Source organism: Nyctereutes procyonoides, unplaced genomic scaffold, assembly GCF_905146905.1.
Source record: "Nyctereutes procyonoides isolate TBG_1078 unplaced genomic scaffold, NYPRO_anot_genome, whole genome shotgun sequence".
Classification (NCBI taxonomy): Eukaryota; Metazoa; Chordata; class Mammalia; order Carnivora; family Canidae; genus Nyctereutes; species Nyctereutes procyonoides.
Window position 1 is genome coordinate 57,170,723 of NW_026575140.1, and position 103,309 is coordinate 57,274,031.

At 56.0% G+C, this 103,309-nt stretch overlaps 11 protein-coding genes across 19 annotated transcripts; 2 read left to right on the forward strand and 9 right to left on the reverse strand.

The window, feature by feature from the left end:
* Nucleotides 1–6,229: 6,229 nt before the first annotated feature.
* POLR2A (RNA polymerase II subunit A) lies at nt 6,230–31,202 on the reverse strand. The gene is made up of 29 exons (XM_055306092.1): nt 30,714–31,202; nt 20,682–20,814; nt 20,407–20,543; nt 20,140–20,313; nt 19,779–20,060; nt 19,317–19,478; nt 18,920–19,140; nt 18,626–18,758; nt 18,058–18,182; nt 17,752–17,962; nt 16,830–17,039; nt 16,577–16,745; nt 16,311–16,405; nt 15,972–16,175; nt 15,609–15,831; nt 15,015–15,198; nt 14,445–14,616; nt 14,247–14,352; nt 13,948–14,153; nt 11,182–11,406; nt 10,793–11,039; nt 10,501–10,601; nt 9,581–9,685; nt 9,321–9,503; nt 8,895–9,098; nt 8,555–8,741; nt 8,334–8,447; nt 7,892–8,041; nt 6,230–7,784 (listed from the first exon to the last, which is right to left on the reverse strand). The coding sequence occupies exons 1-29, from the start codon at nt 30,804–30,806 to the stop codon at nt 6,628–6,630; spliced, it is 5,913 nt and encodes a 1,970-aa protein (XP_055162067.1). The 5' UTR covers nt 30,807–31,202; the 3' UTR covers nt 6,230–6,627.
* Nucleotides 31,203–32,163: 961 nt separating this feature from the next.
* Nucleotides 32,164–34,324, reverse strand: SLC35G6 (solute carrier family 35 member G6). The gene has a single exon (XM_055305442.1). It carries the CDS (start codon nt 33,737–33,739, stop codon nt 32,699–32,701), a length of 1,041 nt encoding a protein of 346 aa, XP_055161417.1. The 5' UTR covers nt 33,740–34,324; the 3' UTR covers nt 32,164–32,698.
* ZBTB4 (zinc finger and BTB domain containing 4) lies at nt 33,492–50,714 on the forward strand. Of its 6 annotated transcripts, none has more exons than XM_055305440.1 (4): nt 33,492–33,513; nt 43,910–43,979; nt 44,358–45,442; nt 46,118–50,714. In XM_055305440.1, the coding sequence occupies exons 3-4, from the start codon at nt 44,367–44,369 to the stop codon at nt 48,057–48,059; spliced, it is 3,018 nt and encodes a 1,005-aa protein (XP_055161415.1). In that variant the 5' UTR covers nt 33,492–33,513; nt 43,910–43,979; nt 44,358–44,366; the 3' UTR covers nt 48,060–50,714. The 6 variants fall into 6 exon arrangements, with proteins under 6 accessions (XP_055161415.1, XP_055161414.1, XP_055161411.1 ...); XM_055305439.1 differs by lacking the exon at nt 33,492–33,513 and adding an exon at nt 34,394–34,764; XM_055305436.1 differs by lacking the exon at nt 33,492–33,513 and adding an exon at nt 35,398–35,501.
* Nucleotides 50,715–51,622: 908 nt separating this feature from the next.
* CHRNB1 (cholinergic receptor nicotinic beta 1 subunit) lies at nt 51,623–59,803 on the reverse strand. Its single transcript, XM_055305441.1, has 11 exons — nt 59,739–59,803; nt 59,503–59,642; nt 58,899–58,943; nt 58,291–58,400; nt 58,096–58,204; nt 57,665–57,812; nt 56,935–57,144; nt 53,662–53,885; nt 53,000–53,181; nt 52,527–52,674; nt 51,623–52,260 (listed from the first exon to the last, which is right to left on the reverse strand). Exons 1-11 carry the CDS (start codon nt 59,794–59,796, stop codon nt 52,120–52,122), a joined length of 1,515 nt encoding a protein of 504 aa, XP_055161416.1. The 5' UTR covers nt 59,797–59,803; the 3' UTR covers nt 51,623–52,119.
* A 204-nt stretch (nt 59,804–60,007) lies between these two features.
* Nucleotides 60,008–66,255, reverse strand: FGF11 (fibroblast growth factor 11). Of its 2 annotated transcripts, none has more exons than XM_055306698.1 (5): nt 65,031–66,255; nt 63,260–63,370; nt 62,965–63,068; nt 62,505–62,619; nt 60,008–62,099 (listed from the first exon to the last, which is right to left on the reverse strand). In XM_055306698.1, the coding sequence occupies exons 1-5, from the start codon at nt 65,221–65,223 to the stop codon at nt 62,029–62,031; spliced, it is 594 nt and encodes a 197-aa protein (XP_055162673.1). In that variant the 5' UTR covers nt 65,224–66,255; the 3' UTR covers nt 60,008–62,028. The 2 variants fall into 2 exon arrangements, with proteins under 2 accessions (XP_055162673.1, XP_055162672.1); XM_055306697.1 differs by having other exon boundaries at nt 62,505–62,703.
* A 345-nt stretch (nt 66,256–66,600) lies between these two features.
* Nucleotides 66,601–69,354, reverse strand: TMEM102 (transmembrane protein 102). Its single transcript, XM_055306696.1, has 3 exons — nt 69,236–69,354; nt 68,674–69,068; nt 66,601–68,572 (listed from the first exon to the last, which is right to left on the reverse strand). The coding sequence occupies exons 2-3, from the start codon at nt 68,885–68,887 to the stop codon at nt 67,275–67,277; spliced, it is 1,512 nt and encodes a 503-aa protein (XP_055162671.1). The 5' UTR covers nt 68,888–69,068; nt 69,236–69,354; the 3' UTR covers nt 66,601–67,274.
* Nucleotides 69,355–71,325: 1,971 nt separating this feature from the next.
* Nucleotides 71,326–75,312, reverse strand: SPEM3 (SPEM family member 3). The gene is given in 4 exon segments (XM_055305260.1): nt 71,326–71,364; nt 71,366–74,865; nt 74,973–75,030; nt 75,175–75,312. Coding segments are annotated over 4 exon segments (3,735 nt in total).
* Nucleotides 75,313–75,962: 650 nt separating this feature from the next.
* SPEM2 (SPEM family member 2) lies at nt 75,963–77,773 on the reverse strand. The gene is made up of 3 exons (XM_055304746.1): nt 77,636–77,773; nt 77,419–77,476; nt 75,963–77,284 (listed from the first exon to the last, which is right to left on the reverse strand). The coding sequence occupies exons 1-3, from the start codon at nt 77,771–77,773 to the stop codon at nt 75,963–75,965; spliced, it is 1,518 nt and encodes a 505-aa protein (XP_055160721.1).
* Nucleotides 77,774–79,945: 2,172 nt separating this feature from the next.
* Nucleotides 79,946–81,194, reverse strand: SPEM1 (spermatid maturation 1). The gene is made up of 3 exons (XM_055305016.1): nt 81,051–81,194; nt 80,890–80,947; nt 79,946–80,682 (listed from the first exon to the last, which is right to left on the reverse strand). Exons 1-3 carry the CDS (start codon nt 81,192–81,194, stop codon nt 79,946–79,948), a joined length of 939 nt encoding a protein of 312 aa, XP_055160991.1.
* Nucleotides 81,195–81,760: 566 nt separating this feature from the next.
* On the reverse strand, nt 81,761–97,128 carry NLGN2 (neuroligin 2). Of its 3 annotated transcripts, none has more exons than XM_055306413.1 (8): nt 96,217–97,125; nt 93,006–93,707; nt 89,539–89,589; nt 87,200–87,349; nt 86,840–87,025; nt 86,522–86,714; nt 85,568–86,164; nt 81,761–84,757 (listed from the first exon to the last, which is right to left on the reverse strand). In XM_055306413.1, the coding sequence occupies exons 2-8, from the start codon at nt 93,460–93,462 to the stop codon at nt 83,884–83,886; spliced, it is 2,508 nt and encodes an 835-aa protein (XP_055162388.1). In that variant the 5' UTR covers nt 93,463–93,707; nt 96,217–97,125; the 3' UTR covers nt 81,761–83,883. The 3 variants fall into 3 exon arrangements, with proteins under 3 accessions (XP_055162388.1, XP_055162390.1, XP_055162389.1); XM_055306415.1 differs by having other exon boundaries at nt 93,006–93,138; nt 96,217–97,116; XM_055306414.1 differs by lacking the exon at nt 89,539–89,589 and having other exon boundaries at nt 96,217–97,128.
* A 545-nt stretch (nt 97,129–97,673) lies between these two features.
* Nucleotides 97,674–98,816, forward strand: TMEM256 (transmembrane protein 256). The gene is made up of 4 exons (XM_055306263.1): nt 97,674–97,831; nt 98,122–98,153; nt 98,397–98,477; nt 98,577–98,816. The coding sequence occupies exons 1-4, from the start codon at nt 97,747–97,749 to the stop codon at nt 98,718–98,720; spliced, it is 342 nt and encodes a 113-aa protein (XP_055162238.1). The 5' UTR covers nt 97,674–97,746; the 3' UTR covers nt 98,721–98,816.
* The last annotated feature ends 4,493 nt before the right edge of the window (nt 98,817–103,309 follow it).

Genomic DNA, 103,309 nt, shown 5'->3' on the forward strand with positions numbered 1-103,309 from the left:
TGGGCCAAAGGCAGGCGCTAAACCACTGAGCCACCCAGGGATCCCCAATATTTTCATTTTTAATGAGACATTGTCATCATGCTTACTTTTACTTCTTTAAGCATAGTTTCCTTAAGTTTTTAAGAACATATTTATATTGGCCACTTTGACATCTTTTTCTGTTAAATGAAACATCTGGGGCTCTCACAGGCAATTTCTGTTGCCCGCTTTTCGTGCTCTGTGCATGGGCCACATTTTGCTGTTTCTCTCAAAAATCTTGTAATGTTTTTCTTGAAAACCGACATTTTAGATAATATTGCAGCAACCATAATTCCCCTCTCCTCTCTCGGGGGATTTTTGTTGTTTTTTTTTTTTCCTGGTGTAGTGACTTGGCTGGACTATTCTAGGGAATTCTATTCCCACCCCCACCTCTCAACCCCCCTGCAGAGGCTTTGGTGTCAGCCCTTGGAAGGCCAGGGCTGATGGGTTCACAGTCACCCTGGGATCACAGCAGTTTTTTTTTTTTTTCAAGGATTTTATTTATTTATTTGAGAGACAGAGCATGAGCAGGGGCAGAGGGAGAGGGATGAGCAGGGAGCCCACTCTGGCCTCTATCCCAGGACCCCAAGATCATGACCTGAGCCCAAGGCAGAGGCTTAACCAACTAAACCCCCTGGGCGCCCCGAAACAGCCAGTTTAGCAGAGTGGTCTTTGGGTCTTTCCCCAATCTCTAAATTAAGCTGACTACCCCATTTGGTATCAGATCCGGTTCTTAACCTTCAGGTTAACCAGCTAATTGCTCTATTGTTTTGGACAATGTCCTGGGGGCATAAATGGATCCCAGGTGAGATCCACCAACATTCTAGCTGGGGTAGTTTCTGAGGTGAGTGGTTGAGCTTTGTTTGGAACCCCAGAGAGCTTTCAGCTGTGTTTTCCCCACCCTGTTCTCTGGGAGAACTACCTGGCCCACGGTATAGGTATAGCTCGGGGCTCTTAACTAAAAGGAACTGCTAGTCTCCACCTCGTATTTGCTTACTGCCAAAAGGCCCATTGTTGCGTTTTTTATCTACTTTTTATTTTTTGAAGTAGGCTCCACACCCAGCCTGGGGCTTGAACTCATGACCCTGAGATCAGAGCTGCAGGCCCTACGTATTGAACCAGCCAGGCGCTCCCAAAAGCCTCATCGTTTAAGAGACTGTCCTTAGTCTTGCACATTCTGTTTCAGATAAAGTCAGTTCTGTGCGCCTGGGCTCGAGTCATGATCTTAGGGTTCTGGGATTGAGCCCTGAGTTGGGGCGGGAGGGGGGGGAGTCCTTGCTCAGTGGGGAGTCTGCTCCTCCCTCTCCCTTTGCTCCGTTCTCTGCTCATGCTCTCTCTCTCTCAAATGAATAAGTAAAATCTTTTTTTAAAAAGATCCATTTAAGAGAGCACAAGCCAGGTGGGGAGCTTCAGAGACGCCCCTGAATAAATAAAATATTTTAAAAGAAAAGGCATCTAGAGAAAAATAACATGAGGAAGTAATGATTCTGCAAGTTTATCAGAAACTATGAAAGCCAGAAATCTAGGACTTCAAAGCCCTGAAAGATAATACCTAAAACACAAGCGACAAAATAAAATACAAGTGGAACCACATGAAACCTAAAAGCTTCTGTGTGGCTAAAGAAACAATCAGCAAAATGAAAAGACAGCCTACAGAATGGAAAAAATATTTACAAATCATATTCCAGGGATCCCTGGGTGGCTCAGCGGTTGAGCGTCTGCCTTCGGCTCAGGGCGTGACCCTGGAGTTCTGGGATCAAGTCCCACGTCGGGCTCCCCACAGGGAGCCTGCTTCTCCCTCTGCCTGTGTCTCTGCATCTCTCTGTGTGTCTCTAATGAATAAATAAATAACATCTTTTTTTAAATAAATAACATCTTTTAAAAAAATCATATTCTGATAAGGGGTTCATATCTAAAATATATAAAGAGTTCATACTCAATGGCCAACAAAACCAAACCCAAATAGTCTGATTAAACAGGGGTAAAGACCTGAATAGACATTTTCCTGAAAATATATGCCTGGCTGATGGGCACATGAAAAAGTATTCCAAAAAAAAAAAAAGAAGAAAGAAAGAAAGAAAGAAAGAAAGAAAGAAAGAAAGAAAGAAAGAAAGAAAGAAAGAAAGAAAGAAAGAAAGAAAGAAAGAAAAAATGCTCCATATCATTAGTAGAGGGGAACTGCAAATCCAAACCAAATGAGTTATCCTGCCATTCCTACTGGAATAGCTATCCTCAAAAAGACAAGAGATAAAAAAAAAAAAAAAAAGACGAGATAACAAGTGCTGGTGAGGATGTGGAGAAGAGAAATCCATCCATAGACTATTGATTATTATCCTTCAGTATCTTCCAAAAGCTTTATATTTGGGATTTCACATCTAGGTGAATTGTAATCTACCTAAAATTGACTTAGTGGAAGGAAGTGGTTTCCTTGTTTTCCACATAGAAAACCCATTGTTAGGTGGGTAGCTCAGTGGTTGGGCGTCTGCCTTTGGGCCAGGGCGTGATCCTGAGTCACGGGATCGAGTCCCACATCAGGCTCCCTGCATGGAGTCTGCTTCTCCTTCTCCCTCTGGCTGTGTCTTCTGCCTCTCTCTCTCTCTGTGTGTGTCTCTTGCTAATAAATAAAATAAAGAAAAAAGAAAACCCATTGTTCTGGCAAAATTTATGAAATAACTCATCCCATTCAAATGACCTTCTCTGACCAAGTCATGTTCATATGTAATTCCGTATGTTTCTAGGTTCTTCTGTTCCTTTGGTCTATTTTCTCTTCTTCTGTTACTACATTATTATTATTATTATTATTATTATTATTTTAAAATTATTTTTGTTTTTTAAAGATTTTATTTATTCATTAGAGACACACAGAGAGAGGCAGAGACATAGGCAGAGAGAGACGCAGGCTCCCTGCAGGGGGCCCGATGTGGGACTTGATCCCAGGACTCCAGGGTCATGACCTGAGCCGAAGGCAGATGCTCAACCACTGAGCTACCCAGGTGCCCTAGGCAAACATTTTTAATTTGGGCAAAACCACTTGAAGAGATTATGAAGCAAATGGGAATTCTTATCTACTGCTGGTGGGATTGCCAACTAGGAGAATCATGTTGGAAACCAATATGGTACCTGGTACACATCCAGGGAACCCGTTGAGCAACTGTATTTCCAGAATCCACCCTGGAAACCATGGCTGTGTGTGCATTGGGCAGGGGCAGGAGCTTTCATGGTGGCAGTGTTGGTAAATAAATATCTACCACCAGTAGCATGGATAAAGTATATATTTATTTGATTATTTTTTTTAAAAATTTTTTTATTTTTTACTTTTTTTTTTTTATTTATGATAGAGAGAGAGAGAGAGGCAGAGACACAGGCAGAGGGAGAAGCAGGCTCCATGCACCGGGAGCCCGATGTGGGACTCGATCCCGGGTCTCCAGGATCGCGCCCTGGGCCAAAGGCAGGCGCCAAACCGCTGCGCCACCCAGGGATCCCTTTTTTTTTTTTTATTTTTTACTTTCCTTTTAAAGATTTTACTTTTAAGTAATCTCTTAAGCCCTGTTTGGGGAGGTTAAGGGCCAAAGGCAGCCACTTAACTGACTGAACCACCCAGGCACCTGATACAATTGATCATCATCACTATGGTGTGCCTGCCTTTCATCCTCCAAGACTTACTTGATTACAGGAAGCCTGGATCTCCCACTCCCCTTCACCCATCCTCTCCTACCTCTCCCTTCTGGCAACCATCCTTTGTTCTCTGTATTTATGGGTCTGATTTGCTTTCCATTTATTTAATGTTTTCATAATGTATGTTAATGTTGAGGGACCACCTGTCAGGATAATTTCTCATAGAGAAATATCAGTGATATGACACTTGGAAGATTTAGGAATTCATTTAATTTTTTTGTCCTTAAAAAATTATTGCATCTAAAAAAAAAATTATTGCATCTATCACATAGTACGTGCGTGCTATGGACTTAATCTTTGTCTCCTCAAAATTCCCATGCTGGAAACTAATCTCTAATGTGATATTTGGAGGTAGGGCTTTGGGGAGGTGCTTAGGTCATGAGGGTGGAGCCCTCAAGAATGGGATCAGTACCCTGATAAAAAACCCCAGAGGGAGATTCCTTGGGTGGCTCAGGGGTTTAGCGCCTGCCTTCCGCCCAGGGCGCTATCCTGGAGACCCGAGTCCCATGTCGGGCTCCCTGCATGGAGCCTGCTTCTCCCTCTGCCTGTGTCTCTGCCTTTCTCTCTCTCTATGTCTATCATGAATAAATAAATAAAATCATCTTTAAAAAAAAAGAGTTCCCTCACTCCTTCTGCTCTGTGAGGATTCGAGATGTCCATCTGTAAACCAAGAAGCCAGTGGCCTTGACCTTGGATTCCCCAGCCTCTAGAGCTGTGAGAAATACTTGTAAAAAGTATAAACTAGTATAGTATAAACTAGTCTATGATATTGTTATAATGGCCCAAACTCAAGACCATATGCAGATAATCCCATTCTTCTTACACTTTTTTTTTTTTTTTTAAGATTTTGTTTATGAGAGACATAGAAAGAGGCAGAGGGAGAAGCAGGCTCCATGGAGGGAGCCCGACGTGGGACTCAATCCTGGAGACGATCCCAGGTCTCCAGGATCACGCCCTGGGCTGAAGGCAGCACTAAACCGTTGAGTCACCCGGGCTGCCCAATCCCATTCTTTAATGATTTCTAACCTATCATTCTATACGATCAATGCAAGAGATGTCTGGAATTACATTCACCATGTTGATGCTTGTTTCTTGGTGGTTGGATTTGGGAAGTGTTGATATTTGTTTCTTTCCAAAGTGTTTGGGTCTTTTTTTTTTAATTAAAAAAAATATTTTATCCATTTATTCATGAGAGACAGAGAGAGAGAGGCAGAGGGAGAAGCAGGCTCCCATGCAGGGAACCCGATGTGGGACTCGATCCCGGGTCTCTAGGATCAGGCCCTGGGCTGAAGGCGGCACCAAACCACTGAGCCACCAGGGCTGCCCCGCTTGGGTCTTTTATAATGAATATATATCCTTCTTATCAAAACAAATAATTTCTTTTTACTTAAGATTTTTATCTATTCATGTGAGAGAGAGAGATTGAGGGAGAGGCAGAGACACAGGCAGAGGGACAAGCAGGCTCCATGCAGGGAGCCCAATATGGGACTCGATACTTGGGACCCTGGGGTCATGCCCTGAGCCGAAGGCAGATGTTCAACTGCTGAGCCACCCAGGCAATCCAAGTCATTTCTTTCAAAATAATTTAAGGTGAGTGTTAAATACAGCAAAATGGAATCTATAACCTCCATGATATTAATAGTAACTTCCTATTCTTTGAAATGTTTAAATTTAAAAAATTAGAAACATCCAAAGTAAAGCAAAAAGAACCTGCAGAGAATGGAGAAAGTGGATACCCACGTTTAGAAACTAAAGAAAGACAATATGGAATGGCCCCAAACCACAAATTATCCCCAAATCCTTTAACGTCTGCTTTCAAACACACTACTAAGGGTATCCAGAACCTTCTCATGGTTGTTGGTTTGAGGCCAAAACAGAAACTGATTAGAGGGGACTTGAGAAACATGTAGGAAAAATACCAAAAGAAAATGTGCCTCCTAAAAAAAAAAAAAAAAAAAAAAGAAAATGTGCCTCCTGGTGGTGGTGTGAAGGACGGTCACGTTCCCGCTTCTGTAGGACACGGATCCTTCCAAACTTTTCCAGATCACGTATTATGAAAATAGAAGTTTAAAAAGCTGTTGTGTTCCACGTTGCTTTAATGAAAGGCAGGGGCCATTCAGGTTTGACCACAAAACTAGTGAAAAGCCACATGCGGCATCTGGTAGGTACTTGTTTTTTTTTAATGTGTATTTATGTATGTATGTATGTATTTATTTATTTATTTATGATAGTCACAGAGAGAGAGAGAGAGAGAGGCAGAGACACAGGCAGAGGGAGAAGCAGGCTCCATGCACCGGGAGCCCGATATGGGATTCGATCCCGGGTCTCCAGGATCGCGCCCTGGGCCAAAGGCAGGCGCCAAACCGCTGCGCCACCCAGGGATCCCTGGTAGGTACTTGTTCAGAGAAAAGCTGTGCAGTCTGCTCTGGGTTGCCAGCCTCTGGCAGGGGTCAGCAGAGACACGATGGGAGCAGCGCCCAGGGAGGCGGCGGGCCACATCTGCCTGCCTCTCAAAGAAGCAGTAATGCAACACGCGTTTGGCCAAAATTAGTAAACTTTATTTAAACTTCAAAAAATAAAATAACAGACGAAAGGCAGCTTTAGCTTTGTTCTCGAGGATCAGATAGATCACCCCAGAGCAGGAACTACCCCTGCCAAGTTAAAACACCCTTCACCCCCAATCAAGCCACAGACAAGGAGGGATCCTGTATTCGGGGACAGGCCTGGGGTGGGTGGAGTAGGAAGAAGAACACCACAGCCAGGTGAGTGGGTTCTGAGACAGCACAAGTGAGGAACAAGACAAAGAGCCCCAGAGGGAATGGGCCCAGAACGTCGACCAGAAACTCTGTCATAGGAGCTACGGGCAAGGGAGGCGGGCTGGGGACCTGGGCCCCGCGAGGGCACCACCTGGGCTGTCGTGCGCCCCGCTCACCCTCAGTTCTCCTCATCACTGTCATCTGGGCTGATGGCTGGGCTGGTGAGGCTGTAAGTGGGGCTGGTGGGTGAGTAGCCAGGGGAAGTGGGTGAGTAGGTGGAGCCTTTGGGGGAGGTGGGCGAGTAGGTGGGGCTGGTGGGTGAGTACTTGGGGGAGGTGGGCGAGTAGGTGGGGCTAGTAGGCGAGTACTTGGGGGAGGTCGGGGTATAGACTGGAGAGGTCGGCGAGTAAGTAGGAGATGTTGGGGAGTATTTTGGGGTGGTGGGTGAGTAGGTGGGGCTGGTGGGAGAGTACTTGGGGGAGGTGGGTGAGTATTTCGGGCTGGTGGGGGAATATTTGGGGGAGGTCGGGGTGTACTCCGGGGAGCTGGGGCTGTAGGAAGGACTGGTGGGGGTGTACTTTGGCGAGGTGGGGCTGTAGCTGGGGGAGCTGGGGCTGTAGCTGGGGGAGCTTGGGGTATAAGTTGGAGACTGTGGTGTGTATCGTGGGCTTGATGGGGAGTAGCTTGGTGAGGTTGGGGAGTAGCTGGGGGAAGTTGGAGAATAGCTCGGAGACGTTGGGCTGTAGTTAGGGCTCGTGGGCGTGTAGTTGGGACTAGTTGGGGAGTAGCTGGGTGACGTTGGGCTATAGCTGGGTGATGTCGGGGTATAATTGGGACTGGTTGGAGAGTAGTTAGGGCTGGTTGGTGAGTAGCTTGGAGATGTCGGGGAATAGCTTGGGGATGTGGGCGAGTAGCTTGGGGATGTGGGGGAGTAGCTTGGGGATGTGGGGGAGTAGCTGGGCGAGGTGGGGGAGTAGCTGGGCGAGGTGGGAGAGTAGCTGGGCGAGGTGGGGGAGTAGCTGGGCGAGGTGGGGGAGTAGCTGGGCGAGGTGGGGGAGTAGCTGGGAGAGGTCGGGGAGTAGCTGGGAGAGGTCGGGGAGTAGCTGGGAGAGGTCGGGGAGTAGCTGGGAGAAGTCGGGGAGTAGCTGGGAGAAGTCGGGGAGTAGCTGGGTGATGTGGGACTATAGTTGGGACTAGTTGGAGAGTAGGATGGAGAGGTGGGGGAGTAGGAGGGCGAAGTAGGGGAATAGGAGGGACTCTGGGGTGTATAGCCCCCAGGGGAGCGAGGCTCATAGGCAGGCGATGTCGGTGAGTAGCTGGGAGACATAGCGCCACCTGTGGGGAAAAAAGCGGGAAGGAGTTAAATGATGGCAAATCAGCCTAAAGGAAGGACTTGGAGGAATTCAACTCGGCTGGCTGACTGACCAGACAGGACAGCTCACCTGGTGAGGGGATGTAGGGGCTGGAGGGGCCCGGTGAGCCCGGCGAGCCCGGCGTGGGAGACCAGGCAGGAGAGTAGCCTGGGCTGAAGCCACTGGCATCTGATGCAGCACTGGGAGAGAAGCCGGCCGCCCCCGGTGTCATTCCGCTTCCTAGGAAGTGAGACAAAGCTCAGTTAAAACTGGAGCTGGAACCTGGTGCTAAACCATTCGTAGACGACCTGTTCCTGGGTCAGGGTCTTGTACATAGCAGAGCAGCTCCCTCACGACACAAGGGTTTGTAAAAAAACAAACAAACAAACAAACTGGAGCTGGAGCCCAATACCTGCCCCCAAACTCCCCGCCCCTTTAGTGCTCCATCAGGGTAACCCTTCACCATCGAGCTCACCCCACCACGCTTGCCCTGACCACCCAGAGGGCCCTCTTCCTGGGCTGGGTCACTCACCAACACTAGGAGACCAGGCACCATAGGCTGGAGTTGCCCCCTGGTTCCAGGGAGTCATGGCAGGAGAAATTCCTCCCATGGGACTAGGTGCCGATCCAAAGAACATGCCAGTGGCTGCAAAGAAGCACAGTGACTCGGGACGCGCCCTGGTGACCAGCCCCCCACCCCCACCCCATCATGCACCCCAGCCAGCTGGCAGCAGCCGAGGCCCTCATACTCACGTCCGGCAGCCCCCAGGCCAGGGATGTTGGTGGGGATCTCCATGCCATACTTGCACTTCTCCGCATCGAGCAGGAGATCAAAGCAGCCGGTGCCAGCCGGGGCCAGCTGACCCAGCATGATATTCTCAGACACCCCCTTCATGGGGTCACTCTCTCCGTGAGCAGCTGCTTCCATAAGCACATCCACCTGAGCAACCAGGAAACGGGGGAGCCCCATAAGACGCCTCCACACCCAGTGCTCCAGGGCTGCCTCACTACCACCCTGCACCCACCCCACCCTGGCACACCCTCATCCCGCACCCTCCCCCACCTCCTTCCACCTGCCCAGTTCCATCATCACCGTTTCCTCAAAGGAGCACTTCATGAGAGGCCCAGTATCCTGGCGGTTGACACCATGGCGGGTGATGGCCATCAAATGGCCCCGGCAGGTCATGGTATCACACAGGAGTGCCAAGTGGCGGTAATTGACGTAGGAGCCGTCAAAGGAGATGACGTGGTACAGCTCCCGCTCCAGGGCCTTCCGCACAGCTTCAATGCCCAGCACCTGGCATGGGGTGAGAGGCGAGGGGTGAGGGCCGAGGAGCTGTGCTCAACCCCCAGCTTCTGCCACACAGACCCGCAGAGGGATGGTCGGGAGGCAGTGCCGCCCACACTCGACAGCAGACTCGGGCTTGGAGAAACGCAAGCAGGCAAATGCCAGGAGGGAGGGCAGACGGCCACCACCAGGCAGACACCCAGGGGTCCTGGCGGGGCTCCGCGCACTCACCGTGAAGATCTCCACGATGTCGTTGGACGTGGTACGGACAGGGTCCACGTCCTTCTCGCTCAGCACCCGCATCAGGCTCACGCCGTCCGTCTCAAGGATCCATTCCTGCAGAGCCTTGAATTCCCCGTCCTCAGTGATAATGATCTTCTTCTTGTTGTCCGTCTGTGGCAGGTGCATATACACCTGCGGGGGACAGCATGAGCTGGGGGGGAGGAGGGGCCAGGGGAGAGGACATGGGAAGGCGGGGGGGCAGGGCTGACCTTGCTAATCTGCTCAATGCCCTGCAGGGTCATGTCAGTCAGCATATTGGACTCGATGCAGCGCAGGAAGACGTCATCGTCCATTTTGTCCACCACCTCTTCCTCCTGAGCCAAGAGCAAGGCCAGAGTCCTAGAACCTTCCCCTCTTCCCAGGCTCAGCCCAAGTCGCAGCCTCCCCAGGGACCGAAGGGTCAGGTCAGGCCCCAGACTCTGTCCTTTGTTCCTCTGATGTTACTTTTTATCACGTTGTTACGATCCTAAGAGAAACCTAAGGGAGGCACCTGCACCCCATCATCCCAACACAATTTCTGCGTGGGTGCTCGCATGCTCCCAGGGCCGACAGCGCCCAGCACCTCCCACACTCGTTCTCACGGACGACCTGGTCAGGCTGCCGCTTCCCACACCAATGAGCTCGTTCACAGAGCCGCCTGTACTCTGTGGAGAACCAACAGTTTCCACATCTACACTCCGACAGCTCAACAGTTAAGCTGCCACCTTCTGTCTTGAGTGCCCCAGGCACCCCATCCGTGAAACACATTTTAGGAACCATGCCTGGGAGTGAAGTCACCGGTCTGGCATGGTCTCAGGTCCTGTGGCACCTGCTGTCACACCACTTCCCAGAGGACACGCCAGCTCTCCTCTCCGCCCTCCTGCAGGAGCCTCACAGGGGGAGCACCCAGGGATCCCCCACGTCAGCGCCACCTGTGTGCTCCACATAGCTACTTCTTCAGTTTTCAAATGTTTTTGCTGCTCAGGGTTCTGAAAATCACCACTAGCCGCCACTCCCCATGCCCACCCCAGCCGGTGTGACGGGCACCTCAACACTGCTTTTGCTTCAACTTTCTTGACTTTTTCGGTCCCAAACAAGGTTTAACAGTGCCCTACTGTGGACTATCCATTTCCTCTTAGGGTCCCTTTACCTCTTGCATCTTGTTTTCATCGCTGTTCATGATGCGAATTCGGAGCACCAGCTTCTCGGCATTGTCGTCGTTAAAGATGCAGTTCAAGTCATCGCCGAAACCTGCGGGGAGAAGGAGCCATGAGAATGATGGCGGTGGCCGGTCACTGCTCCTCTGCAGCTCTCCCCAACGGGGCTCTCCTCTGGCTTCCCCTCCTTCTCATAGAACCCTCTAGAAAGAGAGGAATCGCGGAGAAGACAGGCAAGGAGCCCAGGCAGGACTTCCGAGCTGGGCCCACCTGCCCCAGCCTCACCAGCATTGATCTTCTCAGCAATCTGCTCCATGGTCAGCTTCCGGTCTGTCATGTGCTTCCGGTCCAGCTCCACCCGCAAGAGCCAGGGCGAGATTCGGGCCACGTCAAAGTCCGGCATCTCGTAGTAGACATTCACCCATTCCTGATCCTCTGCCACGACAGTGCTCTGGGGGTTGGGGTCGTAGTATATGGCTGTGTTGGCGGTCACCTTCCTCAATGTTGTATGTTCCAGACGGCACAGAATGTCCTGGGACAAAGAGGGATTGGGGACACAGGCATGTGGGTGGCTCTAAAGACCTCTCCAAACCCTCCTGTAGAGAGAATTTATTCAAGGGGAAGAGATCTCCTCCTCTTCCTTCTGCCGGGAAGCCCACCGACCCAGGCTCTACCTTGGCTCTCTCAGCATCTCGAGCAGACTGGCCCAGCAGGAAGACAGTAAGTGAAGGCGTCTTTGGCTTCTTGGAAATGTTGATGAGTTCCTTGAGTCGGGGCACACCCAGGGTCACGTTTTTGGCAGACACACCAGCATAGTGAAAGGTGTTCAAGGTCATCTGGGTGGCAGGTTCTCCAAGGGACTGTGCAGCCAGGGCTCCCACCATCTCCCCAGGATGGGCCTACAGAGTAAGGAAAGCTGGCATCAGAAAAAGCAAATGTGTCCCTTCTGGCGAGTAACAATGAGCTGCCGCCAGGGCAGTGAAAGATGCATTGGGGTAAGGCAGAGACTCGACAAAGCAGAGCCTGATTTGTGGGTCCCCTCCTCTGCTTCATTTACAATCCCACGTTTGCTCCCGGTGTGCTGCACACCCAGGAGGTCTTCTACCACCTGAAACCCTAATTTCTAAAGTTACAAGCTAAGTATTCACATTGTTATTGGGGGGGAGCTCCCCATGAAGCATTATTTTAACTGTGATTACGATCACCTACTGTAAGACCTGACCTCTCAATGAGACTCCTACAGTAACGCGGCTGTGAAGGCAGGCTTCCTTCACTCAGTACTATGTACCAAAGGTTCATTGTGGTCCTCTTACACTTCCCACCTCAGTATCTTTTTACCAGAATATTCCATTGTGTGGCTGTAGCAGTTTCATTTTCCCCTCTGTCAGTGGATGGGCATCTGGCGGTTTCTCCACAGCTTGACTGTTACTGCTTTTGCTTCAACGTGAACAACGGGGCCATGGATATCCCTGTGCCAGGTTTTGTGTGCACACACCTCCCAGTCTCTTGGGTCTATTCCTAGGAGTGGAACTGCTGGTTCAAATGGTACCTGTGTCTACCCCTCAGAGGAACAGCGGACTGTGACGCCCAGTGGCCCCCCAGTGGCACAGAAGAGTTCCAACTGCTCCATCCACAGCCTCCCTAAACTCAAGGAGCACAAAGCGGTGGCTCACTGGGGCTTCATCTGTATTCCCTGGATGGTGAATGATACTGAGCATCTTTTCTCATGTGTTTACTGGTCACTTATGTATACTCTTCGGGGGAAGAGGTGTATTCAAGCCCTTAGACATCTTTCTGTTGTCGACGTGCAGTAGTCCTTTATGTATTCTCTACACGTGGCCCTTATCACATAGATGATTTGCAAATCTTTCCTCCTCCCATTCTGGGTTATCTTCTGACTCTCCTGCTGGTGTCCTCGGAAACAGAAGTTTTTAATTTAGATGAAGCCGACCTCATCTGTTTCTGTGCTCTTTAGCGTATACTTTTGGTGTCATACCGAAGACTCCACAGTCTAATCCCAGGTCGTGAAGAGTTGCCTTTGTGTTTTCTTCTAAAGCTTTGCTTACAGATTGAGCTCTTATATTTAGGTCTTTGATGCATTTTGAAGTAATTTTTGTATATGGCGTGAAGTAGGGATCCAACTTCAATCTTTTGCATGTGGATGTCCAGTTATTCCAGCACCATTTTTTCCCCCAAGATTTTATTTACTTATTCATAAGAAACAGAGAGGCAGAGACACAGGCAAAGGGAGAAGCAGGCTCCCCACAGGAAGCCCGATGCAGGACTTGACCCTTGGACCAGGATCACGCCCTGAGCCACTGAGCCATCCAGGCGTCCAGTATCGTTATTTTTTTAAAGATTTATTTATTTGAGAAAGAGAGCAGCCAAGTGAGCATGCATGCTTGGGGGAGGAGCAGAGGAAGATAATCTCAAGCAGACTTCCCACTGAGCGCAGAACCCGACTTGAGGCTCTATCCCACAACCTTGAGACCATGACCTGGGCTGAAACCAAGAGTCGGATGCCTAACCAACTGAGCCCCCCCCCCCCCCAAGAACCCCTCAGCACTGTTTGTTGAAAAGACTATTTCTAAGCCATTAAGTTCCATTCATCTATCTATGCATCTTCATGTGATAGCACACTATCCAGAGAACCAGAGCTTTACAGAAAGCTTGGAAATCAGTTAGGTGTGAGCCCTCCAATCTTGTTCTTTTTCAAAACTGTCTGATTCTTCTGGGTCCCCTGCATGTACATATGAATTTTAAGATCAGCTTATAAATTTCTGCAGAAAAGGCAACTGGGATTTGACAGGCACTGTGTTGGATCTGTAGATCACCTTGGGGATTACCACCATTTAGCAAGATAAATCTTATAATCTGTGAACACTGGATGACCTTCCACTCAAATCTTTTTTCAATCACGTTTTACAGCATTCCCTAATGCATTTTAATTATTTAATTAACACAACTGGATTTACATCAAAAGTATTCAGAGGCAAGCCTATAATTACAATGCTTCTCTCTTCCTACTACCTTGTAAAATCCTCAAAGACAGTGATGGGGGCACCTGGGTGGATCAATCAGTTAATTCATCTGCCTTCAGCTCATCATGATCCCAGGGTCATAGGATTGAATCTCATTATCAGGCTCCCCACAAGTGGGGAGCTTGCTTCTCCCTATCCCTCTCTGCCTCTCTCCCTGGCTTTCGGCCTCTGGCTGTCAAATAAATGAAATATTGTAAAAAAAGAGAGAGAGACAGAGAGAGATATCATTAGGGAATGAAGCAGAAATCCCCCCACATACAGGACTCAGCCCAGAGCAGCCCCTCAGTGATCAAGAGGCATTATGCGGCAGGCGGTGGGCAGAGGCAGGCTGTGCTCAGAGCCCAGACAAGCCCACAGGTCAAAGGAGAAAAGCAGGGCTGAGGCAAGAACACTACTCACAATGGCTTGATTGAACTTGGACTCGATCTCTCCAAGCAGCCAGTCGAAAGCCTCCCCGCTGAGCCGGAACTCCTCAGCCATGCGGCGGGAGCACAGTGTGGAGCGCAAGTGGATGTTGAAGAGAAGTGTGGCATTCTCCTGAGCTTGCCTGCTCAGGGGGTCATCCCCATTCACAATTACAAGTTTCTTGCTCAATTCCTTGACTCCTGGGGACCAGAGGAGGTATAGAGATTCCAGAGTGAGACCCCGACCACTCCCGTCCCGCAGCCTGGCCCCAAGGTCCCAGAGCAGCTACTCACCCTCTACCACCTTGATGGGGTGCAAGTCGGAGGGAAGGCGAGGGTTGATGTGGAAGATTTTCTGAGCGTTCCAGATCATGCGCAGCAGGTTACAGGGGAGGACGACCTGAGGCGCGATGGAAACAAGAGGGGTTCATGAGCTGGGCACAGCCACTCGGGGACAGCAGCTCTCCAGCCCGGCCTTCTGCCCACAGGCACCTTGCTGTCGCCAGTCGGGAAGATGACCCTGAGCACCTCCCTGTCCTCACGCATGCGCTCGAATTCTCGCTCTAACTCGTTCTGAATGTGCGCATTGCTCAGCACGTCCTTCACCAGGTCCTCCTGCAGAGTGCGCCGCAGGGCCCTCTCATTTGTGTAGTCAAAGCGGAACCTGAAGGTGGCAGGAGGGAGAGTCAAGGGGCCGCTGGGCCCCAGGGCCTGATCCCTGCAGGCAGCAGAGCAAGGCTCTCAAAGGTGCACGGCCTGAACAACAGGGCTTTGAGGCAAGAATCTAGGCCAGGGAAGTTCAAAGTCTAGGCCCCAAGACTGCCTGCCCGGCTGAGTTCACTTTGTATGGTCACCAGGGACAGGGTGCGGTGGGTCTTGTAACTGCTCTACCCAACTGCCACGGCACAGCTGCTGCCACCAGGAGTGGACAAAGGGCTCTAAGACAGAAGGCAGACTGCAAGGTATGCTCTGGGCGAGCAGGGTCTCGGTGCAGGAAGGGGAGTCCTAGGAGGCTGGTTTTGAGCCCCAAGGGTGAGATCCACCCGCCTGCAGCCTCCTCACTTCTTCTCAAAAGCCTTGTTGGATGGTTTAAGGGTAGCCAGGTTCTGGAACTCAACGCTCTCGCCAGCCAGGCCGTCCTCGCCATAGCGCAGCTGCACCACCTGGTTGATGGAGTTTCGCACAGTAGCATCATACTTCACCATCACCGACTCCATGGACTTGATGAGCCGCCGCTGGATGTACCCTGCAGGGAGGTGTCCAGGTTTGGGCCCCAGGGCAGCACGAGCCTGACCTCAGAAACAAGCCTTGCCAGCTGCTCCAGCGCTTTCACCCACCCAAACCTTGGAAGAGCCAGCTACTGCCCTTGGTCCCCGAAGCCTCTCAGTGAAATCCATGCCCCCCACCAGCTGGACCCAGGGCCAGAAGAGTCCTCTAGGAAGCAGCCCCTAGGTGACTTTGAGGATCTAACCCCGGAGCAGGAAGCGCTGTCTGGCATTTCCCGGCTCCTGAGCTTCAGCTCCTATTCCTTCCACGAGAGATAAGTTCAAACACCTGGGATTGGAAAGCTTTAACCTGAGAACCCCCCACCTCACCCCAGGGGGATCCTTGGCCTGCGGCACCCCTGGCAGCAGCGCGAGGGCCTGAAGGTCTCACCAGTTTCAGCAGTCTTGACAGCCGTGTCGATAAGCCCCTCGCGACCCCCCATGGCATGGAAGAAGAACTCGGTAGGCGTGAGGCCGGCCAGGTAGGAATTCTCCACGAAGCCTCGGCTCTCTGGCCCGTAGTCATCCTTGATGAAATGAGGCAGGGTCCGGTGCTTGAATCCAAATGGGATCCGCTTGCCCTCCACGTTCTGCTGCCCGACTACAGCGATGACCTGGGGAAAGAAGGTGGGGTGCACCTAACTCCCTTTGCACTAGGAGTCAGAGCTCCCAGCCCGTTCCCTGCAAACACTCCCTTCTCCCCGTGCTCCCAGCCTTCTCTGTGGCCAGCATCTGGAAAGACCAGGCTCCCCACCTGGGAGATGTTGATCTTGGAACCTTTGGCCCCAGACACGACCATGGACTTAAAGTTGTTGTACTCAGACAAGGACTTCTGGGCAGAGGAGCCAGTCTTATCTCGGGCATCGTTGAGAATGCGGTTCACCTGGTTCTCAAAGGTCTGCCGCAGAGTGTTCCCCGGGGTGGGCTCCAGCTCATTGTTATGAGCCTTCTCAATGACCTGGGTGTAAGGGAGGTGGTGGGGCTCAGTGTCGGCTCTGCTCCCCCTCTCCGACACCCGCTCTGCGGTCACCGACATTCCACCCAAAGTCTCTGAGCGCCAGTCACTCAGTCTCGGCCTGGCCTTCCTGCTCACCTCTATCACATCCTGCTTAGCCTTCTTAATAGTGTTCTGAATGTCCTGGTAGGTCTTTGAGTCCGCAATGGAGTCCCCAATGCCAATGGTATGACCTAGAGAGAAGAAGCGTCATCAACACCCTCTTTAGGCTTCCCCAAAACCTGCAATGGAATCACAACCAAGAGAGTTGTTGGAAGGCCCCCAAATCCAAGGAAGAACGAGAAAAGGATGGAAGAGAAACGGTAAGTGGAGGGAGAGGCAAGATTCAAGGAGCCTCTACTCACCCTCGATGAGAAGCCAGTTGTTAATGACTGTCTGAATGTTGGAGTAGAAGAGACGAGTGACGTCATGGCCCATCTCCAGGTAAGAAATGTGGACCAGCGAGCCGGCTGACGTACCCAGAGATTTCTTACACAGAATGCCCATGATCAGCTCCCCGTTCTCCACCACCACCTGTGCACAAAGCACCCCAATCAAGTCCCCTGCAGTGGCGCCCATGTACAAATCCCGTTCCCACAGGCAGAGGCCAGGTCCTACCTTGGTGTCCCCTGGAGAGATGTGTTTGTAAGGACCACTGTCCTCGTCGTCGGGATGGGTGCTGTGGGTGCGGATGCAGTTGATGTGGCCTGGTATGATGAGGGAGAAGATCTGTTTGCCTGTCCATAGGGGACGAGGCTTCAGGATGGCCGGCTGCGGGACCTTCCCATCCCACGTGGACAGGAACATCAAAAGGTTCATAACTTCCCCCTGTGAGGCGAAGAGTGAGACCAGACCTCAGAGCCGCAGGCCTCACTGGGCAAGGTCACCTACCCATGGGTGAAAGCCAGGTTGGGGAGACAAAGAGATGCTAGGGAAAGTGTTTTCCAAACTTTTGATTAAAAATTTATTATGATAGTGAGAGACTGGCTTTCTCTTATTTTATTTATTTATTTATAATTATTTATTTTTTTTATGATAGTCACACACACAGAGAGAGAGAGGCAGAGACACAGGCAGAGGGAGAAGCAGGCGGCATGCACCGGGAGCCTGAACGTGGGACTCGATCCCGGGTCTCCAGGATCGTGCCCTAGGCCAAAGGCAGGCGCCAAACCGCTGCGCCACCCAGGGATCCCTCTTCTTTTAAATAGTAAGTACAAATTACTTTCAATAATCATGAAATTAGTAAAATTATAACAAGACCACTTCTTTTTTCCTTCACCTTCCCAGAAGTAGCTGAAATTATGTGATGTTTTAAAGCATTAAATGAGGGGAAAATAAAATAAAAAAGTAAATGGGGAGCTAAAGCTTTACATAAACTCTTTCGGTCCAACCTTCCTAAGCTCTCCCCTCTCCTGCCTCACACATGAGTCAGTGTGGAGCAAGTCAAGGCAGAAGTTGTAGCTCTTCCCGCCATCTTTCACCTCACCACCCCAGGTCACTTTGCCCGTCCACACTGGGCTCCCTCCCTAGAAGCACACACCCGCTCCAGGAAGACATCTCTCTTTGTGAATTTGCGCACTGCTGTGAGCGTGTCCTGCACGATGCCCATGACGGGGCGATTGCTCTGGGGGGTGACAATCATGCGCGGCACCATGGCGAGCTCCTGGATCTCTGCCCGAGTCTCCAGAGACTGTGGCAGGTGCAAGTTCATCTCATCCCCATCAAAGTCAGCATTGTACGGAGTTGTCACACTGCAGTGACAGAGAAGCCGGGGTCAGGAAGATACCACAATGACGCGTCAGGGAGTGGCTGGGCCCTACCACCCTCCCTTGGCCAGAGGACTAACCTCAGATTTAAGCGAAAAGTAGACCAGGGGAGGATGCGGACCCGATGCCCCATCATGGACATCTTGTGCAAAGTTGGCTGCCGGTTGAAGATGACAATGTCTCCATCGCACATGTGCCGTTCCACCTAGGGAGGGAAATGAAGAGTCTCAGAGGAAGGAATCTGCTAAGAAGGAAAGTATGACGGTGGAACTGAAACGCTCTACAGATAGAAACATGATAGAATGGTGCTACTTCACGTGGAATACAGATCAACCACTCCCTTCAGGCCAGACGCCAGGTTAAGGCACTGTATCCACCAGCCTCAGGGAACTCAGCTGCAGGAGACTCTACACATGAGACCTTCTGTTCTCCTCCCTCGATCTCCCTTCCCTGCCATATACCCCTGGGTTTGTGGGACCCCCACCCTGCAGGCCCATGGCTGGCAGCTACAGCTTGCCTAGGACAGCAGTGGTCTTCTAGAGAAGACCCTACCAAATAGGACAGCATCGGATAGCCTCCTCCAGCTGGCCTCCGCTCCGGGAAGCTTCCTGCTCGGGGCAGGGAGAGAGGCCCCGGTCTGTTACGTGCCTTATAGCCAGTCTGCAAATGAAGATCACTGGGCTTTGGGTGGAAACGCAGGTCAATGCGATCGCCATTGTCTCGGATGATGTACTTGGCCCCTGGGTACTGGCTGTTCCCCCTGCGCACCAATTCCTGAAGTCTGGGAAGGGCAGAGGCACAGTGAACAGGTGGCTCCCCAGAAGCCCTTGTGGCCACCCTCACCCCCCCAAGCTCCAAGTGGAAGCACTCTCTGCTTCTCACCCATTCCCCTCACATGCCCCCCAGCGGCTCTCCAGACAGAGCTCCTGAGGTGAAGCTCACCTGTCGATGTTGAAGGGCGTGACGATCTCTGCAAAGGTCATGTTGGCAGCAATGGAGCGAGGCACACCGACCTGGTCGATGGAAAGGTTGGGGTCGGGAGTGATGACGGTGCGGGCTGAGAAGTCCACTCGCTTGCCCATCAGGTTCCCTCGGACTCGGCCTTCCTTGCCCTTCAACCGCTGCTTCAGGGACTTGAGGGGACGCCCAGACTTCTGCATGGCCTGGGAGGAATTGCAGGGTGGGGGCACCCCCGTGGTCAGCACAGGCCCCTCCTTCAGAGCTCAGGAGCCTCCCCCTGAGAGGAGCGCCCCCTCAACCTTCACCGTCATCGCGGCCACACAACCTGGCCCGTGCCCCCCTTCCATTCAGGTGCAGAGTTGGGGGCACACGGACTTACCCGGGGCAGACCAGGCAGCTCATTGTCCACCATCGTGGCCACATGGAACTGGAGGAGCTTCACATCCTCTGCGATGACATGGGCCGCTGCACCGTTTTGCTCATTGCGCCGCAACTGATTGTTGATCTTCACGATGTCCGCCAGCTTGTGGGTCAAGTCATCCTGCAGCAGGAAGTCACCGCATCGTCACAGTCCAGCCCCTACTGGGCACTTGGCACACATGTGCCAGCCCACGGTGCCTCCCTCATGCTTGCGGCACCTGGCAGACAAGCCCGGTCTCTCACTTCCCACCCACAGAAGAACCTCTGTGATCTTCAACCATGTCAAGGGCCTCGTAAGTAGGCATGGGCACCCAGGCACCCTGCCCCCCAACATGGGCTCCTGCACGCCCTGCCCCCAGGCAAGGAGCTCCCCACCTCGGCCAGCCAGCCTGCTGGCAGGCAGGGTCCCAGAGCCGCTGACCTGGTTGCGGGCAGAGCCCTGCATCACCACAGCAGGCCGCACAGACAGCGGGGGCACGGGCAGCACAGTGACAATCATCCACTCAGGCCGGGCGTAGCGAGGCTCCATGCCCAGCACAAAACACTCCTCGTCTGAGATGCGCTTGAAGATCTCATGTACTCGCTCAGGACTCAGCAGGATCTTCTTCTCCTGGGAGTCCTCATTGACGTGCTTCCACTCGGCATACAGCTCCAGGCCTGAGCGCCGGATGCGGGGCTGGTATCGTCCACAGCCCCCATGGCCCTTCCAGAGACAGAGGGGCCATCAGAGCCTGGAGACACTGCACGCGCCCACACTCCAGCAGTCCCGGACCACCGGATACCTTTTCTTTGGTCAAGTCCTCATCACCCTCGGGCTGCTCCACCCCAAACTTGTTATCCATCTCCTCGCCGCCTTCGCAGATGTTCTTGCCCTTGCACAGGTCATACACGTGGGTGAGCCGCTTCTTGGGCTGCCCCTTGGACTTGGCCAGGATGTCCTTGATCTTTGGGTTGTTCTGGGGGCAAACCAGAGCAGGCTCAGTCAGGCCGCTCCTCTGTCCACCCCTCCAAGTCACCCCGCCCCCAGGCCAGGGCCCAACCCCACTCACAGAGTCCACAAGCAACTTGGAGCAGAAGAAGCAGACACAGCGCAAAACCTTCATCGTCTTCACCAGGAAGCCCACATGAAACACGGGCTTGGCCAGCTCAATGTGGCCAAAGTGGCCAGGACACTCTGTCATGTTTCCTGTGGGGACACACACTTCACGGTCTTGTCCCTACTCGCACCTCAGAGACTAGTCCCCAGGTGTCCACCCTCAGGCCTGCAGGGACCCAAGCCTCCTGCCCTCCCACGGGCATCCTACGCCAGGCACCCAGCACTCACCTGCACAGGTTTGGCAGCGGCCAGTCCGCTCAATCACCCCCTGCCGTGGGTCCATCAGCCCCCCAAGCTTCGGGCGGCCTCCCTCTGTCGTCTCGGGGTATTTGATACCGCCCTCTGTCACAGACATTCGTTTCTACAGAAAAAAAGGCCAGTAACAACTAAATTGGATTCCTAGTTTCCAGCCTTCACATACTAAGCCCTCAAAGAACCACAAATTACTTAGAGCAGGACCACATAGGTCTAGCCTGGGGCTAGGGGAATGGGAGGGCTAGAAGCCGAATATCGGGGGTTTTGGTCACTGTCGGGGTCCTGGTCACTGTCTGACTGGGAGAGGGTGCTCAGACTAGCGTGCAGCTGACCCTGGCCTCAATACAAGCTGCCTACTTCTTAGACTCAAACCCCACACGTCCCTCTGGGCTCAGTTCCAGGTCATTGACATCCATAGGATTTAATCACAAAAAGAAATAAGCTGTTTCAAGAAAAAAAAAAATCCATGCCTTGCTTCTTCCCCAAAGCTGAAATCAAGCCCAGAATCAGAGTCTGGCAGGGGACCGTACCTCGCCCCACACTAATCCAGCTCCTGAAGCCTGGCACTGCTTGCCCCTGTCCTTGCCACCTCCCCCTTCCCAAGGCCCCAGCGCCCGAACCTGTCTGTGTTCAGGTGGAGAGCCCAGGCTAAGATGGGAGAGGCAGGTGCCAGAACAGAAGGGCACCCAGTACCCCAGGAGTTGGAGGCAGAACCTTGAGAAAGGTGGGGCCAGGACTCCAAGGATCCCCTGGGGGAAGGAGCTGGCGGCGGAAGAGCTCAGAAGTAGGAAGGCCAAGGGTGGGCTGAGGAAACCCTGAGTTTTCACACACTAAAACCAAGGCTTTGACATGACCTGCATCTGGCCCACTGACATCCCAGAGGGAGGAACTTGATCTTAATAAAAGCTTTGGTCCAGGTGTCACCCTCATGCCGGGCACCAAAAGCACTCAACACACCTCATTTTTCTAAACTGAATCACTTCCCTTCTAGAAATGAGGTCTCGTCACTTAAATGGGAGAAACCCAAGGGGAAGTGACTTGTCCAAGGTCTCTACCATCGGGAGCCAGAAGTCAAGCCCAGCCCTCTCTGGGCCTGAACACACGCCGCCCCCCCATTCCGGGCTGCAGCACAGATGCTACTCTTACAAGTCTGGGACACAGCCTCTGGTGCCAAGTGCGGCGCTGGCTGATTCGCTCCATCTTCACAGCTCACTGATAAAATACACATCACTGTACCCATTTCAGGTTACAAAACCAAGAGGCCCAAGGATAGGCAGCTGATGGCAGTAGAGCCAGGATCCACAACCCCCTGCCCCTGGCATTCTTCCCACAGCATGGTGCTGAGCAAGCAGATGCGGGAGTTGCCATCATCACAGCACAGCTACCCTCTCACAGTCCCGGAACCACTCCTGATAGACCAGGAGCTGCTACGAGGCCATCTGAGCTGCAGAACTGGGGCACACGGCAGCTGGGGTACTGAGGCTCCTGCTCACCCACCTCTTGGGGTACTGTCCTGAAGTCTCCTTCCTAGGCTCCTCTGCCCGTCTGCTCTTCCAGCTCTGCTCCTCCCCTGGGGTTTAGCACAGCACATCCACATCCTTACCGCATCTCCCTTGCCGCCCCACGATGCCTGCTCTATCTCCATGTCGCCCAGACCTCTGCTTCCAGGCCTCTCCTTTTTTTTTTTTTCCAGGCCTCTCCTTTTGTCTGAACTTGGGATTCACTACTGAGCTAGCTACTGCATCAAACCCAACATGTCTAAGAACTCCCTTCCCCTCACAAACCCATCCTTTTCCCTCGCCCCCACCTAAGATCACGGCACTCAAGTCTGAAAGCCACACCTGCCCTTCCTCACCCTTAGGCACAAAATGGTTAACCAAGTACAGGCTGGACCCAGAGCCCTCTGCTCTGCAATCCCAGCTCCATCACTTACAGGCTCTCTAACTCCATCTACCTGCTTAGGCCCAGGACATAACAGGTGGTCAGGAAGGACACCATGATTGGACCATCCATGGGCATGGGCTGTGGCTGTCTGCACCTCCTCAACCCCTTGTCTCCTTGCCTCTAGCCACTGCCTTAGGCCAGGCCTTTTACTTTTTTTTTTTTTTTTTAAGGTTTCATTTATTTATTTGACAGAGAGAGAGGGAGCACAAGCAGGAGGAGTGGCAGCCAGAGGTAGAGGTAGAAGCAGGAACCTGATGCGGACTCAATCTCAGAACCCTGAGATCACGACCTGAGCTGAAGGCAGACACTTAAAACAACTGAGCCACCCAGGTGCCCAAGCCAGTCCTTTTCTCTGGGCTTCACCACAGGGCATTGCTTAGGTGGCCAGCCTGTCTCTCTCTCATCCATCCACACAGCTGGGGCGCTCTTTCTAAAATGGAAATCTAGGAGGGATGCCTGGGTGGCTCAGTGGTGGAGCGTCTGCCTTTGGCTCAGGGCATGACCCCGGGGTCCTGGGATCAAGTCCCACATCGGGCTCCCCATAGGGAGCCTGCTTCTCCCTCACCCAGTATCTCTGCCTCATGAAGAAATAAAATGGAAATCTAATCTTCATGCCCTCTTATCCTCAGAATGACATCCAAACTCAGCAGGACAGCTTACAAAAAGGGTTTTAGGATGTTTCCACCTTCCTTCCTCTCCCCCATCAGAGGAGAGTCCCCTGCGGTCCTCCATCCCCCAGAGCATGTGCTGCCCTCCCCCCATGTGGGCTCCCTCTGGAAAGCCCTGCCCCCAAGGCTAACTGCTGTTTTAAGACTCAGTGTAGACATAGCTTCTTCCAGGAAGCATTTCCAGAGCCTGCTCTGTGCTTCCATAACTCCTCTCTCACTGCACATCTCACAGTGCAATGAAATTATCTATCAGGGGGATGTGCCTTCCCTGAAGATTACAAGCATGTCTCGGCAGACAGCCTTTTCTCCGTCGTCCAGGATCCCATGGCTTCTGATGAACACTGGGTAGACTGAACTCAACTGCTTAGGGCCCTCGGCTGCAGGGAAGTGCCTTCAAAGACCTTGGCAAAAAGTGAAAAGGCTGTCCCCTGCTAGCCGGGCCAGGAACCCCCCCTAATGGGTCTGACTAGCCACTGCTGAGCAGAAGCCAAATGGTCGATTGATGCAAAAGGTTCTGAACACCCACAACACTCATCAGAATGACCTGGTGAAGTCTCAGGAAGACGGGGTGGGGGTGACTGAATTTGCAAAGCTGGAACCCCATCAGCTGCATTGCGACTTCCTAGAAATGCGAACTGCTCTGCTCACCTCGACTGAAACTGAAGTGAAGCTTGAATGTGGCTGCCAGGAAGGCCACCAGAGAGGGAGCAGAGGGAAATCCCACTCAAAACTTTGCACGTCCCTCTGCTGGAGTCCAAGCCACCCACCTGCCCAGGACTACTCTACTTCTAGGTATTGACATGGGGCCAGGGGGTGTCCTGGAATATACTGGACTATCTCCCTACCGCAAAGTAATGAACTGTCATTTTGGATTATATATAAACTATGTTAGCCCCCAACCCTTCCTCCAACACTGGTTCTTGCTACCTTAAGAGTATCTTGCTGTTTTAAAACCTTCTTGGCCTGGGTGGCTCAGTGGTTGAGTATCTGCCTTCAGCTCAGGGCGTGATCCCAAGGTCCTAGGATCGAGTCCTGCCTCAAGCTCCCCACAGGGAGCCTGCTTCTCCCCCTGCCTGTGTCTCTGCCTCCCTGTGTGTCTTTCATGAACAAACAAACCCTTTTTGGAATAAGCTAGGGTATAAATACATAAAATTATGCTTTTCACAGTAGACAGTTGCTTTTAACAGTGGTCAACCTCTTGAAACGCCATCGAGCGCCCATCTCCGCTGATTTTGTACCAGCTCTGCATAAAGCTCTAGCACCAACCCTCCTTGCTGCCTCCCTCCAGACTGAACAACATCCAAACCCACCACCGCATCCAAACACAACAGCTCTGTCTCGCAGCCAGTTTTAAGAGCTCTCAGTACCTTGAAACACACCGTACCCCAAGACTTCTGGAAAACATTCCGCTCTTAAGTACTACCTGTTCCATGAGAGGCTCCTTACCCACCAATCCTCCTACCCAAAGCAGAGTTACCTGTTATTCCCTCAAGATATAGGAAGCAGCATAGTATAAAAGGCAAGCAACGCAGGGCAAAATGAAAGCCTCCCATAACCCTGCACACCAGAGACGACCTCTTTTGTGAACAGTCAGCCCTCCACACGTTTTAATAATGCAAAAATGTTCCTGTTTTTACATGAACAGGGCCTCACTCTGCATTCTGGTCAGTAACGTACTTATCCAGATCCCTAAACTTCATCAGCCCACGGTGCCCTTTAGCGTCTCAAGTATGTCAGCAACTTTCCCAGCCCTCTCTGGGCCAAGAGATCCACTTACAAAGCACCCAGGGCTAAACCCCTGCACAAATACCTATGTCCTATCAACTTAAAGGCCGTGTATAAAAACACATGTACATTGAAAAAAGACTCTGATATTTTAAAAAAATGTTTTGATTTCCCAAAAAACCACAATGACTTATGACACCTGTTGGACCCTGTGCAACTTGACAGGTCATGGGAGTAGACTGGACAGCACCACCCCTATTTCTTGCTTTAGGCTGATTTTTTTGCCCTGTAATTAGGAACTGCTTAAACCCAGCTCCCCAAAGATATGACGTCACTGAAAGGGATTTGGCGCCATCTAATGTTGAAAGGCAACTATCAGGAACTCCTAGCTCCCCAGCCATCAGACAGAGCTGAGCTTCTCTATCTCTTGAAAATTTAAAATCTTTCCCCGGGCCCCTGTGAGTTTGCTGCGGTGACTTGGCAGGGCTTGGGAACAGGGGATTTAGCCTGTTGGGAAGATATTGTTCTAACCTAAGCACACACCCTGAATTACCCCCATAGAATTCCTATTAGTAAATATCTGGGCAAATTATAATTTCAAACAATATCACTTTCAGATGATGATGTGTTAAAAACCCTTCTACAGGGATCCCTGGGTGGCGCAGCGGTTTGGCGCCTGCCTTTGGCCCAGGGCGCGATCCTGGAGACCCGGGATCGAGTCCCACGTCGGGCTCCCGGTGCATGGAGCCTGCTTCTCCCTCTGCCTGTGTCTCTGCCTCTCTCTCTCTCTCTCTGTGACTATCATAAATAACGATAAAAAAAATTAAAAAAAAGAAAACCCCTTCTACATTAAAAGATGTACAAAAGGGCAGCCCCAGTGGCGCAGCGGTTTAGCGCCGCCTGCAGCCCAGGTCGTGATCTGGGGACTCTGGATCGAGTCCCACGTCAGACTCTGCATGGAGCCTGCTTCTCCCTCTGCCTGTGTCTCTGCCTATCTCTCTCTGCATCTCTATGAATAAATAAATAAGATCTAAAAAAAAAAAAAAGATGTACAAAAGTACATCTTTCTGTATTTTGAAGATTTTATTTATTTATTCATGAGAGGCACAGAGAGAGAGAGAGACAGAGACACAGGTAGAGGGAGAAGCAGGCTCCATGCTGGGAACCCAACGTGGGACTCAATCCCGGGCCTCCAGGATCACACCCTGGGCCGAAGGCAGCGCTAAACCTCTGAGCCACCTGGGCTGCCCTTTGTGTACTTTCCAATTACTTCATTCACTCATTTAAGTAGTTCTTATTACATCACGATCATGTGCCAGGCCCAATTTGAGATGCTGAAATTACACAGGTGAATACAGGGTCCCTCATAAAAGTTACATTCTCTTGAAGGAGCAAGAAACAAAAAAAAAACTAACCCTTTCAGACAGTGACAGGCTATGAAGTAAAACAAAGTCAAGACGGAGTAGAGGTCACCTCGCTGGCTGGCTTGGTCAGAAAAGTGTATATTCTTGATCTTGGGGTTGTAAATTCAAGCCCCACATTGGATGTAGAGATTACATAAAATATAATACCATAGCAGGGATTAGAGAATGCAGGAGAGATGCTATTCAAATAGGGTAGTCAGGGGACACCTGGGTGGCTCAGTGGTTAAGCATCTCCCTTCAGCTCAGGTCGTGATCCGGGGATCCTGGGATCAAGTCCCGCATGGAGCTCCCTGCAGGGAGCCTGCTACTCCCTCTGCCTGTGTCTCTGCCCCTCTCTCTGTCTCATGAATAAATAAATCTTAAAAAAAAAAAAGAGAGAGTAGTCAGGAAAGCCTCCTACCAACATGACATCTGAGCAGAGAACGTATGGATGCTAAAGGAGGAATAAGCCTCAGTAGGTCTGGGCCATGTTGTTCTAAGCAGCAAGAAGAATAAATACTAAAGTCCTTGAGGCAGGAATGAATTTGTGGTGTGGGAAGCACAGGCAGGTTGGTGTGGTCAGAGAAGAGCAAAAGAGTTTGGTAATGAGCTGGAGAGGCAAGCAGGGGCCAGATAATGCAGGACCTTGATGCAGGTCAGAGTAAGCAGTTTGGATCCTTTGGAGAGGTTTCCCTGCAGGGAGCAGACAGGATATAATGAGCTCTCTAGCTGCTCTGCAAAGGGAACTAGGGGCTAGTATTCCCTGAGAAAGATGCTGGTGATGGGGAACATGATGGTCCAGATGGAGATGGTCATAAATGGCTGGATTCCAAGCACATTTTGAAAGCCAGAGCTGACAGACTGGCAGATGGACCAAGTGGAAGTTGTGAGAAGAATCAGACAGCTTTTAGGTTTTTTACTGGAGTCAGTGGATGAATGGTATAGCCACCGTGTGCTTGGGGAACCAGGCAAGACCTGGGGAAGAGCTTGCTCGAGAGGAGAAATTAAGAGTTTTTTTGTTTTTTTTAAGGATACATTTTTAGAAGTGGTAATGCTGGACCAAGGGATATGCATTAAACGACTTGAAAGGGCACCCTGGGTGGCTCAGCGGTTTAGCGCTGCTTTGAGCCCAGGGCCTGATCCTGCAGGCCAGGGATCGAATCCCACGTCGGGCTCCCTGCATGGAGCCTGCTTCTCCCTCTGCCTGTGTCTCTGCCCCCCCCCCCGTGTCTCTCATGAATAAATAAAATCTTTTAAAATAAAAAAAATAAAAAAAATAAACGACTTGATAAAACTGTCTGACTGTCCTGCAAAAAGGTTATACCAGTTTATTCCTCTACCATTATACAAGCATGCCTATTTCCCAATATTTTTGCCAGCAGAGAAAAATCAAATAAAGGGAAAAACTTTAATTTGCATGTTTTTATAGTAAGCGGGGTATTTTATTGGCCATTTGTACTACTTCTGTGAACTGCTTACTTGCATCCTTTATTTGCCTAGGTGTGTGATGTCCTTACTGATGAATAAGTGTCCCTTGTGTTTTTTTAATTTTTATTTATTTATGATAGTCACACAGAGAGAGAGAGAGAGAGAGAGAGAGAGAGAGAGGCAGAGACACAGGCAGAGGGAGAAGCAGGCTCCATGCATCGGGAGCCCGACGTGGGATTCGATCCTGGGTCCCCAGGATGGCGCCCTGGGCCTAAGGCAGGCGCTAAACCACTGTGCCACCCAGGGATCCCGTGTCCCTTGTATAATAAGAAATCTAACCTTGTCCATTACAGGGCAAATATTTCTCAATCTGTTTTGTAGCTGTCCATGGTGCCTCTGATAAAGAGAAGTGGCTCTGATTTTTACATACTGAAATGTGCCCTGCTTTTCCTTATATATAAATTGCTGGGGCATCTGGTTGGGCTCAGTTGGTGGAGTATGTGACTCTTGATCTCAGTGTTATGAGTTCAGCCCCCACATTATGGTGTAGAGATAACTTAAAAATAAAATCTTGAGGGCAGCCCCTGGTGCCTCAGTGGTTTAGCACTGCCTTCAGCCCAGGGCATGATCCTGGAGTCCTGGGATTGAGTCCCACATTGGGCTCCCTGCATGGAGCCTGCTTCTCCCTCTGCCTGTGTCTCTGTCTCTCTCTCTCTCTCTCTCTCTCGTTCTCTCTCATGAAAAAAATAAATAGGGCAGCCCCGGTGGCGCAGCGGTTTAGCGCCGCCTGCAGCCCGGGGTTTGATCCTGGGGACCCTGGATCAAGTCCCACATCGGGCTCCCTCCATGGAGCCTGCTTCTCCCTCTGCCTGTGCCTCTGCCTCTCTCTCTGTCTCTCTGGGTCTCTATGAATAAATAAATAAAATCTTTAAAAAAAAAAAAGAAAAAAATAAATAAAATCTTAAAATAAAATCTTGAAAGAAAAAATGCTTAGCTCAGTGCCTAGTACATGATAGGCACTCAATAAAATTCACCTGTAACTCATTCATTACCATTAAAGGGCTCTGCCCCTGGAATTGGCCCCCATAAGCCTTCTGTATCTCGCTGGTGCTTTCCAGTTTTGTTTTTTAGATTTAAACCTTAACTCCAGGGACGCCTGGGTGGTCCAGTAGTTAGGCGTCTGTGTTCGGCTCAGGGTGTAATCCCAGGATCCTGAGATTGAGTCCCACATCAGGCTCCCTACAGAGACCTGCTTCTCCCTTTGCCTACCTTTCTTTGCCTCTCATGAATAACTAAAATTATTAAAAATAATAAAAATTAAAAATAAACTTTAGGGCAGCCCTGGATGGCTCGGCAGTTTAGCGCCGCCTTTAGCCTAGGGTGTGATCCTGGAGACCCGCGATCGAGTCCCATGTCGGGCTCCCTGCATGGAGCCTGCTTCTTCTGCCTGTGTCTCTGCCTCTCTCTCTCTGTCTCTCATGAATAAACAAAATCTTAAAAAAAAACACTTTAACCCCACCTACAATTAATTCTTTCGTAGGGCATGAGCTTAGGAGGGTCTAACTCCTGACTTAACTTCTACGTGGCTGTGCCTTGTCCTCCAGCAAAACTCTCCACAAACACAGCCAATGAACTCCATTCTCTCCAGCCAACTGGTTCCCTCTAGTTCATCCCACAGGAGTCAGGTCACCAAGAGCTCTGCCTCAGAACTACCCTCCTCCCTCATCTCTCCTGCTCCCTTTCTCAGCTCTCCCCCACAATCAGTTCGTCACAGGGCAACCAAAGTACTCATAGTTTGGTTTTTTTTTTTTTAATGTAAACTTGATGTCACTCTCCAGCATATAATTCTCCAAAGGCCTATTAAAAATAGAATTAAATCCAGGGTCCTGGGGCACCTGGTGGCTCAGAGCATCTACCTTTGGCTCAGGTAGTGATTCTGGCATCCTGGGATGGAGTCCTGCAGTGGTCTCCCTACAGGGAGCCTGCTTCTCCCTCTGCCTATGTTTCTGACTATGTGTCTCTCATAAATAAATACATAAAATGTTCAAATAAATTAAAAAAAAAAAAAAAACAACCCAGACTCCTTACCATAACTTACAACACCCCACCTGGCCTGACCCAGTTTCCTGCTTTTCCAGGCTATTTCCATAACTCTCTTCACCCTTCTAAACCCGTTACACTGGCACTTCTTCCAATCCTTGGGACACATCAAGTTCATGCTTCCCTCAGGCCCTTTGCACTTGCTGCTCCCTCTGTCTGAAAACCTCTGGTCCTGGAGCTCTGGCTGCCTCTTCCTCATCCAGGTAATGTCACCTCCCCAGAAGGGGCTTCTCGGACCCTGACACCACCTCGTCCAGAGGAGCCTCACACCTCCTCGGCAACTCCCCTGCGCCCCATTCAAAGCACCTGCCATTAACTGAACTGTCTCCTTGGCTCCTTTGTTTGCATGTATACTGTCTGCCTCCCCTACCCCTTCCCACAGTGTGTGCCAACAAGAGGCAGGGTCCTCCTCCGCCTCGTCCAGCTCTGCAACCTCAGCGTCTGTCGTGTCTATCACACAGCAGGTGTTCAGTTAATATTTTTGGAAGGAGAAAAGGCAGGGAAAAGATCTGGGGTCCGGCTTCACATCCGAATTTGCAAAGCCCCCCACCCCATCCCATCCCAGCCTCAGGATTCATCTGCTCTCGTTCGGCGTCGGTGCCCCCCATCCCACCCCCCCATTCCCGTCCCGGATACAGAGCCGCAGCACCTGGCTCCAGCGGCCTGTCACCCAGGGGGCCCCCGTCGGGTCCTGCCCGCGCCACCGCGGGGAGCACGGGGAGGGCAGGGCCGCTTACCAGTTCATCCGGACTGAGGACTCCGAACTGCACCCGCTTGATGGTGCGCAGCGGGCATGCGCTGTCCCCGGAGGGGGGGCCACCCCCGTGCATCGCGGAGGCCGACGCGCTGCGCAGGCGCAAACCTCTCTACAAAAACCCTGCGCCGCCTCCGCCTAGGTGCTCAGACCCCGTCGGGGCGGCCACCGGGAAGGACCTCCCCGAGTGGGGAGGAAAAAGCCGGAGGAGGGAGAGGTGGGGGAGGGAAGGAGGCGGGGAAGCCAGAAGGAGCGAAAGGAGCTCTCCTCCCCCCTTCCGGAAATTTATCGTCTCCCAAAAAGGAAAAAAAAGAGGGAGGGGGGAAGGAAAAGGTTTCGGGGGTAGAGGGGGGAGGAAGAAGAAAAAGGGTAACGAATAAATAAGTAACCAGGCTCCTGAACGGCAGAGGTTACGGCAGTTTGTCTCTCCCCCTTCCGGGAGCCGCCTTCTTTCCAACCGTCCCGGCCGCGCTCTCGGCGCTTCTGAGGAGCGATCTGGCCGAATGACGCCCTTTATAGATTCGCCCCTGCATCCCCGCCCCTTCCTTTCCCGCCCTCCCTTGCGCTACGGGGTCGCCTGCGCCGGCCTGCACGGAGCGCGCGCTGGAGTCGTTGGTCGGCCCTTCCCCGGTTGGGCGACCTTCCGAAGGGACCCGGGGGAGGGGAGCGTGTTCTGCCCCGCCGCCTCCCCGCTCTGGCTCCCGCCGCCCTAAGATTTAAGGTTTGAAGGATCGAGGGGTAACACAGGCCGCTTTTATTCTAGTTCGGGCCGTGGTTTCGTTCTCAGCCAAAGTCTCCCTTTAGCATTCCGCACCCCCCCGCCTCCCGCTGGAAAATGGTCTGTCCTGAGGATCGGTAATGAAGGAGGCGGGGCCAGCCAGGTCCTCCCTAGAGGGTTCCCGGAGGGTGGGGGCGCTGGGGGGGGGGGGCCGTCCCCTCTCATGAATATGTAGTAGCCACGTTGAATATGCATGAACCGATCAAGATGGCGAGGCCAATGGCTTGTCCGGAAGTAGCTGATATTTGCGGAGCGGCCTCCTGGGAGTGGTGGGCTTCTCCCAGCCTCCGAGCGAGCGCGGTGCGGAGCTCTGGTCCTGGAGTCCACCCCCCCCACGCCTCCCCGAGCCCGAGCCGCGCTCCGAGGGGCTTCAGCTCGGGGATCCCTCTCCAGAAAGAGTCTGGCCACTGTCTCCGGGAGAGATCACGGGACCGCGACAATCCAGGAAAAGCAGATTAGCCATGGGGCGGGACACACGAGTCCTGGGGGATTCAGGGTCAAGGCGGCTGCACGTTAAGAAACCCTACCCGCTTATAGAATATTTGAGATCCAAGATTTGCGGTGGCGGGTGTGGGGGCGAGGAGCGGGGGTTGGGGGAGGGGGGCAGGGATCCCAAGGGATTCTCCAATGAGAGCGGAGTAGGACTTTCACTCTCCTTCCAAAGCAGAGATGACACCAACGGCACAGCCACATTCAGAGTGATCCTTGTTTGATGTCAATGTCACGTCACCACCCGGGGTGGGGGTGGGGGGAGCATAACCGTGAGGGAAGGAAACTGTCGGGGAAGAAAAGGCACACTCCCTCGCCCCAGCTGCTCGCTGTGTGCTCTGTCCGCTTGCCTGAAAGCTCCCAACACTCCATCCCCCATGCTTTTCTCTCTAGGGTAAAAGCCTCCCCTCCGGGCCCTGCATGGCGTGAGGCCAGGTTTGCTGCTCGGATCTCACTTAGCCCTTACTTATGATCCCCCAGCCCCAGCCTAGACTGTACATCTCCGGGTTCTCACACTTGTTCCAGGTCTTCTAGGCAGCCCCTCTCTGCCAAGTCTCGAGGTCACCCTCACATCCAAGGGGTGTCCCTCTTCCGCACCAGTTCTTTCCAGTCACTTGCTCTCCTAGTGTTTGTATTCCAGTCTCTCCTCCTCCTATTTCCCCCTGCCCACCCCCCCAACCCCCAGGCTCTCAAGTCTGATCTCACTCCTCCACCTGCCCTTCCCTCTCACAGCTGAGGTTCTGGGCAGTGATGATGGCGATGCTGCCCAACACCACCCCTGCCCCCATGATGTCAGAAGGTGCCACGGTCTCATAGAGTACATAATACTGCAGCATGAGGGCCACCACGACCTCAGAGTGCAGGACGGCGCACACCAGGGCGGGGTGGGCCTTAGTGACTGCGTAGCTCACACACACAAAGGAGACCAGGGCCAGGATCCCCACTGCCCCCACGCAGCTCCAACTCAGAGGATCATTGGGCAGCACAGGCGTCTGCAGGACAAAGAGGCCCGGCACAGAGCCCACCAGCCCCACCAGGCCAAACAGGAAGGCTACTGTGGGTAGGCAAGAGGGGAAGTCCAGGGAGCGATACACCAGAAGCCCCAGTGACAGTGCCAGGCCGCCCAGGAACGCTAGCACGTAGCCCAGGGCGGTGTAGAGGCCCGTGGTCCCCTCCTGCAGTGTCCCTAGTCCAGGTCCCACAATGATGATGAGTCCCAGGGTGCTGCCCAACAGGCCACACCAGTCGTAGCCACTGAGGCCCTGGCTCTCGAGGCAAAGGGCGAGGAGGGCAGAGCAGACAGTGGAAGAACCTTTGCGGACCGTGGCTGCATTGCCAGCGGGCACCACCTGAACCGCGCTGTAGGCGCATCCAATGCTGAGGACGTTGAGCAGGGCGTGGAGGCAGGCCCGGCCCCGGACATCGGGAGGCCCCAACAGTGGGTCACCACGCAGTTTAAGTATCAGGGCAATGGGGAGGTGGAAGAGACAGCGACAGATGAGCAGCTCCAGCGAGGGTAAGTGAGAAGCCTGGTAAGCCATACGGGAGAAGGGGCCCACGAAGCCAGCGGGCAGGCCCCCACCCAGCAGGGCCACAAGCAGGCCCTTGGTGGCGTCGGAGGGCCGGCAGCGCTGGTGCGAGGGGAGGCTGGGCGGAGTGGAGGGCGGCGATGGCTGGGTGAAGTCGGGCAGGTTGAAGTAGGGGTGACTGCCAGCCTGTGAGGGAGAAAGGAGCTCAGGCATTAGGGGGACCCGGGCAGGGCGGAACCCAGGCTGGGGTCAGAGACCTCGCAGGACAGTAGCGGGCCAGGCTGCCTTGCTGAGGAGGGCTCCCAGCAGCTAGAAGGGGCCTGTAACTGGATGAGGTGGTACAGTGTGGGCCTTGGGTCTCTCTAAAGCACGAAACGGGGTGAGTGGTCCTGGAGCATCACGTTTCTCTGGGTATGCTGTCCAGGGGAAAAGAAAGAGAGGACTCAGGGGTGCTCTGTCGGTTTGGGGAAGGGGAGGCAGCCTCAGATGCTGCGTGTCTGTGTGATGTCACAGGTTCCGGTGGGGGGACATCTGGGTACACCATTGTGAGTTTCATTTGTAGGTGTCTCCAGGACAGCCGGGAGGTTTAAGGGTAAGAGACAAAAGGGAGCGGCCAGGAGCTACGGGGAAGGCGGCTCTGCCTCCCTGACCCCCACACTCACCATCTATCCTTGGACTTCCTCCTCGACTCCTGGCTCAGGGGGCCTGGGCCCTTCAGAGCTCCAGCCCTTGTGACCTGGTTGGAGTGGGAGTGGGGTTCTTCCCTGGAACCTTCCTGAGGTGGGGGTGGGAGGTTCTTCCCTGGAACCTTCCTGAGGTGGGGGTGGGCCTCGTTTCTCATTGTTTCCAACCTGGCTTGCTTTGTCTGTCTCTCCAGCCCCACAGTTGTTCTCGTTCTCTTTTATGAGTAGCTCTGTGATGAGACTCCTTTGGCTTCATATTAAGTTATTTACTTACGTCTCACCTTGTTTCAGAACGGTTTTGCGGGAAGGAGCTCTGAGGCCTTGCTCCTCTGTCTCCCGAGTTTTGATTTTTTGAACGCCAGGGAGGAGTCTCTGGGACTGTCCCTCTGGAGTTTCAGGAATGTGTGTTTCTTGTGCGTGAGCTTGCACCTGGTGTTTTGTTGGTGCCCTCCCAGGAGGCACACGCCAGGGCCTCTGCATTTATGCAGAAGTACATAGATGTGGATATTCCTGCCGGTGGGGACAAAATAGGAAGCTGCGTATCCATCTGCACTGGTAGTCATTTACGTGTGTTTGCTGTGGAGGGCTGGGGCCTGCCTGGCCGCCAGCCTGCTGGGGGGCCCTGTGCATATCTGGGGAGGGAGGGTGGGCATGTGCATGGGTCCAGGGCTGCCCCCTCCCCCGCGCCCCCATGAGAGTGCTGAGCCCGGGTCTGTGGGTCCCCCTAGGCCGGATTGTGAGCCTGCCATGTTGTGTCTGCCAGAGGGTGTGCGTGCTCCGGGACCCGCCGCCGAGTGAAGGGCGTGCAGGGGGCGGGGGGGGGGGCGCGTCCCTTGCCCGGGAGTGGGGGGTCGTGAGGGCCCGCGGGGCTGCGGCGGCCAGGTCCACTCGCCCGGTGCCCCAGCGGTCCGGCAGCCCCGCGCTCCTGCGCCGTGCCGGTACGGGGATCGGTCTGGGCCGAGGCCGTCGGGCGCGCTCGCCCCGGAGCCCGAGCCCGGAGCCCCGCGTCGGTATCGGCTGCGCGGCGCCGGCCTCCTCTCCGCGGCGGCGGCGGCGGCGGCGGCGCTGGGGGGGGTACTGTTTCCGGGGGTGGGGGTGGGGGTAGGACCGGGGCGGGGGGGGGGAGCCGATGATGTCAGCGGCGGCGGCGGCGGCGGGGCCGGGCCGGGGCCGGGCGCTGGGGGGGCCGGGGCAGGAGCCGGAGCCGGAGCTGGAGGCGGGCGAAACCGGAGCGGCCGGGGGCGGCCACGGGGATGAGCCGGGCCTGGCGGACGCGGCGCCATCGCAGTCAGGTGGGCCCCGGGGCGAACCGGGCAGGGCCAGGGCGGACCGGAGTCAACGGCCGGGCCCCCTCCACGCTGCCCGGCGCAGCGGGGGCCCGAGCCGCGCCCCGCGCCGTGCCGGCTCCCCTCCGGGCTTGACCTGGGGGCTCAGGGGTCGGGGGCTGAGCTTGGCCCCGCCTCCAGGCGCGCGCGGCGCGGGGGGCGACTAAGGGGGCCCCGGTGCGGCGTCCGACCCGGCGGCGGCCGGGGGCGCGATCGGCCGGGCCCGGGGAGGGGGCCGCGCTCCTTCCTCTCCCCAAGGGTTAATTCTGCAGCCGGGTGCCCCCCCCCCCGGGGGGGCAGGTTGGGGGTGGGGTGGGGCGGGTGTGAGCCCGGGCCGGCGCTGCAAAGCTGCTGGGAGGGCGATGGCGTAGGAGCCAGGCAGAGAGGGGGAGGGGTGGGCCGCCCGGCGCCCCGGAGTTGGGGTGTGCGGGGTGCGCAGGGCGAGCGGGGGCCCTGGAGCCGTCGTGCCGTCGGGGCAGGCTTGTGGCTGCGAGTCCTGGAGATTGTGGGTCTCCTGCTGAGTTGTGGGGCAAGGTAAACCTCTCCCGGGCACCACTGTTTGTTGGTCTGGCAGCCAGGGGGTCCAGGCAGGGCCCTCCCAGAGCCACGGGGACAGAGAGCCTGATGGAGGGGTGTCCAGGGGTGCGGGGCAGAATTACAAGATGTGGCCCCGTGGCTTTGGGTGACAGGTCCGCCTTGGAAAGCAGGGCACAATCCATGTGGAGTTTGTCAGATGTGTGGTTTTATGTATGTTTTTTGCCAGCATGTGTTTTCTTGCACGTATGTGTCTTTTGCTGCGCACATGAACTATTTATGAACTGTTGTTTTCTGTATAGCTGGCGTGGTTAATGTGTGTGCTGTGGAGGGCACCAGAGTGCAGCGTGTATGTGCCTGTTCCGAGGGGCCTGTTGTGTACCTTTGGGTCGGAAGGTGTCACGTCCGGGTCCCCTTTCCGTGGCCCCGCCATGGTGTGGTCTGGTGTTGGCAAGGATGGCCCACAGGATGTGTCTGTGGGTCTGTGTGTTGAGTGAGTTGCATGGGGGCAGCACGTCTGTAACTCAAGTCCTGACGATCTGGGGGCCGGGAGAAGCCCCAGGGTGTGTCCCAGGTACCTGTAGGGCAGCAGGGCACCACCGTGTGAGGGCCTCCAGGTGGAATGTGCCGGTTGTGTTTATGGGATCGTGGGGAGGGGCGAGGGGAAGGTTGTGTGTCTGTAACATTCTCTATGGGATTCTTTTGTGACGTTGTTTGTGGGAGCCTGTCCGTGCTCTTGGACTGGGCAGCGAGCTGGTCAGAAAACACTTGTGGGGAGGGAGGTGGCGTGACAAGGGCAATGTGGGCCTCAGACTTGGGAGATCAGCCACTAGCCCTGTGCGTGCCTGTCTTCTGCGCGTTTCAGTGGCCGTGTGGGGCTGCTGTGGGGCTGTGTTTCGAAGGAGGCAGGCAGATAAACATGGGGCAGAGCAAGGGCAGCAGGCGGGAGGCCTGGGTGGTGGCGAGGTGGCCCAGTCAGGCTCTGTTCGGGGTCTGAGTGCTTGCCCCCCTCGAGGCCTGCCCAGCGTGTCAGGGTCACCGAGAGGAGAGGCCTGGTGGCTGCAAGGAAACCACATTTGGACAGGGTGGCTTCTTGGACATGTTTATGTAAAGGCCGGGTGTGACTCTTGTCACTGAAATGGAAAAAAGAAACACGAAGTTTTCAATCCCATCCTCCTGCTTCACCCTCTCTCTGCCCCCCTTCTGAGTACCTCTGCTTTTCCTGCTCCTCTGTGACGCACACAGCACTGCTTCTGCCACTGTGGAAGGGTCTGGGAATGGAATTCGCTCACTAGGCAGATTGCTCAGAACAGGTTTTCCTCACCTTTACTGCCTGGGCCCTCATGTAAGGGTGTGTGTGTGTGCGTGCCTGCGCACTGCAGTGTGCTGCACCTGGCCTGGCTGGGGGAGGGGTTGGTTATGTAGGGGGATGGGGCTGAGTGAGCCCTGGCTCCCCGTCTATAAAATGGGGCTAATTCCCTGCCTATCTTCCAACAGGGGTGCAAGTGGCGCCTGGAGTACATACCTGGAAATTAGGTACAGATTGGGGGGCCGTGCCTGTGCCAGCCACTGCGGATCCCCTTCTCAGGGCCTGGCTTATAACAATAGCAGTAAACCCTTACTGAGCCCGTACAGCGTACCAGGCACTGTTCTCGGTGCGTTTTATATATATATGATCATTCATTTACTCTCTATAGCATGCCGTGGAAGTAGGTGTTCTAATCATCTCCCTTTTTCAGATGAGACAGCTGAGGCCCAGAGAAGTTGTTAAGTAATCTGCCCAAAGCCACTTAGCTGGGAAGAGGTAAAGCTGGATTTGAACCCCGGCAGTCAGGCTCTAGATCCTGTGCTCTCTGACGCTGTTCTCTGTTGCCTTTCTGAATGAAGCCTTCTGTGGGCCTCTCTCTGCACCCACCCCCATGCACACACACTTCTCCCCAGTTTCTGCAGAACTTAGCACCCAGTACCAACCTGTCTCAGAAGACCTGTGTGCTTAGACAATGACTTGGGGAGTCCCAGCCTAGGGAGAGCTGGCCACGGGGGCACCCAATGTTGACAAGCCAGGTGCTGGAGAGATAATCCCTTGTCCTGTGAGTCAGGAAGAGCCAAGAGGGGGGTGGCACTGGAGTTACATTTTAGAGGGTTTCAGGAAGAGGCTAGGAAAGGTTGCATTTCTGGCAGAAGAGCCAGCACAGGCAAAGACAGGGGAGCTGTGTAGCCGGTTGAGGTGGGAGAGCCCTGTGGGTGCTTGAAGGGAGTCTAACTCAAGTTAGGATTGGGAAGGAAGATTGGAACTGGACCCTTGAATGGCTGGCAGAGCGATTTGATTTATATTCCCAAGCGAGTAGGGACCAGGGAAAATTAGCCCAGGACTGAGATCTCTGCGAACAGGGACCCTCAGTGAGTGGAGGGCTAGGGGGTGGGAGGTAGGCCTAAAGGCAGAGGAATAACTTTGGGCCAGGCAAGTGTTAACCAGGGCCTAAGCTAGTCCAGGGGCCAGAGGCGGGTTGGAGGGAAGGCTTCCAGGGCTGTTCCCAAGCTGGGCCGCAGATCCGACCCTGCCTGGTGAGGGCTGGCCCTGGGAGCGAAGGAAAGGGCGGAGTCAGACATGACACAGTTAAGGCTTAGCACGTGAGACCTTATGTGGTGATTTCTGTAATCCACCGGCAGGCCATAGGCCCCTTCAGGCCAGGATCTGGTGGTCTGACAGAGGGAAAAGACTTAGCATCTGGGTTCAGACAAGTCTGGATCTGAATTTTGAGCCTGGTGCTCCCAAGCCGTGTGACCTTGAGCAGGGTAGATCCCTCTATGAGTCTCAGTTTTCTCACCTGTGAAATTGGGGTAACATAAATGCCAACTCTGGGTGGCTGTTCTGAGAAAACCATTCAGCGAGACAATCCATGTCAAACCCTGGAAGTATATGAGGCAAAGCGTGAGCCCCCCCAGAAGTGGTCATGTCATCCTGCTCTTCCCCAGCTGCTGGCCGGCTCTGTCCAGCACTAAGGGTGGCTTCTTTCCTGAGGGTGGACAGACCCCATGAAGGCTTTGAAGAAGGCAGGTTCATTCGTTCACCAAAATATTTTTGAAATCTCCCATTATGGGACACCTGGGTGGCTCAGTTGGTTGGGCATCTGCCTTCAGCTCAGGTCACAATCCTGGGGTCCTGGGATCGAGTCCCATGTGGGGCTCCCTACTCAGCAGGGATCCTGCTTATCCCTTTGCCTCTGCCTCTACCTGCTGCTCCCCCTGTTTGTGCATGCTCTATCTCTCCATCAAATAAGTAAATAAAATATTTAAAAAAAATAACAGAAATCCCCCATTATGTACCAGGCACTGGTCTAGGCATTGATGAGAGCAGTGAGCAAAGCAGTGACAACCTCCCTCCCTTGGAGCTTACGTTCTAGAAATAAATGAACACTATGCTTTGCTAAGTGCTAAGGAGGCATCATAGAGGAGAGGCATAGGAAGTTGAGGCATGTGGGGGCAGCCAGGAAGGCCTCCAGGAGAAGGCACCTTGAGGCAAGGCTTCTAGGAGGTGGGATGCCGAGGCATGGGGCCATCTGAGGAAAGAACGTTTCGGGGGCAGAGGGAACAGCAAGAGGCAAAGCATGTCTGGTGGTGGTGCTCAGAACCCCAGCTCAGTCACATCTCTCAGATCACATAGCCAGTCAAGGGTGGAGAAGAAACTGTGAAAACAAATAAAAAACTTAAAAAACACAGAACCACCAAACCTACCATAAGCCTGATTTCTGCCCCCTCTTCTCTATACCACTTCCCTCCACCGCTTTCCGGGACTGAGTTTCCAAGATAATAATAAGAGCTAGCATTTCTTGGGCACTTACCAAGTACTCTTTTAGGTACTGCTGGTTAGGAACTGGTTTAATCTCTACAAACAACTGTGCCATGCAGGAACTACTCATTATTCCCCCCCCCCCCCGCCACATAGACAAAGAAACTGAAATATAGAGAGGTTAGGAAACTTGCCCAGGATCACATAACTAATGTATTTACCTTTGTAAAACCCCGTAGGGTTATGACTGTCAGTGATGGGCAGCTGAACTCCGGAGAGCTGGTTCCAAACCCCAACTTGGTTAGCAACGAGACAGGTTGGGGGTGGGGGTGGGGAGGCTGGTCACCCCACCATTGCGTCCTCTCCACTTTCAGGGGAGGAGTTTAGCATATTGAAAGCCTCAGTTTACTCATCTGTACGGTGGGGCAGATGACGGCCCCTGCTGTTGCTTATCTGGGGTTCTTTTGAGTGGTTGAAATGACGCAGATAAAATGCTTAGCACTGTGCTAAGTATTTCATATGTGGCAGCTACAAGGACCATGATGGTGATGCTCCCAGGTGATTTCTAAGGGCCTCGCTGGCCTCGGACCCCCGCAGTTCTAAGGAGCCCTGACAGGCCTTCCGCAGGTGCCTTGGCTGTCAGCATACGGCCACACAGCAGTAGGCGCCAAGCCTAAGCTCCTGAGCAGGTGAGCAGGCCTGGCCAATGGGAGGGGCGGGGCCTGGAGCTCACCTGCACAGGCCTGCTACCTGTGGAGGAAGGGGGGGGGGCCTCCTCGAATTTTTTTTCCCTTCCTCTGATTTTCACAAAGGTACTAGATGGGCCAGTGGGCCCCTAGTGGATGCTGTTGAAAGAAAAACTGGTTTTCTATATTATTTCCTCACAGCACCTGTGAGTGCAAATGGGGGGGGGGGGTGAGTTTTGCACACCAATTCTCTGACACCAGCTGGGGATCCTACAATTTGATCTGATCCTAATATCATCTGCCTGGGGATACAGTTAGATCCCACAAATTAAGGGGACTTACCCCCCATGAGACTGCCCGTTTCAGATGTCCTAAGTCTGGGCCTCCCATACTGCTGACCAACCAGCTGTAAATGGAGGTTTCCCACGACCCCCTCTTCAGCTCAGAGAATTTGCTAGAATGGCTCGTAGAATTGAGGGAGATACTTGCTTAGGTTTCCTGGTTATTGCATAATAAAGAATACCATAATGCAGGGGAATAGCCAAATGAAGAGATACATATGGTGAAGTCTGGAAAGGTCCTGAGCACAGGACCTTCTGTCTCTGCGGGTTGGGGTACACTGCCTTCCTGTCACATGGTCTGACCCAGAAGCTCTCTGAACCCCATAGTGTAGAAATTTTTATGGAGATTTCATCCTGTTGGCATGATCAAGTATTAACTCAGTCTCCAGCCCCTCACCCCTGCATGGAAGATGAACTGAAAGCCCCAAGCTTCTAAACATGGCTTGGGCTTTCTGGTGACTAGCCCCCAACCCGAAGCTCCCCAGGAAACCCCCAAGGTCACCTCATTAGGCACAAAAGATGCTCCTGTCACCCAGGAAACTCCAGAAGATTTAGGAGTTCTATGTCAGGGACCAAGGTCAGAGACCAAATATTAGCACAAAAGATGCTCCTATCCCCCCTATCCCTTGGAAAACCCTAAGAGTTTTAGGAGCTCTGTGTCAGGAATGGAGATGAAGACCAAATATACATATTTCCTATAGTATCACAGTATCACAGCTATAAACCTGCTCTTCATCCTGACAGAGCCAACAACACAGGCTTCTAAGTCAGACTTGCTGGTATCAGACCCCAACCCTGCTACTAACCAGTCACATGTCCTAGGGCGAGCTACCTGACATCTTAGCTTCAGTCTGCCTAATTAAAATGGGGAAGCTGGGGTGCCTGGCTGGCTCAGTTGATGGAGCACGTGACTCTTGACCTCAGCGCTATGAGTTTGACCCCCATGTTGGGTGTAGAAATGACTTAAAAATAAGATTTTTTTTTTTTTTTTTTAGATTTTACTTATTCATGAGAGACCCAAGAGAGGCAGAGAGAAACACAGGCAGAGGGAGAAGGAGGCTCCTTGCAGGGAACTCAATATCGGACTAGATCCCTGGACCCTGGGATCACACCCTGAGCTGAAGGCAAACGTTCAACCCCTGAGCGTGTCCCTAAAAATAAAACCTTTTTTTTTTTTAAATTTATTTATGATAGTCACAGAGAGAGAGAGAGAGGGGGGGGGGCAGAGACACAGGCATAGGGAGAAGCAGGCTCCATGCACCGGGAGCCTGATGTGGGATTCGATCCCGGGTCTCCAGGATCGTGCCCTGGGCCAAAGGCAGGCGCCAAACCGCTGCGCCACCCAGGGATCCCTAAAAATAAAATCTTAATAGGGTAGTGATGAGGAGCAGAGGAAGTCATACAAGTGAAGCATTGGCTCTTGTGGATCCCAGCGGGAAGGACTGTGCTTATGGGGGTGGGGGAGCTTTCCCTTTCTCCTCACTTTACAACCTGAACTGGACACCAGTCCGCATGAGGTGGTGTTGGGGATGCTTCTGCAGGATTCTCACCCCATCTGTGATCCAGCAACTAAAGGGGTGACACTTGGCCCCGTACTGGTGTGTGCCTACCAGTTAGGGTTGTTAGGACTTCTGAGTATTACCCCTCTTTACCACCTTCCTCCTTCTCCAGGAGAGGAATCAGAGCAGTCTTTTTGGGAACATGAAACAGGCTGTGGCAAGGAGGCCTTCCAGCCCAGATAGTGTGAGTCATAAGCAGGAAAAGAGCATGGTTTTTTAGTGGAGAGAGGGATTCGTGAGGAACTCCTGATGCAGGGTACTGCAGAGGACGTGTGGCCTGGGGCATTGGGAAGGAGAGCATTCCCAAGTTTCATGAAGGGTGGACAAGAGGGGTCAAGAGCCCAGCCCCACTCTGTGAACAGGCACCCCCCTGTTATTACCAGCTGTGTGTGACTGTGGCTCTGGAACTCAAGACCTTCTGCTGAAAAATGGGACCTCAAGCCCTGACTATGCCCACAGGGGAAGTGGCTGTGTACTTTCTGTAAAGTGACCAGCACAACTCAAACTTGGGTTGCCTGCTATTTCTTTCGGATGGGCCTTCCAGCAAGAGATGAGGTGAGGGGTTGCATGTCCCTTCCCACTTGTCAAGTCAAAGTCTTTTTTTTTTTCTAAAGATTTTATTTATTTATTCATGAAGGACACAGAGACAGAGAAGAGAGGCAGAGACACAGGCAGAGGGAGAAGCAGGCTCCATACAGGGAGCCCGATGTGGGACTTGATCCCGGGTCTCCAGGATCGTGCCCTGGGCCGAAGGCGGCGCTAAACCGCTGAGCCACCGGGGCTGCTCCCAAGTCAAAGTCTTAACACCACCAGCTTTCAGAGTAAGATGTGGGATGCAAGCTTCATGCTGGGTCTGGCGGCCTTTTCAGTGCCCTCCAGAGATGGGAGCAAGCTGTCGTGTGTATGAACCCGTGGTCTTTGGTGGTCACCTGGCACCTCCTCTAAGATCTATGGGGCTAGGGTGTGTGTGTAAGTGTGTGTGTGTGGGGGGGGTTCTCTGCTGAATTGACTCTAGCAGTTGGGTCCAATAAAAAAGGTCTAGCAAATCTATTTTGATATGTAAATGAGACTATTATAATGAAAGACAACATGCAAATCTTTGGTTTTCTTTGAGCCCCGAAGATTGGGCCAAAGGGACTGTGAGAGCGATCCAAGAGGCGTCCCTGGACCTATGGGATCTAACTATGCCCGCTGTGTTGTTTTGAGGTGAATTGGGAATATGCAAATCATCTTGTTCTTATACTCCTCTGGCCGGCAGAACAAGGCTTTGCAATAAAGCCTGTGACCTCCAAGGTGCAACTGGATGCAGCCAAACCAAGAACCCAGCAGGCCCCCGGGAGGGGGTCAGGGTCTGCAGAGCAACTCAGGCGTCCTCTCTCGGACCTCAAGTGCTGTGCCAGCCCCACCTCCTGGAGTCCCTTCTCACCAGCTCCCTTCCTGAGGACACTGTTTGTTTCTTCAACAGAAGGAAGAGGCCCCGCATCAGGGAATCACTGAGGCACCCCCGCTCTGCTCCATGTTGGCTGTGCTCTCAGGTGAGATGTGCTGCAGCTGCGGCTGCGGGAAGCTGGACGTGAGACAGGGCAGCTGGTTTCCCGAGACTGGGGAGTCCTGCCAGGTGGTCACTAGTCGTCGTCGTCCTCATCATGGGGAACTGCTGCTTCCATCTCTAATCTTTGACTTTGGAGGCTCTGACCCCTTGACCTTCATTGCGACCTGAGCTACCCCTGGCCACAAGCAGACGTTTGACATGCTAGGGCTGGATGCTGGCCAGATTGGTGTGGCTGAGGTTAACCCCTGCCTTCTGTGGCTGGCAGTTTGTCCCTCTGCCCCCAGCCTCTGATCTACAGCCTCCAAGGCCTCTCCCCTCCACCTGGCCTCTGACATGCTCCCCTGGCCTCTTCTCTGTCTAGGCCTGCGCCATGCCCCCCCCAGCGGAGGTGACAGACCCGTCCCATGCCCCTGCCGTCCTGCGCCAGCTCAATGAGCAGCGTCTCCGTGGCCTCTTCTGTGACGTCACCCTCATAGCTGGAGACACCAAGTTCCCTGCTCACCGCAGTGTCCTGGCTGCTTCTAGTCCTTTCTTCAGAGAGGCCCTGCTTGCTTCAGCTCCACTGCCCCTCCCACCAGTTACTGGGGGCCCTGCCCCCAACCCTGCCACCACCACAGCTGCCTCTTCCTCCTCTTCCTCCTCCTCTTCTTCCTCCTCCTCTTCCTCTTCTTCCTCTTCCTCATCTTCCCCACCTCCGGCCTCACCCCCTACATCCTCCCCACCCCGGGTCCTGGAGCTGCCAGGGGTCCCGGCGGCTGCCTTCTCCGATGTCCTCAACTTCATCTACAGTGCCCGGCTTGCTCTACCTGGCGGCGGAGGGGACGGGGCAGCGGTGGCAGAGATTGGAGCCCTGGGCCGACGTCTGGGCATCTCCCGCCTGCAGGGCCTGGGGGAGGGAGGTGATGCCTGGGTACCTCCGGCCCCTGCCCCCATGGCCACCTCGCAGTCGGAAGATGATAGCTTTGGCCCAGGGCCCAGACCAGCCGGGGAGTGGGAGGGGGACAGGGCTGAGGCCCAGGCCTCTGACCCACAGCACCCCCTGCCTCGGCGGCCCCTCCCCTGCCCACGATGCGGGAAAAGCTTCATCCATCCCAAGCGTCTGCAGACCCACGAGGCCCAGTGCCGAAGGGGGGCCGGCCCTCGGGGGCCTGCAGGGCTGGGATCGGGGGGCCCAGGCCCCAGCGGCCCCGCGGGAGTGGATGCCTCAGCCCTGCCTGCCCCGGTGGGTTTCCGAGGCGGCCCTGAGCACGTGGTAAAGGTGGTGGGCGGCCACGTGCTGTACGTGTGCGCAGCCTGCGAGCGTTCCTACGTGACCCTGTCCAGCCTGAAGCGCCATAGCAACGTGCACTCCTGGCGGAGGAAGTACCCCTGCCGCTACTGTGAGAAGGTGTTCGCGCTGGCTGAGTACCGTACCAAGCATGAGGTGTGGCACACTGGGGAGCGCAGGTGAGTGGCCTGGGGCCTGGAGGTGGGGCCTGGCTGGGTGGCAGTGGTGGTGGAGTGGTCAGGATCACCCTGCAGGGACCACAGGGGGAAGGAGGGGGCAGGGGCAGGCAGAGCATGGGGCCCAGGGAGTTGCCCCGAGACTGGCCTGCTGGCCCCTGCTCACCTACTTGAGGTCACTGGTGCAGCCGCCTCCCTCCAGCCTTGGTTCCCTTCCCCAAGCACCCCTGGGTGCCCAGATGGGGCCTGGTGCCATGGGGAGGGCCAAGGCCAGCGAGGAAGTTGCCCCGCTAGGAAAAGACGGTGGGGGAACACAGGCATGCCCACTGGGTAGTTGGAACATGTATTTCTGCAACATGCCCTTGCTCGTAAACCATTTCCCAGATCCGTCCCAAGAGCCCCGAAAGGTGGCTTCGTGAATTAGGCAAGGTGTGTGATTACTCCCTGGTTTGCAGATGGACCAGCTGGGGCCTAGCGTCTCACAGCTGGTGGGGGGCACTGAGCTAGCACTGGTATCTCTGGCTGGCAGGATGGGACAAGCAGCATGAAAGGAGGGTGAACGAACGGCTGGGGGAGTCATAGGTGTGAGCAGAGGACATGGGAAGCTGAGGCCCTGGCTCCAGGGCCTCTGACTCAAGTATCTCTGTCCCCGCCTTGTTCCCTGCTGTCCTGGCCCAGGTACCAGTGCATCTTCTGCTGGGAGACCTTTGTCACTTATTATAACCTGAAGACCCACCAGCGAGCCTTCCATGGCATTAGCCCGGGCCTCTTAGCCAGTGAGAAGACACCCAATGGAGGCTACAAGCCCAAGCTCAATACCCTCAAGCTGTACCGCCTGCTCCCCATGCGGGCAGCCAAGCGGCCCTATAAGACCTACAGCCAGGGAGCCCCTGAGGCTCCCCTTTCTCCAAGCCTCAACACACCGGCCCCCGTAGCAATGCCTGCCAGCCCACCACCCGGACCCCCACCTGCCCCCCAGCCCGGCCCCCCACCCTCTGTAATCGCTTTTGCCCACCCGGCTCCCTCTGTCATTGTTCACGGGGGCAGTAGCAGTGGTGGAGCAGGGGGTGGGCCGGCCAACACAGGGGGAGCCCAAGCCGCCTCGGTCATCACTTACACTGCTCCCCCGAGGCCCCCCAAAAAACGTGAGTACCCACCTCCTCCCCCTCAGCCTGCAGCCACACCAACCAGCCCGGCCACGGCGTGCAGCCCGGCCACAGCCGCAGGCCCGGCCACAGCCACGGAGGAGGCCAAGGGCCGCAACCCACGGGCTGGAAGGACTCTGACCTACACGGCCAAGCCAGCCGGCGGGATTGGCGGGGGTGGGGGTCCCCCTGCGGGGCCTGGCCGGGGCCCCTCTCAGCTACAGGCTCCACCTCCACTATGTCAGATCACCGTGCGGATTGGAGAGGAGGCCATTGTCAAGCGCCGCATCTCAGAGACTGACCTGCGCCCGGGGGAGCTGAGCGGAGAGGAGGTGGAGAGCGAGGAGGACGACGACGACGACGAAGAGGACGACGACGACGACGACGACGACGAGGCGTCGCGGGCTGGCGGGGAGGACCAGCTCTGGCGGCCCTACTACTCGTACAAGCCCAAGCGCAAGGCGGCAGCGGGCGCAGGCGGCAGCGGGGTTGGCGCGCTGTCCCGGGGCCGCCGGCCGCCGCGCTGGAGACAGAAGCCCGATCGCAGGGGCTGGGAGGAGCCGGCGGCCGCCGAGGGGCCCGCGGGCCGCGGCCGGGCCGAGCGGAGGCACCGCTGCGAGGACTGCGCCCAGACCTTCGCCACCCTGCGGAAGCTGCGCAAGCACCAGGAGGCGCACGGCGGCGGCTCGCACGGCGCCCGCGGCGGCCGGCGGTCCTCCAACCGCTTCGCCTGCCCGCACTGCGCCAAGGTGTGCAAGACGGCGGCCGCGCTGAGCCGCCACGCGCAGAGGCACGCGGCAGAGCGGCCCGGGGGCGCGCCCACGCCCGTCATCGCCTACTCCAAGGGCGGCGCCGGCACGAGGGCCGGGGATGTTAAGGAGGAGGCTCCTCAGGAGATGCAGGTCTCCTCGTCCAGCGGGGAGGCGGGTGGCGGGAGTGCGGCCGCCGACGGGGCCTCCGAGACCGCCTCCCTGCAGGACCCCGTCATCTCAGGGGGCGAGGAGCCCCCGCTGGTGGCGGCGGGGGGCGCCTACGCGTACCCGCCGGTGCAGGAATTTCCGCTGGCTCTGATCGGGAGCGGCCGTGAGTCCGGCGGTGGGAGGGGGAAGGTGGGTGGCGAGGGGCCGGTGGGCGCCGGGGAGGGGGACCGCGTGGAGGGGATGGGGGCTGCCAAAGTCACCTTCTACCCGGAGCCCTATCCGCTCGTCTACGGCCCCCAGCTCCTGGCTGCCTACCCTTACAACTTCAGCAATTTGGCCGCCCTCCCGGTGGCCCTTAATATGGTCCTACCTGATGAGAAGGGTGGTGGGGCCCTTCCCTTCCTTCCGGGGGTCTTCGGCTACGCAGTCAATCCTCAAGCGGCGCCCCCTACGCCCCCAACCCCGCCTCCCCCCACTCTCCCCCCGCCAGTACCCCCTAAGGGAGAAGGGGAAAGGGCAGGGCTGGAGAGAACCCAGAAGGGAGATGTGGGGTGAGCTCTGGGCCCACCTCCCCCTTCACCAGATGCCACCCTCCCTGAACCCCCTGCCACTACCAGCTCCCTGGCTTCCCTGCCCCCTTGGGAGCCCCTCCACACTCTTGTGCAGGGACCTGGGGGCCCCTGGAGCTCAGGGGTCAGGCTGCTTAGTGTGAGATTATAGTTTTTCCCATCTCCTGGGAGGGGATCTTGGGCGGTTCCCCTCTCAGTTCTCCTCCAGGGAATGGCCTCCACAGGGGCAGGGCCAGCTCTCATCCCTTCTCTAGCCCTCGGGGCAACTGAGCAATATACTTATATGAATCTCTACTCACGGCCCCCACCAGCTCTGAATGTCTAACCCACCCTCCTGATTCGTAAACCCCGAGGGGAAACCATCTCTTTCACCTAGTGATCTCCCCTCATTCTGAAGCTTTCTCTAAGCCCCTGCCTAGATGCTTCCTAGCACATTCCATTCTTCATGGCCCAGGGCCTGGACCACACCATTGTGATACCTGACACCTGCCCACCTGGGAGCATGGCTTCGGTTTCCATTCTCCCCAGGAGTGGGTTTCTGTGTCCCTCTTTCCTTCACATCGAGATGCCATGCCTTCCTTGGCTTTCATGCCTTTGGATCTTCCATATACCTCCTCATTCTCCTGGACTCTGGAGATGGCCTCTTCCAATCCAGGTCAAGGAGGTGTTGAGGGGAGGGCTACCCATCTGTTCCACGGCTGAGCACTTTCCCAGCCCAGGGCAGCACTAATCTTGGCCCTGTCTTGACCCCCAAATCCAGTGAGCCCCAGATTCTTCCAAGGCAAAGGGGTGAATAGACCGCACCTCTTCCTGCCTCTACCTATGGCCTCTTCTGGGCTGAATCAGATTTGGGGGCCAGGATGGAGAAGCTCCGTATGGAATGGGGAAGGGAATCTAATTCTCCGTTTTTTCCTGATGGTTTCTCCCAGACTAGACCAAATAGCCAGAAAAGTGATGGGGGTTGGATGGGTGGGTAAGCCCAATTTGCACATGACCTCCCATCCTTACCTTTACCTCCATCTTCCCCAGTGTCGCTTCCCTCACCGTTCACTCCAGGTGGTTTTTGGGGAACCATCCTACTCCCTTGGTGGGCTTTGGGGTATCCCCACCGACTTTTCCTCCAGAATAGCACCTTACACCCCATCTTTGACTCAGTTCCCCACACCCAAAGATCCCAGCCTAGGGATGGGGTGCAGGGACCATCAACAGTCCCTAATCCCTAATTTGCACTAGTTAACCCTGGTCAGGGGTCCGTATGTTTCCTTCCAGTGGGGGAGTTGAAGAAATGTTTGCTCCTACTTCTCTTTGACGACCGGGCATCCCCACTCTGTGATTGGATGAATATTTCCTATCCCACCCACTTCCTGCCCTACCCCCCCCCAAAAAAAAAAAACAGCTCACAAGGGGAGAGCCAGTTTGGGGGAGCAAATCTGATAAATGGGAATTAGAGGAGTGCAGTTTAAAAAGGGGAAAGGCTGCCACCGTTTAGATGGGAGCTTTATCCCAGCTACTGTTTTCCGGGGCCGAGATGGCTGCCCTCTCATGTGGCTGAAAGGGCAAGATCATGGCTTTTGGAGGGAGGTGAGCTTGGGGGGAAAGGACCAGGAGCATCCTCCTGCCTCCTCTTACCCTCCTCGTCTATAGGAAGGGGTAGGGTTTTGACAGGCTCCTGAATGTTAACTACGGAGGAGTCACTCCTTTACTCCTCCTCTGTCTCTTTGCACTTTTCTTGGTCTTGGCCACAGTCCGAGTGAAGAGTTTCCTACTGAATGTACCAAGTTCCAATTTTTAAGGGGGTAAGAAGCTTAAAACGGGAAAAATGCAAAAAAAAATCACTAAAAAATTCCCACAAATCTTGTTTCTGGCACTTTAGAAAAACTGCGAAAAAAAGAACATAATAAAGAATACATATATATATCTACACACAAATTTTATATATATATATATATACACACACACATATATATATATACACATACACACACACACGCACGCACGCACACGGCGGAACCACAAGAGACAGAAGCCTTGGAGGCAGGGGGCAGATGTGATGACAGCTCCCCTATTATCCTTAACCTGCACTCCTCTGAGGCAGAAAGAAAGGCACAGGGAACAGAAGGAGTTGAGGATGGACCGGGGCATTTGAATTTCAGAACAGGTCAAAATTCCAAAACCATGGACATTTGGGGAGAACTGAGATTGCAGACATTTATTTTTCTCGGGGAAACATGTTTTAGGAAGGTAGTTTCCAGAATTTGGTGGTTCTGGGCAACAAACGAAATTGTGGCAAATTGGAGATTAAAACATATGTATCCAAAGCTGGGGAACGTGAATATTGTGAATTTCAGATGTTGGAAATTTGGGATTTTGCCATTTCGTCTTTTTGAAAATTACTCAAGTTTTGTCAGTTTGTGCCCTCCTTGCCCATGTTCCCTGGGGAGAAGGGTGATGGTGGAGTGGAAAGGCCACTGGTTCTGTGCCACAGCACGCAAGGGTTAGAATTCTACAGACTGTAGCTCTATACGTAGTGAGGACCCAGATTTAGAGAAACTGACCAATATTTATCTCCGCATTTGTGTGTGTGTCCAACTCTCTAGGCCAATAAACCAACAAGACAAACAAACTGTGCTCTGCAGTGGGATGCCAAGTGCACTTCTTTGCGTGGCTGGTGGGTCGGCTGGACAGGGACACGCTTCCCTTGTCCCCCAGGGATCCTGGGGGCCGTGGCTGTATGATCCCTCTGAGGGCACAGCTTCCAGCAGCTGAGGAGGTGTGAGGGCTTGGCAACCCTGTGTACTTCACGGTAATGGCTGCAGCTACCAGGGCTCAAGCTGACTTTGGTCTGACCTCCAGGCTGAAACATTAACTCAGTCCAGTTCACACAGCCTGCTGGGCCCAAGAGCCTCATGTCCCCCTGTGCCTTAAACCTGGTGCAGCCCCATCTCCAAATTGAAAAGAAACAGGTGCAAAATGAGCCACGGTCATGAGACACAATCACCTGTCTTTCTCCACTCCTAGCCTCTCATTGTCTTCAACTCCTCATCCCCCTCTACCCTCCCCTTGATTCTGTATAATGTTATGGAGGAGCAGACAAGTAAAATGAGAAAAGCTGGTCAGGTGGGTGGGGGCTTGGAGAAATTCTGGTACAAATACCTTGACAGCGTGGGCCGCCACTCATCAGGGGAATCAGGCCCGGTGTTACGTAGTTTAAAAAAAATTTTCTTTTCCCCAGAGAAGCCAGAAATCCAAATTTCTCTGCTCAATATCCAAATTTTTAAAGTGGCTAACACACTAAAAATTGTGCAGGCCAACAACACAGGCCAAACACGCACACCAGCTTAAAACCTCTGATGTATACCCTGTACAGCTTTTGTTCCCATCTTCTCACATGACCCTCAGACTAGGGGGCAGATACTATTATTAGCCTCATTTTACAATGGTGGAATCTTAAGCCAAGAGTGGTTCAGTACCTTATACAAAGTTTGAGCACCAAAGCTGGAATTTGAAGTTTTTTTTTTTTTTAAAGTGAGCTCTCATTACAAATGCATCCTTTTAGAAATAACTTTTTTAAAAAATCCTATGGATAACACTTATCCGAAAACAATACGTTACAAGAAGGTAAAAACAAAGAGAATGACCACTAGTCCCAACATGCAAACACAGGCACTATTCATTGGTGCATTTCCTTCCCAGAAAGAAAGAAAAGAAAAAATTCCCTAATCACTCAACAAATGTTAAGCACCTGCTATCCTATGGGTCAGGACCTGTGCTAGGCGCTGGGGATATTACAGTGAACAAAACAAAGCTCCTGCCCTCTGGTAGGGCGTACAGTCTACTTCTTGATCTTTGTTCCATTCTACCGGCAACCTAGTGTTACTCTCCAAAGGAACTTCTATAAGAAACCAGAAAACAAACAGTGCATTTCTGGAGGGGCCACTGCTTCCGCCCGCCCCCTCCCACTTGGGCGCTCTCCCCACCAAGGCAATGGTGTGGGAGGACTGGATTCCAGGTGGAGCTGCGAGGTCCTGGCTCTTGGCCCTCTGTCCTCAAGGAAAAGGGTCCGCAGGGGGCAAGTGATAGGAGGCGTCCAGGAAGATGACGAGGGTCCCAACGCTAGTGAAGATGATGAAGGTCCACAGGAAAAGGCGATCCACTACCATGGCCACAAATTGCCAGTCTTCTTTCAGCTGGGGGTAGGCAGTGTAAACTCTTTTTGAGCTCCAGACCCCCAGGGGAAGGCCTGCCCTGTACCCTTGCCCTCGTCCTCCTACGGATCGGACGCAGGGGCGGGCCGCTGGGTCGAGGAAAACAAAACTGCGACCGATGGACGGAGTGAGGAACCAGTCGGAAGACAGGGGCGAGACCAAAGAGGCAAGCTTCCAATCAAAAGCAAGATTGGGCGATGGGGGCGGGGCCATGGGGCCCCGCCCCGCTCAGCCCTCATGGGACTTACCGCGTCGTGGTCCTCCTGTTCCTGCAGCTGCCGAGCGATGTAGCTAATCGAGGAAACGACCTCCCGTAGCTCAGGAGGCAGGCCCACAGCCGGGTTTGGACCATCGACAAGTCGCCGCAGCTCCGGGGCAGACAATTCAGGCTGGAACCTGGAAGAGGCGGGACAGTTTGGCCACGCTCTAGGCTCCGTTCCGACTCCCTCCTCCAACACTCTTATTAGTTTTCAGAACGTAAGAAGGCCCTTTAGGCTCTCCCCGCCGGCGGCGATCTCTCCTGCCTTCCGCAATTCCTCCCATCTCAACACGTTCCACTGTCCGCCTTTCAGCAAAGTTGGCGGCGGAAGGGATACTACGATTCCCATGATGCTCAAGGGCATCTTCCGAGACCTTCAGCCGCCTGCCTCTGCACAGGCTTCTGGGAACTGTAGTTCCCTCTCTCCTTTCCTCGTAGGCGACTGGGAGGAGTGGGTACTACCTGTTGGGTTTGGGGAAGAGAAAATCGTTCAGCGGCTTCCGGATGAAATATTCATCTGTTCCCCGACCCCAGCCACTTCCTGGAGAATCCCTGAGGGCTACGGGAGGTGGCTCCGGCATCAGGTCTCTCTCAGGTTTGGGCCTCTTCAGACCCAGGTATAGAGGGAGTTTGTGGATGAAGATCTGCTGAGTAGAAAGGCGTGTTGGCCGGGGCTCTCATGCTTTCCGACGGGAAGGGAAGCAGCCCACCGGTCCCATCCCCGCGCCTGCGTGCGCGCGTCCCTCCCAGCTACCCAGACAAGGAAGTACAACCACACATCAAGAGCTCCTGAGTGGCCTGGGAGGCGTCCTGGCCGGGGGAAAAAAAAAAGTCCCGATGCTTCCACCCTGATAGAACCTGACCCTGAGAATGTTTCCCTGCAGCCCAGGATGGGCAGTATGGACGAAGAAAATATGGGATCTGTGGCATGACAAATGTCAGGAGGGTAAAATTAACTGTGCAACGTTTCAACACCCAACAGGCCTTAACACTTGAACACTCTACCAGGAGTTGTAGTTCTCTCTCAGGTATGAAGTTGGTAGGCAGGTTGCAGGAGCCACACCTGCGCAAAAAGACAAATGCTAGGACGGAGGATTAACATGGATTGGAGGAGGACATCTTACCTGGCGGACCCAAGTGGGCATTTGGTGGGTGTGGGGTGAGCGATGGTGCAGGTTGAGGACCACAACGCTCAGGATGACGGAGAAAGTGACGAGGATCATGGTAAACATGAGGTACTTGATAATGATGGGGACAGACAGGGAGGTCTCAGGAACTTTGTCTGCCAGCAGCAACAGGAACACAGTGAGGGTGAGCAGGGCAAAGATGGAGAGCCCCATCTTTTCTCCTTGCAGGGCAGAGAAGAAGGTGGAAACATTAGACTTTGCCAGAAGGCAATTTTCGTGGCACAATCAGTGACCGTGTTTCCAGCCCACTCAAGGACACGCTTCTGGAAGGGCCAACTGCATGCAGATGATTCCTACAATTAAACCTCCAGGCCAGATTTGTTCTCCTAAACTCCAGATTTATAGCCACCTGCTGATCTAAACTCTCCGCTTGGACAGCCAATAGACAGACATCTCAAATTAACACATCCCAAACCTAATCCCCTGATCACCAACCCTTCCCACTGTCTCCCCCATTTCATGAATGAGAAATCCATCTTTCCTGGGACTCAGGCCAAAATCCTGTTAGTCATTCTCCACTCCTCTCTCTGTCTCTCTCATCCCATATCCAATCCATAGCAAACCCTACTGGCTCTATCTTCAAAATATATTCATACAAACAGCCATCACCTCAGATCTGAGTTAGGATGAAGCAAAGTGGAGACCTTAATAATATTTCCTCCTGCTGCCTGTTCTCAACAGAGCAGCCAGATAGATCCTGCTAAAATGTAAATTAGATCATATCACTTCTCTTCTCAAAACCTTGGAGTGGCCTCTCACGTTCTTTAGCATAAAAGCCAAAATCCTCAGTGTGGTTGACAAGGCTTTCCCCATTATCTGTCTGACTTGATCTCCTACTGTTTTCCTCTTGCTTATATCACTCAGTTATCCTGGCTATTTCCTGAGTATGTGAGGCTCACTCCCCCTTGAGGGTCAGTGAGGGTCCCCCTCAGTGAGTGCATGCACTGTTAACTCCAGCTGGTACATTATTCCCCCAGATTTCTGTCTGCCAGGGTCATTCACTTGGTCCCGCCCCAAGCAACTGCCAATGCTCCCTTCAATTCTTTATTCAAATATATGATAAATATTTTAAATATATTATTTGTTTGTTTGTTTATTTATTTGAGAGAGAGAGAGAAAGCATGAGTAGGGGGGAGGAGCAGAGGGAGAGAGAGAAGCAGGCTCCCCCAAACCCAGGACCCTGAGATCACGACCAGAGCCAAAAGCAGATGCTCAATAGACTGAGTCACCCAGGTGTCCTCTTTGTTCAAATATTGATCAAATATTTCCTTTTTATTGAGGCATTCACTGACCACTTTTTTTTTAAGATTTTATTTTTATGTAATCTCTACACTTAACATGGGAGTTCAAATTACAACCCCTAGAACAAGAGTAATATGCTCTATGGACTGAACCAGCCAGATGCCCCTGACTATTCTATTTTAATTAATTAATTAATTAATTAATTAATTAATTAATTAATTAATGAGAGGGAAGGGGCAGTGGTAGAGGGAAAGTGAATCTTAAGCAGGCTCCCGGCTGGTCATGGATTGCATAACCCTGGGATCACGACTGAACTGAAATCAAGAGTTGGACGCTAGAAAAAAAAAAAAAAAAAGTTGGACGCTAAACCAACTCAGCCACCCAGGCACCCCCTTACTTCTATTTTAAATTGTAACCCTTAGCCCCATTCTAATTCTCTATAACCACTTTTCTTGCTTTATTTTCCTCCTTAGGACTTGTCCTCTTCTAACATACTATCAACTAGATATATTTGTTTATTGACTGTCTCCCCGCTAGAATGTAAACTCCGCAAGGCCAGGATTTTGTCTCTTTGACTCATTGATGTTTCCCAGGGCCTAGCCCATTACAGATGCTAAACAAACATCATTGCATGAATGAATAGACCAACCTTGAAGCTTTTTTTAGGAACCAAATAGCAATCTGAAGGATCTAAAAATGAAACAAGGTATATACGGATATGCCAGGTGGCTGATTATTCCTGTGGCATACAACAGGCACCACAAACTTCAAGGAAGGTATTGAAATTAAAAAAAAAAAAAAAAAACTTTTATGCTCTGCTCTACTTAAGTCCTATAATATTGGGTTCCAAGATTTGCCCTGCTCTGGGAGGAAGTAGAAGTTACATTTGGAAGTGTTTTCTAGAGCTGGATCACTTTCCCTCCCTAGACAGAGAACTTGGTGCCAGAGAGGAGGAAAGCAAGCTTTAAATACCAGAGTTAAGGATTTCAGTCTCTGAATCAGACTGGCACCAACCAGGGTTGGAATGGCGACACTACCTGTCTCTAACTAACATGGGGCAAATGACTTAAACTCTTTCAGCCTCTTTGTCCTCCTCTGTAAAGTGGGAAGACAATTCAGTACTCACCTCACAGAGTTGTTGTAAAGATCACAATTAAATTAACATAGGGGCACCTGGGTGGCGCAGTCAGTTGAGGGTCTGACTTTTGGTTTTGGCTGGGGTCGCAGTCTCTGGGTCATGAGATCAAGCCCTGCTTCTGGCTCTGTGCTCAATGCAGAGTCTGCTTGAGAGTCTCTCCCTCTCCCTCTGCCCCTCCCTCCCCTCAGCTCTAAAATAAATAAATCTTAAAAAAGGAAATAAAGGAGTTAATGCATGTAACATGTTAACTGTACTACTTATCACAAGTGCTCACACATAATAAAACTAATACCAACACTTATATAAAACTTACTTGGTACCAGGTGTAGTTCTAAGAAACTCATTTAATCCTCAAAATAATCCTATTAAGTAGGGACTCATAGGAAGGAATTTGCCCGAGGTTACTCTGTGACTACATTATGCTGCCTCCTGGAAAAATGTTGCTATTATTTCCAAGGAAGATAGGAGGCCAAGGGACTAGCAGGTGGCTGAAAAAATGGGGGAGGCGGGTGGGGAGGCTACCAGGAATGGGGAAAAGGAGGGTGTTCTAACTCGAGGAGTTTGTTGGTCCCAAGGATGAGATCTTAGGATTCTGAAGGGAAGAGTTCAGGAGCTCCCGGGATGGAGAGAAGAGGGCAGTAGCCTGAGGTGGGAGGGGAAACCTGGATCCTAGGAGGAGACCCTGGTTGAAGGGAAAACCTGGGAAGGATGGCTGAAGCACCACCCTTGATGGCTTGCGTTGGCCAAAACCCTTGCCTGGATTCAGGGTGGAGAGGAAGAAGCTGTACAAGCGGTGAAAAGGCAGGGCTGGGGGCCCCTCCCTCCCTTACCTGCATCTGGCGGCAGGTAGAAGACGAAGATGGCCAGGAGGGTGATGAGGATGCAAGGGGCAATGACGTTGACCAGGTAGAAGAGAGGCTTCCTGCGGATGATGAGATAGAAGGTGACTTCTTGCCGCTGTCCTTCCCCGCCCCGCCTAGGATCCACCGGAGGCTGCACTAGCCGGGAAGGCTTGTGGATAATTTCCCACTGGCCATTCTCTGCGAGGAAGCAGAGGGGAGGAGGGAAGTCAGGGACGCACATGTGAAACCTGTCCTTACTCCTGCCAGATCTGGCTTTGTTCTGGCACATCCTTGACCCGAGGGGCTGATGTGATGAGGCGTTAGCCTGTGGACACTGGGCTGGGCAGCCCATATCTGGTGAACTTGAACAAGTCTCCATTTCTTTTTCCCTTTTTAAGATGTTTTTGATTTATTCACAAAAGACACACACAGAGAGGCAGAGACACAGGCAGAGGGAGAAGCAGGCTCCCTGAGGGGAACCCAATGAGGGACTCGATCCTGGGACCCCGGGGTCACGCCCTGAACTGAAGGCAGACGCCCAACCGCTGAGCCACCCAAGCACCCCACATCTCCATTTCCATATCTGCAAAATGTAGATTCTCACTCATCTTGCCCACCCCACAGGGTTGTCCTGGGCATTGCTGAAGGAGGATATTTGTCAGCCTGTTAGAAACTGGACATCATAAAGCCCATGGACGTGGGAGCCACAGCCACTCACCAATGAAGGTCCCTTCATGAATGTGCACTTCCTGCAGCTCCTGCCTGTCAGGACCCAAGCTGGTGTGCAGGCTGACCTCTGAGCTGTCATAGCTGTAGGAGCTGAACACCATGGTGCAGTTCTGCCAGTCGAAGGGGAAGTAGGTGACCTGGATAGAGCGGGGAGTCACCAGAGCTGCCAGAGAGCTGTTCACGGCTGGGGGCTTTGGGAGGTCAGTAGGCAGGTCACAGGGAAGTAGGGTCAGAGGAATTAGGGGAGCCCACAGGCAATGGAAACGGGGTCGCTGAGAAACACTGCATGTCATTGACAGTGGACAGAGAAGATGAAATCACGCAAAATCAGGAGGGCGGGAGCGATGGGAGGCTTATGGGGTTACTGCGGAGTCAGTGTTTCAGGAGAGGCAGGGTTCCCAGGGGGAGCCCCCGGGGCACCTGGATGCTGCAGCTGCTACGGTAGAGGCCTGGAGGCTGCCAGCGCACGGAGCCATCGGAGGACACCACGACGTTCAAGTCCAGAGCAACGTCGAAATTGCCGTCGTTGCTGCGGGTGAGGAATGGGCTCGGCCTGGACCCGGACCCTCCCCCTGGAGACCCCGCCCACTCCCCCAGTCTCGCGGAAGACCCTACTTGTTCAGGAGCACCACGTCTGGAAGCCACACGGATCCAGCTGTGATACGGAGTGAATCGATACCCTGGTACTCTGCAGGGTCCCAGCTCAGCCTGTAGTCAGTCCACTCCTGTGGAAGCAGAGGCTGAGGGGCTGTCCAGGCTGGAGCCTGGGAGGGGACGTGGGATGTCCAGAGGGAGCTGGGGAGGGAGTACAAAGGAGGGGAGCCGGCAGGCTTGGGCTGTGGTTCTGGAAGTCGGAGTTCTGATCCCGGCTGCACGTTTACTCGTTGGGATCCCATCAGCTAATTTCCCCTTCCCTCGAGCTGGGCCCCAAATTTTGGGTCTAAAAACGAGGGTGCACTAGTTAGCCACGAAAACGGTGTTTTTCAAACTGCAGTTCGTGACCTTTTAGTGGGCAGGGAATCAAATTAGTGGTCCCCCAAAAGTGTTAAAGTAGAATAAGAAAAGCATGGGATGCAACTCTCATAGTAAAGATAGGTATTGTTTCTGTTTCTCTTATATTTTCCGAGGTCCTGGTGCAAGAAAATACTCTTACTGAGGCGGACATTGAAGGAAATTGTAAAGGCAGCGGGACGCCCTTTCCCACCCCGCGGGGGTCTGCTTACCAGGTCTAAGTACACCTTTGTGCTCATCTCCTCATCCTTCTCGTTCTAGAAGGGAAAAGTTTAAAAAGAGTAGAGGGGATGTGAATAGAAAGAAATGAAGGGGCTCCGCGGGTCAAGCTCTCACTGGAAATCCCTCTTTTTCTGAGTCCCCCTTTCTTGGCTCCAAGCCCCGCCTCCTGGATGCTGCATGGTGTAAGCCCCACCTCTATCTCAGAAACTTCCGGCGGTCTACACCGCCGACCAATCCAACAACCAGGCCGCCCCCTCCGCCCGGCTCCGCCCCGGGCCCCACCCACAGCCCGTAAATCACCCAACCCTGCATCTCCGCCCGCCTTTATTTCCCGACCGGGTGCGGCCGCAAGCTCCGCCCCAGCCTGCGACCCCGACCCGGGACCCGCCCCCCAGCCAGTCCAGGGCGGCAGCCCCGGTTCCACCCGCGGCCGGTCCAGAAGCCACGCCCACGGCTCGTCCATTGGTCCGACGTCCACCCTGCTAACGGCCCGTCCATCTCCCGGCCTGGCTCCGCCCCAGGCCCAGCCACGCCCCCGCCACGCCCCCCGCCGGTCCTTGGGCCCGAGCTCAACCCCCGCGCGCGCGCCCTCACCAGGCTGATGAGTTGCGCCAGGCTGAGGCCGACACTGACCCCCACGCTATCCCCCACCTCCCGCGCCGGCCGCACCGAGCTATCGTAGCCCAAGAAAAGCTTCTCGCGGAGCCGACCCTCCACCTCCGTGCCGCGGGCGCCTGGAGGAGAAGAGCAACCAGTAAAGCCACCGTACCCGGCCATGACCCCTGCCCGTCACTGCCCCCCGCCGCCCGCCCCGAGAGACCCAGACGTACCCGGGGCGAGTGGCACCCCCAACGCCCCCAGCAGCAGCAGCAGCGCCCCTGCGGTCATAGCTCGGCCGGTTGGTTGCTCAGTGAGTTCGCTCGATTCACCAGCGCGGGGGGGAGGGGGGAAGTGACGAGGCGCCCAGGAATGTGCACCTGTTGTTGGGGGGCAGCCGCCAGCCCACCCGCCCCGCCCCGCCCCTAGGACTTGGTCCCGCCCCAAGCAACTGCCAATGCCCAACACCCACAGATGACAGATAACATTTGAGTTGTATAAATCATCTTTAATGGAGAGAGCATGGAGTGGAGACCCCATCGTCCCCTGGGAGCGAAGCCAGGAGAGGGGGTGGGGCCTAAGGGGTCTGTGTGGGTGAGGGGAGTAGGCACCCCTCTTGCAACAAGCCAGAAATACAAAGAGCCTGAGGAAAAGTGACTTGCCTCGGAGCCTGAGCCCTTCCCTTTATGGTCTCCTGTCTACCCTGCCCCGGTCTGGAAGCCACTCAGTCTCCCTCCTAGTTGACTGGTGGGTTCCTGATCTTTTTCAGGCCTGCCCCTAGCTCTCCATGCTGTTCAGAAAAATCTAGTCAGGCCCCTTTTGGGTACCTAAAACTTAGCTCAGGTTATAGCTGTAAGGTAAAGCAAATTCTATTCAGTTAGAAGCTCTGGGGATATATGAGGTCTGGAGCCCAAGAGGCCCTCACCCTCCTTGACCTGACTTCTATGGGAGAGGGGTTAAACTTATTGCTGAATTGGGGTCTCCGCACGGGGGGGGGGGGAGGGTCAAGGCTGTGCCCTGTTTGTTCATTTCATTTGAGATCCATTACCTTAAAGACCTCAGCTTTAGAAGGGACCCAGAAGGTATTCCTGTGGAGGTAGCTAAGTGTCCATGTCCCTACAACCCAGGCACAGCCAAAACATGCCGTAGTTTGGGCCCCTTGGCCCTCCCAGCTTCTCTACTATGAGCCAAGGATTTCTTCCCGGACTCCTCTGCCCCCCTTCAGACTCGGTTTCCCTGGCAGGACCCCAGCTGAGCTGGAGGAGCTAGAAACTACGTGTAAAAATAAGGTTAGCATTCTATAGGAAGACTCGAATTTTTAGAAAATCTAGGAAAAACAAGAGGTGTTTCTTGATTCATCAACAAAGCTCCCCATGAATCAGAACTGGGTTCTTTCCAGAGCTCATCTTTCACAGGTATTACTAGAGAAGGTAGGAAGGTGGGTCTGGAGCTCACTCTATATGGGCATTTTTTTTTAAGATTTATTTTTATTTATTTGTGATAGACATAGAGAGAAAGAGAGAGAGAGAGAGAGAGAGAGAGGCAGAGGGAGAAGCAGGCTCCATGCCAGGAGCCTGACGCAGGACTCGATCCCAGGACTCCAGGATCGCGCCCTGGGCCAAAGGCAGGCACGAAACCGCTGAGCCACCCAGGGATCCCCTCTATATGAGCATTGATACGGCTATAGAAGCCCAAGTTCCATCCTGGAGGGAAGGGCTGAGAGTCGTGGTCTATGTCCTAGAGCTGATTCAGAAGGAAGTATGGCTCTGTATGTGTCTAGAACACTGTGCTCTAGAATTGGGTGTCTTTGGGATAAGAAAGTTAAAACTGTGGTGATCTGAGACTGGTCCTAGTTCAGGCCAAGGCCAGCAGCTGGACAGGGCTCAAATCCAGCCTCTCTCTACTTGGAAACCGGGGGTCCAGCTGGGTCAAGGACAGAAGCCTAATGGATCCAGAGCAGAGCCTGGCAGCATGCCAGCATCCCAGCACAGAGCCTTAGTGCAAAAAGGGCCCTGGCTAGGATGCCTGGTGTTCCAGAATCTCTCCAGAACAAGGCAGAAGGTGGAGTGGGGCAAAAAGGAAATTAATCCTGAGCTCTTGTAGGGCTATAAATCTATGGCTCAGTGGCAATGAAAAGGGCATAGTGCTCCCGGGATGCGCTGAGCCCAGGGTGGGGAGTGTTTGTGTCCTGGTTCTTTCTGTCAGTTTGGGAACCCCCCAGCGCCTTCTCAGGAAAAGGCTTTTGTGGGGGGCTGTGAGTGTGGAAGGAAAGAAGTGATTGGCCAGGACCATTTTCGGACATCCCCCTCTCTGAAATCCCAGGAGCTGAAGCCTGGAAGAGGCGAGGGGTCACAGCCAGCCCCTTGGCTCCTGCAGGATAGAACATCTGCTGGGGCCTGGCTGCTCAGGGCATGGGTGGTGGTGGCAGGGCTGAGGGCAGGGCTGGGAGCAGGGCTGGAGACAGGCTGTGGTGGTGGCTAGCTCAGTGCAAGTGCAGGGAGCCTCCAGTCCACAGACTACATTTTAGGGGGCAGGGGGACTGGGAGGTGAGGTCTCAGGGACACTGTGGAGAGAAGGCTCCCGGTACATGGCCACTGTAAAGGGAAGAGAGAGGAGCAGGAAGGAGAATTAGGCACAGAGAGATCGAGAAGGAATCAGAGGCTCAGAAAGGGAGCCCTTCTCCTCCCCCCATCCTCTGTGAACCTCAACCCACAGGAGGGCTCCCCAAACCCTCAAAGGCCAAAGTCTTCTTAGCTTGACTTCTCATAACAGGTGTCCCCCCCACCACCATAAGAGAAGCAATATACCAAGGTTGTGACAAGGTATGAACATATACAGCAGCATGAACATACACACAAGCTTCGTGCTTGTGAACCAGGGAAGGATCAACAGGTGTCCTCTGTTAACGCCTGTGGCCTCTGACTTGTGTGTCTGCTCAATGACCACATCTAGGTCAGCACCCTCCCATGTGGCCCACCTTCTCTGGAGTCCATACTCACCCTCCAGGAGCTTGGGCACAAAGTGGGCGGCGGCCTTGGTCTTCTTGACTCGATTTCCCTTCATGACTCGGCCCTCCTTGTCCAGGCCCAGGTACCAGGCCCGGCCAGAGCGGCGCTGGCGATAGAGAGCAGAGGCGTACAGGACATAGTAATTCTCAAAGACGCATTCCTTAAAGCGACACTCAGCTGTGAAATGTGGCTGGGGAGACAAAGACCCAGAGAGGCACACACAGACAAAAAGACACATCACTGGACAGAAGGGAGCCCTGGGAAGAATGAGCCAGGACAGAATCAATACATTTTGGGCTGGGAGGGCCCACTTCTCACGCCACGCAGAAACTAGGAGAAAGGGAGCATGGGGGAGAGTGTGGTCACCCCCCCTACCCCATGGAGGGTTAGAAACCAGATCAGGGTGGTGGTGGTGGAGCAAACCCCAGGCCACTCAACTTCATTGTCTCACCGAGCTATAGAGCAGCCCCTCTGCATTCATGGCCATGTAGTGACCCAGCTTGGCACTCTGGATGGTGACCACACGGAGCCCCACGGGGATCAAGTTGAAGTGGGCTGGGGGTGGAGAGAGGCAGCATCAAGCCCTGGGGCCTCAGACCCCCAGCCCCAGGCTCCCCACAGCCCAGTTCTAAGGTTTCCCTTAGGGGGCAAAGAGCCAGAGAAAACACCTGAAGCGGGAACAGGACGGCCCCTTCCTAGCCCCACTCTGTGTCCCTTCCCACCCAGCAGCAGGGTTCCCCTCTCACTAAAGGAGCTGGTGTCCTCTGGGGTGCCCTGGATGCTTCCATCAGGATTTGCCTGGAGGTAGAAGCCCTGGCGGCAGAACAGTTTGGTGACAATGCCTTTGAGCTGAGGCTCTGGAGAGAGAGAGAGAGAGAGATTCATCTTTGAATATGACATCTCTGTTCCCCAGAAACATTCCTACACTTGGCGGGATCAGAGGAAAGAAAGAAGGGAGAACGCGAGGGGAAGCCAAGGGTCCCAGGCCCCCAGCTCTCTGACTCTCTAAGCAGGCTCTCCTCCACCTCTCTCTGCCTGCGGAGGAAGCCCGGGTGTGGGTCCTTGCCGCTTCCTCTAACCCTCAGCTTTCAGTTTAATTTATTGAAATTTATTTAAATAGCTTAATTCCTACTCCACTGCTCCACCAGTAGTGGGGGAGGGGAAAGGAGGGGAGAGGAAGGGGAGAGAGCCACCAGGAAGCAAAGGATGGAGGGAAGTGGGCAGGACCGCAGAAGGGACAGGGGCTAGTGACTGGGGCGGAGGGGCGGAGGGGAGGGGGGCGCCCCCTCAGAAGTGGGGATGGGAGCGGGCCCGACGCTGACTCAGCACCTGCTGCTGCGGCTGCCGCTCGCTTGGCACGGGCCTTGCCTTGGCCCAGTGCCGGCCTGTCTGACACTGACCCATCTGTCTGTCTGTCAGTCTGCGGGCTCGCGGGGGCCCGGCCCTCCGCGAGGCTCGGCCCCTCCCCTGCAGCCATGTAACCCGCCGGAGGTGGGGGACGCTCCGCTGCACTGAGGGGGAATGGGGGAAGGGGGCCGGGGAGCTAGTGAGGCGGGCGCAGTCACGTGGGGGCCGGGGCCGGGGCCGGCTCCGAAGGTGGGCTGCGGACCGTACCACCTCGGAGGGCCGGCGGCGGGGGGAGGAGGGCACGAGGGGGCTACCCCTCGGGGAACCGGCCGCGGGCGGGAGCCGGGCCAGAGGGACTCCCGCCGCCCGTGCCTGGACGGGGACCACGCGCCAACCCTCACAACTCTCCTCCCCTGCTGCTGACTCCCGGCCGACTTCCTCGTACCCCCTCGCAGGTGGTACGACCCCCCAGTCTCCGAGCGGGTCTCTCGGCCCGTGCAGGGTCTGAGTTCCTCACGGCGGAGGGTTACCCGAGCGTGTGCGAGCGGGTTTCGGAGTCGCCGGGAGAGGGTGGGTTCTGGGAGTATGGCCGGCTTCCCTCTTAGAGCGCAGGTCACCGAGGAGGGCGCTCGGAGGGGCGGGCTGGCGAGGTGGCTGCAAGGACACCCGGGGGAGAGCTGGGGAGATTGGCGCCCAGCCAGGCGGGCACGGCCAGAAGGAACGGAGCCAAGGCGTGGAGGAGCGGGAGAACCGGGGCGGGGGCGGGGCTGCCGGAGCTGCAGAAACACTCGGGGTGACCCAGGCGTCCGGAACCCCCAGGCCCCTCCACTCGGCTTTGAAAGAATCGCGAGAGCCGGCACGTAGGCAGCGGACGGTGGGGGTGGGGACTCCTGCGTTGGGTGGGGGGGCGAGCCGGGGCCGCGAGGCTCGGGAGCCCGGACCTAGCCCCTCAAAGCTTTCCCCTTGTCTTCGACAGCAAGGAGACTCGGGGTTATGGGCAAAAGAGAAGGGAAACTGAGGCACGGTGTGGCAGATACTGTGTGGTCCCGGCCCACCCTCCTTGACTTTCGGGGACCACCCCCTCAGTCGGGCCCCATCCTTCGGAGTCCCTGGCCTCAACCTCCCAGGCGGAGAGACCCCAGGCCCGGGGACCCCGCTCCAGCCACTCACCAGGGCCGCGGTCCGGCCGCGCGGGCCGCCCCCCGCACAGTCGCACCTTGGACAGCAGGATGAGGAGCTGCTTCTGGCAAAGGGACTTGGTGCCGCGGGGACACACGCGCCGCTGCGCCGACACCGGCCGGCTGCCCCCCGGCTCGCGGACCTCCCGCTTCTGCCGGATCAGGCTACTGGCCAGAGCCGCCATGGCGCCCCGGGAGGAGACACCCCCAAACTGGCAGGCGCCCGGAGCGCGCTGGGCTCCTCAAAGAGAAGCCCGCTCACCAGGGCATGCTCTTGACGCTGAGGTCCCAACTCACCGCCTCACTCACAGGACCCGAGGATAAGCCCCAGGCCTCCCCACCCTCCAGCCGCTGGCTCCCACCCTTGGGCCCCGTTCTAGCTCCACTCTACCCAGCAGCCTGTAAATCTCTGTCGACCCCACCCTCGACTTTTGGCCCCTACCGAAAACTACTCCCTCTCCTGTTCTGTCCTTCCCCGTCCCCAGATCCCTTAGGCCAACCTGAAGACCCTCAAAATTCCCAAGATGTGGTTCCACTACCCCCAGTCACCTTTCCACCCTATTTTGGGGACCTGCACTGCCAAAATCCACTCCTATAATCTAAAGGGTTCAAGTCCTTAGCTTTGAATATATTAGCTCAACCCCATCCCTACTGGGGCACTGTCAATGTGAGGGAGGGACCCAACCTTCGTGCCTTTGCCACCCTCTAAATGGAAAGGATCCTCCACTTTTTTTCCAGTTAAGTCCCCCAAAACTATGTCTGGGAAAACCCAGGCTGTCCCCGTTCAGCGACTAGGGGTTCCTGGGCCCTGTCTCTGGACAATACCCTGTTTTCACCAAGTCACCCCCATTTCTAGTGGCACATGGTACAGCTGCTGATCCCCTTTCCTCACCTTGTTACCCTCCACTCCTTTTGAAGTCACCTCCAAATCCACCCTTCCCAGTGGATACACCAGGTGGTTGTCTGGAGGGCCTCTGTCACCTCGAAATAAGGAGCATCCGGTTTTTTTTTTTTTTTTTTTTCCCTGATTGCCCCTTAATTTCCTCGGGGACAGCTGGTGCTGTTTAGATCCCACGCCCCCTCCCAGAGGAGTGCACCCACGTTATTACCAGTTCCCGAATGTGAACAGGCCCCCTACGAGTCAGAGTGCATCAGAGCTTTCTGCGACAGGGCTTCTCATCTTCCCCTGGACAGCCTAGAGCACCCCCTCTTCCTTCCCCGACGCCCCTCGACCTGTCCTGTCTCGTTGATCCGGCGACGGGTGGCGCTGGCTTCTGTTCCAGGCTCCTCCCTCCCTGTCCCTCACCAGCCGAGCTTCCCCCAACGCCGGACTAGGCGCCCCGGACCCCCAGGAAGGAGGAAGGATGTCTCCGCAGAGCGCCCGGGTCCGGCGAAGTCAGAGCACTGGGCCGGGCGGCTGGACCAAGCGGCGGCAGCGGCAGCGGCAGCGGCAGTGAGGAGCTGAGGAGGCGGCGGCAACAGCAGCTCCCCCTCCTCCGAGAGCCGGCCCGGGGGCGGGGCAGGGGGCGGAGACGCCGGGAAAAGGGGAGTGCAGCCGGGCGGGCGGGCGGAACCCCAGGGTTCCTCGGAGGCCGGGAGTGGGGACGGTCTCGGAGGCGGGTGGAGCCGAGGCAAGGCCGCCCGTCTTGGGGGTTCAGAGGAGGAGACAAGGAGGTGACTCCACTGAACGGAGCCCTAGATGGGAGGGGAGGTTGGGCTTCGGATAGATGGAATGGCGGACGCTGGGAGAATGGAGAGAGGGTCCCTCCTGCCCGGCTTGGGAGGGCAGAAACGAATGAGGGAAACCGGGTAATAACGGAGTAGGCGAGGGTGGTGGTGAGAGCCAGCCCTGGGCGCAATCCGGCCCTCTCAATCTCCGATTTTGCGTGAGCCAGATTGATCAGTCCCGGGTCTCCACACCTTCCTTTTGCGTCTTGTCAGCAAATATACACCCCCACCCCTTCCCAATTGACTCCTAAGAGAAAAGACCAGAAAAATTGGGGAAGATGGTTGCCAGAGGATGCGCCAGGCTGGGAGGTCTGCTGGCCGCAGATCTGAGTAGAGATGCCAGAAATGGGACGACCTGGGCCAGGAACGGGGCAGGAGGATGGGGAGAAGCCCCGAGGAGGCCTTACGGGCTGTGCTCAGCGCGTGACCTCGGCGAGGGGCTAGCAGCCCCCCCCCACATCCCGCTGGCCAACAGAAGCACTTGTCCATGCGGGTAGGAGCAGCGTCTTTAATGGGCCCCTCCTCCCACGCCGGCCAAGCCGCCCCCCTTGCGTGCAGCCTTAGCCTCCTCCACCGCGGCGCGCAGGGCCCCGACAGGGTCCCCGCGGAGCCGGGCCAACGCCCCGAGCAGCGCGGCAGCGCCGTCCCCCGCGCGGAGCTTTCGGCTGCTCAGAAAATAGTGGGGCAGTGTCCCGGCCTCGAGCACACGGCCCAGTTCATCCAGCAGCCCGAGGCAGCAGGCGCCCGCGTTCTCGGGCCGCGCGAGATAGAGCGCGGGCAGCCGCTCGCACGCCCAGTAGAGCAGCGTCCGCAGGAGGTAGGGCGCCGCGGCCCGGGTCCCGGCCACCAGCGGGCGCAGCAGCGCCTGGGCCGCCGCGTGCGCCTGCAGCAGCGGAGCAGGGATGCGCGCCTTGAGCGCCAGCTCCTGGCGGGCGAAGCAGAGCTGCCAGCCGCAGGCGCCCGGCGGCTCGGTGTGGCCGCCCGGCACCAGGTAGAAGGATGCCGACTCGGAGGCCAGCGGCCCGGCCCACGAGTGGCTCCGGGCTCCCTCGGGCCAGCCGGCCACGGACACTACGGGAATTAGGTCGAAGAGCAGGAGGTGGCGCGGGGGCCCCGGCGTCGCCAGGAGGACGGTGGTGAACCCCGCGTGGCGCGCTGCGTGGACCAGACGTGGGGCTCCCGGGACCGGGATCAGGGACTCTGCGACCGCGGCCAGTGAAGCGAAGAACCACGCAGCCACCTGGGCGGGGCAGAGGGTGGGCCACGCCTCCCAACGCTCCGAGGGCCAGGGGATGGGGCTGACGACGGCTGCTTTCCTGAGGTCACCATTCAGGGTTTTCAGTGGGGTGGAAAGCTCCAGATCGATTACGTCTTGTCCCTCTGGTCCAGATGATTTATCCAAAGACACGGTTGGCTCAGGCTCAGTGCCATCGTGGGGCTGGTCTACCGGGCTTTGCCGGTCCTTGGGACTTTCTTCGCTTTGGGTTCGGTGGACTGAATCACGTCCTCCTGGGGCTGGGGGTCCCAGGCAGTCCTGCCAAGCCTCGCGGACTGAGGTTCCCCGTATCTGCTCTGGGAGGCGTAGCCGCCCGAAACAGGACTCTGCGTCCAGTTGCAGCTCCTGCCCAGTGCCGTCTAGCGAAAACACGGGCACTAATAGTGTAAAGCCGGCATCGTAATGAGGCCCCCGGATGTAGGGGCCTAGGGGTGCAAGTCCCAGATCCAGGGAGCCCTCGCGAATACCACCACGAAGCAGCAAGAGCTCTGCTTGGGGAGGAAAGCGCGGGTCCCGACGGTGAACGAGACCTACAGGATAAGACGGGTTCGGGAAGGTGTGACTCAAAGCCCGGGCGGGGTGGGGAGGGGCTGAAAGCTGCGAGCTCCCGAAGGCAGGGAGAGTTACTCACCGAGCAAAGAGAAGACAAAGTCCTTGGCCCGGAGGAGGTCTGGCCCCGGCTTGGGCGCGTCACTCCAGCTTTCCTGCACACCCAGCTCCTGGATCAGCTGGGTGAGTTCCTGCAGCTGCGCCCCGGAGCAGAAGTCTATGTCCGTGAGCGGCCGGGCTGGGGCTGGGGGCGGCGGCCCCCACCAGGGCGCACTGCCCCAGACCGCGGAAGCCATGTGGTTCAATCGTTTGGGGGCTAGGGGGACCACGGACGGGGCGGGGTGGGGGGGGGAGAGACGCTTAGACGGCCGTTCCTCTGCTGCTAAAAGATAGCCGGCGTTCCTCTCTTCCCGAGGCCGCGAGAGTGCCCCAGGCACAGTTCGTCAGTGGGTCTGCAGCTGAAGGGCTGTGAATAGTCTTGAAAACGAACAAATAAATGCTTCCTTCGTCGTCGCCTTTTACTCAAATGCTGGTCCCCGCCCCCAAGGAGCGGCTCACCTGACTCAGCAGGTGTAGCTGTTGGGCCCTTCCTACGGGACGTGAGAGCCAGTCTCCGCCGCCGCCCCTCGTCTCCCTTCCCTTACCTCTTCTTCGGAAGAGGCTTGTGGTCTGCGGCTGCCCTCTTCGGGATAGCTGCAAGGGCTGGGAAGGGAACGGACCGAACGATTCAACAGGTAACTTCTTCCTGTAGCCCAAAGGCCACGCCCCCAAGTTGCGGTCACGCCCCTTTCTGGCGCCCGGGGGTGGTTCCGGACCCGCCCCGCCTCCCGCCGGAGCCCGGGCCCTCTCCGCCCCGCTGAGATCTCGCGCTGTCCTGGGGGTTGTAGTTTGTCTTCCGAGCTGCCGGGGCTTTCAGGCCACGCCTCCGCCTCCTTTCCTGTTCCGCTGAAGTAGTGCCTGATGGAAGTTGTAGTTTCTATGGAGATCGCCTGTTCTCTGGCTGTCATGCCCAGGTCAGCCCCGCGCAGACATTCTGCGGGGTTGGAACAAGATGGATCTGAATAGCAACTAATAATGGGAGACATAATTAGGGGCCTCCGCATCTCGTGTGAGTAGAAGAGCCCCGGTCATTTAGATCTAGGAGAGGGTTCGGCCATGCCATCATTAACTTCATTTTAGAGGTGACACTGCAGCCTGCAAAGGTTGCATATGGTAGAGCCGAGACAGAGAGGCATTGGAAAGGGGCTCCCAGCTAGGCGGGGAGGCATCTCTTTGGAGTCCGTGTCAGGCACCGTCTAGTAGGTGGTGACCCAAGAATAAACCTCTGCCTCAGGGAAGGGGCATACATCTTGGTGATGCCCACGTCAGACACACAAGCGCTGGCAGGGACACACTTTGGGATCTGCCAGCTCATGCATGGACACAGAAGAGTTATCAGGACTGAAAATCAGGTTCAGGTGAAAGGAACATGATTAGGAGAAGGACATTGCTTTCAGTGATCACTGCTGTCTGGGACACAGCTTTAGTTCGGGATGAGACTAGGAGCCAGACTGAGAAGATGGAACCATAGGAAATCAGGGAGGCTCACAGATCAGACCCATCCACTGCTAGACCAGGATGTCTCACAATCCCTTCCCACACCCCTTCCCTACTTCCAAAGCGAGACAGGCCTAAGTCCATGGCAAAGGACTGCGAAGGAAGGGACTCCCAGAATCCAGAGCTCAATTTGGAAAGCCCTGATCTCAGGGGTTTCTAGTCACTGTCGAAGAAAGCTATTTTCCCTCGGCAACTTCCAGCCCCAAAACACAGCCCGGAACTGAGGAGGCAGGTTTCCATATACCTGGTTGTGACACAAGAGACCAGATGGGGAGAACTGAAGGTTGGGCTCATTCTCACAGTCTGGGGCATCCCTGCATCTTCCCTCCTCCCCAGAGGGTGGTCCCTCATGCACACACACCCTGGGTTCTGTGGGAGTTTTGAAGGTGCTGGGTTTGAGTGACAAGAAAAAGGAAAGTTTCTCTAAACTCTAAAGCGTTGCTGTCCAATAGGATTTTCTGCGATGGTGGAAGTGTCCTTAATGTGTGCCGTCCAATATGGTAGCCACACATGGCTATTGAAGACTTCACATGTAGATAATGAGACTGAGGAACAGAATTTTAAATTTCCTTTTTTCGGGGGGCACCTGGGTTGCTCAGTGGTTGAGCATCTGCCTTTGGCTCGGGGTGTGATCCCAGGACCCTGGTACCAAGTCCCGCATCATGCTCCCCACAGGGAGCCTGTTCTCCCACTGCCTGTGTCTCTGCCTCTCTCTATGTGTGTCTCATGAATAAAAAAATCTTAAAAAATTTTTTTTTCTTCTTTTTCAAAGTAGGCTCCATGCCCAATGTGGGACTTGAACTCACAACTCTGAGATCAAGAGTCACCTGTTCTACCGACTGAGCCAGCCTGGTGCCCCTACATTATATTTAATTTAATTTCCATGTTAACAACCATATTTGGCTAGTGGCTACTATATTGGGCAACGCAGCAGTAGGCCTTGGGGATGATGGGTTTCACCAAGCAGCAATGCAAGAGCAGCAGGGGTAGGGCTAGTATGAGTCCCCATCAGGCCCTGTGGGTGGCCAGCATTAGGAATAGGGCTGGGGTGCATGGGGTCCTCAAAACAACCACAGAACACTTCTCTTGACTCTTTATTCCGGATGCACCTTTGTCCCCTCTTTTTCCAAGTTCCGCATCACACACTGATACCCCCACTCCTTGATGGTCTCCGGTAAGTTGCTGGATGCCTCTTGGCGCATGTGCCTGGGAGACAGAGCTTCACACTTGTCCCTGCCCACCCTGAACTGTCTCTGGCGGGCATCAAAGACCACATGCCCTACCCGGGTGCCTGACCCAGGGCAGTAGGGCTTCCAGCTGATTTTCGGAGGCACTGACATCTGGCGATAGTTCTGGCAGGCTGAGGAAACTATATCCACAGGACGGTATACCCAGTCTTGGCTACCTGCTCGCGGGGAGGACGGCTGTAGCTCTATCAGCACAGGTACCTCGGAGAAGGTTTGCAGGTCATTGTAGATCATCACCTGAGGCTTAGTAGAGCTGGAGTTCTGACTACTGGGGACAGAAGTCCAGGGGAGGTGCTGTTCCACATCCTCCTTCCGAGGGGGCTCCTCAGGTACAAATGACTTCATCAGGCTCAATGTTGACTTTGGGTTCTGAGGTTGACCCAAGACTTGGACTGAGTCAGTACCTAGAACAAGGCCTGGGTTCCTGTGGTGGCTGGGATTCGGGATGAGGCATGAATCCTTGTGGTGGCCTGATTCCCCAATAGGGCCTTGAGTCTCGGGGAGGCGATGGTCTTGGGTAAGGGCTGAGCCCTTCTGAGGGCCAGGATCTTGATTCATTCCTGGGTAGTTATGGAAGTTTGGGTCTTGGGTATATTCTGGGCTCCTGTAAATTCCAACGTCTTGTGTATGGCCACATCTCCTTTCGACTTGAGTGGCTGATGCAAAGTTTGGATTCTTATGGAGATCAGACTCTTGAATAAGGCCTAGGCCCCTGTGGACTCCAGATTCTTGGAGGAGGCCTGAATTCTTATAGTCTCCTGAGTCTTGGGTAAGGCCTGAGCCCTTATGGAGACCAGAGGTTTGAATCAAACCTGGGCTCCTGTTGACTCCACAGTCTTGGGCAAGGTTTGGGCTCTTCTGTGGGCAAGAATTTTGGGAAAGGCCTAGACTCCTAGAGACTCCCGGCTCATGGACATTACCTGTACTCTTATAACCTCCAGAATCTTGAGAATGGCCTGGGCTATTATGGAGGCCACTTGTTTGGGAGAGATCTTGACTTTTATAGAGTATAGCCTCTTGGTTTTGTTGTAGATTCCTATAGACTCCAGAGTTTTGCATAATGCCTGAGCTCCTCTGAATGTCAGAAGTTTGGGGAAATGGTATGTTCCTGTGGAGGCCAGAAGGTTGGGTAGGACACGGGCTCCTAAAGATAGCTGAATCTTGTGTAGGACCTAGGCTCTTTTGGGGGCCAGAATCTTGGGTAATGACCAGATTCTTATGAAGTCCAGAGTCTTGGGAAGGGTCTTGAGTAAGGCCTGGGGGCTTGTTTAGACCTGGATCTTGAACAAGGCCTGGGTTCTTACAGAAGCCTGGACTTGGGGTAAGGCCTGGGTTTCTGGCAACTCTCAAGTCCTTTGAAGGGCATGAAGTCCTTTGGAGGCCAGAATCTTGGTTGAGGCCTAGACTCTCCTGATGTTCAGGGGTTTGGGGTTGGATCGGGGGTTGGAAAGTCTTGGAGAACTGAGGAGGGATGGGGAACTGGGAAGAGGGGACAGTTTGAGAAGATGTGGAGGTCGGGGGAAAGGCAGGGGTCTGCACTGAGGTGGAGGGCTTCTGGTGGCCGGAGGGTTGATGAAAGACAAAGGACCTGGGAGACAAGAGAGGCAGAGACAAAGTGCAAGGTGGAGGAATGGCGCTCAGTGAGCTCTGGGTATTGGTTGGAGAATGAAAGCAAGGTTGAGAAGGTGTGGCATCCTTGGAGGAGACCAGGAATTTGGGGTAGACTGGGGTCTCAGAGTCTGTGTTTCTCCTCTCAGAACTGCAAGGATGGAAGCTGAAATAAGGGAAGGTCTTGGGCTGTAAGAACTTGTCTTTGGCATCATTTGAGATCTTCCATTCCACATTCCCCAACTCTAGGTAACCCAGTACGGAGCCTGTGGAGGGCTTGGCACTGTCCCCACTATGATGTTTTGACATTGGCTCAACTGTATCAGAGCCACACAGACCCTGCCCCTCTTGGGGCCTGGGGAGGGTGCCTCCGTCCTTTCTGGAATACCCAGAGTTTTGGGGAGGGCACACATGGCACAAGTTCCGCTTGCCCCTACGGGCATTGTAGACCACATGGCCAGTGGAGAGGCCTTGGCTGAAGGCAGTCAGGGTAGAGGGAATAGGAGTTATGATGGGGGTATGGGTGGTGGCAGAGATGGGAACTGGGACATGAGTGGTAGTCAGGGTCATGACCGAAGCTGGGGCAGGAGGTGGGGCAGGGGCTGGGGCAGGAGCTGGGGCAGGAATCCTGGCAGGGGTAGACATTGAAGGAAGGGCTGGGGCAGATGTGGGAGCAGGGGCCAGAGTGTGAGGGGCATGGATATAGGTTAGATGAGCATGGGACAGAGTGCAGGCTGGGGCATGGGCTATTACATGCTCAGGGCTGTGACCCAGGGGATGGGCTGATGTGTGCTCAGGGCTGTGGGTCTGGGCAGGAGTGTGCTGCTGAGTGTGCTCAGGGGTGAAGCTTGGGGAGTGGGTATGTGCCTGGACTGAGGTAAGATCAGGGACGTGGACCTTGGCGGGGATGTGCTCAGTGGCATGGGCTGGGGAGTGGGTCTGGGCTTGGGGGGTGGTGTGCTCTGGGGAACAGGTCTGGGCCTGGAGAGGGTTGTACTTGGGGGCTTGGGCTGGGGAGTGCATCTGTGCCTGAGGGAGCTTGTGCTCAGGGGCGTGAGCTGGGGAGCAGGTCTGGGCCTGAAGGGTGGTGTGCTCAGGGACATGGGCTAGGGAGGAGGTCTGGGCCTGGGCCTGGGCCTGGGCCTGGGCCTGGGGGGTGGTGTGCTCATGGCGATGGGCTGAGGAGCGGATCTGGGCCTGGGGCTTAGTGTGCTGGGGAGTGTGGGGTGGGGAGCAGGTCTGGGTGTGGGTGGTGGTGTGCTCAGGGGTGTGGGCCAGGGAGCAGGTCTGAGTCTTGAGGGTGGTGTGCTCAGGCGTTTGGGCCAGGGAGCAGGTCTGGGTGTGGGTGGTGGTGTGCTCAGGGGTGTGGACCGGGGAGCTGTTCTGGGTCTGGGCCAGGACATGCTCTGGGGCGTGGTCTGGGGTCTTGGTCTTGCTCTTGTGGGGCAAAAGGAGAGGGGCCATATCCAGCTTGCTCATCTTGGGTAAATGGGAAGGTGCCTCGTGCCTGGAAATAAAGGGGGTCCGGGCCTTTAAAACTGGGACCTGAGGGGCCTCCCCTGCTGCCATCGCCCCCTCCTTCCACAGTCCCCAGGGAGGGCCCAGGGGAGCCCCAGCATGTCCACACTGAGGCGGCATCCAGCAGCACCCAGAAGCCTTCTCTTCATTCATGTCTGGTACCCAGGAGTCAAGGTGGTTAGGGTGCCCATGCAGGAAGCCCGGGCGGCGGTGGAAGCGAGAGGAGACCCCCGAGCACATGTTCTTGGTATCCATGGAGCAGCGCACACACATGGGATGGCTGCCTACGCAGCTGGGTTGCTTGTCTGCCGGGAAAGGCGGGACGGGACCAGGCCTGGGTTCCTGAGGGCCGGGGGAAAAGGGGACAGGTTCCACACCCCCCTTGAGGCCCTGGAGGGTGGGGCCCGCTCACCTTTGGGGAAGAAATGATGGAAAAGAATCCGCAAGGAGCTCTTCAGGTGCCTCCAGAGCTGAGAGAAGCAGGGGAAGGGGGAGCCCAGGAGTGGGGTGAGCCCCAAAGCTGCCTGTTCAGCCACATCCCAGCAGCCCTCCCACCTCAGCCCCTTCCAGATCCCGGGGCGCCCCCAACCCTGTTGCCCGGCCACTGCCCTGACCAGAGTCACCACATTGATCCCCACGTTGAGCAAGATGAAGCTGCCCAGAATCAGAAGAATTGAGTCTCCTAGGTCCTGGCACTTCCTGGGGTTGGTGCCAGAGCACACTTGGGCTCCGTGGTGGGCTCGCTCACCCATGGCTGGGGGTCCCAGGACTAACTGGGCCCCCTGGCCCCCACATACTCACTAGGAGCCAGACTTCTCTGGTGCGGGAGGGGGAGAGGGATGGGTCATAATCGGGTGGGTGGTTGGGGTCACAATGAAGGCGGGGAGGAAACTGGAGGGCCTGTGATGGTCTGCCCTGGTAACTGGGAACTGGGAAGATCTGGCCTCAGAGCCCTGGGGGAAGGCCTGGCCCATTCCAGAGCCCTGGGGCTTCTTCCTGCCCTCCTGGCTCTGAACAGACACTGGAATCTGACCTCACTGTGTCACGTGGGGCTGAGCCTCTGAGCCCATTTCGGATTGGGGATGGGGGGCAGACCCCCAGAGCCAGTGCTCAGAGACCAGTGGCTGGGGATCTGCAGCCTTCAGATCTTAGAGCATGGTGCAGGACCCGGGGTGGGGGTGTGGGGGCGGCCATGCTAGTGGGATGGTGGGTCCCCATGGCCAAGAGGAGCCTCATGCCAAGGAGGGACGCTGGCTTCTCGCTTCAGGGAGCCAAGGGCCGGGGCCCAGGCTGGCAGGAGGAGTGCCGCTCCCAAGCCACAGAACACCACAGTGTTTCCTGGACTCTGCTGCTCTTTATTCTTCTCTCCAAGCCCGACCCCGCCACCCGCGTTCCCCGCTGGTCAGTGAAGCTTCCCAGTCCGGCTCCTGTGCAGGGAGGGCCTGGAGGCCGAGGTGGAAGGTGGAGGCAGAGAGCTGGCCCTCGCTCGGCTCTCCTGCACCTGTCGCTTCAGCTCCAGGCTGTCATACACCTGGTAGCCTGCATTGCCGCCTGGGTTCCTGCTGAGCGGCATGAAGGTGGGCTGGGCTTGGGGGGGCTCGGGAGTCTGGTCGGCAGACAGGGGCTGGGAAGAGTGGGGGAGCAGGGCCGAGCTGGGGGCTGGGGCCCGTTGGTATGAGGTCTCACCCAATATAGTGAGGGAGGCAGAAGCTGTTAGGGGGTGCCGAGCAGGTAGGGCCTCTGCCCATTCAGCCGCTCGGCGCCGAACCTCGTGGGGATCCCGGGAGCTGTAGCCCAAGTGGCCAGTGGATGGGTGGGGGCTGCGGTTGGGCTGGCTGTACGCATGGCTGGGGAGGCTCCGCCTGTGGGCCTGTGGAGAACAGTGCTCCCGGGCCTCGGGCCGGGAGCCCCGGGGCACCAGGGCAGAAGGAGGCTCAGAGCCCTCGGTGCCCCGCCGCCGCTGGTCCCAGGAGTCATAGAGCAGCTGGCCAGCCGAGGTGTAAGGGCTGTACCCCGTGGGGGCCCAGGAAGGGTTTGGGGGCAGTCGGCAGAGGGGTGGAGGGGACGAGCCCCACTGTTCAGCCTCCAGATTGCCCCAGATTCGGGACTGGGAACAGTGGGGCCCATAGGACTGCAGCCTCAGTTCTGACTTGGCCTCCACGCGCTTGGGCAGGCGGCGCAGCTCAGGGGAGAGGTAGAGAGAGGGAGGTGGCAGGCTGGCCAGGATCCCCCCCTGGCGGCCCCACAGCCCCAGATTGGAGGGCAGGCCCCTGTGCTGGTAAAGCTCTCTCCGGAGCCCCCAGGGGCACTTGGGGTGTGGGAAAGCCAGGTCATCCTCCTCCTCCAGGTAGGAGTCCAGGTCTTCCCCATCGAAGAAGGGCACGGGCCGCAGCTGTGACATCTTGCGACTGTGATGGTGGCTATGGAAGCCTGAGCGGTTGTGCCGGTCGTGCCTCCCGTTCTTCACCCCCCACTGGTGGCTGCAAGGGTGGTGATGGTGGTCAGGGCCGCGGCGGGGGCCGGGGCGGCAACTGCGGGGGCGGCGGCGGCTGCGAGGGCAACGGCAGCAGCGGGAGTTGTGACCAAGGTGGTAGGAGGAAGAGGGGTAGCAAGCAGGCGGGGCCATCTTCACCTCTACAGGGTCCAGGGTGCAGTGAATGTGGACATCTTGGGCCTTGGCTGAGGATTCTTTGGGGGAACTTTCACAGGCCTTTAAGATTTCATCTGGGGGTGACAAGAGTCCATGAAGCCCCAGGGCAATTGTCAGAAGAGCTCAGGGTGGGGAACGCTGCAGCCTGGGTTGTGCTGATGGCATCGGGGGATGGGGGGACCCCTACCTCTCTTGCTGCCATACTTACTTTTCCGATTAATCCAACAGATCACCTTCTCTAAGCCATTCTGGAGCCCCTGCCACATCTGGGGGTAGGGTAAGGTGGGAGTGAAGACCAGGGGGCTCTCAATCCTTCCCGCCCCTACCCCTACCTGGCTCCCAGCCAAGACCACTCCTGCAGGTGGAGGTGGGCCCCCACCCTCAGCCCTCTTCACCCCTGGGGGCGGTCCCCCACCATCACTGACCACAGTCACCACGTTGATCCCAATGTTGACAAGAACGATGAGGCCCAGCAGCAGGAGCAGTAAGTCTTCAGGATCCTGGAGATGTTCTTGGTGTTGGTTGCAGCACCCCACGTTGTCATACCAGAGCTGGTTTTCCATGGTGGGGGGGCCCTAGGGCCGCCTGGGCCGTCGCCCCCCCCCACCAGCCCGGACCACACTATACTCATCCGGGGATCTGGGGACACCTACCAGCTGGTGAGGGTGCTGGGTCATAATGGGGCACATTGCGGGGAGTCACAATGCAGAGGTGGCAGGTCTTTTATCTGCTAGGCTCTGCCTTTCTATGGTCTTTGCTGACCTTGGCTGCCCCTTGAGGGGAGTCCCATCCCCAGATAGCCCGGAGCTCAATCTGTCCCTGTCTCCACAGGGGGAGCTTGCTCAAATCAACCCCTGATTCCTGATTTGAAGATACAGTAGCTATAGTCTTAAGATGGTCTTCTTCGTAGTGACTGAATCATCCATAAAGAAATTTCCCCATTTCATTGTTCTTTTTTGAGACATTAAGGCAGCTTGTGGGTACTCTGCACCCATGCCTACCTGGGCCAGCAGCTAGGGTGACAGCAAGAGTCCCCTCTGGGGTCACCCCACTCTGCCGTTCCCTCCCTGGCCTTCCTGTTTATCATAATTCCTCTAGTGCCTATCCTCCCCACCCCTTCCTGGCAAAGGATTGCAGCCCTATGTGGTGTGGCCACCAAGGCCAGAGCAAGGCTGACTTCCACCACCCAGGTGCTTGCCACCCAGAATGTGCTCCCTCTCCTTCCTAACTACTGTCCTCCCACTGACCTAGCCCTCCCTGTTGGAAAACTGTCAGCTCCCTCCTTAAGAAAACCTCACGAGATGCACAACGCACAAAATAGATGTAATTGTTGATAGGACGAAAGGAACCTTCGTTCTGAAGCAGGTGCATCACTGGAGTCTGTGGACGTGGCGCCCTGGGGACCTCGAGTCATCTGTTTGCACCGGTGAGCAGCTTGGCAGAAATCAAGGAACAGCCAGTGCGCATTTCCCTTTGAGCCTCCAAACACACATAGTAGGTGCTCAATATGTACTCACTGAAGGGAATCAGTCGACTTAAAATTATCACTACCGGCGCTTGCATATAAGGGAACAGAGAAGCAGGCTGATTCACAAAAGGCCTGTCTGTCCACATTCCAGGAATCCATCTGCTATAGAAGGTGGGGTCCAGTTCCTTCGGCCCAGGCACACTCACATGGCTTCTCACTCCCAAGCGCACACGTGTGTGGACATGTGTACACATGGGTGCATGCCCATGTGTGATGCCGACTATCTAGGAGTAGGGTAGGGTCTGTGTGTCCCTGCTGTCCATGGACAGAATATTCTGATGAGTTCACACGGCAGACTGAGGAAGGTGAGGAGTCTGATGGGCCGAGCTGACTCAGTGCCCAGAGCGTCTGAGACCATGAAGCTGATGCCTGGTGTCTCTGTGACCACGAATAAGTCATTTGCCTTCTCTGAACCTTAGTCTCCTCATTGGTGACAGGCAGGTACTAATCAGAGGAGTTGAAGTCACAGAGGGAAGCCCTTGAGGATGTGCTTGGGGTTTGCTCCTCTGCTCCGACCCTGTACCTGCTCATGGGCCCTGGACTGGGGAATTGGGAGGGCCTGGATGCCCTCACACTCCACTAGCCCCCCTCAAAGAAACCAGGGCTTTGGGATCCCTGGGTGGTGCAGTGGTTTGGCGTCTGCCTTTAGCCTGGGGCGTGATCCTGGAGACCCGGGATCGAATCCCACATCGGGCTCCCGGTGCATGGAGCCTGCTTCTCCCTCTGCCTGTGTCTCTGCCTCTCTCTCTCTCTCTCTCTCTCTCTCTCTCTCTCTCTGACTATCACAAATTAAAAAAAAAAAAGAAAGAAAGAAACCAGGGCTTAGTGGAGAAGCACACCACGCCTTGTGGCTGCAGCCCAACCCCGGGCTCTAGCCGAAACCGGGCCACCAAGGGGCTAGGACCAGGGGGATGCTGGGATCTCTGTTCTAGCACAGGTCTGCCTGAGGATCTGGAAAAGGATTTGAGTGTGGGGCTGCTCCAGGCATGTAAAAAAACATGAGAGTGCCAGGTGGGAACCTCGGGACCCAGAAGGGGCTAGGAGCTCGGGGTAGCTGAGAGGTTGATGAGGGTTCTGAGGGCCCTGGAGGCCCCATTGGCAGAGGGATCCTTCTCTTGGCAACTGGGGCTCCCTGATGCTGTGTGGGCCCTGGCACCCCCCACACCACCACAAACCACCTCCTCTCTTCCTTTTATTGTCGTCCCAGTCACCTCTCTGTCAGGGAACGGTACACCCAGTCCTTGCCTGTCTCCTCAGCATTGCTGGATCTGGAGCCCAGGGGGTAACAGTGAGACAGGGCCTCCACCTCTCGGGTCAGCTCCTGGAGCCGCCGCCTCACATCACGGGCATCGTACACTACACGGCCCGAGGAGCGGCACCGGGGGATGTCAGGGACGATTGCTGGGCCCCGGGCAGGCGGTGGGGCAGGAGGGACAGGGGCGCATTGCTCCTGCTCGGCTTGGGCCCTGGGCCCCGCTCCGTTGTTCTTGTGGCTCAGCATCTGAGGGCTTGGGGGCGGGGGATTCACCGGGTACACATAGGCCTCTAGGCCCATCTCTGACTGCATCTCGCCTTTCAGGGGCCTGCCTTCTGTGGTCTGCTGGAAGCGAATGGTCTGGGGAGTGGGCTCCACAGCATCCTGGGGCCAGGGGCCCCAGAAGCCCTTTGTGGACCGGAAGCCTTCCCAGTCTGCGGGGTGATCCCTGTTGTGGGAGCAGACTGCAGGGTGCTGATGTGGGGACTTCTCCTCGTCGTCAGTGTCAGGGGCCCAGGCTACCGGGCGGTGGGCACGGCGGCCTGAAGAGCCTCGGTGGCGGTGGCGGCGAGTGGGTGGGGGAGTCACAGTCATTTTCACGGGGTCCATGGTGCATCGAAGGTGGACTGCAGGGGTGCTCTGCTTCGGAGGCTGGGTCTCCTTCCCAGGTGAGGATGACTTAGAAGCTTCTGCAGATCAAGGAGAGGCGAGAGGCTGGAAGGGAGGCTGGCTCCTACAGGGATGGAGGGGTAGGGTGCAAGGTGTTGGCGGGGGAGATGCTGCAGCACTATGGTGTCTGAGAGGGAAGAACGGGAGGGGAAGGGGCTAGCTCAGGGTCAGGGCTAGATGGCCTGGCCTGGTTTCTGCCTCTCTGGTGTTCCTGGCTCCCCACTTACCTTTCTCATAAACAATATGGAACACTTGGTGTAAGAAGCCACGGAGTCTGCGCCAGAGCTAGGTGAGGGAGGACACAATGACCCTGGGCCGGCCCTGGCCACCAGGCCTCCCGCCACCACTGCCATCTGGCCAGCACCCTCCCGCCTGACCCCACCCTGACCAGCGTCACCATATTGATGCTAATGTTAATGCAGATGATGAGGCCCAGCAGCAACAGGATGGAGTTGCCCAGATCCTGACAGTTGTTGGTGTTGGAGTTGTGATATGAGGCCCACCCGGGCCGTGGCCACTCAGCCATGGCCATGGGGGTCCCTAGGGCCACCGGGGCCCCTAGGCCCCCATCCCACACTGCACACAATATTCACGAGTCTGCCTGCCTGTCCCAGAGGCTCCTGTGGGCAAGCGGGTCACAATGATGCCGGGGCTCTCCCTCACAATGTGCCAAGAGGCAGAGTCTTGGGCCCCTGTGGATGACCCTCCAGCCTGGGCCCAGGCCTTGGCAGAGGCTCAGCCCTTCACCTCGAATGCCTGTCCTGTAAGCTTGGACTAGCTTGGACTAGCCCATGAGCCCTGTGGCCTGTTTGTTGGCCCCCATGAGTCCCAGCCCATTCCTTCTCCGCACTGGGCTCAGGCCCTGGCACACACCTGGGCCCTGATCAGAACTTCCCACATGACCCTGCTACCGTGGCAACCTGAGCCCAGCACCCATTCCCCCCTTTCCCTCGGAGCTCTAAGCAGCTCCCAAAATGGGCTGCAGGCTCGGATCACCTCCCTCTCCTCCTCACTGGCTGGAGTGGCCCAAAGACTCGGAGCCCCCCCACTCCCCTTCCACTCACCCCTACGCCACCCCCATCACAGCAGGCACAAGCCAACAGTTAAATTTTTATATTTACAATATTCTCTTCATCTTTTGCCAGGTTTAAAAATGTGTACAGAGCCGCAATGGGTTGGGGTTAGGGACATGGGATTGTCAAGGGATTGTTCTGGGGAGAGGGGCTGGGCATTGGAGTCCGTGGCTGAATCATGGGGTCCCCCAGCCCCCCTCCCATGCCCCAGTTTGGAGGGCATCTGTCTACAGGGTTCAGGGCCCAGGTCTCTAGCATTTAGAGGGCATGGCTGTTTGGAGAGGAGCTAGACCAGGCAAGGGAAGGGGTCAGAAAAGAATTAAGTTTCTGTGGGGGTAGGTGGCAGAAGGGACAGGAGGCAGAGTTCTGGGGAGCCAAGACCAGGGATTCTGGATCTGTGTGTCAGTGGAAGACGGCACCCCACCCCCTACTCCAGTTTGGCACTAACAAACTCACAAAATGCCAGCAGAAGAGGACACTCCCTCACTGGCGTCCCTTAAAACCCTTCCTGACATCGTCCTTCTCCCCAGAGGCCCAGACCTTTTCTCCTCGGGCGGTGTCCTCTCTGGACAGTCACCTCACACATGTCCTTTCAAACTGTCCCTGCTGCTGTCCACCCGAGCCCCATCTCCTGCCGCCCCCGCCACCTGTTCCTTGGCACAGCTGACCTCATTCCCCAACCTGTCCTGAGAAGCCTTTGTACCCCCTGCCTCCTCCCCTGCACCCTCCATGCCTCTTTCCTTGAGCTCAGGCAGCTGAGGGAAGGGGGCCCAGCAGGGTCCAGGCAGGGTACGGGGGGCTGAGGGGAGAAGGCGTTCTCACATTGAGAAGAGGGAGACAGACATGGGAAGAGGGACACTGAGGCAGAGACGGGAGGAGTGCGACGCCGTGGACGTAGGAGAGACACAAGCGGGACCCCCTTTCACTGCCACTTGCCTCCCTGGTATCCCACCTGTCCCTACATTTACCTGCCCTGGCCCAGGACTGGAGAATCCTTGGCACATTTGGGGGGGTCTTTCCCCCCCACACCCCTCAAACCCACCTGACCCAGTTTGGCACGGATGAGCAATGGTCTGAGAATGGAGGGAAAGGCTGTCCTTAGACCCCAGTGAGGGCTTTGGTCAAGCATGCATGGCCTCTGTGGGTGGCACACCATGCCCCCCCAACTTGGCATCTCTTGGGGGAAGAGAGGGGCACCCCTCCCAGCTTCTTCAAGTCTGTTCCCACCTGCTGGGTGGGGAGGACCTAAGTGCTAGGCCTCAGGCCTGGGGCTGCCTGGAAGTGCTGGAGAGGAAGGGACCGTCTTCATGGGGAAAACACGCATCCACACACAAGAACATGTTTGCACTCAGAGTGTGTCCTGGACCCACGAGACAACACGTTCCCAGGCTGCACAGGGATGCACGGATCTCCTCCCTTCCCCCCACCCAGCAGGGAATCTGTGTCTGTCTGTCTTGTCTGTCATCTGTGGGAGGCGAAGCCTACCCAGAGGACGTGCTTTATCTGACATGGGCCACGGGGGATAAGCATGCTTTGCTGGGGGCAGAGGGGGCGGGGGGCTCTGAGCGGGAGGGGGGGGGACGGCTGATTTCCTCGCTACCTTCCCAGGCACCACCCTGTGTCGTCTGGTGGCCCAGGGTCACTGTCCGCCAACTACGCCACTTCCAGGGTCTCCATGGGGTGTGGGAGGGGGGAGGAGGTGAGAGAAGGCATGAGGGAACAGGGGTCTGGGGTACAAATCCCCACAGAAATTCTTTGAGGGGGCCAACATGTGTCCAGGGGGGCAAAAAAAAAACCTCACCCTGCACATGGGAAAACACACCCCCTTGTGAGAAAGCACACCTCCACGCTGCCACACACCCAAGACTGGTGTCCCAGTGGAGGGGACCGAGTGCCCCCCAGTTGTTCCAAGGCCCAGGTCCAGAGAAGAGAACGGGCCTCTGGGCATGGGAAAGACACCCGTGGTGGTGAGGACGCCCATGTCCACCTGGCGCCCCTCGCCACCGGGGCCACACCGCGGGGTGACACGTCCAGCGCGGTGGCGAGGAGCCTGCGGCCAGTCCTCCTCCCTGTCTTCCGAGCGGCCACCGCCCGCTGGCTGGGGGTGCAGGGGGCTGCGGAGGAGGGCCCCCGCCCCCACGCCGCCCCCTATACCCGAGTGGTGGAGTGGGGGTGCGGGAGCGTGTTGTTGTGGCCGGCGGCGGTGGGGGGCGGCGGCGGGAAGGGCCCGAAGGGGTGCAGGGAGGGGGGCGGCGGCGGTGGCGGCGGCCCCAGGCCGCTGGGCAGCAGGGTCAGCGCCCCGGGGGCCAGCAGAGGCACGTCGTCCGGCGCCCGGCGCAGGGCCAGCGTGTAGTCGGGCGGGCAGGCAGGGCGCAGGGCCTCGGCGGGGTCCGCCCCGACGCCCCCCGCGCGCTTCAGCTGCAGCGACACCAGCTCCTCCTCGGGCGGGAGCTCCCGGCCTGCGGCAGGCAACAGGGGGCCCCCTGCCGGCACTCCCGAGCCCGAGCCCCCCGGGGGGCTGAGCCGCCGGCACCGCAGCTCCTGCCGCCGGTCCCGCTTGTAGTAGAGCGCAGCGAAGGCCAGGATGTTGAGGAAGAGCAGCGAGGCGCCCACCGCCACCGTGACGCTGAGCTCGGTGGAGTAGTCCCGGGAGTCCCCGGGGAAGCGGTCGTAGGCCCGCGGGCCCGGTTCGGGCTCGGGCTCGGGCGGCAGCGTGGCGGGCGGCGGGGGCCGGCGGGTGCCAGAGGCGCCGGGGGGCGGGCGCGGCGGCCAGCGGGTGGCGTAGGGCGGCAGGCGCGTGGTGGTGGTGAAGAGCTCCGTGTGCAGGTTGTGCAGGTGCGGCACCAGCTCCAGCCAGAAGGCCACCTTGTTGGCGCGGTAGTTGTCGCGCACGCGGGGCTTCAGGCCAATGTGCAGGTACTGCTTCTCCTTGCTGTTGAACTTGCTCCATACCACCTCCTCGAAGCGGTTGGGCTTGGTGTGGATGAACTTGGTGTCCTGCGGCACCGGCTGGTTGGGGTCGCTGCGGGCACAGGAGGGTGGGGAAAGGTGGAGTGAGGGGGAAGGCTCCGCAGGAGGGTGGGGAGGAGGGTGGGGAGACCCACAGAAGGGAGGCCCGAGAGAGAGAGAGAGAGAGAGAGAGAGAGAGAGAGAGAGAGAGAGAGGGAGAAACTGCCAGAGGCAGGCAGGGATGAGGGCAGAGGGGCAGAGATGAAGGAGAAGGGGCAGAGATAGGCAGAGATGAGGGCAGAGGGGCAGAGATGGGCAGGGATGACTGAGGCATAGAGAGAGGCAAAGAGATATCCAGTGAGAGAGGCCGCCTCTGAGATTGAGTGAGATAGACACATTTAGGAACAAAGAAACAAAGGACAGAGACAGTCAGGGGGAGACCAGCAAGAGAAAAGCAGACACACGGGCAAGAGTCAAGGGAAAGGTAGAGACATCAGTGGATTTGAAGAGAGAGACGTAGAGAGAGTGACAGAGACACAGACACAAATCCTCACAGATACACAGCCCAGAGCATCACATGCAGAGCAGAGTGCCAGGAGAGACAGGGGAGGGAGGAGGGCAGAAGAGACAGACCTGGAGCCAAAGCTACCCAGGGAGCACCCCTCCCCCAACAAGGACGGGCCCCTAGGATCTGACTCTGCTGAATCTCCAACAGGAAGCTCAGTGCCTGGCACAGAGAAGGTGTCCAGCAGGTATCTGGGTCAACAAGGCAATGATGGAGGAGTGACTATGAGGAGTGAGGGACAGGGCACTGAGCATGGAGGGGCTGTGTGCCTTGGCCTGCAGGTGGAGGGGCCCACCCAGCCCCACCGGCCGCCCTCACCCGGTCTTGGCGAAGTTGGTCCAGTAGGTCATGACCACAGCGCTGAGCATGACGTCATTCTTGGAGAAGTTGCAGGGGAAGAGGTCGGTGGCACCCACCATGGGCACGCCAAAGACATAGGGTAGCTCGTCCCCATGTGCTGCGTCTGCCCACTCCGGCCGGCCCTCAGCCTGGCAGTGGTGGTAAAAGGTATAAAAGTAGACGGGGGACTGGTAGTCAGCGTGCAGCTTGGCGGTGGCCACAGCTGGTGCCACCCACTGGTGGTCTGTAAAGAGCGCCAGCAAGGTCTTTCTTCGCATCTCGCCATTGTCCCGGTCGGCCCAGTCCGTGTACATGAACTTGATGGTCTCCCGAAGCACATCCTTGCCCTCAGGGTAGCCATACAGGTTGTCCACAAAGTTGGAGACGGTAAAGTCAAAGGCGCTGGCAGACACGCCATCCTCACTCTCTGCGGAGTCCTCCACGAACTTGAGGCCTTCTCCTTGGTTGACGCCAATAAGCATGTCATAGTTGAGGAACTCTCCCTGCTGCATGAGGATCTCGGGGTCATCGGGGACGACGTCACCATCCACCACGGGCCCAAAGGCGATGTGGTAACTGGGGAAAAGGGGTCAGCGTCTCAGCACCTGCTCCCCGGCCTCCTCTCAGTGCATGGCCTGCCTGGCCTTCTGCTCAGAAGACCCTTCGCACCCCTCGGTAAAATCTCCTGAGTCCTCAGGGCACCTGGCCTCCCGGGAAGTCTTCCCAAAAGCGCTCTGTGGCACCTGCGTGCACTCTGGGCACCTCCACTTAGGGAAGGAAGGCTTCCCAGAGGAGGAGGCAGGGCTGGCAGAGGGACCCAAAGCTCACATCTCCTTACCAAGCGGAATGCCTGTGGGCACCTCTCCCCATTAACCTCCTGGGAACCAGCAAGGTAAGGGAAGGCCTGGCCCCAGCCCTCTCCCACCCCCATACCGGGCGGGCTGTACATCCTGGTCCACCAGCTCCCGGGAGGGCTTCCGGCGCAGACACTCCACGGCTTCGGTGCTGTCCTCGCGGTCGCAGCCCACTTTGGCCGCCAGCAGGCGCGTGTACTTGAGCGGCTGGTAGTTGACAGACCAACTGGAAATGGCAGTGCCGCTCTGGGCAATGGCCTTCTGGAACAAGCCTGGCAGGACAGGCAGGCCTCAGGTAGGGCCACATCGTTAGCCCAAGGTGGGAAGAGGGACCTGGGAAGGGCCAGAGTGTGGGAAAGGGGATGGGAGGAGGGGCAGGCTGAGGGGTCGCAGGTACCTTCCGAATGGTGAGAGAGGATCAGAAGGTTGACACAGGAAGCCCCTGCCCCAGATCCAAAGATGGTGATGCGCTCAGGGTCACCCCCGAAGTGGGCAATGTTTTCACTGAGCCATCGCAGTGCCTGGATCTGGTCTAGGAGTCCATAGTTGCCTTTTGCAGCCTGGTCCCCGGTGCTGAGAAAGCCTGGAAGCAGACAAGGGAAGGGGCTTCCTGGGGGCGGTCAGAGCACCCTCACCCCCTTTCTGGGCAGCTCAGTGCAGCCCAGAAGCCATTCTGCTTCTGCTGGGTCTGGAGGAACACCACCCCCCAGGGCCCCCTCCCAGGCTCCAGCCCCGAGGATTGGCAGCCCACCCTCACCGAGCACCCCAAGCCGGTAGTTGAGCGTGGCTACAATGACGTTGCCATAGGCGGCCAGGACGGAGCCATCGAACATGTTCCCGGTGCCCTCCATGTAGGAGCCGCCGTGGAGAAACAGCATCACGGGCTTCTTCCCCGAGTCCCGGATATCTGTGTGGGGAGGAGGTGGGCGGTGGGCCAGGGTCAGGGGACAAGAATATAGTCAGACCAGAAGCAGCACCACCCAGCTCCCAGGCCTGTGGAGGACCAGCCTGGAGCTCAGGGGACATGTCACTCCTGTCCCTGGGGGGCAAGACCGGATTCCCCTCCCTCCCTCCCCATCTAGCCCTGGCGGAAGGCCCCACCCCACCTCCTGCTGGCCTGACCCAAGGCACTTCCTCAAATGCCAGACAGACCTTCCAAGAAGCTAGAGGTGGGGGGGACCCTCCCCAGGGCATCTGCTGGATCCAGGGGACCCCCTCCCCACACACACACAGCAAATCTCCTTCCTGCTCCTAGGTAGAGCAAATTCCCAACGCTGGCACTAGTGCTAGAGATGCTGGAAGGGTCCAGGCAGTTCCTCAGACTTGGGTCTCAGGTCCATGTGGTAGCCTGGTCTGTGGGTGAGGGGGTGCCAGCCTAGGGTCCCTGGGGGCTTAGTCTCCTCCCCGCCCTAATTCCTTTCTAGGTCACCTCCCCAGTTACCATGGCAACCCCCAGCCTAATTACTGTGGCAGGAGGAGGCAGGGTGGGAAAGAGCCTGCTTGATAAAGCCAGGGTACAGTTCTTTAGTCTCAGACCCACCCCCCAAACTGGCCTGACCCTGCACTGGGCGCCCCTCTTGCCACGACCCAAAAGGATCCCATTAATCACTGCCACTGAGGAGTCACAGATTCCAGAAGAGGGTGGGAGTCTGAGTGGGCTTGCCAGGGTCCCCAAGGCCAGTACCCTTTGTTACAGTCCTCCATGATTCAGCCATGGCGCAGGGCTGGGGTCACCCATGGCCCACTGCCCCTCCTCTTCCTTGACACTTGCAATCTCTGACTAGCCTGGGCATTCAACAAACCAGAGCCAGGCCTAGGCCTCCACGGCCAGTCCCCAATGGCTCTGCTTGCCTCCCTCCTCCCACTAGAAACTTTTCTCCTGCCTGCCTGCTGGGTGAGCCCACAGGACGCTAAGACACTCGCCTCCACCCCTGCAAGCAGCTTGCAGCCTCCAGTCTCTTAGGACCTTCTCTGCCACCTCCCTCCACTTGGTGGGCTCCGCCCTCTCTGTGTCCTCTCAGAATCCTGCTCTTCCCCTGGTTTCTGAACCTCTGGTGGCCTTCCAGCCAGACTCAGGCCAGAGTCTCCTCCCTGCCAGGCCCTCCTTTTGCCTCCTTACTTCTCCCCACTCTTCCCCACCCAGCACCTCCACTCCCGGTGTGGGGGGAGGGGGGGTCGGAAAGGGAAGGAGCAGGGAGGGGACCCCCCCGGCACCAAGAGTTCAAAACCAACAACAAAAAACAGGATCAAGAAAGAAGAAAGAAAGAAAGAAAAAAAAAAAAAACCCAACAACAACCAAAAAAGCCAGAAGCTCTCGGGGCAGATTCAACAAGAAAAGAAAAAACCAAAAACAAAAAAACCAAAAACCAAAAAGATCCGTGCTTTGTTTTGTTTTGTATTTTTTTGTTTTTTTGGAAAAAAAGAAAAAAAAGAAAAAAGTTCTTTGCATTTTTTTTTTTTCAAAATTTTGTGGTGAAACTTCAAGATATTGGGCCCTGTGTTCAAAAATTTCCGAATTCTTTCATTTGCTCCAAATGTTTGTGTTTTCTGCATCTGACAGGCTTTTGAAATTGTAGTAGGTTGGTTTCTGATGTTTCAATTAGGTCATCAATTTGCCAACTTAAGATATTTTTTTCGAATGTAGTTTTGCTCCAAATTAAAGTTGTTTGGTTTTGTTTGTTTGTTTGTTTCAAATGTTACATTTCGCAAGTTTCCAAACAGTCCAAATTGCTGTCAAACTCTAAACATTTTATCCAATTCTTTGGTGTGTGTGGTTTTGTTTTGTTTTGTTTTATTTTTTTTTTCTCGGACATTTCCAATTTCTTTTCTCACTTATATTTTTGGCCATGTTTAGCTTTTCTTGTAGGTTTGCTAGTGGGTCCAACATTGTGTTCGAATTTCATTTGAAGTTTTGAAGTTTTCATAATTCTTTTTTCCAATTAGTACAAATTTTTCTTTTCTTTTCTTTTTCGTTTTTAGTTGGGAGAACAACTGAGGGGGGCCTTGAGAGCTGCGGGGGGGCATTTAGTTAGGGGCAGGGCCGTGAGCATCCTCTTTATCAGCAACCACATGCAGCAGCGGGATTTTTAAATCTACCTGTGTCTGGCGGATTGAGCGTCGCCTCGTCACGTTTTTTTGTGAGCGGACCTAAGACCGGGAACACAAAACAGAGAAAAAAGGACAATTTTGTGGGGAAAGATGGGGGTCGGGGGAGAGGTGGTGGATGGGGAGGGGAGGACAGGAAGCAGAAAAGGGGAGGGTGGAGGGCAGAAAAAATAAGCCAAAAAAAGCAAAATTTGTTTGCAAGAAAAAGAAACCAAGAAAAGAGAAAAACGTTTCTACAACCCAAATTTGTTCCCCTCCCCGGAAAAAGTCATGCCCCAAAGAAAAGGCTGGTTTTGGGGGGATGGGGTGCCTGAGTGGGCTGAGGCCTGTTTTAAGACATATTGGCTTGGCTTGTCGAAGTGTTTGCTAATTGCTGGAAATGAAACGGTGTTAGAGGTGGGGTGGGAGGGGAGGGGAGGCCCACCCTGAGCCCTAGGGAGACCAAGGCCAGCTGTGCCACCAGGGCCACTACTCACTCAGGCCCTCTTTTGGCCAGCCCAGTACCTGCCTGCTCCCCCAGGCTGAGAGGGAGGGGCTGGGCAGAAAGGACCCATCTGGGGGCAGAGCATAGGATGGAGTTGCCCCCCCCCCCCCCCGCCCTCCGCCCTGCAGCTCACAGCCCCTGCTTGCCCTCTGCTCCCCACTGGAGGGCTGGGGCTAGGCCAGCTAGGGCCACCTGCCAGCCCGCCCAGTCTCTCACCCCGACAGCATTCCTCTTCCATCCGCACTCAAGGGGGCCTGGCTTCTCACCCCACCTCCCCAAAGTGGGGTGAAGCAGGGAAAGGGGTCATCAGGTCTTGCCCTCCATCCACCTCTTCCCTCTGCACCCCCAACCTCATCCCCTACCCATGGCTACTCTCCCCCCACCAAGAATGGTCGGTCAACTTCCCACCAGGGGCATGAGCACCTCTTCCCGATATTGCTCTAATGCCAAAAAGCCCCCCTCCCCAATTTGGGGTTCAGTCCACAAAGAAGGAACAGGAAACACAGTGCCTTGAGCGAGGCAGACACATAAGGTGCCAGGAGCTGCTGGGAGGCACAAACTGTTCCTCTTGTCAAGGAGAGGCCCCAGGACTGGGCTCAGAGTTTGGTTCCAGGCTTCTCTCAGAAGGGGGAATGGGTCAGGGGCCGATTCTGGAACCCAGAAATCAGAGAGGGTCCCTGCTGCAGATTGGTTTCTCTCACTGGCATGGGGAGGGATGGGTCGGCAAGGCCCAGGCCAGCCTCTGCCAGGCTTCTCCCAACTGGTGAGCATAGCCCCAAGGGACCATTAGGATTAGGGTCTGTTCTCTACAAGATAGGAATGGGGATGAAGTCAGCAGGGCATGCAGTGAGCGTGAGAATATTGTGTGTGTGTGTATGTGTGTGTGTGCGCACGTGCATGCACACGTGTGTGTGTGTATGCACACGTGCCCACCTGAGTCAACCTCTTCCTTGCAGAGCTGGTGTGAAGATTCAGTGAGATCACCTGAACGTGTCAGGCCCCAAGCAGGTCTGTGATAAGCGATGGTTAAAAATATAGAAGGTGTGGGCATAGGTGGTGCGGGGGCAGGGTGGACATTGTGTGTGGAGGTGTTGGGCCGGACAGCCCGCTAGGGGGAAGTCCTGGGAGGATGTTCCACATGAACATCCTGGGAGGTCCTGGGAGGATGTTCCACATAAACATGAGGGGCGAGGAGATAGCCCCCTGAGGGGGACACAGGCATGGAGAGCCTACATGGAGGTGGGAGGGTGGGTGGAGAGCCCATGAGTGGAGAGCATGGTGATGGACAGTCTGTGTGGAGTCCCTGGGGTGAGTGATTCACCTGCCATTATGAAGCGCAGGCTGTTGGGGTAGGTGGCCCATGAGAGGGCAGGGGGATGTGGAGTGGAGGGCTCTCACCTGGAGGGTATGGTAGTACTGGGGAGGCCATGTGGAGTGTAACGGAGTAAAGAGTCTACTGGGGTGCTTGGAATCTGGATAGGATTGGAGTGGATGCTACTTCTGTGTGTTGTGGGCAGGAGTTGCTAGGAGGCATGGTTTCCATGGGAGGGGTATTACTGTGTTAGGGTGCATGGCTGGTATGGGGAAGAGAGGGTGGATGGTTGGAACGGGAGGTGCTGGGAGTGAGGCGTTAGCATACTTGATCTGCGGGTTGGGTGTAGGGTTGCTAGGTGTGTTGTCACAGCGTGGGCTATGATACAGGTGATCTCCAGGTAGAGTTGGGTAAGTGATGCTTGGGAAGCGTTGAGGCTGTTGGGTACTGTGGTATGAGTGGCCACGTGCAGGCATTATTGAGGCCATGTGCAGGCATTATTGAGGCAAAGGCATTATTGAGGTGTTACTAGGACACACAATATATATCTATGGACACTGGGGTGAGAGGGTACACAATTTCAGAGGCACTGGGAATTTTGATACATGGGATGATGGAGCACATGGTCCGTGCATAGGTTGGTTGGGTACATGACCCGTGTGCTGAGAGGTTGAGATTCCCATTGCGTAGTGGCCCTTGTGGTGGGTATTGGGTGCGTACAGGGATTCCTGGGTACCAGGCCTGTGTGTGCAGTTGGCAGAAAATGGCCTGCGGGAGGTGCTGTAGTAGAGGGTCTCTGTGGAGATGTTGTGTTCTGGGGGAGTGATGGGGAGTGTCAGAAGCATAACCTGAGGCCATTTATGAGGCTGGGCTTTGGGGCCCACTAGAGTCCTGCTGAGTACCTCTGTTGTAGACATCGGAAGGTACCCTGAAAGATACTGTGTGCTGAAGGTTGGCTAGTGAAGAACTTTCGGGGGGAGTGTGCTGGGGGCCGTGAGCACCATGGCAGCGACCTGGGGAAAGCTCCTTTACAAGGACAGAGGCTGCTGAGCCTCCTGAAGGGAAGATGTCCTCAGGGGGATGGGCGTGCTGTGTTGTGAATGGAGGGGCCCTCGACAGGGAGCTTCCTTGATTCTTCAGGGGTGCTCATGGGGGCCTAGGGGTCAGAGCTCTCCAAGGAAGAGGTGCTACACTCGGGTGAAGTGCCCTGAGCACAATGTGACAGATGGAAGTGTGCCCATGCACACTTGGAGGAAAGGTGGAGTCTCTGTTGTCCAGCATGTGTAGAAGAACCAAAGTGTCCCTTGGGGACAAGCCAAGGCCTGGGGCTGGTAGGTGGGGCAGGGCTGGAGCAGGTGTCTAGGCAGAGGAGCGATGCTTCCGGTGCCTGGTGGCCCTTGGGGCCACACCGTGTGTGTGCCTTGGCGGGAATGGGGGTCTACACGCCCAGCTGGGTACCTACGGCTCTCTCTGGGGGTATTAGTCTGTGGACCAGTCCCTGGGGCTGCCCGGCAGACCCCAAACTGCCCTGGGAGGGACTACATCCCACAAAGGCTGGGTTCTGGGCCTAGACCCTGCAGAAGCCTGGGGGGTCTGTGTGTGCGGTCTGTGTGTGCTTTTGTGGGCAGTGTCCACAGCCCGGCCCAGTGCCCGCGCCCTTACCGTCCTCGGTGGGCACGTAGAGGTTGAGGTACAGGCAGTCCTCGCTCTGGTTCTGCACGTAGGTGGCGGCAGCTTCCAAGTTGTCGGTGAACCACACAGGCAGCATGATTGCAGGCAGCGCGCCGTGCAGGTTCTGCGGGCAGGCGGGCGGCAGGGTGGTGGCGTTGCGCACGCCGGGCCACGAGGCGGGGGCCTCGGGCGGCTGGAAGCGGCGGGCGCCCAGGGGTGGCGTGGCGTAGGGCACACCCAAAAACTGCACGACGGGACCCAGGATCTCGTTGTTGAGCTCGCGCCGCACGCCGCGCACTCGCCCGTAGGCCGTGTTCACCACCGGAAAGCGTTCCTCCCCGAGGCTGCTGAGGCCCAGGCCTGGGCTGCCCGGGGCGCCGCCACCGGGACCCCCTCCCCCCCGTTGAGCCCCTGCCAGCCCCACCAGACACAGCGCCAGGAGCCACATGCTGATCGGGGGACCCCCCCTCCCTCCCCGGGACCCCCCCCCTCGGAGAGAGAGAGAAGGGGGGGAGAGGGAGGGAGGCCCCCCCTCGCCCCAGTAGGGAGGAGGGGGCGGGGGAAAGGAGGGAGGAGGGGGGGCCGGGAGGGACCTGGGTTAGACTGGACAGAGAAAGGGTCTGTTCCTCTCCATGGAGGGGGCAAGGGGTGGGGAAGGGGAAGGAAGTGGGAGGAGGTGAAGGTAGGCCCGACCTGCAGGGAGGAGGGACAGGAGGAGGAGGGTAGGCCAGAGACAGACAGACAGACAGACGAACAGAAAAATACAGAGAAGTGGAAGAAGGGAAGGGGAATCGGACAGGGCAGACAGAAGGGAGCGGGGAAACAAGAGACAAGTGGTTAGTGACTTGGAATTCAGACCAAGTTGCCCTCCCTTCTTCCTCCCTCAGGTCCCCTGGCATCCCCCCCATCCCGGAAACCGCAGCCAACCCCCAGCCCCAAAGCAGGGACCCAGATAGAAACATCTAAGGCCAGGGAAAGGGTCAGGATGTGGTAGATGTCCAGGACAGAGCCGGAGGAGAAGGAGGACCTGCTCCCCAGATCCAGCATCCTGCCCCCCCAACCGTTCCAGCTGCTCTATCCCTCCCAGGCAGGCTCCCCTCCAGGACTCAGGAGTCCTAGTTCCCACCTCTCTGGGAGGGATGAGATAGACAAGGAAAAGAAAATAAAAATACCAAGTCATTAATTAGCAGGAAGTGGCGGGTTTGTTGATACGTGTTAATTACTCCAGAGCTATAATTTCACAGCACTGAACCCCCACCCCAGGCCAGACTCGGGCCTTTCTTGGGACTACCACAGCCTTCCACCTTTTCCTCCTGGCAACAGCCCATTCCCTAAGGATCAGTGCATCAGGGGAGGGGGGAACCCCTTCCCTCCAGGTCTTCCTCATTTCTTCCATTAGAATTTAAGGTGCCTTGAGGCAGGGGCTAGAGTAGGGAGGGGATGCTGCTGGAGGGGCAAATCCGGGGACAGATGCGTGATCCTGCAGCCGGTTGCCGGGCGACAGGATGCTGCCCCGCAATGTTACCTCGGCAACCGGCTGCAGCTTTAACCCTGGAGGGGGGTCTGGAAGAAGAGGGGAAGGGGCTGGCTGGGTTTTGGTGTACATTCCGGGCAGGAGGGCAGAGGCCTGAGTCAGAATGCTAGAGTTTTCCCCAACCTTACCATAGAGAAAGAAATGTGTGTGTTGAGGGGAGCGGGAGATTGGGGCATAGAAAACCCCTAAAAGATCCGCCTCTTGCTCCTTGTTGGCCAATCAGAGCCTAGCCCCAGTGACCAGGCCTCTGGCTGGGGAGAAGGGGTGCTGAGGTGGGTTTGGAGGGCATCAGATGCAGCCACCGGCTGCCCCCCGCACTCCCCCCCCCCCCCCAGTCTCCAACAGCCTCTGACCCCAGATGCCTCCTGCACGCATGACATTCTGACCCACGTCCTGGGGGCAAGCCTCGGCTTTCTTCTCATCCCATCCCAGCTATTTACCTCTCCTTCCCGGTGCCAGCCCCCCACAGTCGCTGCTCTGATGCCTGGATGCTCAGGACAGCAGGGGCAGGACAAGAGACAAGATCAAAGGGAAGGGGCAGACACCCAGGTCATTTCGGCAAGCCCCCCTGCCGTCCCCCCCCCCCCCCGCCCCCCCAGCCGCCAGAGCTGTTTGCTGACGCGGGGTTTTCGGAGCCAGGCGCCAGCCCGCGGGTGGCTCTCTGCAGGTGTCAATTTATTCCAGAGATGAGGACACAGGAATCCTTACCACACACACCCAGTCATGCCCTCCCCCTCTTCAGGTCCTCTTAAGCTCCTGCTCCCCCATCAGAAGGAGGGGGCTTGGGGCTGGCTCCCTCAGGATCTCCTCTGTCCATGCCAGGCTGGGTTCGGCTTCCATGGCCCCCCACCTCTCCCCCTCCTACTAACAGGGTCTGCCTCTGCTCCCCCCCTTTAAGGTACTTTGGAACCCTGACCTCCTGGCTGCCAGCGTCTCTCCCTTCTTCCCTCCCACTGGAGCCCTCCCCCCATCTCCCCTCCATAGCGCTCCCTCAGAGCATCTTTCCCGGCCTCTTCCAGCTTGCTCTGGCTTCTGCCTTGTCTTTTTCCATCTCTCTCTTCTCCACCTCCCTCCTCGCCTGTTCCTCATCTCTCTCTCTCTCTCTCTCTCTCTCTCTCTCTCTCTCTCTCTCTCTCTCTCTCTCTCCTCTCTCTCTCCTCCAAACCTCTTCCCCACGCTTCTCCCTTAAGCCCCTTCTCTCTCTCTCCCCTCTTTCCTACCTCTGTCCTCCCCATTTTGTCTCCCCATCTCTGTCTGCCACATCTTGCTCCCCCCTCCTTCTCCCGATCCCTCTGCCTTGCTCTCCCCGTTTCTGCCCGGGGCCGGACTCCCCCAGCCGGGGAGAATTGAGGGAGGGGGGCTCAGGCCGCAGGCCCCCCTTTCCTGCAGTGGGGAGAATGGCTTGGCCAGGAAGGGGAGGAGGAGGGGGAGGGGGAGATGGGAACACACGGGGTCTGTGGGCCCATTCAAAGGATCATTCATGGGCTGGGGAGAGGCAGAGACAAAGAGACCGAGACGCAGAGACACGGCGAGAGCATCCCTAGGCGGAGACACGCAGACAGAGCGGGCTGGGGGAAACCAGGCTCAGGGAGAGAGATGGGGGAAAGGAGACCCCAGTGGACCACCACGCACTCCCCCCCCCTCCACCCGGCCCGGCTTAACTCCTACCTGGCTCAGCCCTGGGGCCGTGGTGCCTCCATCCAGGGCTCCGAGTAGGGGGCGGACGGGCTTCGGGAGGGGGGCGGCGGCCTCTGAGCCCCCGCGGCCCCGCAGGCCCAGCCCCCGCCCGCAGCGCCTCACCGGGCGGGGGAGGGGGATCGCCCCAGCCCCGGGGGGCGGGGCCGGGATCCAGTCGATCCCCGGGGAAAGGAGAGATAGGGGATGGGGTCAGGAGGAATCCAGAACAGGGAACCCCGCAGTGGAGCCGCGGAGCGAAGAGGGGGCAACGAGGAAGGACTGTATTGGGGATCCACAGGCTCCGTGGGCTGGCTTCGTAGGACCAGAAGGCGGTAGAGGCGGAAGATCCTAAGGGATCGGGTGCGGGAAGAGGTGTCTACGGCAATCCCCAGGGGCCCAGAGCCCGGGAGCGCAGGATCCGCGGTGCAGGGGCAGGGATCCAGCCGGAATCCTCGGGAGGGGGAGGGATCTAGTCGATCCCGAGGGCGGGCGAGAGGGGGAGGTTCAGGGAGTCAGAGGAGGGCGGGAGCCGAGTCTAGAGCCCCGGAGTGGGGGTCGGCAGCGCTCCTAGGAGGGGAACCGGGGGCAAGGGGGAGGCTTCGGGGGCCGCTCAGCAGCCGGGAGGCCCGGACTCCTGGCTCCGCGCGCCAGGGCCCGCCCGCCCCGCGTCCATCCCAGCCCGAGAGTGATGATCCGCCAGCGGAGCAGCCGCAGCAGCCCCGCGCGTCACCGCGCGGCCGCCTCCCCCGCCCCCTGCGGAGAGAGCGGCGCACACCCCTCGCTCGCACCCGCCTGCCCGCCCGCCCTCCAGAGTGTGGTGGGATTGGAGCCGGTGGAAGGGGGCGGGCGCGGACAGGCCAACGGCCAGCCGGCCGGGGCGGCCGGGGCAGGGGGGAGGCCTCCCCCCTCCCGAGGTCGCCCACCCCCCCGGGCTCTGGGGGTTGGTGGGCTGGGGGCGGCTTGGAAGGGGGTGAACTCTAGGGGGCGGGGCATCATGTGAAGAAGGCGGGGCCTCGGGTCGGTGGGAGGAGCCATCTCGACAGCGGGCGGGTTTTGCCGGCGGTGGATGGGGCTTGACTCCCCGAGCGGCCGCCTCTTTTTGGGAGTGAGTCTGGTTTCAAGCTGTAAAGGAGGAGCCAGTGGGGAGAGGGGCGGAACCTTGAGTGGGGACCGGGATCTTTGGAAATGGGCCGGAGGTTGGGGGGGTTGGTGTTCGAAGCAGCGATCAACTTTGAAAGTGGGCCAATCCGTGACGCAAATCCTCTAGTCCCGCCTCGCAGCCCCGCCCCTACTGCTCCGCTCCTCCGCCTCTCATTGGCTGTCGTTTCTCCGCCCGCCAGCCCGCCTCGCCACTCAGCAGAGGTTTTACAAAGGCGCAAGTACCTGAGTGAGGACCTAGACGCCGAAATGAGCGCGGCCCGGATTGGGCACCTGTGGACCTTATTTGCATGGCAGGCCGGGATTGGCTTGAGTCTTGGGCGACCTGGGCGGTGTTGGGCCGGCGCGTGACCGTCCGCTGCCATGGCCGGGTTTGGGGCAGCTTTCCGCCGTTTGGGCGCCTTGTCGGGAGCCGGGGCCTTGGGCTTGGCCTCCTACGGGGCGCACGGTCAGGGGGCTGCGGACGCCGCGGACACTGCGCTTTCGACGACCTGGGTGGGGGGTGTCTAGTGCAAGGGTGGGGTCTGTGGGGAGTGCCAGACAGCCCTCGGAGCCCTGACCCTCTTAGAGCCCCCCAGCCGGGTCCAGTCAGGTTTCCAGAAGTGCCCATGCGCGTTTGCACCAGTCGGAAGCCTCCCGGGGACGTTCCTTCTCTCCGGTGTGCCCCCGGGTCCCGTCGCGCGTTGGGGCGGTGGAGGCGGGCGCTCGGACTGGTAACCTTTGCTTCTCCTTCCACAGGCGCCCAGTTTCCGGATGCCTACGGGAAGGAGGTGAAGTAACTGCTCTGGAGCTCCCCAGCTCCCGGGGCTCCGGGCGCCCAGAGTCCGGGGTCGCCTCAGGGAGTAGGGGCGGGACGGGGCGCGGGGCTCCGGAGCGTGGGTGCCCGTGGGCGAGGCCAGCTGGGACTCCAGCCGGGGGACGAACGGGGTCTAGGCTCCAGCGTTGCTTAGGAAGTTCACCCGCACCCCACCCCCACCCCTCACCCCACCCCACCTTTCTCTTTTTTCTTACAGCTCTTTGACAAGACCAACAGACACCACTTCTTACACAGCCTGGCCCTGTTAGGGGTGCCCCACTGCAGAAAGCCCCTCTTGGTAATCCTACCCCCTCGCCCAACCTTTGTCAAGCCCCGCCTTGCCCCCTTTTGGTCCCCTTTTCTTACTCGCCTGTATTCTTCCCTGTGTATCCTTCAGGCCGGGTTACTGCTAGCCTCTGGAACCACCTTATTCTGCACCAGCTTTTACTACCAGGCTCTGAGTGGAGACCCCAGCATCCAGACTTTGGCCCCTGTAGGAGGGAGCCTGCTCATCTTAGGTTGGCTGGCCTTGGCTCTTTGAGCTTCCTTGTATTTGATTTCTGGGTACTTCTTTGAGAGTTGGAGCAAGGAGGGGATTAAAAGAGAAAGGCAAATAAAGAACTTGAGTCTTTGTTCATCTTGGAGGAAGAAGGGTAGGGATTGTCAACCTCTGAGCTCGCTCCCTTTCCTAAGACTGAATCTTGGCTCTGGAGATAGTTCACTTCAAGTTAACTTTTTATGAAGTTCTTAAATCGATGGGCAGAGTCAGAGAGAGTGCTGGAAATAAGGCAGTCTCACTGAAGTGCTCTTTGGAGTCTGGGATTCTGTGTTCTGATAAAGCCCATCATGTGGTTCTGACACCCACTAGAATTTGAAGATGACTGTAGGGTAGTGGTTTTCAGCTTTGTCCACAAATTTATTGAGAACTTACCCTAGAAGTCAGAGTGAAGGCTAGGCAGCACAAGAGGAGTGCCCTTAGTTCTAAAATATTTCAGGGGATCCCTGGGGGGCGCAGCGGTTTGGCACCTGCCTTTGGCCCAGGGCGCGATCCTGGAGACCCGGGATCGAATCCCACGTCAGGCTCCCGGTGCATGGAGCCTGCTTCTCCCTCTGCCTGTGTCTCTGCCTCTCTCTCTCTCTCTCTCTCTCTCTCTCTCTCTCTCTGTGACTATCATAAATAAATAAATAAAATAAATAAAAAAAATAAAATATTTCAGGGTTCAATCTAGGGACAAATCAACATGTATGGGGGGGGAGGTCAGGAAATGCTTCACAGTGCTTGAGACGATCCTTAAAAGAGCTCTATTGCATGGAGAAAACTGTGAATAGAGACAGAGGTGGGAAGGGAGGAGTAAGGGGCTCCATGATCTTCATTCAGTGTGGGCGGAATTTCTGAGTTAGGCAGGAGAGTGAGAAAAAATGGCAAGGCAGGCTGGAAGAGCCCCCACAGCATGTAAGGAGCTGGAGGCGATATAGGGGGTGGTGCTTTATGAAGCTAGTGCTCATCAAGTGTTAATAGTGTGTCAGACACATGTTACGAGGAAATTCAACCGCGAACAAGGCAGATGCCATCATTTCCCTGTGGCATTTCCCATCTAGTAGTGGAAGCGAACAACTCAACATACAAATGTGTCATTATGAGTTGTGCTTTGTGCTTGCAGGAAGAGAACAGGGAAGCAGATGGATGGTGAGGGTAGTGGGGGGTGTGCTCCCTTAGATGGGAAGGCCTCCCAGAGGAGGTCCCACTGAAGCTGGAGCCAAGCATATACAAAGTTGGAGGGGAAGCATAATCTAGGCTGAGAGAATAGCTGGCAAATGGGCTATAAAGGAGCAGTTCAAAGTCCTTGAGGCAGGAGAAAAGCCAGCGAGTTGGAGAAAGAGCAAAACCAGTGTGGGGCACCTGGGTGGCTCAGTTGGGCGTCTGCCCTCAGCTCAGGTCAAGATCCCAGGACCCTAGGATTAACCCCCGCATTGGGCTCTCTGCTCAGCAGAGGGCCTGCTTCTCCCTCTCCCTCTGCCTGCCGCTCTCGGCCTACTTGTATTTTCTCTCTCTCTCTCTTTAAAAACCAAAGCAAAACAAGCCAGTGTGGCTCAATGGGTAGTGATGCAGGGCCCCAGATGCTCAGTGCAGGCTTTTGCAGGAAGTGGTAAGCACATAGAATTCATCTGTAAGTCAACAGTAACTTGTTGAAAGGTTAAGGTAAGCATGCTAGGATCTGTTTTATGCATTTCAAAGACCTGGAGAATGCATCAGAGGAAGGCAAGGATGGCTGTGGGGAGACCAGTTAGGAGGCTCAGGTAGGAGATGATGGTGGTGGCTTGGCTTAGGGTTGAAGAGGTGGTCAGAAGGGCCCAATTCAGAATATACTTTGAAGGTAGTACTGATAGGACCCGCTGATGGATCAGATTTAAGGGGTGAATGAGCAGGAGACTTCTGGTCTGTACCCCCAGCTGGCTGGAGGCACCATTACTCAGATAAGAAAAACTGAGGGAAGAGATGGGGGGAGGCAGGTGTGCAGGGCAGTTTTGGGCAGGGTTGCTTCTGAAATGCCTGGGATGCATACAGGCATGTAGCTGGGGAGCTCAGGGAAGATCTGGACTCAGGTGTCCTCAGCACCCCAACTCTAGCCAATCTTCCTTCCCATCTCTTCGCCATAATCGCCCTTGGAAGGATCTCATAGGTCACTAGGGCGTCCTAGTTGCCCGATCCAATGGGTGACTTTCCATCTCGTCTTCTTTGGCCTCTGCAGCATTTGACACAGTTGGCCACACTGTCTTTGAAACACATTCTGTTGCTTCTCTGATGCCACTCCTAGTTTTTCCTCTCACTGTGGCCGCTTTGCCACCGTCTCCTTCACTACCCGGTTTAAATCAATGGTTTTCAATTTTTTTTTTTATTTATTTATGATAGTCACAGAGAGAGAGAGAGAGAGAGAGAGGCAGAGACACAGGCAGAGGGAGAAGCAGGCTCCATGCACTGGGAGCCCGACGTGGGATTCGATCCCGGGTCTCCAGGATCGTGCCCTGGGCCAAAGGCAGGCAGCAAACCGCTGCGCCACCCAGGGATCCCTCAATCAGCATACTTTTAAACCTAGGATTTCAGGCAGCCCAGGTGGCTCAGTGGTTTAGCGCCGCCTTCAGCCCAGGGCGTGATCCTGGGGTCCCGGGATCGAGTCCCACGTTGGGCTCCCTGCGTGGAGCCTGCTTCTCCCTCTGCCTGTGTCTCTGCCTCTCTCTCTCTCTGTGCCTCTCACGAATAAATAAAATATAAAATAAATAAATAAACAAACAAACAAACCTAGGATTTCTATCCCACCCTACTGAGCTCCAGACTCCCGTAGCAGCGGCAGTGTTGGCAGAATGTTCTGGGGGGGACCTGAAAGATGCGGTGATGTGGAGGGGGAGGGCTGTGTTCCAGACCCAGGCAGGAGCTTTCCAGGCAGCCCTGAAAGCAGAAGAGAGCCCTGTGCATTTGAGACCTGAGAGAATTCCTGGTGGCTGGGCTTGACGGCCAAGAGGGGGCAGTAGTGAAAGATGCGCAAAAGGACAGGCCAAATACTGGATGGCCTTGGGCTGAGGTGTTTGTTAGGCTCTCTTCTGAGGGCAGTGGGCAGCCATGGAAGCATTTATATCCAGGGAGGAGGCACGATTTGAGGTGTATTAGTAAAGCACAATATGTTAGTGAGGACCACAATAGAACCGCAGAGGGAACCTCCAAAGTGGCCCAGAGTGCCAGTGGCAGAGCCAGCACTGAACCCCAGGCTCCAGGCTCCCAGTCCAGGGCTCTTGCTGCATTTCCATCCTTCACCCCAGCCAGAGGGTGTGGGACAGGGAACAACCAAGTTGAGGAGACCCCAACATCCAGAATGGCCACCCTCTCTGTAATGTGATTCCCTAAGACCTCAGCTTTGACCCTGCCAGTGGGCAGGGTTCTCGTGGAGCCAGGGTAAATAGGCCTGCTTGGTAACTGGTCCCTGTTATTACTGCACAGTGCCTCCAGTTCTTAGCAGTCCTGCAACGTAGGGGGAAGTGAAGCCACCAGAGTTGGAGCAACTTGTTCTAGATCACAGCTGGGGCTGGTGTAAGCTGGGATTCCAACTTCTGTCCAACTCCCAAGCTAAGTTCTTTCCTTTTTTTTCTTTTCTTTTTTTTTAAAAATATTTTATTTATCTATTCATGAGAGACACACAGAGAGAGGCAGAGACACAGGCAGAGGGAGAAGCAGGCTCCCTGCAGGGACCCCAATATGGGACTCAGTCCCAGGACCACGGGATCACACACTGAGCCGAAGGCAGACGTTCAACCACTGGGCCACCCAGGTGCCCCAAGTTCTTTCTTCTTGTACACAGCAAGACACTCCGACTTCAGCAGTGAAGACAGATCCTGGTAAAAAAAAAAAAAAAAAAAAAAAAAAAAAAAAAAGATGATAATCTGATACCATGGGATCAGTGTTACAAGGAGATACTCTGGTGGGCTCCTTTTGCTTCTGGGGACTGGTAAATGTTTCTGTCCATCCGCTGGGTGTCAGTGTGAACAGTTCACTGGGAGAAAAGGGACACACCATAGTGTTAACATGTCAAGAGGGAGAACAGGATGGAGTGGCAGGCAGGAAATGACCAAACAGAAAGAGCAGAGGCTGACTGGGAAGGGCCTCCTGGGCCCACCCTAAGTCAACTTTAGTTGACTTTTTCTCCCAGTCTGTCTCCAGGCCATCACCAAGGCCTGTTGGCTGAATGTGTAACCACAATTAACCATTTCTCACCACCTGCATTGCTACCACTCCAGTCCCTGGCCTAAGCCCCAGGCATGTCCAACCTAGCTTTTTTGCAAGAACTTCCTTCTGCCCTGGGCCTACCTACAGCCTACTCTGGACAAAGCAGCCTGAGAGAGAGAGAGAGAGAGAGATCGACTGACCCTGTAACACGGTGGTCCTCAGCCTTTGCTGCACAGTAAAATCTTCAGGGGATTCTCAAAAGGTTCTACTGTCTGCATCTTACCCCGGATAATTGACTTGATTCTAATTGACTTGATAGGACCCGGGGCCCATGCAGAAGTATTCTGTAAAGCACCCAGATGATTCTGTCTTGTGGCCGGAGTTGAAGGCCCCTGTTTGAGTATGTAAGTCTCACA

Excerpts from the sequence above, each read along its gene's own strand:
- TMEM256 (XM_055306263.1), top strand. The coding sequence starts at position 97,747 with ATGGCCGGGTTTGGGGCAGCTTTCCGCCGTTTGGGCGCCTTGTCGGGA. Across the intron at positions 98,154-98,396 it reads CGGATGCCTACGGGAAGGAG|CTCTTTGACAAGACCAACAG; the intron begins GTGAAGTAACTG and ends TTTTTCTTACAG. Across the intron at positions 98,478-98,576 it reads ACTGCAGAAAGCCCCTCTTG|GCCGGGTTACTGCTAGCCTC; the intron begins GTAATCCTACCC and ends TGTATCCTTCAG.
- SPEM2 (XM_055304746.1), bottom strand. The coding sequence starts at position 77,773 with ATGGAAAACCAGCTCTGGTATGACAACGTGGGGTGCTGCAACCAACAC. Across the intron at positions 77,477-77,635 it reads GGATCAACGTGGTGACTGTG|ATGTGGCAGGGGCTCCAGAA; the intron begins GTCAGTGATGGT and ends CCCTACCCCCAG. Across the intron at positions 77,285-77,418 it reads CTGTTGGATTAATCGGAAAA|ATGAAATCTTAAAGGCCTGT; the intron begins GTAAGTATGGCA and ends TGTCACCCCCAG.
- SPEM1 (XM_055305016.1), bottom strand. The coding sequence starts at position 81,194 with ATGGCCATGGCTGAGTGGCCACGGCCCGGGTGGGCCTCATATCACAAC. Across the intron at positions 80,948-81,050 it reads GCATCAATATGGTGACGCTG|CTCTGGCGCAGACTCCGTGG; the intron begins GTCAGGGTGGGG and ends TCCCTCACCTAG. Across the intron at positions 80,683-80,889 it reads CCATATTGTTTATGAGAAAG|AAGCTTCTAAGTCATCCTCA; the intron begins GTAAGTGGGGAG and ends CTTGATCTGCAG.
- SLC35G6 (XM_055305442.1), bottom strand. The coding sequence starts at position 33,739 with ATGCCTGAGCTCCTTTCTCCCTCACAGGCTGGCAGTCACCCCTACTTC.
- FGF11 (XM_055306697.1), bottom strand. The coding sequence starts at position 65,223 with ATGGCGGCTCTGGCCAGTAGCCTGATCCGGCAGAAGCGGGAGGTCCGC. Across the intron at positions 63,371-65,030 it reads GCGGCCGGACCGCGGCCCTG|AGCCTCAGCTCAAAGGCATT; the intron begins GTGAGTGGCTGG and ends CTCTCTCTCCAG. Across the intron at positions 63,069-63,259 it reads AGAGGACACCAGCTCCTTTA|CCCACTTCAACTTGATCCCC; the intron begins GTGAGAGGGGAA and ends CTCCACCCCCAG.
- CHRNB1 (XM_055305441.1), bottom strand. The coding sequence starts at position 59,796 with ATGACCGCAGGGGCGCTGCTGCTGCTGCTGGGGGCGTTGGGGGTGCCA. Across the intron at positions 57,145-57,664 it reads TCATGAAGGGACCTTCATTG|AGAATGGCCAGTGGGAAATT; the intron begins GTGAGTGGCTGT and ends GCTTCCTCGCAG. Across the intron at positions 52,261-52,526 it reads AACAGGAGGACCACGACGCG|CTGAAAGAAGACTGGCAATT; the intron begins GTAAGTCCCATG and ends GCCTACCCCCAG.
- NLGN2 (XM_055306413.1), bottom strand. The coding sequence starts at position 93,462 with ATGTGGCTCCTGGCGCTGTGTCTGGTGGGGCTGGCAGGGGCTCAACGG. Across the intron at positions 87,350-89,538 it reads GCTCAATCCGCCAGACACAG|ATATCCGGGACTCGGGGAAG; the intron begins GTAGATTTAAAA and ends CTCCCCACACAG. Across the intron at positions 84,758-85,567 it reads ACCAACTTCGCCAAGACCGG|CGACCCCAACCAGCCGGTGC; the intron begins GTGAGGGCGGCC and ends CTGTGCCCGCAG.
- TMEM102 (XM_055306696.1), bottom strand. The coding sequence starts at position 68,887 with ATGGCTTCCGCGGTCTGGGGCAGTGCGCCCTGGTGGGGGCCGCCGCCC. Across the intron at positions 68,573-68,673 it reads CTTTGTCTTCTCTTTGCTCG|GTCTCGTTCACCGTCGGGAC; the intron begins GTGAGTAACTCT and ends CTTATCCTGTAG.
- ZBTB4 (XM_055305434.1), top strand. The coding sequence starts at position 43,616 with ATGGGATCTAACTATGCCCGCTGTGTTGTTTTGAG. Across the intron at positions 43,651-43,909 it reads GCCCGCTGTGTTGTTTTGAG|AAGGAAGAGGCCCCGCATCA; the intron begins GTGAATTGGGAA and ends TTTCTTCAACAG. Across the intron at positions 45,443-46,117 it reads TGGCACACTGGGGAGCGCAG|GTACCAGTGCATCTTCTGCT; the intron begins GTGAGTGGCCTG and ends GTCCTGGCCCAG.
- POLR2A (XM_055306092.1), bottom strand. The coding sequence starts at position 30,806 with ATGCACGGGGGTGGCCCCCCCTCCGGGGACAGCGCATGCCCGCTGCGC. Across the intron at positions 20,061-20,139 it reads AGGACTTGACCAAAGAAAAG|GGCCATGGGGGCTGTGGACG; the intron begins GTATCCGGTGGT and ends TGTCTCTGGAAG. Across the intron at positions 18,183-18,625 it reads ATTTGCAGACTGGCTATAAG|GTGGAACGGCACATGTGCGA; the intron begins GCACGTAACAGA and ends TTCCCTCCCTAG.